Below are 138,850 nucleotides of genomic sequence, written 5' to 3'. Positions count from 1 at the left end.
AGCAGCTGAAGATGAGCTGTTTTCCTGTGTTTCAGGTGCTCCATATTCTCCAGCAGCCGCAGCGTCCGCCGCATTCTGACGGCCTGCCTGCTGTCCTTGCTGGCCCTGCTGGGCTCCGTGTCCGTTGACCTCAGCTCCAGCTTTGACCTGCTGCACGCCACAGACGCCGCATACGACGAACTGACGTCATGCAGGACAATAACTCTTTTACAACTCGTCAGCAAGCTCCAGAAGATGAGACGTTTACTCGCCGGAGACAATGAGACTCTGGACGCAAGTTTTCCGGTATTTGACCTTCTTTGCAGTGAATTGTCAGTTCCCAGCGATGGCCGTGGGCTTCCTTGTGGCGTGGAGTTATTTGGGTTTTGCCAGGAAATGAATGGAGGGATTCAAGAGTTTCTAAATGGTTCATTTGAAACCAACAGCTCCAGTGAAAGGAGAGCTGGTGCTCTTACCCGGGCCATCGAGGGACTTCTGGACACCTGGGGTTCGGCTGAAGAGTCTCTAGTCAAATTCAAACTAAACTATAAGGACGAGAGAGACGTTCTGTCTGCAAGGCTTTTGGTGACGTTCATCGAGCTCAACCACCAGCTCATGCACTCCGGCCACGCTACACCTCTACCTGGCTTCCAGCACAGGTGGAGGTCTACTCTGAGCTACCTGGGCGTTGCCAGGGCTGTATCAGAGCGACTGAACGACTGCTGGTTAGAAAACATAGACTTCAACGTAAACTCCAGTCTGGATGTTCAGCATTTGTACATTTTTGACACAAGTCAGTGGCAGATCTCTGGAACAGGATCTGGACTTCTGTCTGGGTCTCAAAGGGGAGTCCAGGCTCTGACAAAGACCCAGCAGTGCCTGTTTGATCGCGCAGCGTTGGCTCTCAGGTCGGCATCTCGATCCATGTCGTCAGGCCTCAGCATGAGGATCTGCCTGCTGGCCATGGCCTGCTTCATCTACCCCGCTGTGATTTTCTCCTTCAAGCAGATGACGGAGTGGATTCAGAACTACGCCCAGACTCTGAAGGAGAAGACAGAGGACCTGAAGCGCCAGAGGCAGCTGGCTGAGGACCTGCTGCATCAAATGCTGCCAAAGACAGTGGCCAAACAGCTCCGCAGGCACAAACACGTTGAAGCTGAGAGCTATGAAAAGGTAGGTGTAAAATCACAGACGTCAGTGAGGTAACCTGTGAAGGTGTGGACAGAGTCTAGGTCAGATCCCCGGAGACAGGATGTCTTCTCTGAGTGGTTGGATGGAAAAATGGAGTCATGCAACAGGATCCCAGATACAACAATCTGCAACAGAATGGCTAAAATAAAACTAACAAATATCAAGTTGTTGCAGTGGTCAAGTCAAACTCCAGGCATCAGTCTGACTTCAGTGCTGCAGAGAAAATTATTACTTTAAGTTGCTGCTGCTACAGGTGCTGCTACAGGTGCTGCAGGTGCAGCTACAGGTGCTGTTACAGGTGCTGCTACAGGTGCTGTTACAGGTGCTGTTACAGGTGCTGCTACAGGTGCTGCTACAGGTGCTGCAGGTGCTGCTACAGGTGCTGCAGGTGCTGTTACAGGTGCTGTTACAGGTGCTGCTACAGGTGCTGCTACAGGTGCTGCAGGTGCTGCTACAGGTGCTGCAGGTGCTGTTACAGGTGCTGTTACAGGTGCTGCTACAGGTGCTGCTACAGGTGCTGCAGGTGCTGCTACAGGTGCTGCAGGTGCTGTTACAGGTGCTGTTACAGGTGCTGCTGCAGGTGCTGCTACAGGTGCTGCAGGTGCTGTTACAGGTGCTGTTACAGGTGCTGCTACAGGTGCTGCTACAGGTGCTGCTACAGGTGCTGTTACAGGTGCTGCTACCTATCCTGCTACAGATGCTGCAGGTGCTGTTACAGGTGCTGCTACAGGTGCTGCTACAGGTGCTACAGGTGCTGTTACAGGTGCTGTTACAGGTGCTGTTACAGGTGCTGCTACAGGTGCTGCAGGTGCTGTTACAGGTGCTGCTACAGGTGCTGCTACAGGTTCTGCAGGTGCTGTTACAGGTGCTGCTACAGGTGCTGCTACAGGTGCTGCAGGTGCTGCTACAGGTGCTGCTACAGGTACTGCTACAGGTGCTGTTACCTATCCTGCTACAGGTGCTGTTACAGGTGCTGTTGCAGGTGCTGCTACAGGTACTGCTACAGGTGCTGTTACAGGTGCTGTTACAGGTGCTGTTACAGGTGCTGCTACAGGTGCTGTTACAGGTGCTGTTACAAGTGCTGTTACAGGTGCTGCTACCTATCCTGCTACAGGTGCTGCTACAGGTGCTGTTACAGGTGCTGCTACAGGTGCTGCTACAGGTGCTGTTACAGGTGCTGCTACAGGTGCTGCTACAGGTGCTGTTACAGGTGCTGCTACCTATCCTGCTACAGGTGCTGCTACAGGTGCTGCTACAGGTGCTGCTACAGGTGCTGCTACAGGTGCTGCTACCTATCCTGCTACAGGTGCTGCTACAGGTGCTGTTACAGGTGCTGCTACCTATCCTGCTACAGGTGCTGCTACAGGTGCTGCTACAGGTGCTGTTACAAGTGCTGTTACAGGTGCTGCTACCTATCCTGCTACAGGTGCTGCTACAGGTGCTGTTACAGGTGCTGCTACCTATCCTGCTACAGGTGCTGCTACAGGTGCTGTTACAGTAGCTGCTACAGGTGATGCTACAAGTGCTGTTACAGGTGCTGCTACAGGTGCTGCTACCTATCCTGCTACAGGTGCTGCTACAGGTGCTGTTACAGGTGCTGTTACAGGTGCTACAGGTGCTGTTACAGGTGCTGTTACAGGTGCTGTTACAGGTGTTGCTACAGGTGCTGTTACAGGTGCTGTTACAGGTGCTGTTACAGGTGCTGTTACAGGTGTTGCTACAGGTGCTGTTACAGGTGCTGTTACAGGTGCTGTTACAGGTGTTGCTACAGGTGCTACGGGTGCTGTTACAGGTGCTGTTACAGGTGCTGCTACAGGTGCTACAGGTGCTGCTACAGGTGCTGTTACAGGTGCTGCTACAGGTGCTACAGGTGCTGCTACAGGTGCTGCTACAGTAGCTACAGGTGCTGCTACAGACGGTATCAGGTTTTCCTGCATTTTTTTCATCGTTGTTCATCTGAAGGTCTAAATATCTCACTTTGATCCCGATGGGGCAGATTATTTTTCTTATGTTGTAAAATGGAAAAATGTATTGATGAGCGTGTTTCTTTTCCTCCAAGAATGTGTGTTGTGTGGTCACCAACGCTTTAATTTTAATTATGCTATTTTGCTGTTGTGGCCATTTGATTGATTTAAATTTTAACCTCTTCCCTCCTGAAATAAATTGAGGGTGTGTTTTCAAAAGTCCAGGACTTTTGAAGTTAAATCTCTTTATATTTAAAAACCGCAACACATGATGAGAACACAGAAAGATTAGGTACACAAGGATATGAATAAGTTCATACTACTTTCACCTCCCGTCTCCTTCTGTCTCTATGTTAAATCTGGAGCTTGTGATGCTTCCCGGGTTTGTGGGGTGCCGCTATGAGGAGGTTACCTCTGCGAGATCTGCAAACACGCTGACTGAACGTGCGTGCTCGCTGCTTTTGTTCTATTGTTGCCGTAATTACCTATAATTACCCTATTCCATATTCATCGGGAGATAAAACAAGTTGTACGGCTGAAATTGCATCTGGCTTATTGAAGAGGCTTCAAGGAGCTGTGGCAAAAAGCCCCGTAATCGTAGGTGGGTGTGACGCTGAGGAGCATGTCGGCTCGCCTTCAGATGATTTGGAGCTCTGGGGCATTCTGGGAAGAAAATGTATGACTCAAGATAAGGACATAAATAAAATACCGCGATGCAGGAAGATGATGCTTGGTGAAGAAGTGCCTGAGAAATGTAACATCAAATATGAGGATGGGATGTATCGCAGATTTGTAGGCAGAGTTTAAATCATATCTTCTCTCCACTGTCACGACAAATGTGAACGTCACAGAGAATCAAAATAAATGGAGCTTGAGCCCTGAAAAGGACACGGCTGGAACATCAGGATTGTAGTATTGTAGTTTCACTGAGATGTGATAAAAGTACTCCACCCCTCCCACGCCTTAAAATGATGGACTCAGACAGAGCAGCGAGGATCAGGAGGGGAGGTCGCAGTTCTTGTTCGTACACGATAGAACCCAACTCATGTAAGTATCAACACACAAGAGGACAACAGATATAAAACCAAAGATACAGATAATGCAGACGGAAACCAAAGAGTCCAGAACTACTTCCAAAGAGATTCAAGGTGACCTCCAAGGTCCAGGTCCATCAGTGTCAGATCATCCATCACCAGAGAGGACCACCAAGGAGGACTCCACTGTTGGAAGAAAATCCTTAAAAATCCAGACTGGATTCCATTTTGACAAACCACAGAGATTCTGGGAGATTGTCCTCTGGACAGATGAGACAAAACTGGGGCTTTTTGAGAATTCACATCAGCTCTATGTTCACGGACACAAAAATGAAGCCTTCAAAGAAAAGAAGAGTGTATCTGCTGTGAAACATGGAGGAGGCTCGGTTCTGTTCTGGAGCTGATTCACTGCATCTGGTACCGGTACGAGGAAATCTTCAGACCATCAAGATCTTCTGGAGACAAATGTGCTGCACAGTGTCAGAAAGCTTGGTCTCAGTCGCAGGTGACCGGTCCTCCAGCAGGATGATGATCCAAAACACACAACTGGAACCAGTCAGAACCAAACACTGGACACCCGTCCACAGTTGGAGACGTTTGTTCACGGGGACCAAAGCACCTGTCTACAGGTGGAGACGTTTGTTCACGAAGACCAGAGCACCTGTCTACAGGGGGCATCATGAAGGGTGGCCATTTGTCCCGACCAGTTGGGGGTGAGAGCAGTACTCGAGTTGTAAAAAATATTCAGGGGGGATGGTGGATTTTATCATATGGGGACAGATAATTTGTGCTGATTAGAAATAATATAATATATTACAAATAATAGCACTGACCAAAACACCTGCAGAAATACTGCAGGAATGACATAGCAGCAGTTAAATGCAGCCTTCTGTAAGCTTTAAATATCCACTGGGCTTACATCAAATACATCAAAACACAACAATAAAAAACAGTTTTCTGAACTTATCAATATGACTCTGTCCTTCACAGGATAAGTAAAATGGATCACTGCAAAAACTCAAAATCTTAACAAGAATATTTGTCTTATTTCTAGTTAAAATGTCTAATTTTAGTAAAAAAATCTCATTACACTTAGACTCATCACTGGAAAAAACAAGAATTTTGATTTGATTTGATTTGATCTTGTTTCAAGTAGATTTTCACTTGAAATAAGTAGAAAAATCTGCCAGTGGAACAAGATTTTATTGCTTGTAATAAGAAGATTAATCTTGTCCCACTGGCAGATTTTCCTATTTATTTCAAGTGAAAATTTACTTGAAACAGGTGAAAATTGTCAAATAAGTTATTTTTCTGGTGTTATTTTTCTGGTGATGACTCTAAATGTTGAAATAGCAGTAAAACCACATTCATTGATGAAATGACATAAGGGATGGAAAGGGGGGGGTGGCAGTTTTACAGGGGGGATGATTTTGATCGTTTTTATTTCAGGGGGGGGTGCCATCCCCCCTCATCCCCCCTCAACTCCAGTACTGGGTGAGATGACAGGAAAGGGACCTCAGCAAACACAAGGAGATTAGCCCAGGGATACCCGGCATGAGCAATAAAAGCAGTAATATCACACAGAGCCGTGAAGAGTACAACAGCAAAGGACAGGTGACCCTGAGTCTGGGTTGATAGCAGCATGACTAAAGGGATGGCTCAGAACCGGAACTGTCGGCTTTATCTGCGAAGAAAGATGAACGGTAGAGACGGTGTTTACTCTCTCACTCTCTGAACACAAACATGGAGCTCTTTCAGCTGAGAGGATCATGGGTAACCGGAGGCTCTGCCTGCCTTTTGGCTTTCACAAACTCTGGCACTCCCAAGTAAACCTGCTGACTAATAACAAACAACTCTGTTGAGATATTATGAAACAATAACAAAATAAAACATCTGACAACGTCCACTGCTGCTTGCCTCAGTCATGATGCTGCGCAGTGACAAAGGAATGGCTGGAAGTTATGTTCAAATGATTGTCTATTTCTGTTATGTCACTCTGTTATAATAACACACCAGATAAGAAATGGAAAGGAGACCTGATTGAAAATGAAAGCTGAGGATGTGTTCAAAAGAAGTCCACTGATGAAGACACTTTTCTCCATTTTTCTTTTGTAGGTGACCATTTTTTTCTCAGACATCGTGGGCTTCACCTCCATCTCTGCATCCTGTTCCCCCCTGCAAGTGGTGGAGATGCTCAACAACCTCTACATGTGCTTTGACACCCGCATTGACTCTTATGATGTCTACAAGGTAACGCGTGCAGTGAACAAATGGCACACATGTCATCACTTTGCTCTGCTCTGGAAGACAAAGCCAGTGCGGAAGTGTCTCAAACAGGCCAGCAGGGGGCGGCAAAGGAGTCTGTTTAGTGGTTCAGTAATGAGACGTTGGTGGTTTTATTATTAAAGCCAGTTCAATGTGTTGTCAGGCAGTCAAAATCTGTAAACCTGCTACGAGACTTTACAGATTATATTTCAGAATTCATAAATCATAACTGTCTTTTGTCATCTTTGGTGTCATGTCTGTCAGTTTTACAGTACTGTGCAAAAAAGTCTTCAGCACGCCTAGTCGTCTTCTTCTGCCAAAGTTTAAATTAACAGTTGTTTATGGCAGAGTAAATGATTAATTTGTAATGTTATTAAACAGCTCTACACCCTCAGTAGGGTCCTGGAGGGCTCATGGGAGTTTGCACAGCTTTGTGGACCTGAAGAAAGTATTCAACCATGTCCCTTAAGGAGTCCTAGGAGGGTTCTCCAGGAGTATGAGATGCTGGAATCTGTTATCCGGGCTGTCTGGTCTCTGTACATCCGGTATCAGAACTTGTTCCATAGTGTCGGCAGTGAGTCAGATTCGTTTCCAGTCAGGGCTGGACCCTGCCAAGGCTGCGCTGTGTCACTGATTCTGTTCAGTACTTTTATGGACAGAATTTCGAGGTGCAGCCGAGGGGGGGAGGGGGATCTGGTTTAGTTACCACAGAATTGGGTCTCTGCTTTCTGCAGATGATGTGGTTCTGCTGGCTTCATCAGGCCAAAACCTGTGGTTCTCCCTGAAGAGGTTGCAGCCAACTATGAAGCTGCTGGCATTAGAATCAGCACCTCCAAATCCCAGACCATGGTCCTCAGCTGGAAAACGGTGGAGTATCCTCTCCAGGTCCTGTCCAAAGTGGAGGACTTCAATTACCTCGGGGTCTTTTTCAAGAGCATCTAGTGAGGAGTGAGGTTTTCTGGGCATGTCCCACTGGATGGACCCCATAGAAGACCTAGGACCCGCTGGAGCGACTGCTGTCTCTCTGCTGGCCTGGGAAAATATGGATGGATGGATGGATGGATGGATGGATGGATGGATGGATGGATGGATGGATGGATGGATGGATGGATGGATGGATGGATGGATGGATGGATGGATGGATGGATGGATGGATTATTAAAGAAGGGGTGCCTGATATTTCTTCTGCAGAGTACTGTTTTTGAGCAGAATTTGATTAAACATTCAAACCAGGTGGAGACCATCGGGGATGCGTACATGGTGGTGAGCGGCCTACCGGAGAGAAATGGAGACAGACACGCAGATGAAATTGCCAAGATGGCGCTGGATCTGGTGGCCGCCGTGAGACAGGTCTCCATCCCTCACATGCCCAACGAGAGACTGCAGCTCCGAGCTGGAATACACACAGGTGACAGGACCCCCTCTTTATTTACAGCTCCTTTATTTTAGTTTTACTCACATTTACTTCTTAAAGTTTTTAATGAACTAGTTCGTCAATCCGCCAAAATATGTCATTAAAGGTATTGTGACATAATTTTTAACATGCTTTTAACACTATTAAAAGTCTTGGCCGATATCCATCAAATGTGTCTAAAAAGGTGTAACAAGAAAAACTTCACTTCAGTACTCCATGTCTGGCTTTTTTTATGACGGTGTTTTTTGCGCAGTGAAAAACGCGTCCTTTTCCCCCTTTCCTGTCAATCATTGCCCCGCTCCTAACAGGTGACCCTTCCTCTTCCTTTCTATCATCTGAAATTTCTTCCCATCTTGCTATACTAATTTCCCCTTCTTGTCTATGAAGCTGTTTTTCTTTTTCCCCCTTTTTTTTTTATTTATTTATTTTTATTTTATTTATTTATATTTATATTATTTATTATTATTCTTTAACCAGTTTACTTATTCGCTTTCCCCCATTTATTAACGTATGATTTTATTTTTATTAACTTAGTCATTTTATTATTTGTGGCTCAACATACCTAGGGGCGAGGGTGGGGGGTGGGGGGAGTGGGTAAAAGCTCACTATAAAAATGGAAAAAATAATGTAAACAGGATTCGATGTGAAGATGGAGCACACCTCTTCTTTCCGTTTATTTTTCCTTTCTCAAGAGATTCCGATATATTGTGCTCCTTTTTTCTTTTCTTTTTCTTTCTCTTTTTGTTATTCACCGTTATTATTATTTAATTGTTTTCTCTGATCAGCAAGCACCTTTACTGTATATAGTAATGTTCTACTCGCTTTGTTGCCCTTGTTATTGTTTTTATCATTGTCCTGTTTACAATAAACAAATTTATAAAAAAAAAAAAATCATTGCAATTATGGTTGTGAAAATAATACAGAGGAAAGATGATGTTTGACTGTTGCATCATATTTTATTTATCTTCTATTCCTTTGTCCAGGTGTGTTGTTTCCTGACTATTTCCTGAAAGTCTGAGCTTCTTGCATTAAAGTGAACGTCTGTGTCGTTGGCTCTGCAGGCCCTTGTGTGGCAGGAATAGTGGGTTACAAGATGCCGAGATACTGTCTGTTTGGAGATACGGTCAACACAGCGTCGAGGATGGAGTCCACCAGCCTCCGTACGTGCATCTACACTCACCATACACCAACACGCATTTAAAGACCTCAAAGACTTAAAGAATCAGTATTGTTCCTGAGCACCTATGACACAAGCACCGATTTAGTGAGGATAGACAACAGCGGACTGTAGCGATTAAGTATAAATGAATAAATATGATTATAGATTAGGTAAAGATAAAGTATGAATGGGTCTATTTTGATTTAAATTTTTCTCTCCTAACACAGGTGAGTTTTACTACTACTATTACAACTACCACTACTACTGTCGTTTAGCAGACGCTTTTATCCAAAGCGACTTACATCTGAGAGAATAACACAAGCAAGAAATCACATAGGAGGGTCCAGCTGGATCAGTGCTGGTCAGAACGTGTGAGTCCAGTTGGACACATGGGCTGCCATGCTAGTGCTAGAATTTCCTTCCCACCCAACCCAACAGTCCCTTTTTACAAGAAAGCTACGTCTAAAAAGACACTATCATGTGATCATTTTGTCATAAGTGCATGCAGTTTACTCAGTACTGAGTCCTACAAAGAGCTGGACAAATCTTCTAACTAATTCTGATGAGCAGAGAAGTTCACTAGATGCACAAATGCTCCTTAAGCAGATCGGACAATTTGGTAGGTCATTCCCCCATCGGGGAACAATGCAGGAGAAGAATTTGGCTACTGATTTCACGCCACGTTGTGTTGGAAGCACCAGCCGTCTTTCACTGGCTGAGCGTAGCTGTAGAGAGGGATTGTAGCTCTGGATGAAGCCGTTTGGGTAATTGTTTGGTAATCAGAGTGTGTTGCAAGCCAATGGCCAATGGTTCAGGATGTAACTGTTGTGTTTAGCTATATTTATATTACTTGTTTTTTTCCACCAGCTCAGAAAATCCATGCCAGTTCAGAAACGTACCTGGCTCTGATCAAAGACAACGCCTACGAGCTTCAGCTGCGCGGAGAGATTGAGGTGAAGGTGAGATACTAGCCATGCCACAAATTATTTAATCTTTTATCTGCATTTTCAATTCCAGATTTTATTTCATTCATTCAGTCTGCAGCAAAAGCGGTTCTGTGGATTATTGCCACGAGTCCTGACTTTGACCTTGTACGTCCTGGTTTGTGCAGATTCAGATGAAATGTTGTTAACGTCAGCTGCACTTTTCTGAGCTTGTTAATGGAGGCTGTTGAGTCCAAGATGGAGCTCTTTGGGTTTTTAGTTTCTCAGAGCATTGCGCAATCTAAGCTTGAGGGGAATTTCCTTGAACATCTACTTTAGGGAAGATTGACAACTGTCTTTCTCTCTTTTTTTAATAGAAAACTTGCAAGGAAATGGCTTTATAACCTTTTCCAAGCTTGTTGGGCAGCAGATCACTGCTAATGTCTTTCCTCCTTGGCATAGTGTTGACACATGAATGCTCCAGATGAGCACACATCTGGCCTTACTGATCACCAGGTGATCAGGTGCATTGCCTGCAGCGGTGACAGCTGCAACCTGCAGGATTCTGATGTGAAACATCTGTGTGCTTTTCTGGAGACTCTTGAGATGAAGAGCTGCAGTTTGACAGAGATCAGCTATTCTTCTCTGAGCTCAGCTCTGAATCCCCCCCCCCCCCCCCTCCTGAGACATCTGGACCTGAGGGACATCTACCAGATGTGAAGCAGCTGTCTGGTCTGGTGGAGAGTCAGACTACAAACTCCAGACTCTCAGATGGATCATGATGAGGATGATGATGATAATGATGAGAAAGCAGCATCAGTCCTTGTGGAAAAACTCTGATTTCATGATGATGAAGGGGAAAGTTTACATCGTTTCATCTCAACCTTTCTGTCAGTTTTCAGTATTTCATGATTATGCATTGAATGGTTGTGTCTCTGTTTGGAACAATAAAGTTAAATCTCAGTCATCTGATTTTTACATTTTTTTTTTAAAAAGGCCACAATTGAAAATTGAGCAAAAGTTGCCAGTTTCTTCTGTTCATTTTCTGCCTTTAATACAGATTTATTTTCATTCTTGATTCTGTCTTGATCCTCAAGAATATGTTTGTCACATCTCAATGCATAAAATCGGGATGAATACAGTGAACATCAATCAATTTGACCCTTTCGATGTAGAATAATGTCTGTGGCTGGTGTCATACACGGGTGTCTCTGTTTCGGTCTAATGTCCATCATTGTCCCGCCAGGGTAAAGGTAAACTGAACACGTACTGGCTCATAGGCCACAAGAACTACAGCGTGCAGAACGACAGTCTGGTTTGCCGCTGGAATCCCAACATGGCCAGAAAGAAGAAGACGGTGGCTGGCAGCCAGGCCTCTTGGGCTAATGTGAGTATCGGTGTCTTACTCTTCCAGATGTTCACGTTCCTCCCCGTCATACATCTGTTACCTCACCCAACAGAAAACTACCCAAGCATTTTCTTTGAGAGTCGTAAGTAAAGACTGTCGGAACAATTATCTAATGATTGACATGATTTAATGCCACCCAGACCAGTTTCTAATGAGGATGTGCCTTTTTTCTTGGCTTGCATATCAAAGAAACTAATATCCCTCTATAACCAGCCGTTGATCACAGACTTCTGGTGTGTAACATTTAGGGGGATCTATGGGCAGAAATGAAACAGTCCTGTCATAGTAGACCACATGGTTCCCTTGAGTTTGAGCTTGAGTAATTCTTAAAGCCTGATTTGACAAGAAAATACTTACTTTTCTGGACTAATTTCAATTAAACTATAGAGGTATTTCATGAAGGACTCAGTTGAAGGAGTGAATCCTGAAACTATAATGAGAAAAATATATTTAGTCAGTTATTCACAAGAAAAATCTGACGGTTTTTGATTTAGAGTCTATTGGAGCCAGAGAACGCATACCCTATAAGATTACCCAGGTAGAGAAAATGAATGGATGGATGGATGGATGGATGGATGGATGGATGGATGGATGGATGGATGGATGGATGGATGGATGGATGGATGGATGGATGGATGGATGGATGGATGGATGGATGGATGGATGGATGGATGGATGGATGGATGGATGGAGCCAGAGAGGTTTAGGAGCCGCCATCCAGTGGTGATCGGTGGCAATGCATTGTAAACCACATTTGACACTGAAAACTTCCAGCCTTTATGTTCTATGGTGAAAACAGAAGTTGTGGCTTCACTACCATGAAAAAAGAGGACTGCTGTAAGGCACCAATCAAAAAGTGACTAAGCAGTCTTCCCTACCGTGTTTGCGGTTGTACTTTGGTTTGAGTTGATGGTGGATGTAGGGGGTGAAGGTTTTGTCAGTTTCGATGTCAGCCACTAGGTGTCACCACATCCCAGAAACTGCACAATAAAAACAGTTTAACTGATTGAGATTTGAATAATTATGTGACTCTATCCTGGATGTGAGTTAGGATTTACAACAAGATTTAAAGGGGACCTATTGTGGCATCTAATACCTATTTTAAACAGGCCTTGAATGTCTTAAAAACAAGCTTTTGATTGTTTTTGCTAAATAAATTAGAAATTCAGCCTCTGAGCCATGTCTTTATCTTCCAAGTCTCTAACTTCATTTTCTATGCGGGATTCTGAGTGGGCGGGGCTATGATAATGAGGAACTGTGCTGATTGGCTGCCTGACGCGATGACGCGAATGACGCGATACACCGCTACGAAAAAAATGGCAGAAGCTCCGGCCGGCGAAATTAGTTGTGGGGGTGGTTTCACGCATCGGAGGCCAACCTATGTAAATCGCGCCCGTCGTTACATAACGACGGGAGCAGAATCTGAACGGCTCGTAGATCCACATCACACTGGACGGATCATCCAGGCGGCTGTAGAGACACTGCAGAATTTGGTTGCTTTCCTTTCCTTCCTGAGGGGAGACCACTTTATATATGTTAAAGCAAGAAAAAACGTGTTTTTCATAATAGCTCCCCTTTAAGACAACTAAAGGTACATATTTGTGTTTTTTCAATATGTAACTGTCATGTTTATCATTGTACATATCATGACTGTACTCTGCTTGTTGCACCTCGTGCCAGTCCTCCGTGACGGTGCAGAGCCTCGGGGACAACGCCGCCACCCCGGCCTCCCTTCCCTCCTCAGTGATGGACCAAACCCCCTCCAGGCTGCAGGCGGCCAGGCCTGGCCTGAGCGTGGCGGCGCAGATGGAGCCCTACGGCGGCAGCCACGGCACCCTGGGCTCCATGATCGGGGGGCTGCAGGGTGGAGACGAGAGCCCTGTGCCCGGCCCGCGGGGCCGAGGGCTCAAACCCGACCTGCTGCCGGGATCCAACCAGAACATGTGATCAGCTCAAGGCTGGGGTTACCAGTTCCAGTTCTGTCAAAACTGGAAATATTTTAGTTTGTTTATGAAATTAAAAAACACACATTGTCTGTAGCTGATGTGATTGATCCACGTTTTAATGTAGACGTGTTTTTTTTCCTGTTGTGTGAGCCAATATTTGTATTTATGCTTTCTATTTTCGTTAGAGCTTGTTGGGTGCTGTATGTTTGAACAGTTAGACTTTTTATTTTTAAAGTGATGGCTGTTAAAGGGAAAGTTCGGTTTTTTACAACCTGGACCTTATTTCTGGCATTTTTTATGGTTGTATACTCACCCAGAGGTGTTTGGTGTCATTTGGAGTCCTTCGGAAGATATTAGGGGGTTTTTTGCGAGCCGCTTCTCCATATAACGGTAGTGAACGGGGCACCGCGGGACACAGACGATGCAGCGTCTAAATAACACATGATTGCCGCGAAACTCTTCATTTCTTTTATGAATCACTAGATCTGCTTCCAGGACCTGTTGTCTACATCTGGGGCTGTCTGTGTAACAAATAAATCACTTTGTAAACAAGACCTCTGACCTGCATGACGTCATCTCTGTGCGCGCATCGCAGACACAGCTCTGCGTACAGCTGGAGTTCGCTACTGTTAGTTTACTGTTAGTTATTTGAAACATGTCTGAATATTTGACAAATTCTGAGGTTGTGGACGACGACTTTGAATATAATGGACGTCCTTACCGTTTTGAGCGGGAGTATACGGCTGAAGAGCTCACTGAACGGAGGACAGAGTGCGCGCACAGAGATGACGTCATGAGTTCAGAGGTCTTGTTTACAAACGGATTTATTTGTTACACACACAGCCCCGGATGTAGACAACAGGTCCTGGAAGCAGATCTAGTGATTCATAAAAGAAATGAAGAGTTTTGCGGCAATCATGTGTTATTTAGACGCTGCATCGTCTGTGTCCTGCGGTGCCCCCATTCGCTACCATTATATGGAGAAGCGGCTCGCAAAAAACTCCTAATATCTTCCGAAGGACTCCAAATGACACCAAACACCTCTGGGTGAGTATACAACCATAAAAAATGCCAGAAATAAGGTCCAGGTTGTAAAAAACCGAACTTTCCCTTTAAGCCTGAATTATGGTTCTGCGTTAAATCAACGCAGAGCCTACGCCGTAGGGTACGCCGTAGGCTTTGCGTTGGTGTAACGCGGAACCATAAATCAGCCTTTAGCCTATATTAATATAAGTGCTATGTCTTGAGTTAGAGAAGTTTCACAGGGCTAGCTGGTATAGGCGTTCAGTATAGTTGGATCAACATTAAAAAAGAAGAATAAAAGAAAGAAATCAGCAGTGGAAATGCAGTCGATCGGGAGGACAAAGATGCATCCAAAGAATTTACATTTATCTGTAACTTCTGAAGCAGCTTATCAATAATGATGCCGCTCAGACTTGCACATAGAATAGGCACAAAAAAGTTTGTTTTCATGTGCATTTGCTGTCATTATTTGGTTGTAAGGGTCCATTCAGCCTGCGCCACACATCACAATGTCTTTTAAAAGGCAAAATGTGAAGTTTATTCCGACCACATAGTTTCGGGGGCCTACACTTTACCAAACAGTGAGTGAAAGTGAAAGAAAAAAAACAAAAAAACAGAAGTGAGATCATTTTAAACTCAGACTCTGGTCTCCACATCCGCTCCGGCCTGTTCGGTGCAGCTGTGGCTCAGGAGGAGCACAGAAGCTGAGGTCGGTGGTTTGATTCCCGGCCTCACAGCTCCCTCCTGCTGCCTCCGATGCGAGCGTCCGCATCAGTTTGTGTGTAATAGAGACTGAGTGGACAGAGGTGATCGTGGGGGATGAGGCTTGTAGTGTCAAATGCTCTGAGCAGTGGAGAAGAGATGTTTGTTTCTGTAAATACTGGATTGCACTGTTTTATGACTTCATGGCTGATTTTCTCTGTCCAGCTGTGACTTTAGCATGTTACACGCTCGCCCCCTTTACATCATGTTCTCTCACCGCATGCTTTCATCATTTTAACATTTACTCCAATGGCTTGTGAAAGTTTTGTGACTCGATTTAAAACAAGATGGAGTGAAGAAAAGAGTAACACACAGTGATAAATAAACCCCATGCTGACAACAGTTGAGGTTTCTGTGTTCGTGGATGCTTTCAGAGAGATGAAGAAGCTGTTTCCAGGAGAGGAGACACGTTTCAGTGTACTTGAGCAGTACTCATCACCTTCACTGTATTTTTTATTCAAACCCCCCAAATTAAACTGTTTTTATTGAGGTGTTTATGATCAATAAGTTAATTCTCTGAAAGGGTACTGCTGGGTCCAAAAGCCACTTACGTACAGTATCTGCATCTTTGATTATCTTTGCATGTGCATGATTTCACATTTTTAAAACAAAAATGAGTCTTTTGTGCACAAAGAGAGATGCCGTGGCAGAAGTGTTTCTCAGAAGTGTTTCTCAGTGGGACAAAGCTTGACTTGCAGTGACCCCAGTCCCGGTGACGTTGGGATGCTGTTCAAAATGTAAATAAAGCAGAATTCAACCATCTGCGTATCTCATAAACCCTTATTTTATTACTAATAGAACAAAAACTGCAACCAAAATGTTGGTTCATTTGGGAGATGGACGGAAGCAACATGTTTACTGATGTGTAGCCTCCCCTTTCCTGACAACCAACGCGTGGGAGACCGGCTGCTGCAGTTTTAGCAGAGGAAGTTGTCTCTGGCAGAACCAGGAAGCAGAACCACCTGAAGGTGGCTGCAGAGTTGTTCATAAACGCTCAGATCAACATGTTTTTGCTGTAAAACCAACAGTTGCCCGTGTTGGTGCTCCACTGCACAGCCAGTCCTGGTGTCACTCTGCCTACATCACATGCTTTATTTCTCTGAGGGGTTGTATGTCCATCAACGAGTCTTTGTCCCCTGGAAATCTTCAACAGCAGATCTAGAGGAACCGGGCCAGTTCTTTGTGCTGGGGAGGTGACGCACTGGGACAGCTGGCCAGGGTGGAGGCTTAACTCCCTCTTGTGCGGGCTTTGTGGCAGCTTAACAGAACCATCGGCCCTGTCTGCTCTGACCCGGTTCTGTTACAGAAACCCAGGGAATCTGCATGGATCAGTGAACGTGGAAAAGTTGCCATGTCTGAGTCAAATTCCCTGTCTTGTTTGACCTGACTTGGCCAAATAAACCTGATTCTGATTGAGAAGGTTGTCACTTCAAACACTAAATTACGCCTTTTTTGTAATAAAATGTCTGCTTATTTTACAAGTTCTAACTTTAAGTTTTACAACTCTGGAAATGTGGAGAAAGAAAAGAGATTTTGAGAGTTTAAAAAAACAAACAAATGAAAGATCCTCGTGTTCGTTTGTCTGGTGCACCATAAGAAAACCAGTGAAATAGAATCAAAGTTAATGCAAGCTTTTATTATATCATGCACAATGTTTTCCGGCCGGAGGTAAAGTTCTCTCAAACCACATAGGCAGGAGAGGAATGCCCACTGTGGTCATCGATTCAGTTGTATTTATACTAAAAAGGGAGGTGTTCTTTCTAGTGAACACCATCTGTGTAATAATTGCTCGGGGGATTATATTTATATTTATAATTATATTCATGTTTATGTTCATGTTCTGGATCTCTGGAAAGCGTCTAGAGACAACATCTGTTGTATTAGACGCTATATAAATAAAATTGAATTGAATTGAATTGAATTGTGTAGCCAGCAGCGGGGAAAGACACCCAAACATGTCACACCTTCAGCCTTATATCTGTTGATTGCTTCCTACTTTAGGTGTCAACCCAGATAACAGATAAGAACGCTCAATGTTAAAACATCTGTTTCTGCCTATTGTCTTCACTTAACGAAAAATAAACTATAGCTGAACTCCTGAATAGGAGATAACTTTGCATATAGAGAAAACAACGAAAACCCCTTCAAACTCTTAAACAATTTCATGAAATCCTAAGACAAACGACAATAATAACTTGAAAATAGAGCTGCTTTAAGGCTTGGTATGTAGGTCCCTTCCATCTTCTTTGTTTTGGGGGGATGTCGTGGTCCAAAACTAGATGGATGCTGTCGATTACACTTCTGAGTAGGGTTGCCAACTCCCTGTAAAATAAATAAGGGACACCTCATCAGCAGGGCCGGCCAACCCGATTGCCTTCACCCTTCCTGGCGTGGTGAATTTTTTTAGCCCCTTTTTTTGAGTGAAACGATTTTTTAACTATTTGACTGGAACCTGAATTGAATTAGATGCATATTTTTGAATGCCATGAACACATGGAAAACAAATTATTATCCAGCAATTCACTTTAATACAAAAGAACAAAATGAATTGAATAAAATAAGTAGGCTATCTTTCTTAAACAGAAACCTGTCCTGCTTAATTTAAAAATGGTATAAATGAATATAAAACAATAGAAAAGAAAGCAGAACATCCATTCTGTAACAGAGGTGTATAATCCAGGTGCCATAAAGTAAAAATCCTGCCCAGCAGTTGTTCCAACCAAATACTAAACCAGCTCCTCTGCAGGTAGAGTAAATGGTAGGTCCTTAGTGAAAACACCTGTTCTTAATGTACAGGCTGATCCAGAAACACAGCAGGGTTTTTACTTTATGGCATCTGGATTAAACACTACTGCAAAAAACAACCAATTCCCATCTTGCAAACAGCAGAAATTGTGTAGCATTGTCTTTACATGCTTCTTCAGAGGGTTGGAACAACTGCTGGACAGGATTTTTACTTTATGGCACCTGGATTATACACCTCTTTTCTGTAATAGTGCACATTTTTAGTGCAATAACATACACTGAGGATACACATACACATACACTGATCATTATGGACTACGCTCTAATGATCATTTATTGCTTTCTGTTCCATGTGTGCGCACAGAGCAAGGAAAAGGAGCATTCACATACTCTCCCCCTTATACATGGAACAGACTTCAAAAGGATCTAAAAATAACAGAACTTATTCCACTGAGTGATTTTAAGTCTAGAATGAGTGCACTTGAGACAGCATCTCTGATCTGTAACTGTTTTAAATGATTTCCAATTTTTGTTTCATTTGATTTTATTTGATTTTAATATTTCACATCACACCTCTGTAAATTTTAATATCTGAAATCTTGTGCTGCCTCTTGGCCAGGACACCCTTGCATAAGAGATTTTTAATCTCAATGGGTTTCTTTTCTTGGTTACCGGTAAATAAATAACAATAAAAAGTAACAAGAGTGCAAACAGAAAGTCTGTAGAAAACTTATTTGTGCCTCAAAAGCCATGACTGTAGGTTACAGTTGTAGTAAAACAGAAAAAAATTACTTTATGAGCTCAATGCCATTTTATGACTATTTTCTGACTCTCACAGTATTATTAAGGCTGATTTATGGTTCCGCGTTACAACAACGCAGAGCACTACGGCGTATGGTACGCGGCGACGCACACCCCTACGCCGTAAACTCTGCGTCGCTTTAACGCAGAACCATAATTCAGGCTTTATTCCACGTGTTGGGTATTTGTGAAAGTTTCTCCAAACTTTTCCTGAGCCTGAGAGCAGCTCCCCCCCCGAGCTGGGGTCGGGCTGGGCTGCGTGTGTCGGGCCAGTGCGTGTTTCCTGTATGAATACTGGAGCAGACCACGTGGTGTGAAAGCAGACTGCAGCTTCTTTTGTTCAAATCAATCAACCCGGAGACGGACAGAGAGCTGGATCAGGAGCCGCCGGTACTCCGTCTACTATCACCCTCAACCCGCCTCACCAGACCCCCACCACCGCCCCGGGAGGATCCCCTGGTCCACCAGACGGAGATTGGAGCCCTCAAACACAGGTATTGGTAAAAGTTTAGTTGTTATCGCTGGGTTTATGTAAGTGTTTAGCGGGGGACGCTAGCTCCGCCGGTCCGTCGACGACCCGGGTCTCCGGGTGGGTCGGGGGGGGTTTCCCCGCCGGCAGGCGGCCTCCCCGCGGCGGGGGCTCGGCCGGGGGTTCGGAACGGAGCCGCCGGGCCGGTACCGGGGCTCTGGTGCCGGGTGTTCTGTCGATTCTTGCTACCCGCCGAGAAATGCTACTTTGTGGGTCTGCGCATGCGCACAGCGGATTCTCAAAGTTTGATTGCAACGTCCATCATTTCTATCACGATGTAACATGATAATATGGGATGTTGAGTGTTTGATCCTTCAAAATACACTACCCATGACATGAAGGCATTACACTTTGTGAATATTATGCGACAAAGAGGGAAAAAACAACAATTCTAGGGCTTTATTTGATATTCATTCAGTCATTCTCCTTTATTTAACCAGGCAGGTCATTAAGAACATTCTTATTTACAATAAAGGCCTGGCAAGAGACAAGGAGCACTTGGGGGGGAAAGGGAGTGGTTTAGGGAGTAAAACACAGTAAAACTGTAGCTCTACAAAGGTATAAACCCCTTTAGGGAGCATGTTTTGGTAAAGCAGCAGAAACAGTGCGAACCCCGGGTGGAACAAAGAGGCTAGCGAGGCTAGCGCTCACATGTCCTGCAGCCACCGGGCTACCCGGACCAGTTCTCCTGGTGCTGGTTCTGCTGGTTCTGATGGGCGGGAGGACCGGGAACCGGGGGACCAGCGGGTCCAGGGTGGGACCAGACCCGGTACCGCCGCCCTGGTCCCGCTTATTCCACTGTTATTCACTTTAAAGACTGGTCCGGTTGTTTCCTCTGCAGGCGACGCGCGGAAACGCGATGTAACGACGAATCCGACGGTGGAAGTTTCTGTTTAATAATTCACCTCAGGAGCTTTTCATTATTTATTATCGTCGTGTTAATGTGCAGCATCCGCGTGGTGACGTCACAGACCAGAACCACATCTGGACTGGTCTTTGTTGGTCCGGTTGGCCTGGACTGGTGGGTCCAGGTCCAGATCCACCAGACACGGACCGTCCTGGGGTCATCTGCCCCCCCAGGCCACGTGTGGTCCTCACTACACCTGGAGTCATCGTTGTACTGTGTTCATCATGTCTTCAGATTGATATCTCATGGTTTCTTTTCTTCAGACAAAGTTCTGACTCCTTAGTCGGTCAGTCTGAAGGTCAGAAGTTAGAACTTTGTCTGAAAAAAAGAAACCATAAGATACTTGGAGTCATCTTTATCAAAGCAGACATCAGAATCATTTTTATTTGGCCAGGTCAGGTCAGACAAGATATGGGCTGCGTCCGAAATCGCATACCCTAATGAGTATGCAAAATGAGTATGTGAGATTTTTTTAGTGGGTCCGAAACATTAGAACGTACTCAATAGTATGTACTATCCATACTCATGGATTTGTGGATACTAGCCAAGCAGAAACTTCCCGCAATGCAATGCAGCGGTGTTTGGTTGCTAAGTGATACGTATATATGTCATAAGTATAATATTATTATATAATATTAAAATATTCGTATATAATGTAATCTTGTTTCGGCCGGGATAAATGGGAAATAGCGGAGCGGCGCTGCTGCTGCTGCTGTGACAGGTCACTTCCTCCCAACGTCAGGAAGTGACGTGTGCGCTGAGTAGTACGTCCGAATTAATGCATACTCCTGATATTTACTCAAAAGTGTGCCGAATTTAAGTACGGTATACTTTTTGAGTATATACTGTTTAGTATGGCATTTCAGACGCACCGATGGCATTTGACTCTGTTATTTTCGCTCACTCTACAGCAGGGGTGTCCAAAGTTTGTCCTCGGGGGCTGGTGTCCTGCATGTTTTAGATGTCTCCTTGCATCAACACACCTGAATCAAATTAATGGTCGTCACCAGCTTGCCATCAAGGTCTGGACAGCTCTGTTGGTGACACAGCTACTTTTATCACGGTGTGCTGAAGCAGGGAAACATCTAAAACCTGCAGGACACCGGCCCTCGAGGACCGACTTTGGACACCCCTGCTCTACAGTGAATAGGTAATAGTAAATAGGCAATAGACAAATGACAGCTCTTATTAACATATATACAATTTTTTAAAAAGTGAAAGGTGCAGGGCCACATCTGGCTCATACAACACTACTACAACCCAAAGTGGGCCGGGTTGGTGACCTCTGGGCCACATCTGGCCCGCATAGTGGTTGCCGCTGAAATAACTTGGCTATAAGTGCCAAAGGTTGCCCGGATCGGGTCCCAGTAACTGTTTCTTTGGCATCAAGACAAGCCGTAAGCCTGAATTATGGATCCGCGTTAAATCAAGGCAGAGACTCCGCTGTAGCCTGACGCGTACCTCCCAAAAAATGTGGCGACGCAGACCGAGAGGGCTGTGATTGGTTTGCTTGGTAGCAACGCGGTTCCGGTTCATGAAGAAGTGGTGAACTTTCAGTGCTTTCTTTGTTTGGGGAGGGGGGGTTGTTTAGTTTTTTTGCACAATAGGTGTCCTTATCTCTTTGATTCACCCTGACCGGGGAAAAAAAAACAGAAGCTAAACAAAGTATCAACTAGCGGCGCTCTGGGGGGGTATTGCACCGCGGCGACGGAGAAGGGTTCATGACGGCGTCACGGCAGCGGCGTAGGTTGGTTTAACGCAGAACCTTAATTCAGCCTTTAGTGTTGTCTTGAGGACGCAAAGATACCTTTGTTTTTATCTTGCTGTGTTATACAATCCCTCCTACACCGGTGAACGTAATCAACTCGTTTTGTCTTTACCATTTTAAATCTATGTATTTTTTTTCTGTGGTGGCTCAGCATTTCCCTGATCATTTTCATTGAAGATTCCAGCTTCACGTCACGTCTGAACTCCTCCACTTTACATAACCTGACCTCTGCATCTTTGTACCACTGACACAGCTTCTGACTGAAAGATGCCGCGAAAGAAGGTGACAGACGTCTCAGGGAACGGAGGGGTGAAGAGGAAGAGGGCAAGTGGGAAAAGGAAAGAGAGGGACTTCAGCAGTGACGATGAGTTTGACTTCGAGCAAGAGAACAACAAGAAACCTGGCAAGCCCGCCACCAAGTCCGGTCTCCAGCCGGTCACGGTAGCAGACGACGTCAAAGAGAAAATAGTAAGTCTTTTTTCCCAAAAGTGGACTTATTTTAGATGTCAACGTCTATTTACTTTGTTTTTGTCTGTAATATGTGACCCCCAGTTCTGTGTAGGGTAAGTAAATTGCAGACGATGGAAAGATTGGACATTTAAACAGATGATGTGGTGGCAGGATTTATTTTTTAACTTGTGACGATGATAATGACAGTCAGCGAATCAGCACTTCTTTTTAGGATTGTTTCTTCCACGTGTAGCAGAGTCTGGCCCTGGGCGCAGACTTTACTTCTTCTTTTATCTGCTTCTGATAAAGGGACATTCTTGGTTTGTTGGATTAAGTGTTCACTAAACAGCGTGTTAAAGAAGTACTTCCTGATGTGAATATTGAAAGAAATAAGGTTTCCCCCAAACATGAGCATTCTCATATTTACATTAGTGAAGCTTTTGAACCAGTTTGAAGTGTAAGCAACTTATTCTGATTTGTGTTCTTTCTACAGAAACTTGAGTGCCCAAAGGTTAAAGGTCAGCTGCTCGTTTTTGGAGCAACTAACTGGGATTTGATTGGACGAAAGGAGGTCCCCAAGCAACAAGGTAAAATGTTTTCTCAAATGTTAACTTTAGGCGAGAAAAGGACGCATGAATGCGTTTGAAGAAACCGTCTCTTTGTCTCATCGACGTTTGATTTGCATTCCCCATTACAGCGAAGAATCCAATTACAAACGTGATGTATTATATAAATGCCTTTTTAAATTATTCATTCGGAATTCAGGAGAATAAAATCTCCATAAATAGCTTTGCAAAGCTTCTCCGTCTGTTTTCAGGATTTTTAAAGTTCAGTGAGTGCAGTTGTCATTCTGCAGCGAGCACCAGATGTGGCTTAATTTTGGACGTCTTTCTCCGTGCAGTGAAGAAACCCAGCAGCTTCCTCTTGTTCTCGCAGCATTGCCACAGTTTGTCCATTTACAGAGAATCCACAAACCCCTTTTCACAAAGCACCTCAGCCATATCGGTACCGAAAAATGTCCTCATTGAGCTCCTGCTGTTGCAGCAGTCCTTCCAGACCAAACACACAGATAAGAGTGGCACCAGTGTGTGTGTGTGTTTTTTTTTTTTTGGGTCACACAGCATGCCAGCATCGTGGAATCAGCTGAGGGACAACTGTGTTGCGTCTAAGAGCGCTGTTTTTCTGCTGTATTTGCCCTTGCACACATGCCAGTTTGGCTCCGACACAACTGCTGCTGCTGGATCAGAGGTGTAGCCACAATGCATCTATCGATTTTTAACTGCCAGTTGTCTGTACTTACACCCCGGACGCTAAGACACACGTCAGTCCTTCCTTGAATAAGCAGAATGAAACGAGCCGTACAGATTTTCCTCCTCTGTGGTTTTACTTAATGATAATTAGCTGCAGCAGGAATTTTCCCCCCTTCATCATTATAGTCAAATCAAAGAGCAAAAACTGATTAAAAATGTTTGAGCTGCAGCGTGTGCTCTACTTGCATATCATTATTTTTCAACCCCCACCTGCTATTTCGTTTGATAATGTAGCTTGTTTTTTTAATCTTTATTTTATGGCGAAACTGTAACTTGATGAGCACTTTGAAGTTTGACAGCTTTGACAAACGGTGGCGGTGGAGATGGAGTACTTGGATGACATAAGAGTTTATTAAAATGCTGTCTCTGCAGTTCAGTTGAAGCCTAACTAGTAAAGTGCTGTTCATTTAGAGTTTTAGGGAAAATGTATATTTTCAGCTGCTTCAATCTACTTCTACGCTGCACGTGATTAAACCGCTCTTCATTCAGACATGCGTGAGCTGTGTAAGTCAGATAACTTTATCTAAATCAGAAATGATTGTGAACGTGCAACACTATTTCACTCTCACAATCTTGTTTGAATGAGACTGCGATGAACATTAAAGCAACTGACTAATGACTGGGTGACATCACACGTCACATGTCTCGCATGTGAAAAGGGTTGTATTGTATTTCAAGATAACTCAGAGGAACGTGGTGGGTGGATAATTTATGTTCATGTCCAATAGTTACAGCTCATAACTGAAGCTTTTCCTGTACACGTTAATCCTTGAGATGTACCTCAATATAAAAGTACCGTAGTAGTTTTATATCCATTATCTTAAGTATGTTTGTATGTGTGACTGTTTCTTTCAGTAAAATGGGAACAGACTAATCTAAACTCAACTCAGACAACAGACAGCTTGAAATGAACTTAAAAATCTCCCAAACGTGTTCGATTCCACAGAAACGAGTCTCGACAAAAGGTTTATCGTAGTAGGAGACTAATCTAAGACAGACATACCGGGGGAGAATGTGATGCCCCCTAAACTGGTGGCTGATGGTTTTGATGAGGCCGGTGAGCTCCGTGTTGTGGTTTTGTGTTGGGGTTCTGTGGCCTCGACGGGAGTGTTTTCCTGAACCCTCACTGTGGTGAACACACAGGATGTGTAGAGCCAGACAGAATCAATAAAGGATTGATCAGGTTCTACATTGTGTCTGAAATGGAGGATGAAAAGACCGAGCGTGACCACATGCTACGTGTGCATATGTTTCTTTGTTAGGCGCAGGCCACATATGTGTCAGAGCCCATGCGTTCCCTTAATTGATTGTGACAGTAATGTCTTTTCATATGCATGCATGCTCTGCCTGCAGCAGGCCCTCTGATGCTCGAGGCTGCACATCGCCTTACTGCATCCTCGCCGCGCTCCTCTGGTACACACTGATAAACCTGCTTTGTTGAAATTGGATGGGGGTTGGGGATGTCGGCAAGGAGCAGCTGCATAGACAAAGATCTTCCACAGATGGCTGAGATGTTGTGCCTACCAGAGCACTGCACGCATTATAATTTTATAGAGCATCAAAATACACGCTTTTTCCTGGAGTTTTTGAATTTAAAGTGCATGTAGTTTGGTTCAAGTAACAGCTCTGACAAGGATGATGTTATTGTCCGGTGGAGCCAGTTTTAGATATTCTTTAGAATTTTATCGATACCAGTATTGGTACAGATAATGCATATTGATACGAGCCTTAAGCAAACCTATTGCTTTCTAATTTAAAACAAAGAAGAGAGACAAGTGTGAACACTCGGCAGACTGAAGTTTCTAATGGCTTCTTCTGTACTTTTTGTATTGACGATTATTGCATTTAGACATAAATCTAGCGAGCAGCACTACTGAGACATACCACAATGTTTAGATGTTTGTAATTTATTTCCGTAAGTTCAGCCCAATTCCCTTTATTGATTTCCATCAGCAGCCAATCGGCTGATGTAGCTTAGTTGGAAAGTAAACGAAGATGTGGGCCGACACGAGGCTCTGCCTTCAAACTGAAAGCTCAGTCTGCACAAACTGAATTTAAGAGACAAAATTAACATATAGTCGTTTTTCACAGACTTTATGGGTACCTCTTTTTTTAATTAACAGTCTCTTTTTTTTTTTTCAGCTGCTTTCCGCAACCTGGGCCAGAATCTGTGGGGTCCTCACCGTTACGGGTGTCTGAATGATGTCCAGGTGGCCTGCGTGGTGTCTGGTCCCTGCTCGGCACACAGTCTCCTCATGACCACCGAGGGGAAGCTCTGGAGCTGGGGTACGTTTCACCAGGACGGTTCACTCGTCCACCGGAATCAGAATTCACTCATACCAAGTTTTAATTTACTAGGGAACTTGACTAGTGAGTTTCTTTCATGAGGAAATGATGTGAGCATAAGTTTTATGGAGGACCACAACTGTAAAAGAAATAAAATAAACAATTTAAAAGGTACACACACACACACACACACACACACACGCGTATGAAGATTGCATTGAGTGGTAAAGTAGAGGAGAAAAGCTAACCAAAGGCAAACAACACTTTTCATTTAACTTGACTACATTTTGAGTTTGAGTTTCTGTCTTCCAGAGTGACTTATTTAGCTCTGAGCTGTTTGTGCTTCCTTTCTCCTCAGGTCGTAATGACAAGGGGCAGCTGGGCCACGGCGACACAAAACGCCTGGAGGCTCCCAAGTTGATCGAGGGCCTGGCTGATCATGTGATCGTTTCTGCAGCCTGCGGACGCAATCACACTCTGGCACTGACAGGTAGGCGCAGCCAAGAGGTCCAATTAAAGCCAGAGAAATCTACTTATGTGCAGTATCTTCAAGTGAAATGAGTGGTGGGAGGGCTCTCATATCCAGACTTTTTATCGTTTCAGGGATTCAAATTTAATTTCACAGTTTGAATAATGTTATATTCTAACATTTTATGAACACAATATTATCCCTTTTCCTGGTTTTTGGGGAAAAGAATACCTAAAATCTGTAACCCATAAAGATCACCAAAGAACAGGTGATTGGCTCAGACAAGTTAGTTAGTTAACATTATCCTATAATAGATGTATCACACACCACCCGCTCCCCATCTCCATCTTCCTACACCTAATGAATTAAGCTATATGGATAGAAGCAAGTTTAAGCAAAGTTTCCTGTCTCGGTGGTGTCGGTTCAGCAGACTGGTCTGTTCCTATTCCCGTCACTGCAGCTGTTGAAGTTGAACGCTGCTATCACAGCGTCTGGCTTCAGATGGTTTGTGATGTAGAAAAACAATCTTCCCCCAATCGCCAAAGCCTCCCTTCTCCTGATAGACAGAACACTTGAAGTGGTCACTGCAGCCTCTTCATGATGGTCCCACAGGTGGATCACCGTGTTTCAATGTGGTGGGCCGACGGGGGAGCAGCCGAGGCTCAGAGGAAGAAAGAGATAAGACATGTTCACTCTGGTCTTTTGTTCAGAGTCACTCATGTGAGCTTCTCGGGGAATACAAAATGAGTTTCTTATCATTTTTGACCCTTTCCATCCATATGCAACGTCACCTGAAACCGGTGAAGAACGGAGCAGGTCCGAGACGAACCGTGTTTGACGTCACATGTGGTTCTCTTTAAAGATGGCTGCAACCTCATGGTGAAAATGTGAAATATGACATAATTTCCCAGCCGTACTACTTGATTTTCAGTGTTTCACTTCTGCTTCAAGGGCTTCTCTCCTCTTCAGTTGGAAGTTGGCTGTTCCCGTCACATGTCTCGTTTCTTTTATATTGAAGCTACTCTCAGATCTGCAGGAATTAAAGCAGTTTGGATCAGGAGCTCTGCCGCTCACTGCTAAGCTGCTCCTGAATCAGGAAAAGCTGAGATAAAACCCCTTTCCCTTCCTTTCTTCTCCAGTGGACCCCCCCCCTTCGGCTGCACAACCCTCGACAGCCTCATATGAAACTCTCGCCCCCACAGCTGCTTCAGCTTTGATCACTAGTGTCTCTGGAGAAGTTTGTCCTCGCCTTCATTCCAGTTTCCTGTCATCCCTTTTTCCTAATTTGTTCCTAAAGGAGTGATGACTAATGGACTTTGATTATGTATTTAAGTTACTGCACTGCATCTCGTCACGCTAAATGCTCCGCTGTGACTCATATTCAACACGTGCAAACGGGTCGTGAGACGTGGATGTGTTCACTTCATGTTTAAGTATCAATCATTTATGAATTGTAACATGCACAGTAGATCTATATTTGCATCAAGTCGTCTTATAAAGGAGCCAAACACTCAAAAACAGGTTCTGAATATTTTTGCACTTATCTCTTCACAGACATAGGGTAGTGTGTAAGTCAAACACATTAGCTTATTTCAGTGATATTTAGTTGCTTTAAACTGCTTAAAGAATTTGCCTTGTCCTTTCATTAAAATTGAAGTTAAAATGGTCAAACTGTCCCCACAAATATTAAGTAAAACTAATGAGATATTACTGGTGACCAGAGGGGGATTGTCAGTACAGATGAAATCCACATTTAACCATCCTGTAAATGTAAACCAATGGTTCTCCATGTGGTTCTGTCTCCTCAGAGGATGGTACTGCGTATTCTTTTGGCGAGAACAAGCTCGGCCAGCTTGGCCAAGGCAATCAGACCGACGCCGTCCTAACTCCAGCACCGGTAAGGTCCCAGTCTCACCATTAACCTGGAACTGTGACCATGTGGGGCCACAGATCAACATGTAGTTGTGATCCTCGGGGGACAACACCGGCCTCTCAAGGGTGTGATTGTGTCTCTCCTAGATTTCCTACAACGGACAGCCTCTGGTGAAGGTGTCCTGTGGTGCCGAGTTCTCCATGGTGGTGGACTGCAAAGGGAACCTGTACTCCTTTGGATGTCCAGAGTACGGGCAACTGGGTAAGCTGTGTGTGTGTGTGTGTGTGTGAGAGGCATATTCCCCACGGTAAAGGGTCAAAGGTCATCACTCTGCTGTTTCGTATCATGGTGTTCATGATTAGAAAATTAGAGACAAGCATGTTGAAAGGTAAAGTCCAGAAGACTCTCCGAGCAGCTGGATGTTCCTGTGACTGCAGTTGGACATTTTATTAAGAGGTTCAGACTCCACGGTACAACGTCCCTGGATGTGGAGACAAGGACACTGATATTGAACTGAATAGGCATGATATGAATCGAAGCCGAACAGTCCAGAACAACCTCCAAGATCCATCGGTGTCAGATCACACCATCCATCACCGTTTGAACCAAAGTGGACCACCAGAGGAGGACTCCAATCATAACATATATCCAGACTGGATTTTGTCAAAGTCCGTTTTGACAAACCTCAGAGCTTCTGGGAGATTGTCCTCTGGATAGATGAGACAGCTGGAGCTTTTTGAGAAGTCACATCAGCTCTATGTTCACAGACGCAAAAATGAAGCCTTCAAAGAAAGGAAGAGTGTATCTGCTGTGATCGGCAGACTTGGCGTGCTCACTCAAAAAAGAGTAAAAGTCACCGGGGGCCAGTCCAAAAAACGAAAATCCGACAGCACTCTCTTAAAGTACAAAACTTATAATAATTAATATGGTTTAAATCACTGCACAGCAGCAGGAAATCGGACGCGTTTCAGCTTACAGCCGTCCTCAGCGAGTGATCAGTGATTTAAACCATATTAAAGTTTTGTACTTTAAGAGAGTGCTGTCGGATTTTTTATCTGCTGTGAAACATGGAAGAGGCTCGGTTCTGTTCTGGAGCCGCTTTGCTGCGTCTGGTACCGGTACGATGAAATCTCCAGACCATCAAGCTCTTCAGGAGACAAATGTGCTGCACAGTGTCAGAAAGCTTGGTCTCAGTGGCAGGTGACCGGTCCTCCAGCAGGATGATGATCCAAAACGCACAACTAGAACCACTCAGAAACAAGACACTGGACGGTTCTGAAGTGTCCTTTCTGGGAGTCCTGATCCTGTTGAACATCTGGGGAAACATCTGGAACCTGCAACTGGAGAAGAAACCTTCAGACCTGAGACACCTGGAGGACCAGAACACCTGTCTACAGGTGGAGACGGCTGTTCAGGAGGAGTGGCCAGGAATACCTGTGTCACTGAGAGTAACCGTGATTTTATTTCAGTGAAAATTGTGGGTTATTCTCTTTAACAGAAGGATACCAACAAATGTGTCTACGTGTGCGAGACGTCATGCTGTGCCTTGTTTTATAAATTGCAGCGAGTTAAATATTTGTCATTTAAACAATTCCATGTTCTTGACACCTCATCTGTCATTCCAGGCCACAACAGCGATGGGAAGTTCATAGCTCGTGCCCAGCGTATCGAGTTCGACTGTGAGCTCATCGCTCGACGTGTCGCCATCTTCATTGAGAAGTCTAAGGACGGCCAGGTTATGCCTGTTCCCAACGTCGTGGTCCGCGACGTGGCCTGCGGATCCAACCACACGGTAACGACACACTGGCAGTGACCGCAGTGGTCCTGGCGGGCTTCACACACCCGTGACGGTGCGCTCAATCCTCTGCGTTGTCTGTGTGCAGCTGGTGTTGGACTCTCAGAAGCGAGTTTTCAGCTGGGGTTTCGGCGGTTACGGGCGTCTCGGACACACGGAGCAGAAGGATGAGATGGTGCCTCGCCTCGTCAAGCTGTTTGACTTTCCCGGACGCGGCGCCGCTCAGATTTATACCGGATACCAGTGTTCCTTCGCCCTCAATGAGATGGGTGAGAAAAGAGCACATCGCACTACAGGGACTCAGATCCTGCAGCACCTGCGTCTAACCTCTACACTCACCGGTGTTTTGCAGGGGGGCTTTTCTTCTGGGGGGTGACAAACACTTCCAGAGAGTCCACCATGTACCCTAAAGCTGTGCAGGATCTGTGTGGGTGGAAGATCCGCAGTCTGGGGTGTGGGTGAGTCTGATACGTCACGCCACGTCGGTGACCTAGTCATCCAAACGAGTCGTGTTGGTCTGGTCAACTCTGAAAACATAACTGAGTTTGTTTGTGTTTCCCAGAAAGAGCAGCATCATCATCGCAGCAGACGAGAGCACAATCAGCTGGGGCCCCTCGCCCACGTTTGGAGAGCTGGTAGCGTCTCTGTTCTTGTTGGCTGTTTTGATTATCAGTCAGGACGAGGCCGTAATTGCATTCTGTCACTGGTTTTTCAGGGATATGGAGACAACAAACCCAAATCCTCCACAACTGCCCAGGAGGTGAAGACCTTGGATGGCGTCTACATCGAGCAGGTAACTAGTGTTCAATCACAAGTGAGCTTGCATGACAGCATTGACCTGAAGATGCTTCTTTGTGTCATCTTTACCGCTGTGCCTTAAAAGCTGCGGGTTTTGATATTTTTTCTGTAAAAGTGAAGCTCGCAGGAATGTTGACTTGGTGACTCATGAAAATCCTAATCACATCACCTTAAAGTCTCATTTAGAGCGTTCAAAATGCAGGTAGAGATGTCTGTTAAACCTCATCGACTAACTTCATGCCGGGGCTAGATCCAGATCAGAGCTTCTGCTTAGGAACCCTTAAAGGACTGGTTCGCTTTTTTATACGCACAGAAGAACACGCTTCACAAAAGGTGCAGATGTCAGCGGTTTCCTTCAGTAGCGGCTTGTTAATGTCATGGTTATAGTCAGTGTTTGTGAACGCTCATCGATGTGCTGACGGCATTTCTGAAGGCTGCTGACAACGGGATCTCTACCTGCCGTTTAGAGCGGGATCCACAAACTCCAGCATGTGAGACTAGAACATGCTAACAAGCTCAATAATGAAGATTATTAAACTATTAAATTCCATTTAAAACGACTATTGTGAATGCAGCGAAAAGATAACGTTTATAAACACCAGCCATCGTTAGAACGCGGCTACAGACGGGATTTATATTCGTCTTTTTAAACGGGATCCACAAAAGCGTGAAAGGCTGCAACATCAGGTCGTGTTGGTTAACAAGGCCAGAGACGCTTCTCGCAGCGTTCAGTAACGCTTGTTGTTAACTGGTATGAACATCTGTTGAGGCCAAAATTAATCTTGGTTAGTCTAATTATGCTTTATTTAATTAATCCTTTATTTGAAAGGAGGTGTATATGAATTGGTTTGTGGGGGCATGGTGTTGTTTGTGTTGTATATTATGGACGGATAAGTTCAGAAGGAATCATTTTTTGTTTGTTTGTTGCCTTGTCTTCGCCCTTCCTTTTTTGTGTCAGAGCGTCTGCAGTGATTTAATGAGTGATTAGTGACACCTGCAGATGAAGGGAAGAGTGTGAGATCGGGAAGCGGGACAGTTTTTTGACCTAATCATTCATGTTTACAGATATTGTTGCGGCTTCTCTATCCAAACTTTTGTTTTTGACTGTGTTGACCCGGTCAGTAGCGGCTCACAAAAGTTTGGATAGAGAAGCCGCAACAAGATCCCAGGAGTTTGTGTGGGATCCATTAACACCAGCCAACGATGTCTTCTCATGGAAATTAAACCAAAGTGTTTCAGTCGGTACCTTATCCTGGCCATGCCAGCGTAGCACCAATTTTCCCGGGGTGGAACCGGTTCTTTCTTTGTGTTTTGCGGTTGAAAAAAGGAAAAACTTGGATCTTTTGAAGTTTATGTAAACTAACTTTTCTCAGTTCACAAGTCAAATGTACATCAGCTGACTGATAAAATAAAGATGACTCCTGAGGTGACGCAGCTAACTTCCCGGTGTGTCTCTGCAGGTGATGATGGGCTACTCCCACTCGCTGGTCATCGCCAGACAGGACACGGAGCAGGAACAGGAGAGGCTGAAAAAGCTGCCCGAGTACAACCCCCGAACAATCTGATTGGCTCTCCAGCCGGCAACCCTCAACCCGTTTCACCGGAGCAGAGTCCAGCGCTGCTCCCCAGTGGGGCGGTTGAGTTCAGGGGAGAGGTGCGCACAAGACATCTCAACTACCAGCAAACTGGCTCCACACCGATTTGGACACTTGAATCAGAGAAGATGGGACTGGAGACATACAGGAGGTCTGGACGCTCCGGTTCTCACATGTCAAGATAAATCACCTCCCACAATCCTCCGCTCTGAGCACTTCACACCCAGCAGTCGTGCATCCCAAAAAAAAATAAGAGGGAAAAAAAAAAAGTCCAGTTTTTGTGATTATCAAACATTTACGTCTCTAGTTCTTCTGTTCTTTGTTTCTTTATTTGAACTTCTAGTTGTCGTGTTTTCTGGTGCTATAGCAGGACCTTCAGTCTTTTCCCACTGAGGGCTTTTCAGAGACCAACACTCCATACCTGTGCCTTTTTCTACGTCTTCGTTCAGGGTATGGAAGTCGCGTTCTAGGGAGGATCGTTGATTTGGGTGGTGTCAGTGCGAGCTCGGTGGTGCCGCTGGTTCCAGTCAGGATTGTGGAACACGATGTTCTGCGTTAGTGCACTCGCCCGATGTTACATTCCTTTTGTTCTTCCCTCGGTTTTGCATCAAGGATGCTCGTCTCAGGCTTTCCAAAGACCAGCGTCTGCCGCTCTCGTCTCGCCAATTTGATTACCTATTCAAAACGCTCAAAGCGGTTTCACAGGCAGGTCGGACCTTCCAGAACCACGGCCGTGCTGTCGGGGACTGGTTCCGTGGTGCGCTGGTGAGAAAGGCACGTCCTCGTTTCAAAAAACAGGGGAGTTCTGTCTTTATTGCTTTTTGTTTTTTTATGGATAAAGTCTTGTTTTTGTTTCCATTGCAATGATTAAATAAAGATTCATGTAAATTCAGACTGGGTTTCTTTCCTGTTTGTGGTCGTGAGGCCTTCATGCACGGATGCTACCGACAAACACCCCAACAACAACCTTGTGTACTGTAAACAAAATTTATTTAAATGTACAAAATCAGAATGGCAATTTAATCTTCATCTTCCTCCTCTTCTTCATCCTGATTAATCTGGAAGTAGCGTAGCTCGTAGCTCTCCTTGGTGTTAGCAACCACGCGCAGCCAGTCACGGAGATTGTTCTTCTTTAGGTACTTCTTGGTCAGGTACTTCAGGTATCTGCAGAACGGGGAGAGAAAGGGCAGATTCAGCAGGTGGACAGAAGTCTGGATTAAAACGATGCACTTCAAGATCCTCGTCTGCATTGAGACCAGAGGAATGTAGAGGAAACTCATGTTCCTCAAAACCCCAGAACAGTTTCCAGCTGAAAGAAAAAATGTGAAGGTGTTCTGCAGCACCCACAGCCCGATCAGCGCTGATGAGCTCCTTGGTTACGAGTTATTGACCAGCAGCATGCAACTGTTCCTGGAAGCTGCAAAACCCTTGTGTGTCGTCATAACAACTAATGCTGCAAGACGAGCTGCAGTTTTCTACAAATTTATCAGAAGTTCACAAATGTGATGCGTTGCATTTAGTTACGGAGACAAACGGTTGAAAAATATTAAACAAACAAATATCTGGTGCTTTGGAACAGTTTTCTCATTCAGGGAAGAAAATGAGACTTTGTGATGCACGTTGTGGGTAAAACCATGAGTGCATTATGTGCCCCTATCTGTCCAGAGTTGACACCCTCCGCCACTCCGACCGATCGTGAGTTATGTCCAGTACTTGAGGGGGGATGGCTTCCCTTCTAAAATAAAAACTGTCAAAATCATCCCCCCTGTAAAACTGCCATCCCCCCTTTCCATCCCTTATGTCATTTCATCAATGAATGTGGTTTTACTGCTATTTCAACATTTAGTCATCACCAGAAAAACAACTTATTTGACAATTTTCACCTGTTTCAAGTAGATTTTCACTTGAAATAAGTAGGAAAATCTGCCAGTGGGACAAGATTTATCTTCTTATTACAAGCAAAAAAAACATGTTCCACTGGCAGATTTTTCTACTTATTTTAAGTGAAAATCTACTTGAAACAGGTGAAAATTGTTGTTTTTTTCCAGTGATGAGTCTTGTTTTAAGTGTAATGAGAAATAACTAGAAATAAGACAAATATTCTTAAGATTTTGAGTTTTTGCAGTGATCCATTTTACTTATCCTGTGAAGGACAGAGTCATATTGATAAGTTCAGAAAACTGTTTTTTATTGTTGTGTTTTGATGTATTTGATGTAAGCCCAGTGGATATTTAAAGCTTACAGAAGGCTGCATTTAACTGCTGCTATGTCATTCCTGCAATATTTCTGCAGGTGTTTTGGTCACTGCTATTATTTGTAATATATTATATTATTTGTAATCAGCACAAATTATCTGTCCCCATATGATAAAATCCACCATCCCCCCTGATTTTTTTTTACAACTCGAGTACTGGTTATGTCATCGGACAACCAATCAACAATTAAAACAATGACCTAGGGGTCTGATTAACTTTGGCTGTAATAATTTGGTGGTGGGCGAAGGATCGGCACCCCCAAACTGTTTATCTTTAGCCAGTTTACTACAAACAAACCGTAAACACACCTGACAGATCGCAGTACCGCTGTGATTCATGCTTTCCGGGGTCGCGGGGTCTGCTGGAGTCAATCCCAGCTCATTACAGGTGAAACACAGGCCCCCTCCCCCCCGGACAGGTCACCTGTCCGTGGCAGGACCACACGTATAAACAACCAGACACGGTCACACTCGCACCTACGGGCCAGAGTTATCACTGAGCCTAACGTGTGTTTTTGGACTGGGGGAGGAAGCCGGAGTACCCGGACTAACTCCACACAGAAAGACCCGCCGGGCCCGGGTCCATCCAGGAACCGTCTCTCTGTGAGGCAACAGTGCTAACCACTAAACCACCGCGCTGCCCAGAAATTAAACACTATTATAGAGCTACAATGCTGCTCACTGAGGTACGGCCCAACGTTTACGGCAGCCGGCCGCACGTCTGTCTGTCACCTTCCTGCAGTTACATCACGCTCGTCTGATCCTGCTGATTTACACGGGATGCACAGGCGGCGTAGATGTGCTTCACGTGTCCATGGAGGGAATAGGAGCTGCAGAAGTGCTCCTATTCTGCTCTGTAGGGCTGGGGGTAAACGATTTTTAAAACGATTAATTGGACGATAATTTTATCGAGTAGTCGACCTAATCTAATGAGTAATTTGGCAATTATTGTAACAATTAATTTTCTGTTCGATTAATAAAAACCATCCATCCATCCATCCATTTTCTATACCCGCTTTATCCTTTGCAGGGTCACGGGGGTCTGCTGGAGCCTATCCCAGCCCATTTCAGGTGACAGGCGGGGGTTACACTAGGGCTGCACGATTAATCGTTAAAAAATCGCGATCTCGATTCATGCTTGAACGCAATCTCATTTCCAAATGACGACGATTTAAAAAAAAAAAAAAAAATTTTTTTTTTTTTTTTAAAGATGGCTGCATAAAAAAGGACTAGGCCTATGTTCTAGGTTGTTGTAGTCCTGTCATGGTCAACTATCATGTTGTCATGTTTGTTATATTTTGTTAATGATTCTGGATTACATTTGGAGAAACATCTACCTTTCTCATCACCTGACACATATTGCACATAAATATTGTTAAAATTGTTATTGTTAAAATTATTTAAAGACAAGAGAGATGTTTATTGTTTTATGTTCAATGTCAGCTGTTACAAAGTTGATGCCAGTCTTTTATCAGGCACCATCATATTTTTTGTAACGTTTACCTTTTGTATCGGCAGCTTCTTAATAGCAGCAAAAGGCAATGGGGGGTTCATCCCAGCCAGAGGAATAATTTGTTGCCTCAGAACTACAGGATCTGTTACAAGTCCCCTTTCTGAAAGGGTGTTCAACTCAGGGAGGAACAAATTAACACATTAAAAATAACATTTGGATAAAACAGGGCACTGTTTCACACTAAATTACATTTTTATTACATAAAGTCTAATCACGAAAGTAATTTCCATGAACTAGAAAAAACAAGTTGTTTTCGGTAGGAATCATTTTCCGGTGGCACTTTAGCTTCTGCTAACCGATAGCACAACGTTTTTTATGCCGGTAAACGGAGTTATAACCAGAAGAAACATCAAATGTAGGAGCTGATGCAGACCATAATTTGATCAATCGACCGGATCGTCGGTCCGGTATCAAGTCCAAAAGCCGCTTGGGACTGAATTATTATTATGAAGTATTCCCAGACTTTTGATGACTTAGGGCTGTTTTTGGGGGGTGTATGTGCAGGGCTTTATTGGATACACTGTGAGGACATCCCAGTCTCGGTCTCCATTCTGCAAACTGCTTGTTTTGGGTGACCCACGTGTGCGTTGCGATGCGTCAACAACAAAATACGACGTCTGCAATATTTTGAAGTCGACTCATCAGTACAGGCCCAGTGCTCTGATGAAAACAAACGTCTCTCTGGCTATAACCATGTTATATAAAAAAATACAACCCGTGTCCAAACAAGCATCTCCAAAGATCACCAGCCACGCGTATCATGACCCTCTTGTGATCAATGGACACATGTACTTGACTGAAAACCTGTGTGCAGGTTGCTCTTAAAGCAACTTCCCTCCAGTACGTGTGGGCAGTTACAGCCCTACGAAACAACAGCTGACACTGAAGACAAGTCAGGCAGAAGATCTGGTTGCTCCGACTGTCATTTGTTTTGGTCCTGGTCACAGGACATAGGATAGATGAGTCGGGGGAGGACACGAGACACGAGACAACGCAGAAGAGTAAATCATCAAGTAAATCTGTGCAAGTACTTTGCTGCTCTCAAATGCTTCAACATTTGAAAATGAAAACCTAATGAGGACGTAGCCGCTGAACGTCAGAGGCCTGGTTCACGAACTGAGGTACCGCCACAATGAAACGCCATCATCAACAGAGCTCCAACACTGCGATTCACCATGGCAACGCATCGTGAGCGGAATGATCTTTCTATTTTAGTTCGCTCGGACTGAACATATAACTGCAACTATATAATGAATATGAGCATGTAATCAGAAGAAAGTGCAACACCGCTGCTGCAGGGAAGGAAAGACTTGACGAGGGAGAAGACTGCAGAGCGCGTGAACGCGTACGCGAATTAAAATATTCAAAGAACTGTTTATAACATTGCATGAATAACCAATTAATTAACGTGTCAACATTCACTGTCATGGAGGAGTGAAAATAAAAAAAACCTTGAAGTATACAACTTATTTCAGACGCGTAACTCAAATGTAATGGGATATGTTGAGTTAAACCAGGGGTTTGTTTTTCACAAAGCAGGTTACGTTACTCCGAGCCAGAGGGTTCAGTTGAGCCGGTGTCATTGAGTGTAACTCATCCTCAGAGTCTGTTACCATGGTAACCCCCCACGAAGCTGAAATGAGCTCAACTGCATCAGGAATCAATTGTAAAACGCACATTTTAGAGATGACGACATGTCGCCTTTGTGTCGGGATGCATATCGAGGATCCCAATAGATTTTAGTGCGGTCAACTCAGCCATGACCCGTACTCGTGACTCCCTGATGGGTTTAAGAGCGCTGGGCCTCTTTTTTATGGTCAGTCTGCTGATCTCATCCTTCAGTGCATCACAAATATCACGTACGTTCAATTCAAACCTCACACAAACTGCCTTGGGTTATTAGTGTTATATAGTTATTTATTTGCAATTTTCTTAATAATGACGTCAGAAAGTGAACGATACACCTGAATAGTTTTTGTCCTTTCCCCTCCCGGATGTATAAACGTTCCAGTTTTTTTCTTTCCCAGTAGCCACAAAGACATCAAGTAGGAAGCGGTTTCGAAGACGAGCAACAAACAGGAAATGAAAGCACAACATCTCCTCACCGTTTGGAGAAAGGCACCTCGGAGGAAACTGTGATCTTGCTTTTGCTCCTCTCAATGGACACCACACCTCCACCCAGGTTGCCAGCTTTCCCGTTCACCTTGATGCGTTCCTGCAGGAACTGTTCCTGCAAGAAACACATCCATACAAGAGTCAGATGACGAGAACAACCCTGTCACTTTAATCAAAACAGCCATGGCTTTTACACGGTGTCTAGTTTGTTGTAATTAAAAGTACTCCAGGTGAACAAGGACTTACGAAGTTGGCCACGTCCATGATGCCATCCTCCACTGGATGGGTGCAGTCCAGGGTGAACTTCAGGACCTGCTTCTTCTTCTTGCCACCTTTGCCGGTGTTCTGCTTCTTCTGCTGAGGAGACAAACAAACATCTATATATCATTGATTTTTACTGTCTGCATTACTTTTATACTTTTAAATGTTTTTTTATGATCATTCTTATCTTGTACTCTTATTTGTTGATATTCTTATCTTCTTATTTTTCATATGCCTATGACTCGTGCAGCATTTTTACCTTTTTTTATTCATATATTCTATTGTTATATTCCCTTTTATATTATCCTATCTTAGTAGTAGTAGTTCTGTGGAGGAATTTGGAACTGAATTTTGTCAGGGTTATGTTTTATATCACTGCACTTAAACATTTGTGTTTTTTGTTTCATTTGCTGTTGTTTCTTATTTGTACTGTTACTGTAAAGCACCTTGAGCTGCGACTTTCGTATGAAAAGTGCTATATAAATACAGTTTATTATTATTATTGTTAAACATCCTCAACATCTGGAGTGGTGCGTTCACGACCCAGCACTTGTGTTCGGAGCTCGCACTCACTCGCATAAAGTTAGTAAAAACAAAGCGGACGCTTTATTATACGCAGCAAACAAGCACTACGTGTTTATCCTGCAAGTGTCTAGTGCCGTGTGAGCCATTATCTCCCCAAAACAACGAGCCACACGAACTTAAACAGTTTAATGTTACTACAGCTGTATAGCCGCTTCTGCTCCACATTCCCGTCCCGACGGCGGAATAACAGCCAGAAACCTCCCCCCGGACCGTAACCCGCCACCACCGGGTGACCCCGGGCACACCTGGGGGGGTTCAGTGAAACCCCGTCCCGCCGGACGGGTTTAAATGTTTAAACTCGGAGGTAAACACGTGGAGGAGAGTCCGGCCCGCCGCGGTATCAGGGCCGCCCGGACCCGCGGACAAACAAACACTAAAACACACACACCCAGCCCGATCCGAGACCCGTACTTCCACCCACAGGTTCTAGGACAAGTCTACTTTTACTGCGCCCACTTTCGGAACCGTTCCCCCAGCCGCAGACGAGTTTTGGTCACATTTGTTCAGGTGTGATTTACTCACAATAGGCGCCATGGCGGAGAAGCGAGCAGAAAGGAAGAGCCAGTCTGCGCATGCGCTCAAAGGTCGAAGCCCGAGTCACTGATCGCATCCATTCATCTTTGATCGATTAGAATAAAACAATATTTATTTATTTTTACTTTTGCATTTCCTGTCCTACGGGAGAGTATGTGCAAGTGAATAATATAATATATAATAATTCTGAGATAAAAGTCAGAATTCTGAGATCAATTGAAGTCAATGCCTTTTATTGAGAGCTTCTGTGCTCAGACAAGTTTATTTATATAGCGCAATTAAACACAAGGTAATTCAAAGTGCTTTACATCAACATTAAAAGCGGCAAGACACAATTAAACAGTAAATAACAAATGAAATGAAATAAAATTATGACAAAAGAAGAAGGTAAAATAATTTTTTTTAAAAAGCACAAGTTGCTGAAAACTAAAGTAAAAAAAACAAGTAAAAAGTGCAGATATGCAAAATAATTTAATAAAAACAATAGTCTTTAAAAATGTATCATAACTGTACATCTTGCATTTGTTCGGGAAAAGTCTGAATTAAAGTTAGAATTCTGACCTTCTTTGTCAGAATTACCCAAAATACTCTTTGTACCCGTCAAACTGTAACAAGCTACAAAAAATAAACAAGATGCACGTTCTAAATGTTAGTTTTAACTGCAAAAGGAGTTTCTCATCATGCATCTGTTTATTTGAGCTTCATGACTACATGCTCTGAATGTTATCTTTTAAATCTTTACTCTTATGACCGTCACTGGATCTACGACACACAAACTCCAGCCGGAGCTTGAGGGTTGTGCACAGATCTCCCAGCTATGAGGCCACAGCTCCAACTACTCCAACATTTATTGGCGCCACTGTTGTTTTAACCTTCTATGTCTTTTCGATCTCTTCCTTCAAACCTTGTTGTTTCTCCAGCTTCTTGAGCTCTTTGTTCTTGGTGTTGCTGCTGGAGTTTGTCAACCACCACTCCATCTGACCGGTTCACTATTTATCAAACCTCTTAAAAGATCTTTGCTCTTTCATTCCCCGGCAGGCTCCCTGCACATCCTTCAGGTAAAAACCATGAGAGAGAGAGAGATACAGCAGCACCAGGCCAAAAACTTGCCAATTACTTAGGTGAATACTTGTGTCTTCTGGTTTCAAGTCTGGGGACCTGAAACTGGTGGCTGTTGGTGCACCTTCAATGTTTTCTGGAAGCTTCCTCTGACTTTTACATTTGCAGTTTATTTATTTTTTTGCCTCACCTTTATCTATTTTAGTGAGGAACGTCTTTTTTTCTGAACAGTCTGGATCTCATCTGAAGTTGCAAGTAACATTTGACTGACAGCCAAATCCAGGAAATCCGTCGACATCTCCGAACCCACTTTTACATCCCACCGTTTAAGCAGCCATCAAACATCCAGCATATTTAGAGCAATGAAAACAGACACTTTTTAAATAAGACTAAACTTTATTTAATAGAAGTAGTGCTGAGAAAGTTTGAATAAATGCAGTTATGAGAGAACAGTTTTCAGTCAGAGTGAAAAACCTGCCATAAATAAACACCTCTACACAGTGAAAATGCAGCAGATCCCAAACTCTACTAGTGTGTCCCGTGCTGCAGCACTTTTATACATCACTCATTACACGTCCCTTACAGTGCACTTTGCAGATATGCTACATGTGTCTCTTAAAACAAGTCTTCTCTTCGCCCCGTGACACAAACACGTTCTTTGGTAGATTGTGCCACTGGTCAAACTTAAACTTAAATGTGGAGTGTGCTACGCTTGTCCTGAGTGTTGAAATTAGAGGCAGTTCCATCTTTCAAGCCACGCAGTGACGGTTACGCCTGAACTGGAGAACACAGAGACTCGGATCAAAGGTTTGCAGCTGCAAGAATAAAACCTCACTGTTACGTGGAAGCAATGAAACTGAAGTTTCAGCATGCATCTGGATAAAAAAAAAAAAAAAAAAAAAAAAAAAAGTTTATGAAGTGTCATTTACAGCCTTTCAGAGTGGTAGCCGAGGTCCAAAACCAAACATCTCCCAACGGCTGTCGTTTGGAAGTCAGATGCATCTCTGCATCATCTACGAACCTCCCCAGCAACACTAAACATTTAAACCCTCTGAGTAACATCAGACGCTGGATTCCTATGATATAGCACAGATATAAATGATTTATGTTCCTTTTAATCAATATTATGGTAAATCTCCTTGAATGGTGGCTTATTTCTATTCATAGCGCTCAACAAATTCAAATGCTACAGAGGCTGATGGGTGAAAGACGCCATGAGTCGACACCACCAACCTTTGTCGTCGTAACATCTACATGGTTATTTCATACGTCCATCACCTGAACTGTATCAAGACCTTAAAGGATGCATAAGGTGAATGGCTGCTTTTAGAGGCTGGCAAGGCCCTGAATGACGAGCAGCGTCCTCAACTTCTGGTTCAATTCCCTCTCCTGCACATTTTCACATCACTTCTAAATGCAAAACCCAAAGATGGGTTTAGTGTGTGGAGATTCAGGTGTCCCCTCATGTTCTTTATAGAAAGTCTATGGTCCAATAAAGCAACGAGAAGAGGCTTGACCTCAACTTCAGCGCCCAGACGCCACGTCCACCGGGGACCGAAGACGGTTAAAGATCTGTTCTGCTTGTGGACTTAATTCACCAAAAAACAAGCAAAAACAAAATACACACCACTTTACACTGCAGGGTGCATAAACAGAGACGTAGGACCAAGGAGGAGAAATGAGAAATAATAATTTAAAGGAAAAGACTCGAACCCTCAACACAAGTCAGATGTTAACCAGAAAACGTTTCCGTTTGCATGTTTAGAAACTATTTAAGTGAAAGTGGGTCCAGAAGCGTCTGTCCTCCGTGGGGATGCAGCTCGCTGAAACCTCCTGTTTCCAGCGTCGCAGCGCTTGGTTTTTGGCCGACAGACGTCCAGCGTTATGCTACAGAAGTTAGAGTTGACCAACGGCACAATCCTCCCACAGTTCACAACTATTTGCTCAGAATAAAAGTTCTCCCTAAAACTGTGAAGTTCTTGCTGTTAACACACCAACAGTAAGGACTCCGCAGGGTTCTCGGGAATTTCTTTACAGGAATGGAGAGAGAAAAAAGGAAAATAAAGAAAAGAACCGCCACCTCCAGATGTCTTTACAATCTCCCACAAACGATGGATCAGATGAGGGTTTACTGAGCCGGCGGCAGCCCTGCGAGGCCCAAACGCCTCCAGCGAGGGAACCTGAACACGTCTCATAGCCGCGCTAACAACGCCCAGCTCTGCCTCCGGATGTGTTCTGGGTCAGAGCCAGCGAGACGGGCGGGCTGATGAAGGGATACTGACGGGACTCACCGCTGTTCAGAGTGGCACCTTCATCACAAAGACAAAACTAAAATAAGAGGAGGCTACATCACAGGAGGCGACGTGGGCGCTTCCTGCTCCGCGAGACGGCTGCTGAGGTTACTTGTGTTTCCGGAGACGTGACCCTGAGCTCTGAACTCATTCGCCACTCCCAAGCTCCTCACTCACTCTTTAGAAATTATATATAAAAAGACCAGAAATCAGCGCTGCTATTCTCATCTACTGTACATCTTTCCGAAAGCTCAGAGTGCATAAATGTAAAGAATTAAAGACGTCATGATGCATCCAGTTCAGGACCGCCAGGTTTATTCAGACTGATTCTGCTAGTTTGTAACAGAGAAACAATTAAAACCTGAAAGGAAACTACACTTCCAACATTTTTCTGTCATAAATAATGTTTTTGCTGAATGAATTTCCTCGCTCACTGGTTTCTTTCCAGCGGCGACTCCAGGCTGCTCAGCTCATGAACACGTTTACAAGAATGAGACGTTTCTCTCGGTTATTTCAAGCTGTTCATCGGTCGCTGGAACATTTGTGGCGAACCGTCGAAGGGCGACGAGGAAGTGACCGGCGTGCCGGGTTTTGGTCGTGGTGAGAAGAGAGTTAACATCTGCGGGTCAAAGTTCAAGGAGTCGCAGGTTTCAGGAAAACATTAAGTTTTCCAGCCGACTTCAGTTTAGGGGAAGGAACCGCTCACTAACTGGACCTCCAGCAGACCCGTTAAGTCCCAATACTTGTTTCTGAAACAAAACAGGGACGACTAAGTGCTAATCCTGACGAGCAGCTGAGACCTGCAGCAGCAGCAGAACTACGGCAGAACCAGGTCACAGACCGGTCCGGATCAAAGGACGAGTGGCTGCAGAGTCCGACCCCTTTATGTGTAGTTTAGGTTAAAAGGAGACGTGTTCTGCCCTTTTTCTGAAACGTTCAATGGACTTCATGAGCCATTGATGAAACGCTCGGGCTGAAATTCAGGGATACAGTTGCCTAGACAACCGCAGTCATAACTGTAGTTCAAAAGGTTGTAAAGCTGGAGCTGAACTGGATCCAGAACCTGGTTCAAGTTGGTTCTGTAGCTGAACACTCGTCTCCTTGGAGTCAGACCTCTGGGACCCTGTTTTCAGATGAGTTTGACTGATTCAGGTTGTTGCGGTGAAAAATGTTTAAGTATTGCATTCAACAGCAAAGGGAACTCAATTTACTCAAAATTAAAGATAAAAGAAAAAGAAAATCAGATTTCCTCCTCAGACAATAAAACATTAGACAAGGAACTTTTAAAGTATTTTAACCAATTGCTTTCTGCAGTTGATGAGGAGCTTCTTTTTAAAGTAAAAGCAGAAAAGCAACCTCCAGTGAATGCTCAGTATGGTGACAGTGAATGCATCACGTTGTGAAGCCGGGGAGGTGGATAATCAACGCTCTGATCTAGGTCTGTGATGTCACAGAACCACGCAAGCCCGAACTGCTCAGTGACATTTCTAGATTATTTTAAATTACCAAAATGTCTGAAACTTTTTAGTTCCTTTTTAAAAATGATTTTTTCAAAGTTTTTGAATTGGTAGAGACTTCAAACTTCAACACCAAAACATGGATGGAGATCTGCACTCTGGGGCCGGCGTTTGTTTGTCCCTCCCAGGCTTCTGTGATAACGCTGTTCAATGTCTTTGAACATCAAAGAATCGTTTTGAAATAAAAAAATTCTTATTGTCATGCAATTCTACGTTAATAAAATGGAGCTGTGCATATCATGTTGAACCCACACGTTGTACACGGGAACTTTAAGAATGACCAGATTCTCAAAGAAGAAATAAAAATAAAATAAAACTTTATTATTCCCCAAAGGGAAATGAATTAAATTCAGATTCAGGCTTCCGGGTCGTGAAGGAAACGGTTGACCTTGTGAATCCAACTATAACTTCAGGGAACATTCATTTCAGACGTGATTTCAAAAAGTCCAGCAGAATCATTCAGAAGACGACGGGCGATGAGTGAAACACGAGGGATGGTCGGAGCATGCAGGCAGACGGGAGTGAAAGAGATGGAGGGAGGAATACGTGTACAGCAGAGGTCGTCGGTTCTTTAACTGGAGGTTGGTAGAAAACAAAAGCGGCCCGACTGCCCTGCCGCCCTCCCAGCTGCCACGGTGTGTCTGAGCTGCAGGCTCTCAGCCAGCTGCAAGGTTTTACCTCCGGAGGGTAGCTGCCACGGCAGCCGACACACACCCACCAGGCCTGACCTGCTTTGGTGCTTTAAATCCGTTACGTCCAGCATCCGGCTCCTGGGACTAGTTGACTCGGATGCCGGAGATGAAGGGCAGCCCGGTGGAAACCCTCTTCTTGTACTCCACATAGTCCTCGGCGAAGAAGTGGATGAGGGAGAGCTCCTCCTCCTCTATCCGCTCCCGGAAGAACCGCCAGCTGGCTATCGTGTAGCCGAAGATGCAGATGGGGTTACACAGCATGACCTGCGGCCGCAGACACAGAGGGGAGATAAGCAGCAAGACAAAGATAATCCTTTATTACTCCCTCAATGGGGAAACTCACATGTTAGCAGCAGTATACTTAACACACACACATGGAGGGAAGGGGGTAAACAATATATATAATTACAAGATATGGACAGTATATACATTGCGATGGAAATAAAAGTAGTGCGAAGGAAAAAAACTGTGCAAAAAAAACAGGTAGAATGAGTGTGAGGTAGACAGACAGAAACAGTAGACAGACAGATATTGCACATTATTTATTGTCCGTTAGCTACTGAGAGCAGGCCTCTCCTATCTCCTATCCTCCAGCTTCTCCTATCGCTTTTCATCCGTGCTCAACTTCCCCAAAACATTTCGTATTCATTTGAAGAGTAAACAAAATGTATAACGACAAAATCTTTAAAAAAAAAAGAAGAAGTTTTTCTAAATTACTAAAGTAACGTCAAAGATCCTCTATACACAAGATAGCGCATTGCCGTTACTGGCAATGGTATGGTATACACTGCCGGTCTCCTAAGTGGGCGTGGCCGCCCCCTCCCCACATCGTTTTGGAACATACAACACTAGATACAGTACAACTTTCTTCCAAAAATACTTAAATAATAAAAATAACAGTATTATTAAGCAAAGAAGCAAGTTTTATTTTAGTTTTAAACTTCATTTTATCCGATGGGAAAACGATGAGAGCCAAATCTCGCGAGAGTGTGTTGCTCAGACAGAGACAGGTCTCAAACAAAGTTCATTTTCTCTTAATTTGTCGGTCTGGAAATTGCCATTTTGGTGTCAGAATGTTCAGAAGGTTTGTGGCTTTTGAAAAATGGGTCCCATATTTACTTAGGTTACTATGGGGCGAAGGAATTGGTAATAATCTGTGCTCACGTTCACTTTTCCCATAGGACTCAATAGACTCAGGACCTACTTCCGGTCTCCTAAAGGGGCGTGGCAGTCACGTGACACAGACACAGGAAAACGAACCTTAGCGGGTCTCGTTTATTGAACGTCTCTGGTAACGTTCAGCTCTTTCAGATGATCATGATGACCATTTCCTGTCTTAACTTGTTTAATAAGCCAGCTTCATCCTGTTGAGACTCTAATCCCCACCTCCCACCCGCTCAGTGATCTCTGACGGAGGCGTCTGCATGTCCTGCAGGTGAAACCAACACCTCCCACCTGAGTTCCTGTGCTCCAGTAGAACCAGCCCACGTAGGACGGGTGTCTGAAGAAGGCGTAGACCCCACTGGTGACCAGCACGTGGCTGTGGGCCTTCTCGTTCTGCACGATGTGGTTGAAGTTGGAGCCGGCCGTCAGCATGGCCGCCTTCCGCAGGCCCTCGCCGCACAGCACCATGAGCAGGCCCGCCACGCTCAGCCACTTCAGTTGCTTCAGCTCTGCGGGAGGGGACAGGCTCATGACATCACACCGCTCTGGGCCAATCACAGAACACTTTCAACCAAAGTTCAGTCGGTTCAGTAAGTAGTTACCAGCTGTCTACACTTTAAAAAGCGTGTGACATCTTCAATCTTTAGCAGAGCTATGGTAAACTTCAAGATCGCACAAGCACACACACACACACACATGAAGTGAACAACTGAGATGATCTGGAAGAAGCAGAGCTTTCATAAAGGAGCTAAAGAGCCGCGGAGAACGCAGACCGATGACAAACCCACCTGGAACCATCATCTTCTCCACCGTGAACTCCACCCAGGACGACACGGCGGCCAGCGTGTACTCCACGCTGTGGTTGAGCAGGAACGAGTCCAGGGACAGACTGCGGGGGTTTATGATGGCCGTCACCAGGTACTCGGAGTAATGAAAGAACGACAGCGAGCACATGTACCTGCGGAGAGAGCACGCGCACACACACACATTACAGCTATTGTTGCTATATTTTACTCCAGTGTTACTTTTATATGTACAATAACTCATGTTGAGGGGACTGTAAAACCTTCCAAAAGTGAATTATAAAAGAGTGAATAAATGACACGGACGTGGACTCAGCGTGCAGAGACATGTACGGTACGTACCAGCCAAAGTGAGTCCACGTGGTTTCAGAGAAGCTTATGATCAAACCGCAGCCAAAAGTAACTCCCAGGAAACCGGCTCTCACAGCAACCTGCGAGTCAGGACATACAGGTTAGCAACGGTTAGAACCGGTTAGAACCGCCTACCAGTCCTCACCACAGGCCCAGCCCCAGCCCATCCAGCGATGAGCTTCCCCTTCCTTCAAGAAGACACTTCTGTGGTTGAAGGAAATGTTTTACTCTGTTTCAGACGGGTCAAATTATCAGTTTAACTCAAGTAAAATCACAGAGGAGAATACCGAGACAGATAAAACTGGGTCAGAACCGTCCACTGAATAATGTATACATGGAAGGAAAGTTGTGAACCAGCATCCTCGAGGAAGAAATGTGGTCAAAAATGAATCTGGGACTAAATCTAACTCAAGGAAATATTTCCACAATGTGAAGGCAACTCAAAGAACACTGTTGACCAAAGGCCTTTACGGCCAAAAATCAAACCACCTGAACATTAAAGCACATAGTCAGTGAAGTATTCACCAGGTGTCATGTTCAGCTTGATCTGAAGCTCCACGAGAACAGATGAGCCTTGAATGATTATAATATAATCAGAGAGACCAGGACACGCTAGATGGCGTCAGGATTTTGGCGCTGCTTTTTGCAGATGACGTGGTCCTGCTGGGTTCATCCAGCAGAGACTTTCAGCTCTCGCTGGAGCCGCTTGCAGCCGAGTGCAAAGGTCGGGATGAAAAGTAAAAACCAAAACAAACCAGCGCCTCCAAATCTGAGCTCATGGGCCCTCTCTGGGCCAGGGGTCGGGTGGTGCCTCACCCCAGCTGTTTAAGGGTTTAAGCAGCTATCGGGGTTCAGAAGGACTGGAACGGGGTACTGACAGGCAGATCAGCGCTGCAATAGCAGGAATGTGGACTGCACTGGTCTGTTGTGGTGACGAGCAAGTCGAGTCAAAAGCTGATCTCTGTTCCTACCACACGTGCGGTCTCCAGACTCAGAGAAGGATGTCTGCCTCGCCTGAGCAACCCAACCCTGGATGAGCAGGAGATTATGGATGGATGGCTGGCTAATAGAAAAGAAAAGGCCTCCTTGGCAGCATAAAGATCAGACGGAGCAATGGGAAAAGGGCGCGAGGTCCGAGTCCAGATCTTCCACGCTGCAGAGGGATGGAGCATCGGGATGAGAGAGAGAAACGGCGGATGCAGGGATGCACCATCATGCCCAGTTCCTAGGAGGCAGTACGATGATCTGGGTTGGATTCAGTGGCCGTGTTTATGTCGCAGCTTACCAAAATGATCACAAAGGGAATGTTATTAAAGCCAAACAAAATATATCAGAGTGACTTTAAAAAAAAAAAAAAAGTCAGTTAATCACTTTATTTTGTGCCAAGCACTAAAACATTATTGATTTAATGGCAAATAGTTTCAGCCAGAGATGTGAATACTATATAGACTTAAATTAACATAATAAACAACTATAATAAATAATAACGTATAGTATATACAACTATATCCCATACAAACATAGAAACACGGCATCATGGTGTTTCTGTACCACATCAGTTCAGTGTCACACCCTTCCCACCAAACCCCAGATCTGAGTGATTGTAGTAGTTTTTAAGGCTGTGGTCGTTGAGCTGCACCTGAGCAGGTTCTATCTCGGGACGTCAGCTGTTCATCTGCTTTAGATAATCAGATTAAAGAAATAAGCTGCTGGCAGCAGCATCGCTGCTTTACTGACCCTGGCAGCTCGTTTTAGACGGAAAAACAAGGCAGTTCAGGCGAGGGGACGCGGGTGTAATAGACATGAAACCCCTGGGGTGAACAGATGAGAGAAGTGTGTTTACCTTGTACAGAGGTCCTCTGTATGTGAGCAGCAGCAGGCCGTTGATCACCGCTATGTACACACAAATAGCGATCTTCCCGGGAGTTTCAGTCAGGTAGTCAAAGACCCAGTCAAGGTGTCCGAACCAGGTTCTGATCAGCGGGATTAAAACGACGCTGAGACCTAAAAGAAAAGCTTTTACACTCACTCTGCCTTCCAGGAGCAACTTACTGCCTGCCATGATGGAAGTTCTGCTGACAGGCGAACTATCGCGAGAACTCGGCGGTAACCAAGGGATTTTTTTTTCAAAGTAAGCTTTATTTAAACGAACATTTTGTCAAAAAAGAACAAAAAAACAGCAATAAAAAAACCCCATCGTGAACACAGTTCCATTAATTAAAAAACAAATAAAAAACAGAAATTTGGAGAAATATGGCCACCGTACAGGAGCTGCCAATGTTTTCGCTGACTCAGGGTTAAATTCACATCCACTTCCGTCACTGAAATAACTTGAAACTCAAAATTTAAATTCAGACAATGCCTTTGATTTGTAGTTTAAAAAAAAACCCCACACAACTGATGAAACTGGCCTGGAAAAAATATTTGGTACCCTCAATTTAAGCCTTTTTAGTTCACCGGTGAGGTTGTGGATATTCCTTCCCTGGCACCATGGTGTTTTGGCACTGGGATTTTTTCAGGCTTCAAAAAGTTCAATTTTAACAAAACCTCAACTTTATTTGTTGATTCAGGCTCCTTTTTAAGTTGCAGCCCAACAAGCTGGGTTGTAACATCCATCCTGTTTTAGTTATTAGATTTTTGCTGAGTTTACATCTCAAGTAAAAAGCTCAGTGTGGCGAACAGAGCCAATGACCTTTAACCCTTTAAACACCCAGACAGACAGAGTGAAGACAACGGTGATGTTGATTACAGGACACGCGTAACTGTGTTTTCTAGAGATACGGTTTTATTTGTTTTTTTAATTGATTCTGTGGAACCAAAGTTCAAAAGAAATGTTTTTTTCAGTTTTCAAGAAAATTATTATTTTGGTCAGTTTCAAGTTATTTCAGTGACTTTTGTGTTTTTCTTTAATTAAAAGGTTACCAACATGTATCAAGTGGTGCAACTTTTTTCTTTTATTTATTACCAAAACAATTGTTAGTAGCAGTTTAGATTTTTCTTTTTTTTACTTTATTTGTTAAATATTTAAAACTTGGCTCCAGACTAAAAGTATTCTGGTAACGTGCAGGTGATTTAAGTGGTTTTAAACAGACAGGAACTCATCCTTTGACAGATTAAGAGCATATTAAAAACACAACCACAAGCATTAAAAACAGCTGGTGTGAAGGAAATGTTTGGCTGCATCTATAACATGGTATTTATTATTTATGAAGGCCGTTGTAGAGGAAATAAAGGACACTTTAAAGGTCTAACAGCAGGAGCTGAAGGGAGTGATGGAGGTTGAGAAGGTGGTTTTCTGGATCAGACAGAAGCCTTTGAGGTGAGCCGGTGATTTTGTTGGCCTCAATAACCATATTGAAGAGTTTTCTGTTGCATTTGGTGGTTGAAGAGTTAAACCAAGTGTGAATATTCAAAGTGTGGAGGGTAATTCAGAGTTAAAGTGTGTCTATTGACGTTAAAGGCTATTGATTACCAGAGCCCCCTGTCCAGGAGGCACATGTGAGAGTGGAAGTTGCGTTTGATGTCCTCTTAAGGGGAAAGTTTATATTCTTGTATGAACGGCTGGATCATCATAAAAACATCGATCCCTTAAGAGTTTGGTTTTGGCAACCAAGGTTTACCAACCTGCGTTACTCAATTCACTGAATAAAACGTTTATAAATAAACATGTTTTTGTCCTGTTTTACTGAGTCAAGGATGAATGTTTGGATGAGAAATCCTCACCAGCTGCTGATGTGGAAGTCAGACGACGTTTCCTCTGAACTGTATTGAGGTTGAGTTTTACTTGAATCTCGTTGTTTTCTGGGTTTATATGGAAGTGTTAGATTACGACCAGTCAGTGAACGCCTCCCAGGAGGGAAAGTTTGATTTAAGTCACCAAAGACCGACAGCAGCATCATTTCTATCAGCGGAAGAACTGAATGTAGTAAAAAAAAAAAAAAAAATCTATTTTGCTCAAAATGTTTTTTCTACATCTTTACTTACAATAACATCAATTTAATACAGAGCAAATACATTAAGTGGGTTGAAATTACTGATGTACCTAATTTCATCCGTGTCCTGATTAAAGTATGATCATTACAAAAATATCTGGAAAACAAACGCTATCAGGTTCACCAGTTATACTTTCAAACCTTTACAAATTAAAACGATGAAACTAATAAAATAAAAATATCAACATTCTGTCATAAAAAAGAGGATCTGGAGTCCATTATTTCTCATCACTGTGATATCGTCTGACTGCTTCCTCTCAGGTGGTGATCAAGTGAATCGATCTGATCCGATCTCCCCGACACGTGACCCGTTACTGTAACACCAAACCCATAACACTGATCCATATTGATCTCCATCAGGTATGGACTTCCACCAGTCTAGTGGGGTGTGTTCTCCCCTCGTGGTCATCGAGCTCAGCAGCAGTTCTGGTCCATTGGCAGAAATCTCTCCTCCAAGTTCAGACAGCCGTTTTTATTTTCTTTGACTTTTTGAGAAGAAACCGGAGATCTTGCTTTGTGTCTTCAACGGCGGTGATAAAGAAACTGAAACAAGCACAAAAGGAGCACAATGAGCCGTTACCGTGTCACGTTTGTCAGAAGTACAAATATTTGTCTTCACTAGCGTTTTTTTTTTTATTGATTTGGAATCGATACTGTCGTCTTTATTGGATTTGGAAAATCACCCGAGTCCTGGCTGGATTCTCTTCATCCTTGTTGCCAAAGGGAAATAAATGTCCCTGGTTCTGCCTCTGTACCTTTTAAAATCGCCAACTGCTGCAAAGATCTGCTTGGCGCGGTCTTGAGTTGTGAAGCAGCACCTCATTTCCATTTGGACGTGCATTTACATCATAAAGCTGCCTCAAAATGGAACGCGTTCATTTAAACCACAGCTGCAAAATAAAGTTAGGCTCCAAACAGCAATAAAACAAACCCACCGTGCTGATCGTCACTTTGTCTTTGTTGCTCATCGCTCAAGTCTGGGACTCCATCCGTCGGCGTCGTCTGACCCATCAGAGCGTCCAGCATCTCTTTGTACTGCTTCTTGTGATGAGGACGGATAAACATGCCAAACCCTTCAAGACAAGGAACCCGGGCTCAAAGCTCAAACGTTGGCGTAAAAGACGAGCGCAGGTGATGCGACCAGAGAGAACTTACTGACGAGCAGGTGGACGTTCTCGTCCCTCTCGGTGAACAAGCTCACCACCGTGGACACCAGGCTCTCGTAGCTGTCCGTCTTCTTGTAGCCGTGGATGGCCTGGAAGAGCTGAGTGGACTGCTCTGCTCCCAGGGCTCTCTTCACGTCGGCCAGGAAGGCTACGTGGGGCTCCTTCTTCGGTGCAGAACCTGCCCAACAAAGTTTGTGATGCGGTTTTGTGAAGCTAGTCCAACGATAAAGAGCTTAGACAAGCGTACGGACACAGAGGGAGCGTCCAATAGGGGACATGTGGGAAAAGTTAAACACCTGGAGGAACAAGTTTCAATCTGTGGTTAACTGGGTATTCAAAAGAAGAAGAGAGATTTAAACGGGTCGGGATACGTCTGGATCAGAGGAGCATTTCCCAGAAGGACGGTTCGTCCTACCGGCCTGAGGTTGTCTCAGTCCCTGCTGGCTCAGGTGCTGTCCGCCCTTGTTGAGCTGCTGCGTATCCAGCTGCCCGCCGGAGGACGACGATGACGATGACGACGTCAAACCTACGGCAGGATGTCCGTCTGCAGCTGCGAGGAAACCAAACAGCAGCTTCTCAAGACCGGCACTTCTTCTTAAAATTCACAAACGGCAGAAAGAGATGAGCGTGTCCTACCGCTCTGCGACAGGACGGCTCTCTTCTCATCCTTGGACAGAGAATGCTCGGGCCGGTACCCGCAGCCCTGCCCAGTCAGCTCCTCACACCTCTCGTCGAACCTCTTCTTGTGATGCGGACGAACGAACTGGTAGAAACCTGCGGGTCATAAGAGAGCGCTGAAGAACCGAGGCCCGTTTCACGGATGAACAGGTTCACACAGTCCTGAGTGAGATGCAGTCGTGTTTATGACCGTGCAGGTTCTTCACCGACGTACCGCGGAGCAGGCAGTGAGTGTTGGCGTCTTCACTTAAGACGGCCGTCTCCGCCAGCAGGTTGTCCAGGTTGTCGTCCGTCTTGTAGGTCTGCAGCGCTCGAACGATGCGGTCGAAGGTCACCTTGCTCAGCGACTTCTTCATGTCGGCCAGGAACTGCTTGGCCCGGCTGGCTTTGCCCTCCTCCGACACGTCCTCCGTGACGCTCATTCTCTTCAGGAAGAAGGGAGGGAAACGCACTCAGCATCTTTTGGAAGCAGAACCACTTTTATGAAATACAAGTACTAGATTTACCAGAGTATGAGACAAATTCACATATGGGGAGAATCTGCGTCATCCTAGAGACAGCGAGACGTTTACACCCGTAACAACAGGGGACACGACTCTGTTAAAGCTGCAGCTTTGAACACGACGTCCCAGAGTTTAAGAGAAAACAAGGTCCCGAACAGGTAAATGAAATAACCGACCTGGATTTCTCCAAGAGATGTGTGGTCTTACATGCAGGTAATAAGGGAAACACACAGAGCTACGATCGGCCGGCTGTTATCTGCACTTTCACCCGACTGGAAACCTAGAATAAAGATGCCTGTCTCCAGATTAGATCACCAGCTCACAGATTTAGACACATTTAGAGTTTACCCAAAACTGTTAGCCGTATCCATAATTTCTCGTGCTTCAACACAGGGTCTGATACGTTCCTGCCGATCAAAGAGGTCGCCACTAAAGGAGAGGCTTCAGAGATGCTGATGATCACCTGATGGTGAGTGGCAGGTGACAGTTTTTGGAGGAAAATCGTGTTAAATGAAAGTTTAGCCAAAAGCAGAAACCTTCGTTCCTTCGTCGTCATTCAGCTAAAAGACGTCCGAGATGGCAAACGCAACACGGATGAAGTAGGTGATTCATCTTATTATGGAGAATATCAAGAAAATCCTGATTTTCCTGTAATATCGGATGCAACCATCAACTTCAAAGTTAGAACTTAACTTTGAACAGTTGTGTTGTGAAATGTGTTTGCAGGCACTTTTCCTGCAGTTGTCGTTTGCATGGAAGACCCTGAACACGTACCGGATCCTGCACCAACTTTATTTTGCGCTTTCCTCCTCGCAGTTCGTCCTCCATCCTCTTGTCATACTGAAGAGAAAGGGTGGACAGACGGCTCGCCTTCAACAAAAACACAAAACACAAGTGTAAGAAGTACAAATGGTTCTCCTGGAGATTAAACGACAAAAGCTGATGTTCCAGAGTAGCACGGAGCACCACGAGTGGCGACACCTCCCATCTTCACACAGTTCAGATCACAAATGCTGGATGTAGCGGAGCTCCACCTGCTTACCTTCTGCACTCCTTCAGCATCATCGTCTCCATGGTGACGGTCCCCTCGGTCCAGGGCGTCCAGCAGGGTGGCTGGTCTCTTCTGACTCTCCCGAACTTGGTAATCATAATCGATACAGATCTTGGCCATCCCATTGGCTCCACTGTTTTCATCTGATCACACAGAGCAACAGGTAACAGATGAGTGACGGACTGACGAAGGACTGACGAAGGACTGACGAAGGACTGACGAAGGACTGACGAAGGACTGACGAAGGACTGACGAAGGACTGACGAGGGGCTGACGAGGGGCTGAATTCATCTGATTTAATCTGATCACAGAGCAACAGGTAAGAGAGGCTGACAAGTCTATATGGAGCTGAAGTCTGCTCCAAATGGAGCAATCTTTAAAACTAAATTAAAGACATTGCAATTTTTTTAATTAAGACATCTTCATTTATTCACCTTTAGATACTTTAGATACACATTATCCCACTTTCTAATGGTTTTGTGTTTATTTTTTTCTTTTCTAATATTTTAATCTCCTGTTTTTACTAATCATCTGTTTTGTTTTGTTTTTTCTTCTTAGTGCCTCCGTAAACCCTTTGTGTAAAAAACTTGTTTAATTAAATGCAAAAAACAAACTTCTAAGAAAGTAAAAAAGCCTAATTTTAAAAGGAAATTGAAGACTATTTTACTTGTTTTAAGAATTTTAGTCAAGACATATGTCTAACCTCCCTGGCGAAGATATTTCTGCTTAAATGAGACAGTTTTGACTAGATTTCTAGGCTATTAGGCGTATTTCTCTAGGGGCTGTGGCTGCAGGGTTTGGCTACAGTTGCTCTATCGGGAGTGTCGCTTCACTTCTCTCCACTTTTACCTGAAATGCTGGAGGATTTAAATAAACATATTTTAATGCTCACTGAGTCTCTTCCTCTTCAGGCTGGGGAGGTGAGCGTCCAGGACCGTGGCCTTCTGGGCGGTGGAGCTCAGGGAGGAGGTGTAGGAGAAAGAGGAGGAGGAGGAGGAGGAAGACTGAGTGTCCGGTGAACACACATTTGCACAGCACGCCGCTGCAGCCGTCTTCACCGGCACCGGCCTCTGACACGTTTATGAAAGAAAAAAGCAAAACATGAGAACACAAACAGAGAAAGAACAAAATGTGACGCAGAGTAACGACGGACTCCTGCCGCACATGGCGGCCTACCATTTTCTGCGCAACCCTGAAGAACTGCGAAACGTCCCGGACCATGTTCCCAAAGCCGTCATAGAGGCGCACGTACGGCCGGACCCACGACGGGAGATGTGCCCGGGCATCAGCGTTTTTAAACCTGTGGGAGAATGTTGATGAATTTTATTTACTTATTTTCGTGATTTGGTGGTTTGTGCTGCTAACGACGCTACACAAGACTCTGTTCATATCAGCGGTGCCTATGAAGCACCAGAGGTCTGACCTCTGATCACACAGGAAGATGGCTCCGTAGTCCTCCTTGTGGCGGATAACTCTCCCGATGGCCTGGTTCACGGCTCTGTAAGCCTGCTGTTTGTACCACTCCTGCCCCGACAAGTACTGAAACACAAGCACACAGGAAATTAAACAAGAACTGCACTTGTGACAGTCCCGAGCCACTAAAACGTCAAAAACCTTTTGATTTCACTAATGTTCCCCCTCACCCTCATCCCAGGCTCTCTCTTCCTTGCCATCTCATCCAAAAACTGCATCTTCAAGATGACGCGGCGGTCCATCTTGGGCGGGAACGGAAGGCCGGTGATGATGACGCCGCGACCGAAGGTGTCGGCAAAATCCAAACCCTCGCTAGCCTGACAAAGGACCACATGTGCACAACTATGTGACGGGCTGATGAAACGGAAGTGTTGAGCTACAGGTGGGAACGAACACAGCCGCTGCAAACATCTTTATGCCTTCATTTGGAAAATTACCTACTTTTCAGTGGAATCCAGCTTGTGACACAGATTTAAGGAGTTTTCTCTACCTGTTTTAGCCAAATGAGTGGTAAAAAAACTAAAACACACACACCATCATGATGATACCACCTCCTTACCTTCCCTCGACACACGGCAAAGAAACTTCCTCCTCTGGTTGCTGGATCATTGACTTTGTTGTAATATCCATCGATCACCTGAGAACGGATTCAACGATGAGTCTGAATAAACAAAAACGGTGCAGGTGGTTTAACAACAAGTGAGTCAAATTGACCTCGGTGAAGGTGCCCTTCCCTTTAGTCTCAACGAACATGGGCTTCACGTTCTCAATACGATCCGCGTGTCCGTTGCCCTGGTGATAGAAAACAAACGCACATGCTGGTTTTATAAGCCAAGGTCCAACTCTGAAGCTGAAATCTGCAAAATACAACCAACTGAACAAAAAAGAGTCTGTCCAGCATCCGTCTGCGGAGGTTGACCTCACCCTCCAGAACTCCAGCGTCGTTTCCATCACAAAAAAAGACGGGAAAAACACCAGGAGACCGTGAGGAACCACACGGCTGAGGTTGGCTGAAGACAAAACATAAAAAAGTTTCAAGATCACGACGATAAAAGATCTTACTCTGCTGGCATTATTTACACTTTACAGTTAAATCTTTTACACTCCATCATTACTGTGTAAAGTAAGGAGCTAACTTGCGAGTCTGCCCTCCAATGTCTCCTTCAACGTTGTGGTGGATTTCAGACAGACTAAATTATATAATTATTTCCTGGATAATGTCGAGTCAAACTGTCAGGACATAGATTTTATTAAAATAAATGCACCAGATAGTTTGTTACAACCACTCTTTGCAGCAATACCACTTCTGACCACATGGTGGCATATAGATCTGCTGCGTTGACAGAGTCCTGGACACGCCCACCGTATCTCAACAAAGTTAGCATTGACCACCAGCTCTTCCAGCTGAAATATCTGCAGAACATATGCAGATAATATCCTGTTTAACACCTGACTTGATGGCAAAATCAAAATTAAAGCACAAAGTACTTCGCCATGCGCCGTAGCAAGACGATAACGGATGAGGAAGTGACAGTGGCTAGCCATTGGCTGAGCTGACTGTCAAATATATCTCATTAAAAATTAAATGTATTGTTTTATATTAATTCTCCTGACGTGGTAGAAAGGGGAAGGAGGGAAATGGGGGAAATGTAAAACTTAATTAAAAAGTATAAAAGACAAAATCTGAGTGCTTTACATGCAATGATTAAACATCAAATTAAATTAAACATAAAATATGTAAACATGTCTGTAATGAATATTAAATAAACACTTTTAAATGTTCTTTTTTTTCATTTGTCTTAGTTTTTACATTTATTCATATATATTTTCAGACATTTTTTTAATTTAAATTCTTTTACAGATGTGCATATTTCACAAAATCAAAAATCGGAAAATAACTAAAATGAACTTTACGTTTCCTATTGCTACAGCTGACGTAGCCGGGCCAGCCATCCTAATCATTGGCCTCTGATATTAGGAACCAGTTCGGTTCCTGGGGCTTTGATTGGGATTTCCTGTACCAACAGATGCAGAAGCCACTTGACAGACATACAACCAGATGTGACGTTGATGAAAGTCTGCTGTCAACGTTGGAGTGAAAACGGGGATTTCGTGTTTGAGTCATCGTATGAACTCTGCCCCCATTTTTGATTTTGGTATATTGAGCTTTAAGCAGTGCTGGTGTCACGCTGCACTTTTAATATATCCATCCATCTCTAACATTTCTAATCACAGATCCATCAAATTTGAGGTTTTAAGTAGTTTGACATGAGAAGTGAGAGCTTACCAACTGTGTTGCCTAAAGACGCCATATTTTCTGGCACAAACCTGCAGCAGTGGGAGAGATGAATGGTTTGTGTTATTGTGTTAAAGTCACAGCAGCAAAAGGTGGTCACATCGCTCACGGGAACAAATAAACACACAGGACAACATGGCTGGTGAGGACGAGGATACCCACCTTCTGTCAAACGCTGAACTCAGGTGCGCTCCATCCGGGCCTCGATCAATGACGCTAACAAAGATCTGATCCCGCTCGATCACGTGACTGTTCTCCAGAGAAACAGGAAATTTTCTGGGAACAGGGAAACAAAACACACCACAATCAAGCTCAAGCTTCACCTACAGGTGCTCACACAATACACACAAAAAACAGACAGCGCTTTTCCCAGAATCTGTCTGAACATCAGAAACAGTTGATGCTGGCTGCAGTCTGCAGTGTCATCACTGGTGTTATGGATCCATCCACCCGTCCATCCATCCATGCCTGCAGCGACTCCACTCCCACTTCCTCCCAAATGACTTAACTTCTCACCCCGTCTCCAAGTGGGAGTCCAACCACCACGAGGAGGAAACTAATGTCAGCTTTTTTTGTCCTTGTGATCAGACACCCACACAACCTCCGCAGAGAGAGGCTGCAGTCAGGGTTTGAACCAAAAACCTTCATTCAAAACGCATTTTAAAGACTGTTGTTCTTCCCAACCACCACATATTCTCTTTATTTAGGCTCCCGAGGTACCGGGGAAGAAATGTGGAGACGTGAGGGGAACAGGTGACTTACATCCTCATCTCAGAGGTGAACGAGGACAGAGGAGAGAGGGTGCCGCTGGTCAGGATGATGCTGCGAACGCCTTGCCTCACCAGTTCCTGCATGCTGAAGCCAGGAGAGAAGCACCAGTAACTCAGAACGTTGCCTGTGACGCACAGAAACGGACCACAGTTTAAACCGGGACACTACAAAAGACGTTAATATACTACAGAACCTGTTAAGGCTGAGAGCAAGAAGACTGACCTTGTTTCTTTGAAGAAGACGCCACCCACAAATCAGTGCTCTGTTTCTTCTTGTGTTGGCTGGTGTCTTGATGGATGTGGACCTGCCGAACGTGTGACCACAGCTGACGTTAGTGCGAGCGGAGCTGCGACGATCACTTCATCAGCTCATCGTGATGCAGCTCAAGAGGAACCATGACAACCACCATGACAATTTGCTATTTTTCGTTGTGACAGGGTTCAAAGCTCATGAAATATCTGAGATATACTGAATCAAGCTGTTTGAAAAAAACACCTTCAGTTGCTAGAAGCTGACTGACCCTTTTACGAGTCAAAAGTGTGTTTATTCGAAACAGCATTAAAAAAACACCAACAAAAAGAACCTGGATGAAAGCGGAGGTAAAGATATGCAACAAACCTTAAACTGAGCCGTGTTGACCTGCATCTGCTGCTGTCGCTCACTTTGTGGAGGTTCCCCGCAGAACACCAGCTGAAAGCCACCACACAGTCAAGAGTCACAACGAGGCGGCGATCTGGACGTCGAACACGACCGAGGATCCATAACACTTCCTGACTAACGGGAGGCTGGATGGGATCTCCACGTCGTTTCTTGTAATGACGTGTTTAACAAGGAGCTTAGTGCAGCGGTGCTGAAAGCTGTGATTTCATATATTTCTGCATAAATACATCCTCAAACATCAATAGATATAGAATATACAGATTTGACTGGAAATATAGATTGTTATAAAGGGTTCATAACATGTCGTTGCGGTTACCGGCCCTTGTTAGTCCCAGTTCAGTCCAATCCAAGTACCGTATTGGCCCGAATATAAGACAGTGTTTTTTGCATTGAAATAAGACTGAAAAAGTGGGGGTTGTCTTACATTCGGGGTCTAGACGTTATACCCATTCACAACACTAGATGGCGCCAGATATCTTCAAGATGATGATTTGAATGAGGCAAAATAACAAGCTTTTTCTCTCGAATATATAGTTATAATCATTTGTTTTAGATGTACTGTAATTATTTTCTGTATGAAAATTGAATTTGGTGTTCAAAAAGTCTTTTTTCAAACTTGAGTCTTGAAAAAGAGGGGGTCGTCTTATAATCAGGGTCGTCTTATATTCGGGCCAATACGGTATACATTGATGATTTGAACATCAATCTGTTGGAATATGCCTCAGGCTTCCTTATATACACATATATTACCTGGATGATTTCAGCTAGTTTCTGCAGCCCACTTGTGTTGAGGAATATTCCCGGCTCTGGTGAGGAGCGTGCACAGAAACGTATTTGTTAGTTTCACAAATGACTGGATAAATGATCACATACTCGGGTCTGCAGGTGTCAGCCGGGTCTAAACCAGGTGATACCAAGCACAATCAAACCACACTGACGTCCTGCCAGGTATCCCATCATCTGCTCCAGAGCCTCCTGCACCGCCGTCTTGGTGTCGTAGGTCAGGTTGGCTCTTTGCAGCAGCTCGTAGATGAAGCTGACGCAGACAGGAGTACACAAGATAAATCATCACGTTACATTTTCCGAGCACGCGCCCTCCCAGCCACATGTCACCTACATTCCAGGTTTCGTGACGCCTTTATCGCTCGGCACTTCATAGGAATCGATTGCAGCTTCCAGGTCCAACAGTATCTCTGTTAAAACCGACATTAAAGCAGTTTCAGGCAGAGCGACGTCGTCGTATCAGCTGGTGATGAAATAAGGTGATCTGAATACTTACGTTTGATATTAGCAACAGCGTTTATATTCATTTTTAAACCTGAAGAAATAAAAAAGACAAATCAAGTAAATACATCTCCTGAAGTAAACAGACTGAACATTTGTGCCAGATTTCATCATCTCTGACCAGAGTTGAGGGATTCCACGTTGAAGTCTTCGGTGACCGTGTCTCCTTGGGTGGCATCCCGGGCCGTTTCCACCAGCAGTTTGTCCACCGCGGTGATGGCTGAAGCCACGTCGTAGGGGGTCAGGTCGAACGACGTCGACTCTTCACACGTCTTCTCCTGCAGACAGAAGAAATGTCATCCGGAGGGACGCGCGGGACACGCTTGAGCTTAATAACTCTGCTTGGAGCAGCATGTCCAGCTGGACTTATTAACAGAGCCTGGACATGATCAGCAGGAGCTGCAGGAAGATCAGACTTTTACAGCGGTGATGACAGACACGGTCAGGTTGTTATGATTCAGATGATTTGTCTGGGCACAGTCGAGGGGAACCCAACAAATGTATCAGAGATGTTCTGAAAAGTGTTTCCTTTCTGTTAAGGGAGTTCACGACATTCAGACTATGAGGTCCCGGGGCTGGAAGGACCTCAGGATTATCAAAAACTCTCAGTGTAACCCTTCAGCTCATCTACATGGTGCCAGTCACAGAATATGTCTGAGTATTTTACAGAGAACCTGGGCAGGTTTAGGCTGCGTCCCAATACTCCCCCTCGCCCTCCTTTTCTTCCCTAACCCTAAATTTTGCGCGTTCCCGTGAAGGTAGTGGTGTCCCAATCCTCTTTTCACCTAGGGGGAGGGGGCATAACGAGGGCTAGGGGCTGAGAATAGCCCCTTCAAATCGAGGGATTTCAGATGCTGACTTGGCGAGCGAGGGGGTATGAAAATTTCCCAGAATGCTTTTGCCGTAGGCTCTGCGTCGATTTGACTCGCCGACCGAAGGCAAACAGGCAGACTGGTCTCAGAGAAATAGAGAGAAATAATCCTGTGACTCGTCAGATTTGTTTTGGATGTTTCTGATATTATAGTCTTCAGAAACCACAAAGTAATCCAGCTGTTATCTGGGTAATTTACACACTTTCAGATAAAGTTGCCGAAGATCACGCCAGAATAAAGGGATTTATGGTTCCGTGTTACACCAACGCAGAGTAACCTACGCCGTAGGCTCTGCGTCGATTTAACGCGAACCCAAACTCCGGAGCCGGCAGACAGAAATCTCTAAATTTCGGAGCAAATTTCTTAACAGGCGTAGCTACAACTGTTAGATTTCATCTATTAAACCAACATCTTCCTAAATTATTTATTTCAGCCAGCATAATTCTCAACAGAGCTGCGTCCCGGGAGAGAGTTTCTCTCCCGGGGCTGACGGAGCAGCTTCACCCGGCGGACACGTCTCTTCTCGGGCTGTGAGCTGAGGCTGCTCCCCGGGGCCGGCGGCTCTTCTCATCTCCGAAAACATCGGGTCAAATTTCTTAACAGGCGTTATTTGGATAAACTGAGCCCCGGTTGGGGATCTTAAGGTTACCTTCATACCTGAAAAAATATTAAAACTTAATAAAGTGCCATATTAACAGCGCTACAGCTGAAATTAAAACAGCTTTTGGCTCTCTGCTTCCTGATCAGGTTAGGGATGGAAACGAGGGGTAGGGGGAGAATTGGGACAGGCACCTGGGCCAAGTGCCCTAGATCTCAAGTGCCCTAAAATATCCCCCTTCTTTTTTAGGGGTTAGGGAAGAAAAGAAGGGCGAGTGAAGTTGAATTGGGATTGGGCCTAAGTCTAATTAAAAACAGTCATTTCAATCATATTCATGATACTAGTATTAATAAAATTCTAGTTCTTAAAAAGTTATGCAACAAATCAAAGCAATAGTTCGATCACTTTCAGACTGCATGAACTGACTAGTTGCTGGGTTGTTCAGACTACACAACTTGCAGTATAATCGGTAGTCTTAAAGTCATTTTGTCTGGGTCAGGGTCCACGTTAGGGTTACCGGCAAACCGGCAATCAGTCGGGAGTCTGCATTTACTTGCTGCTTGTGAACAACATAAAAGATGCATATTTCAATCAAAGACTTCACATTTGAGCCACAGCAAGTGGGAGAGCAGGGCATCATGGGAAGAGGTCACCTTGGAAAGGAACCCCCAAGGGAATAGGCGTGTACACACTGACAGCGACTGGTCTGTAAAGCTTTTTTTCTTTAAGCAACCAAAAAAAAACTGCTCAAAAGAGACGTGGATTGTTTTAAAATGGTCTGAGGGACGAAACGAGCGGCGCACGCCGTTGTTCAGAACGTAAGTGACGGAAAGACGAAGGAGTTAGGCCGGGGATGCACTAGGACAAGTGGGACGCAGGGATCGGCAGCGGTGTGACTCGTTGGGTTCATCTCTTCATGTGTTGCAGGGATTCCCGTCCTCACTTGGACCTCGCCGATGCCTGGCCCTCTCGTTTGCTGTGGCTTGAACCGCGAGTCGCCCGCTGATCCTTCTTGGCAGCTTTACCATCTGTAACGGCTCAGTGAGCATCATTCACACCCGACAAGAGTGCTAACTGCTGATCTGCCACCAGCCCGCCGGCGAGCTCTGCAACTGACCAAATGCACCCAAAATCGCGCGGTCTTAAAGCGGTAAACTTAGTAAAATTAAATATCTCCAGAACACGATCTTACCACGTTGTGAGCTTCATCGAAGATGACGACAGCTCCGTTCAGCTCGATGTTGTGGGCTCTGCGGCTCTGGGGAGATGAGTGACAGAAAAGAAATCAATAACAACAACAAACTTTGATACTCACTGGAGGAGGTTTTAACCTCAACATCTCTGATGGAGTCATCATTTTACTGACTGATCATAAAACCTACAATACTTCTACGAGTCAGCTCACCTTAGGATCCAGCAGGTAGTTGTACGGCATAAAAATAATGTCTGCTTGCTGCTTTAGGGACCGGCTGAGGTAGTACGGACAGACCCTGCAGGGAAATGTTCAAGTCAGAGCTGGACTCCACCACGGGACTCGTTCTGGCACCAAAGCTGCAGCTCAGAGACTTTCATGATGATGCAATGCAATGACATCTGCTGAGTATCTGAAGATCCTTTTTCCACATTTACTCAACCTAAAACTGCCCCGTCACAACTCTGCTTGAACGTGTCACTGGGGTGAAATACAGGAACGGATGTACATCAACAAATACTATATATATATATATATAATAGAGGGTTTCTTCCCTCCTAAAGGGGAGTTTTTCCTTGCCACTGTTTGGCTTAAGGTTTTTCTCCCACTAGGGGAGTTTTTACCTGCCATTGTTTATGTAATAACTGCTCGGGGGTCATGTTCTGGGTATGGGTCTCTGTAAAGCGTCTAGAGACAACTCTGTTGTATTAGACGCTATATAAATAAAATTGAATTGAATTGAATTGAAAATATATATATAATATGTGGGCTGTCACACAACAGTTATCTGCCCTTCAGAGTGTGTTCTCGGGTGTTGTTTAGGCGGTACAGAGCTACGCCCGGAGAAAACGTGCAGAATATAAACACAAGTGCATCAATCCAACCTTTGCTTGGTTCCAAATTTCACCAAATCCTCCACATCAAGGATCGAGTTCAACACGTCTCTGTCGGTGCTTTTCTCTGGGAAAGAAAACATAAACGTTTACAACTTTTATTCAATGTCAGCCTGCTTTATGGGTTTTTTTTTTCCATTAACGATACAGTAACCATGGTAATAATGCCAAAAAAAACCCAAAAAACAAAACACTTCAGGTACAATCATGGGAAAATTCTATTGATTTTATCTCAGGTCATCATAATAAGTAATATTTTACTTAAATGCAGGCAAATTCAACCTCAGATGAACAACACTACACATTAAAAACAATAAACTAATCCAAAATATGTCCATTGATCCACTGTTTGCAGACCTTCCTTAAATAAAAAGGGAAATTTCCTTTAATTCCTGTGAAATTAGACGGATGTACTTCGTTTTTCACATCCCGCGTCAGCATTTTCTCCCAGTTTCTGTTTATCAAATAATGACATGTCATGTGTTATTCATCTGAGGTTTCATTCCTCCCATATTTCAGACCTGGGAAGAACTAGATGATCCGAGTTGCTCCGAGGTTCAGACATTACCTTCAACGTTGTTGTAGTAGTGACACGACCTGGTAGAAACCTTTGCCCTGCACATGTGGACCTGAAAAATCCACCGCCCATTTTAGTGAAACATCGCAGCAGACTGATTTGTCTTTTTTTTTTTTTAATCAAAGGCAGGGCATGACCCATCTTAGAAGTGAAGAACTGTGTGTGTGTCAGTTTAGATTCAGGTCAGTACTCGGTACCTCCTGAACCTCCTGACCGTACCCGCGCCATCGTCACCGCGACAGCGGCAGAACTCACTTTGACGTGGTTGCTCTCCTGACGCATGACATCCTGGTGGATGCACAGCTGCTCTCTGGAGCCCAGCACACACATCTTTGGCCTGACGCAGTCGAGACAGAGACGTATTAGAGTTATCGTGATATTCAGGTTTAATCAGATGAGACCTTAAAATGAAAAGCTTGCTCTGCGTCAAGAAGAAGAGACTCAGAAGAGCGGCCTCTGCAGCGTCCGCAACGCTGAGAGACTGGAAGTACCACTGGACTCAAGCCTCCTCTTCTGAAGGTTGAGCCTGATTTGAAATCTCTCTCTGAGCCTGAGAGCTCAAACCAAACTGATAAAGAGATACCCGACTGATGGATTTATTTACATTTCCCTCTTCTGAGGCTCCCGGTTTGCCTCCCAGCTGGCGTCTTTCTGTGATGGGTTTGCATCAGTCTGCGGACCATGATGCTCCGTTGCGTCAATCATCGGGGCATCGGGTGTCCCTACTGAAGCTCGGAGGCTGACACTCGGGGGGTTATGGCTGGCCAATGAGCAGTTCTTTCATCCCTGCTCGGACACGGGTTACTCCCCCGAGGCCGCTGCACTCATACGTGCTCACACGTGCACTTTAAGTAAATTTAGTCTCAACTAAAAGCTGCTTGATTACTAACAAAACATCAAACTGAGCTTCATCTCAAAAGGAAGATCTGTCTGCAGCCTCCAAGACTTCTAACGGTACCATCTTCAACGTAACACAGTCTGCCGCTCCGCTGGTATTCTGACTTTCCTCTTTTATGTCAAATAGCAACCACATAGTTAAAAAAACACAAAAGAAATCACTAAGGTGATCTTCACTGAATAAAAAAAAAATGGTTTGAGTGCGAGTTTACTTGTATGAAGTGTTCTTCAGCTCGTTGATAACCTGTGCGAGCTGGGAGTGGGTCCTGGATGCATATATGATCTTGGGAACATCTGTGTAGTAGGCTGTAGGACAATAAGAGATTAGTATCAGGGTGATGCTGCAGCATCGCTCCTCTCGTTTAGCTGGATGCAAAGAAATGTTGTGATCTTGTGATACTAAAGCAGGGTTCGACATCGACTAAAATGACACGGTAAATGATGTTTTGGAGGTGTGCGTGTTTCTGGTCCTGAGACGTGTAAAGCAGCGACAATAAACTGGTCCGTACCAAAATGGGTTTCACATTTGTTTCCTCAATAGGTTGGATGTTTTTGTGTTTATTTTTACTCCTCCACCTGTAAAGTGTGCGGGTACTGGGCGGTTACTCCCGTGCCGAAGTGCAAACGTACTTGTGTTGTCGCCATCAGTGGCGGCTGTGCCCCAGGAGGCGAGCGGCGTTTTGGGAAACATCTCCTCGCCACCAAGCTTGTCTGCTATTTTGCGGGCAGAAATTCCATCCTTGAAGTACTGCCTCCAGGCCAGCGTGGCACAGAGCAGGCACAGGGTTTTACCGGTTCCAGTGGGACTCTCCAGAACCCCGTTCACCTTCTGCAATAACAGACACACATGTATAAACACACAAATTCATTTTGACCTGCTATCAAACAGAAATGAACCTAGACGTGATTTCATAAGCTATTTTTAAAGCGTGTGCATCAAAACACAAACCTTCAGGTCGCTAAGCACCAAAGCAGGATCCCTCAGAGTAGCTGGTGCCCAAATTTGATAACACTTCAAGTACGACTTGTCCTGTCGGTCTCTGCATCTCTGACCACTGTGGTTGAAAACTAGAGATGCACCGATCAATCGGCAACCGATCGGTATCGGCCCGATAATCGGTTTTGATTGGAGATCGGAAAATAATACTTCAAAGCGGGCCGATCAGATGACGTTTACAACAACAAACCGCCACAGGAAAGCTTAAGCTAGTAAGCTACACTTACTCTTTGTAAGCTGAGTCTAAGTCGTCTCTAAGAATCTCTAGAGGGTGAAATGTTGCATATTGCCTCAGCCTGAAATAAAACAGTCAATTCATGATACTTTCTCATCTCCTAATTTTTATACCTAATAATACAATGTCAGTGTTGTGTACATGAGACAACTATTGACGAATTAATGGATTTCATGCTATGATCGGCAACATCGGGATCAGCAGAAACTGATTTTGGAGATCGGTTATCGGCCCGCAAAATCCTGATCGGTGCATCTCTATTGAAAACCCAATGTTTTTCTCTTCTTTGCCTGAATTCCTCTGTCAGCTCGCTGGACCACGTCTTAGCATCCCCACGGATGGGCTGATTTCACCCTCACAACCCTACCACATCTTAAAGACTGTTGTTCCCTCCCAAGGTGGTACGGGTGTTAAATCAGATGCTTATGTAGAACAAGAAAAACTCCCTAGTGTCTCTTTATACAACGTAGACTTTTTCTTACAAGCATGTATACCAGCTTAGACCTGGTCCAATTTTAAAACCACGTTCATGCAGACGGTCTTTGCTGCTGACATTTACATATAGTCCATGGGCCAGAACCCAAAATTTCACTTGTCAGTACCACTCAAGGTGACCAAACTTACTTGTGATTTTTTTTAAAGATCCATGTCTATAGATGATATTCTGGTATGATAACCCTTCCTGAGTGGCAGCTGGATCATAGTTATCAGCTCATGAAGTTCAGAAAATTACATTTTAGATGCTGGTGCATATCCTGGTTTAGACTCATGTACAGGATATCTGTCAATGTTTCACAATATTGTCTTTGGTATCATTTTAAAGGGGACCTTCTAAGCATTCATTCAAGCTAAGATGTGAATCTTTCTGACCAACATAGAGGTCACTGCAGCTCTTTAAACTATAAACAACACACATTTTTACACACATTTTCGCCTAAAAGATATACTATCTTTTATCCCGGTGTCATCTAGGAACAACAGAGACACAAAATACAAAAACTGGAATACTCACAGGACCATAAGGATTCAGGAAATGTATATTATACCCCCTACTATATCATTGTTACAGGTCATTGTGAGCCTTAAACTAGAAGAGCATCATTAGGCTCCTATGAAACTATAACAGCCACTAATGTCACAAACTGGTCTTTATCCTGCAAATACAGGACGATACAGCTGCCACTCAGGAAGGGTTATCATACCAAAATATCATCTACAGACATGGATATTTTCAAAAATGATAAGCAGGTTTTGTGACTGAGTGGTGCTGATATCTGGTCTGGAACATGGACTAATAGGTGCCTTTAACTGACGAATCCCATTCCAGGTGCAGTGTCGGGATCTGTACTCACATCCTGGAGACATTGGATCACTTTGGTCATGTAGTCCTTCTGGCAGTCATACGGGGTGAAGGGGAAGTCTATTGTCACTCCTTTCAGGCTTAGTGCAGGCATGATATCCCCGTTGGCAGCAGCAGCATCCACCAGAGGCTGCTTGGTGTTCAAATAACCCGCTTCAGGTGATTCTGTCCGGCCCGGAGCAACTGCCTCCTGCAGTCAGACCCTCCTTTAATCGCACGCCGTCCACGGTGGAGATGTCACAATATTATTTGATTTGAAACAACTTCTGGTCCAAACTATTCAAACTGTGTAAACTGTAAGCGAGGAAACCTGCTTGGCGCCAGCCTTCTGCTTCTAGTCCACTGCGCATGCGCAGTATGACGTACTCCTGTGCTGCGTTCAAGGCAACAAATCTGACTTCTGTCGTTTGCAAATGTAAAACATTAAATGCTGTAATATAAACTACATTTATACTCTTTATTTAAAATTTTTAGGGCGTGATTGGCGAGTAAATATGAAAACGTATTTAAGACAAGTTTTACAAAAATCTATTTGTAATTGATACTCTAATTTTATCAGTGAAGACCAACAATTCATTTTATAAGAAATAAATGTAAATGCTAATTTTGCCAAAATTAGCATTTAGAAAGTCAATTATCAAATATTGTAAAAAAAAAAAAAATACCTTACCCCTTTTCCAAAAAACTGCATTTATTTGAAAGTTTTAAAGAAATCATTGGGACAAAACGATTACATGAAACTTGGAGCATTTTGCCTTCCTTGTCTGAACCGCAGTTGACAATCGTTTTTCAAAGATACAATGGAGAGTTTGCTGTTATTCGGTTTACATCTATGTACATGATATGTACCCAGTATAATAATTATGTGGATATTAAGATCAAGATAAGATCCATATAAGTTAAGATCTGATGGGGTTCAAAAGATGGGTTATCAGTTCCAATATTTAACCAGATGTCCTGCTACAATCGTAATGTGATTGGGCAAGAGAAAGTGCTCTATAGTTTTAGGCTCTTCTCAGCAAAAATCACAGGGGTCACATTCAAAATTAAGTCTTTTGCACAGAAAGTCAGCAGCATAGTTCAAAATCTTGCATTTCTTTTATTTTTGGAGAGATTGTCTATTTAATATCCATCTATCCATTTTCTATACCTGCTTTGTCCTTGTCCCGCAGGGTCACGGTGGGTCTATCTATGCATGGGGGTCTGCTGGAGCTCATCCCAGCTAATCACAGGTGAGAGGAAGAGGTCACCCTGGACAGGTCACCAGTCAATCACAGGGCCACATACACACAAACAACCAGACATACTCACACTCACACCTACAAGCAATTTGGAATCATCAATTAAACTACTACGCATGTTTTTGGACTGTGGGAGGAAGCCGGAGTACCCGGAGAGAACCCATGCAAGCAAAGAGAGAACATGCAAACTCCAGGCTCCCGGGCCCCGCCGGCCCAGGAGTCGAACCGAGAACCTTCTTGCTGTGAGGCAACAGTGCTATTTATTTATTTTTATTTAACCTTTATTTAACCAGGCAAGCAATTTAAGAACAAATTTCTTATTTACAAGTGCAGCCTAGGGGGGTAAGGGGAGGGAGCTAAAATGAAGAAAAACGAAGTTAAATACACAAAAATACATTAAAACACAAAAATACATTAACCACCAAGCCACCGTGCTGCCCCACTATATAATATATTTACAGAATTTTTTTATTATTATTATGTCAGTTTCAATTTTTAATCTGACTGGTCCATTGAAATCAAAGAATAGTTTACATTTTAGAACCTTACCAATAACCTTGTTGTTATGTTTCTTGTTGCTGATGTGTTTTATCAAGTTTTAGTTCTGAAAGTTTAACTGAAGCATTTGAGTACATTAACGTATTTTGTAACAGGTGTATTAAAGGAAGTGAAATGGCTTTTACAATACGATGGAATTCTCTGGAGAAGTAAATTTTATCATACAATATATCATACATAACATATATCATATCATACAATAAACGAATTAAATTGCCATTTTCATCCATTAAATAAACAACAAATACAATCTTTTTCTGATACCATTATTGTTTGAAGAGGGTTTTCCTATTGATTGTAATGGCATTGTTATTCCACAAGGTGACAGCATGTGGTATGAAATTATGTGTAATTGATTGAAACCTTTATTGAAACCTTTATTGTCACCTCTGGGAAAAATCAGTAATGACAAATGTAATTTTCCAGTAATGCAAACTGTGTTTGTGGAAGTTTGATAATTTGATAGGCAATTTATAGTCTAGGAATAATTGCCCTCAGATTTCGAGGTACCCCTACCCGAGGTAGAACCAACCACAACAAGGATTATCTTATCTTATCTTAGGTCTCATATTAGTGAAATTGGATGTTGTGGTTTTTGATTTTGGGGGGAAATGTGTTTTTTTGCCGCTTCTTTAGAACTACTCCAAACCGTGAAAAGGGGCCTAATTGGGCCAGTTTGAATAGGGAAAACGTGAGGAAAAACAGCCCATAACTTGAGAATGATCACTCTTTTCTGCATCAAACTTGCTGAGGTATGAACCAGGTGGCTGTCCACCATCATCAAACAGTCAGAAAATGATTTACCTGAGAAAATAGTGAAATATAGCAATGTAATCATACCTTTAGTTTAGGCAGAAATTGTACTTTTTGGTAATAAGAACATATAGGACTCCTTCACTTTTCTCTCATTTATCAGAAAAACATAAATCCCTATAAAATATACTACTACTTAGTTGTCTTGAATGCTATTTACCGTAATACTAACCAGTGGTTTTATGGAGATATCTGGAATCTGGTACAGTTCTCTTGAAAATGAGATTTCTTTAAACACAGCCCCTCTCTGAAACAGTCAAATTAAGTAATTCAGAATGGAGGATTTCAATTTTCAATTTCAATTTCAATTTATTTATTTAATGACAGGGACTATACATGTTAATTAACACGAGTGTAAACATGCATGGTTATAGCCATAGGCTAATTTCCACCATTCGTCCCTGTGGCAGATCAATGCCAAACATAAAACATAAAATCAGACACCAGCAAACAAGGAAGACAAGATATAGGCATTCCCAGGCCAGCCGAGCGACGTAGTCACTCCAGCGTGTCCTGGGTCTTCCTCGGGGCCTCCTCCCGGTGGGACATGCCCGGAACACCTCACGAGGGAGGCGTCCAGGGGGCATCCTATACAGGTGCCCGAGCCACCTCAGCTGGCTCCTCTCGATGTGGAGGAGAAGCGGCTCTACTCCGAGCTCCTCCCGGGTGACCGAACTCCTCACCCTATTCTAAGGGAGCGTCCAGCCACCCTGCGGAGGAAACTCATTTCGGCCGCTTGTATCCGGGATCACGTTCTTTCGGTCATGACCCAGAGTTCATGACCATAGGTGAGGGTGGGAACGTAGATCGACCGGTAAATCGAGAGCTTTGCCTTTCGGCTCAGCTCCTTCTTCACCACGACGGACCGATACAATGACCGCATTACTGCGGCCGCCGCACCGATCCGCCTGTCGATCTCGCGCTCCGTTCTCCCCTCACTCGTGAACAAGACCCCAAGATACTTAAACTCCTCCACCTGAGGCAGGAACTCTCCCCCGACCTGGAGGGTGCAAGCCACCTTTTTCCGGTCGAGAACCATGGCCTCAGACTTAGAGGTGCTGATTCACATCCCAGCCACTTCACACTCGGCTGCAAACCGCCCCAGTGCATGCTGAAGGTCCTGGCTCGAGGGAGCCAACAAGACCACATCATCTGCAAAAAGCAGAGATGAAATCAAGTGGCTCCCGAACCGTACCCCCTCCGGCCCCTGGCTGCGCCTAGAAATTCTGTCCATAAAAATAATGAACAGAACCGGTGACAAAGGGCAGCCCTGCCGGAGTCCAACACGCACCGGGAACAGGTCTGACTTACTGCCGGCAATGCGAACCAAGCTCCTGCTACGGTCATACAGGGACCGTACAGCCCTCAGCAGAGGGCCTCCGACCCCATACTCTCGGAGCACCCCCCACAGGATGCCACGTGGGACACGGTCGAAAGCCTTCTCCAGGTCCACAAAACACATGTGGACTGGTTGGGCAAACTCCCATGCGCCCTCGAGCACCCTGCGGAGGGTGTAGAGCTGGTCCAGCGTTCCACGGCCAGGGCGAAAACCGCATTGTTCCTCTTGAATCCGAGGTTCCACTATCGGCCGAATTCTCCTCTCCAGCACCCTGGAATAGACTTTCCCCGGGAGGCTGAGGAGTATGATTCCCCAGTAGTTGGAACACACCCTCCGGTCCCCCTTGAATCACCAAATTATGTTTTTGAGGAGTGGGAGGAAGCCGGAGCGCCCGGAGGGAACCCACGCAGACGCAGCAAGACTGCAGCTCTGAATTCAGACTGAGAATCTTCCTGCTATTAGGTGGAAAAGCTGATGACCAGACCACCGTACTGCCCGGACTTTTTAATTTATTTTTAATCTATGTGTTTTGTGTTGCAAATGGAAAAGTGTTGGCAGAAAGTCTAATTATTTTCTGGCTGATGTGTCAAATTATTTTCTGGCTGACGTGGTGCAGATGGAGATGACTGTCTTCAATAACATTTTAATTATCTTCAGAAATATTTATTAATCTTTCTTAGGTTGGATGCAACATAGCTTGAGTATTCTAGAGAAGAATTTGCGAAGCCCTCTAAATCGTTTCTTGACAGGCTTAATTTCACGGACACTGACGTTTTCAGTGAGCTGCATCGTTGGGTCTGCCGGTTGGTCTTCTGTCCCAGTTCTTGGTGCAGATAATATTTCCTCGTCTTCACTCGAGTTTGCCTCAGATGCTTTGTTTCTGAACTCCAGATTTTTAGAGGAGTCTTCTTGGGATTTGTCTCCAGTTATTGGTGCAGATAATATTTCCTCTTCACTTGAGTTTGCCTCAAGTGCTTTGTTTCTGAACTCCAGATTTTTAGAGGAGTCTTCATGGGATTTGTCTCCAGTTATTGGTGCAAATAATATTTCCCCTTCACTCAAGTTTGCCTCAAGTGCTTTGTTTCTGAACTCCAGATTTTTAGAGGAGTCTTCTTGGGATTTGTCTGCAGTTATTGGTGCAAATAATATTTCCCTTTCACTCAAGTTTGCCTCAAGTGCTTTGTTTCTGAACTCCAGATTTTTAGAGGAGTCTTCATGGGATTTGTCTCCAGTTATTGGTGCAAATAATATTTCCCCTTCACTCAAGTTTGCCTCAAGTGCTTTGTTTCTGAACTCCAGATTTTTAGAGGAGTCTTCTTGGGATTTGTCTCCAGTTATTGGTGCAGATAATATTTCCCCTTCACTCAAGTTTGCCTCAGATGCTTTGTTTCTGAACTCCAGATTTTTAGAGTCTTGTTGAGATTTGTCTCCAGTTGTTTGTGCAAATAGTATATCCTCTTTACTGGAATTTGATTCACTGTCACTGGAAACCTGGTTTTTAGGGTTGCTCTTGTCTTCTACCTCAATTCTTGGTAAAAGTTGTATTTCTCCTATACTTGCGCTGGCTTCACAATTTCTATTTTTGAAAGACGTTTCATTTGTCACAGATCTTTGTACAGGTTCACAGGTACCAAGAACTTTTATATTTTCTTTGTTACTGTTTGTAGGGACTCTTTCAATCTTGCCATTGATGTTTTCACTGTTCAAACTGGGCGCTGTTGCTATTTTGTGATCCCTGAATCTACTGTTTTCCTCCCTACACTCAATAGGAATAGACTTTTCCTCTTTATTGTGGTACGCCATCATCATTTCCTTTGCAGAGACCACATAAGGGTCTTTACTGGGAGCAGGAAAGTGCTTCAAAGTAAAAAAATCGTGATGGAGTGCTTCATTTGGGGTGATGCGGTCTTGTGGATTCACAGCTAACATTTGCTTGAGGAGGCTGATAAATGCCAGTGTGTCTCGACGAACATTGGGGACCGTTTTTCTTTCCTGCCACATTATTAGGTCGTCCAGAGAACTACAGTCAGAAAACAGTCCACGATATTCCACAATCTCCTCTTCTGTCTCCTCTTCGTATTGCTCTGGGGATTTTGGATACCACATACGTTTAGGAACGTCTTGTACTAGATCAAAAAATCTATCTGAATCCAATGCAGTATCCAGGAAATCAGTATTTGGCTGACCATTCAAGTCACAAATCATCCTCATGGCCTCATACTCACACCTATCTGGATATAAATCATCGCCAAGGTACAAGAATGCAAGAACACCTGCAAAAGACCACATGTCCACAGCTTCATCCAAGGTAGGGAGATGCAATAGGACTTCTGGAGGCCTGTATGGAAGATTTTGAAGGACTCCTTGCCTCCACAAATTAGATGCCTCAGTGGCAAGACCAAAATCTATCAGTTTTACTTTATAAGGCTGTGACTTTTGGTTGACCAGCATTATGTTTTCTGGTTTAATATCACCGTGAACCAGATTCATGCTCCTCATTGCTTTGAGAGCCACTAGTATTTGTTGACCGATTACTCGAATTGCATTTAGTTCAAGAGGTTGGGAGAGCTGCATTTGCATGAAGTCATATAAACTCACGTCCATTAGATCGTAAACCAGACAAAAATGTTTTCCGTGAATAAAATGTTCATTCAACGTGACCATGTTGTTTTTTTCGGGGTCAAGTTTTCTGATTTTTTCCATTGTTTTAGCTTCAGCTCTACCACATTCAAAACCATCTTTTCTCAGTACTTTCAATGCAACATACTTGTCTGTTTTTGATTTTCTACACTTGGCTACTATTCCAAAGCCCCCTTCACCCAGAAAAGATTCAATGTGGTAATTGCAGGACTTGCCAGCGAGAACGTCGCCGCACTTTACCTTATAAAGTGAGTTGCTGTCCTGCATTTCTATCTCTAATTTCTATCTTACTGGCAGTTGAAAGGAGAGGCTGAAATAAACAACACAAGTTTTTCCTTCGTCCACAAAAAGTGTTCTTCAACTTTTTTGTTCTCAAACTCCTACAGAAGTGAGTTGTTTACAAGATAAAACCAAACGTTGTCTCCTAGATCTTTCACGGTGTACAGTACAGGTCTGCTACTTCTGTTGTGAGTCTCACTTGGAACAAAAAGGTATTTATAGCTCTAATGTGCGTCACAACCTGGAGAGTGACGTCACATCGTAGTGCCTCGGAGAACGCGTCATAGTCACGTGTCTATTTTTATGGTGATCAGAACGCATATCTTTTTTAAATACTGAAGCAAAATGATGACGCTATATGAACAAAACAAAAAAATTAATAACTACAGGCTTGAAAAATAAATGTATAAATATAAATAGTAATGTTCTTTAAAAAAAAATCACGTAACGCGCCACCGCGCTACCAATGAACCGTTGCTTAGCAACGGTCTGACAGTTTTTTGACAGATTTTTTTTTCCCTTACTTTTATTCGTGTCAAAAATGTTAATTATAAAACAAACATAGCAAATATACATTCCAGGGCGGGGGGGTCAAGGAGTATTGTTTTTTTTTTCTCTTTTTAATGTAAAGCACTTTGTGTTGCATTTTATCTGTACAAAAGGTGCTATATAAATAAATAGTTTAAGATTAAGTGTTAGTAATGGAATTTTTATCAAATTTGTGTAGAATGCCATTTTTGTTTTGTCTTTCAAGGAATAGGTTTTCAATAAGACAATTTCTAATAAAATGATTATCACATTTTTTGTCTAAGATGAAAATCCCTTGAATTAACCGTGGGGGCTGCAGAAGGTTGATTAGACATTATATTTTGGATCAGAAATATAAATTATTTGGGGAGTGCTTTATGTAATTTAGTAAAGTCTGATTTGAAAGGTTTGAAAGTATGTTTAATCTGGAATTCTTCATAATTTAATACATTACCATTGGGGTCCATTAGATCAACTATCGACCATATATTTTCCTCATACCAGTTCTTATAGAACAAAGACTTGGTCCGGTACAATATATATCTATTATTCCAAAGTACAGTTGTGTGGGGTGAAACGTTATGTCCATATAACATTCTCCAATATAACAGTATCTGTTTATGGAACTCTGATAATGAAACAGGAAGTTTCTCAATATTATAGTCAGAACTGAGTAAAAGTTTCAATCCTCCCATTTTATTCAACAAGTGATTTGGAATACAGTTCCAGAAGGAATTATTATATTCGATCCAAGATTTCAGCCAATTTTAAAGTTCCATTAAGGCAATCAAAATCAATAACTTTTAGTCCTCCTCATCCTTTGCTTCTTTAACGATATGGCTTTTTTTAATATAATGTGGTCTGTTTCTGATTGATGGATTTGATTAACTTGTTTGGAATGGCATGAGAATAGGCTGGTAAATACATCTTGATAAGCATTCCATGAATTCTGCAAAGAATTGATAGGTCTCTTCTCCTTTAACTTATTTTCTACATTCAAGGATTTACTTAGTTTTTGGTCTTTTGAAAGGAAAATTCCCATGTATTTGAGTTCTGATTTAATCGGAATATTACAAATAGTGGGGTATCATGTACTGCCAATAGTTCCCGTTTTTTTAAATTTAGTGTTAATCCAGAAGCTTTAGAGAATGTTTCCACTTTTTCAATAGTTGTTGGAATTTGGTGTCTATCTTTAAAAAAAAAAGTTGTGTCATCATCTGCCAGTTGGCTGATGATAATATCTGTACCAAATACATTTATATTTTGGTCTAATGCAATATTAGCATTAACTTCATGTTTATTTGTTCTTTTCTTTTCTTTCATTTCTATGGCGCAAGGGGCTCCATACATTTCTTCTTGGAAATGACCGAAACAAAAAAACAAACAAACAAACTTACTTACTCAGTACAGCGCTTTATTGTGGTCGTATGAATGGGGGTTCAAAATGTCAACAAGCAAGTCATGTTACATGATCTTTACAAATAAGCACAAGATTGACATTGAGAAGCTAACACTTTCTGATCAGCCGATGGAGAGGGTGAATGAGTTTAAGTACCTGGGCCTATGTCTAGATCACAAATATACATGGAAAGCACACATTGAACATTTGGAAACAAAGTGCAAAAAGGTTATTAATCTACTACGGGCTGTAGCAGGCTGTGACTGGGGGGCAGATAAAAAATCATTAATTGACATACAGGGCAATTATGAGGTCAACAATAGATTATGGTTGTATAGTATACGGAGCAGCAGCTAAAACGTCATTACAAAAAGTAGACAGACTGCAGTATAGAGCACTGAGAATATGCATAGGGGCCATTAGGTCAACCCCCATAAACGCAATATTAGTAGAAGCAGGAGAGACACCACTGGATTTAAGAAGGGATAAACTGGCACTTACATACTGGGTAAGATTAAAAGGGAGTGGGGAAGAAAACCTTGCAACGATGACAATAAAGGACTGTTGGGAATACTCTAAATTCCAGAGACATGGGTTTGGGTGGTCAAGGGATGAAAGGTTGAGAAGATATGCAATGGAGACATTAAAATTCACTAAATACACACCGACGAGTAATATACCTCCTTGGCTCTTCCCAGAAGCAAAAGTAGACATGAACATACTGGAACAGAAAAAATATGGAGAATGAATGAAGTAGGAGGTAAAGCGAGTATTTACTTGAGAAATAGTTATTACAACTACCTGAAAATATACACAGATGGGTCAAAAAATCAAAAGGATTGTGTGGGAATAGGTGTATATATCCCTGAGTTTGATGTAAATATCTCCAAAAGATTATTTAATCAACTATCAGTATATACAGCAGAAATGGTGGCAGTCTTTATTGGGTTACAGTGGGTGGAAGAGGTTAGTCCTGATAAGGTGGTGGTATGCACATGTGGCAGGTTGGGTGTTGCTCTGCCCCACCCCCTCCCACTCAATCGGCATCACCTGTGCTTGATTGTTAATCAGCATCACCTGTTAAGTACTGCGCTCCTGCAGGTCGCATCCTCTCTCTGGCATTGACCTGGAAAGGACCTGTGTCGGCTTGCTCCAGTTTGGCGTGCTCTGTTAGCTTGGCATGATTAGTGTGTGGTTGTTCACAAGGTAAGTGTAGGTGTCAACGTTATGCAACGTGTGGCACATTCTGGTGTAACAACCGCCGTGATTATGTTCTCAGTGTTGGCCGTGTCAGTTGGGTTGCAGCTGGAGGAGGTGTGGTGTCCCCTCTCTCTGCTGTTTTGCAGACTGGGACTGGATCTAGAGTGTTAAAGCTCTCTTTATCGGTATGCATGCTCTTTTTTTTATTCTCTGTTGGCTATAGTAGCCCTGTGCTAACAGCTTTTGCCCTCTGCTCTGTCCTGCTGTAGCTGTGGAATCTGCAGAAGTTTTCTCTCCTCCTGCGCTCCTAGGATCCACTGCACAGCTTATTGCTGACCATCACAGCCATCCAAGTCAAACCTCCGCGGCCTCCAGCCTTGGTGCAGCCGCTTCGTTTTCACTCTGACTTCCTCGCCATTGTTTTAATTCTGGTTGCGGCTCTCCACGCAGAATCAGACGGAAGCCCCACCGCAATTGTGTTTCTTTGTTTGTTGGTTTATTTCTTTTTGTTTATTTTTGGCTAATTATTCATTTGCTTTCTGGTTCCTCCTTGGGCCAGCTGTTTAGAGCATTTTTCTTTCTGTTTATTTATTTTCTTTTTTTTTTGAGTCACATCTGGTTATGTTTAGTTTTTGGTTACATGTCTGATTTTGTTATTTAGCTATGGGTTGCCACCCATAGCTGAGTTACTATTTAAGTATTTGTGGTTACCGTAAAACAATTAATTTGTATTCTTTATGTTGGTCTGCATGTGGGTGTGAATGTTGTGAGAGTGTTTTAGAATAGGCCATTTTAAATGTTTGTATAATCCAACCCTTGAGTGTCACTTCCCCTAATTTTGTTTCTTTTTCCCCTGGACAGGAGCTGGGTAGTGCGTGACAGACTCCCTGGTGGTGGTCCCCATCTCACATCCTTTAAGTTGCTGTGGCACGTGGTGGTTTGGTTTGTAGTGTTGTGTGTTTTAAGTTTCGTTCATCTGTCCGCCTCCCTGAGTTTGGCCCTGGTCCTCCTTTTTTTGTTTATTTCCCCCTTAACCTATTGTGGTTTTTAGCAGACACTCGGGTTGCAGAAAACATGTTCATTTTAAATCTAGAAAAACATTGTTAAATAAAAGTAATTTATCTCTTTGGAAGTCCGTCTCATGTACTCTTTTAACTTAGTGTAACGAATCTGTGTGACCTCATAGTAGACCGAGTCGAGTTTATTTCCTGGGGTGCAATTCCCCAGGTGGCGTTGTTGGACAACTTCCCCCTCTGCACTACGTCTCGCCACACACAGACTCAATAGCTGTATTAGAAAGTATACAATCAACAACAACGTGCAGAGAAGACTTACTCATCGATATTTCTCATAGTTTATTAAGAATACACAGATATGGCATAGACGTACAGTTCTGTTGGGTACCAGCACATGAGGGAGTAACAGGGAACGAGGGTGCTGATAAATTAGCAAAAATGGCTCTATAAAAGGAAATAACAATACCAGTTCCACTAGGAAAAGGAGAAGGTGAAGCAATAATAAAGAAGAAAGAATGGAAATATGGCAGAAAAGGTGGGAGGAAGATCAGAAAGGACAGGGATATCACAAAATACAAAAGACTATAATAACAAAGAATTATACTGAAAGGAACAGAAGGGAGGAAACAGTTATAACAAGACTCAGACTAGACCACACAGGATTAAATGGCACCTTGCATGTAATGGGAAAAAGGGATAGTGATAAATGTGAGAACTGTGGAATAAAAGAAAACAGTGAACATATCCTAATGCACTGTAACAGGTATAAAATAGAAAGAGAGCGACTACAGGAAAAAGTCAGAGGAAGGACGTGAGTGGAATCTGAGGGGGATACTGGGAACAAAGGGAGAGGAGGTTGAAATCACCAGAAAGGCACTTCTTAAAATACACTAGGCTGATAAACAGAATTTAAAACGGGCTAAATGAAATAATTTTACAAACTCTTGTACAGTAGGTGGCGGTATGCACCTGAAAGTTGCTTGCGATCCGCCAGTAAACTGAGAGAAGAAGAAGAAGAAGAAGCGCTTTATTGTGAAGATCATACCAGAGACGTTCTATAACAGTTTTTTTTTTGTTTTTTAGCAACAAACACCCGTTCTGTTTGTTTTTTTATCAACAAACTGTGGCGGACACAATAACGGACCTCGCACCCATCAGGACTGTATGGAAGGGGGCGTGGTCACAAGCATTTATTTGGTTGCTTAGCAACGTGTGTTAGTTTACAGTTGTCAACTGACAGTTCTTTTGGTCAGTTGGATTCCGCTGTCACGGAATAAAGACGTGTTTTACCAACCTCTGGAGTCGAGCCTCATCCTCATCCTGCCACATTATATGTATAGAGGATCTTTGATCATACTTACCGGAAGTGTGGTTTCCACGTGACGCTGCTGCTTGAACGTTGCTTCACCAGTTTGACACCATGATAGACGATTCCTCGTTTGAAGATAAGGTACGTTTGTTTCCTATTTAAAACGTCTAACTGCAATTCCCGTTTACCCTTAATTGAAACCAACATAAAACGCAGTTTTATAAAATGCATATTTTTCGTGCACTCAAAGCTGACACCATGTTTGGAGAGTAACTGTGTCGTATAGGTGGCTTAAACTGTTGCTTTGTTTCCCCTCGAACAGACCCTGTTCGTTGTCGAAGAAGTACGACGAATAATACAAGATGTAAGTCACCATATGCTGTTTCAATTCACAAAAAAACTTGTGGTTTTATTGTATTTTTTGTCTCCTCCGGCTGTGAACATGTTTAGCGACTAGTGGTTGCTAGGACGACTTCGCGGTTGCTAAGGACACCGTCGCGGTTGTTAGGCACCTTCTCTAAATGTATCATTTTGAATTGCAGGCACCTTTTTTTTGTTTTTTAATCCCGATTAATTGTTTTCGACTTTTCTGTTTTAATTAATGTAAAATTCTTAATATTATTTTCATCGCCAAATGTCTGAGTAAAACAATTTTGATCTGTGCAGTCAATAGAAACAGCCATAGGAGGAAATGACTACAAGCACAGCAGAGTGGACCAGTGGACCGCCAGTGTGATGGAGCAAAGCCTGAGTCAACTCAACAAGCTAGGAAAGCCTTTCAAGTACATTGGTATGTGGATTGTTGCCCTCAAAATGATTAATGGTTACTTTTTGTATCCTTGAATGGATATTAATGGAAAACATTTGTTTGTTAGTAAACTGTATCATCATGCAGAAAAGTGGAGCAGGTCTGCAAATAGAAAATGCATGTTTCTGGGACAACTCTGCTGATGGTAAAAACAACCTCTCAATATTTGTGTGAAATTAAGTAAGATGCAAGTCTTGCTCTTGTCAATTGTTGTAAAAGAGTATATACACCTGTCATTTTTACTGATGTAAAGGTGCATATTTCCTGCAACAGGAAGCTGTACAGTGAGATGGGAGAACAAGACCATGATCTGCATCGTCACTGTTTTTGGACTTGCTATGTGAACCTACAGCACCCAGTGTTTGACATCTGTAGGATTTTTCAATGTTTTAATGTTTGTATGTGCATCTTTTTATGTTAGGTGCAATTTATATCATTACTATGCCATATTGACTTGTCTTTATTTACACATATGACACTAAAATAAATCAGTTTTTGGAACTCCTGCCTCCTGCTCTCCTACATCTGGGTCCTCAAACACCATTTCCTAACAATAATATTACTCTGCCTGCATGAGATATGCCTCCTGGTTTCATATTTCAAATCTGTTCAGAATTTTTATTAATTTTTACATGGAAATATTTTTATTTATTTATTATTTTAGCTCAATAGCTCCCAGGTCATGTGATCAATTGACTCAAAATCAGTGTTGGATCATAGTACCACTCTGCCTGCATGAGACACACCTCTTGATTTTATATTTCAAATCTGTCCATAATTTTTATATGTATAGAGGCGTATCTCATATACAATAGCATTTTAGCTCAATAGCTTCCCGGTCATTTGGTTCATTGACCCAAAATCAGTGTTGGATCATAGTACTACTCTGGCTGTATTCATAATATAAAAATGAAAATAAATTGAAAAAACGTTTTTAAAGGTCTAAATAATTATTTCTTTATTATGAATACATTAGGTACGTTTTTTTTTTAAATATAATTTTAATTGAGTTATCTCAGTACTAAAAAAGTGACGTAATGATTAATTCCCTTGCATAGTTATCTATTTTAGAGTTTTGTTCCAGTTTGTAAATTTTCATATAATGTTATGTAATTTTTGGCTTTTAAATATATTAAATGTGCAACATTGTGCCAAAGATCGATTAAAGCCACTGAAATGTTACGGAGTGAACCAGTTAGTGGAAACATTCAATCCTGACAGATGAAGCTGCAGGTGAGATGCTGAACTCAAACCCAACCCATGCCGCTAAACTGTGAGTACTGGTCACACAGCGGAGGAGAAGGGCCAGTAGGGCAACTGTTCTCCAAGTCAAGTTGGATATCACTTTGAGAAACTCAGCTGACTGAGCACAGCAGCCTTAAAGACCCCACTCACTGAAAACTATGACAGTAACTTTCAGGGTCCACACAACTAAAATGAGAATAAGAATCAAATGTATCCATCTCTGCTGCATCTTCACAAAATAAATAATTATCTGTTTATTGATAACTGAAGTGCATTCGCTTCAAAAGCATGAATAATTACATAACTGTTACATGTATTTTTGAAGTGCACGCCTGAGGACGAGCATCCACAGTCTTTAAAGTCTGGACAGTTAACTTTAATTAAAACGCAGTCATTCCCCACAAATAACAAGAACATCATTTATTCTATCATAGTGAAATACATTAACCAGGTGATACAGTAGGTCAGGGCTGGATGTACTACTTCTCTCCAGCGGTGGGCAGAATGATCTTGCTCGTGTCGTAGTAGTTCTCAGTAATGAACGGTAGACCCTTCTTTTCTCTCTCCACCACGAGCCGTTCTGCCTCTCTTCTGGCCCACTGGCGCATCCTGGATGGCAAAGACGATCAAACAGTGAGGGCCACACAGAGAAACTTCATCTTTAACATATCAAAACCATCAATTAATGATAACCAGTTGGTTATTCATATCCCTTTTCAGACAATTTGCATCAAACAATGTCATATCTGAAGGTATAAATACCTACGAGTTTATTCAATTGGAAATTTTCATTATATTTTTTTTATTATTATGTACAAATGTATATATGAATATATATTGAGACAATGAGCTAATGTTGTTGAATATCTACATGTTGTTTGGGATTGTTCTTTTATAAATACTGTTTACCGATCACTTTTGTGGCAATCGTCTGAAATAAATTCAAATACAATTAAATTCAATTCAAACTACAAGCATGTCTTGAAGACACAGACGTGGAGGACTCAAAACCTACTCCAGCTAAATTCAGATAAAACTGAAGTTGTATTTGGACCTCAATTCTTCACAGATATATTGTCCATACCTTACCTTGGCCTCTAGTACTATAGCTGGGAACTGGGGAGTTATTTTTGGCCAGAATCTGTCCTTTAATTTGCATATTAAACATGTTTCTGGGATTCAGCAGAGATCATATTTCTCCAGTTTTAGAAATCCAGAACAGAGTTTAAAATCCTTCCCCTCCAATATAAAGCTCTCAAAGGCCATCATATCTTATTGAGCTCATGGTTCTACACTTGTCTCTCAGACAGCAGCTTCACTCGTGGTTTCTAGAGGTTCTACAGCAGAACGGGAGGTGGAACCTTCAGGTATCAAGAACCAGCGGCCACTTCAAACAGACACCCTTTCTACCTTTAGGATTAAGCTTAAAACCTCTGTTTAATAAAGCTTGTGATCAGGGACAGCTCAGGTGCCATAGAGCATCCCGTAGGTAAGCTGAAAAAAATGCTTTGTGTTCAGTTTGTAGTAGGAGAAGAGTTGAAAATGGCCCGAGGCAGTGAATCCTTTACTTCTCTGGAAGTTAAAACTCTGTTTTGTTGGGTTCTTTCACAGGTTGCTAGCCGCTGCTACGATGCAGAGCTGCAGCGCCTGCGGATGTTAGGTTGGAGCCGTATCCATGTCAGCAGCACTAAAGAGCTACTGTCAAGATAAACCGTTTATTTGTGAGTCAATTAAAATGTTACTGACTTCACTTACAAATTCATAGTAATCATAATGAGAAGAAACCTGAGAAAAAAGGAGAGCAAAGTTTTTAATCCTGACCATGTGTGGAGCGATGGCTTCAATATCTGTTGTTGCATTAGAAAACATCAGATACATATCTGATTTAGCACCACATATGGAAGTAACCCCAAAATAAATAAAAGAAATCGGATTTCGTGTCAATTGAGCGGTTCAGATGATCCAACTTGGGTCGCTTTTGCCTGCAGCGAGAGCGTTGCTGAATTTTCTTAAATAACTTGGACTTGAGTCGGCCTCAAACACTGGAAACTCGAGACAGGAGTCGGTCCGGGAGGTCTCAGGATGTCAATGCAACTGGCCTGTGATCAATCAGTTCACTAACGGGCTTCTTCTTGGGCACCGGGATGAGACAGGATGTCGTCCGGCGCTGCTACACTTCTGCAAATATTGTGTTAGTAGCTCACCCCTAGTACGCTCAGGAACAGATTTTGGTGGACAGTTGAGATGGAATAAGGACGGATTAATAATCTCCTTACACAAAACCGCTCAAGTTAAAGCCAGGGGGAAAACACTGAACATGCAAGTGAAAACATTTAGCGCTGATAATCACAGTCAGGCTAACAAAGCTGAAAACATGAGTCAGCAGACTCGTCTCTGTTGCCTCATAAGAGCAGAAAGAAGGGAGCACTCACCCGTGGTCTGGCAAATAGTGGATAAATGTTGCTCCGATAACGAGAACCACCGAGATGCCGAAGAAGAAGCCCACCTTCATGTTAAACTCATCCTCCACTGGATCAGCGGAGAAGCCATGGTAGTCTGGATTCTAGCAGGACACAGAGAGAGGACGGGGAAGGATGAACGTCAACAAACACAAAGGTCTCCAAGCGGCCTCGCATTAACCTCCTGCCGGATGGTTAGCGTGTTTAGAGACTCTGCAACTACATTTTACAAATTGGTACACAAATGCCATTTAAAAACACACCTCAAGGTTTTTTGTTTTTTTTTTAAACAGTCATCATTTATTTTATAAAATGCCAGCAGGGAGTGAGTGACAGGTGCAGCTGTTATCTATCTCCGTCAGCTCAGTCAAGCGGGAGCTTCTCGTCCCTCGGACGTGTAATTTTAACAGTAAACAAGCATTTAGGGGCACCGCAATCACAATCATGAACGTCTGGTTACGAAGGATAGATGGAGTTGTCAAGTGATCTCAGTTTTAAGAGACAAAGTTTACAATACTGATACTGTACAGTGCAGAAACTCAGTGTATTTGTGCGTTTTCTCACGTGTCTGAACATTTGAAAGAAAACTAGTTGACTTGACCACAAAATTTAAACAGGAACTGACTGGTGTGCACGTGAAACATGATCATAAAAAAATCAGTGAATCCAGCCGTGCATTAAAAAATAAAACCCAACAAGAAACACAAAAAAACAGAAATACAAAACTGCTGCTTCATTTTATAGAAACAAATTCCTAGTAATTTTTGTAACATATGTGTGCGTGTTGGGGGCGGTCAAATTACTGGGAAAAAGGGCTTAAAGGAGCATGAGGCAGGATTGAGGCAGGATTTATGAAAAAAAATGCGTATATGTTTTAAGTTTTCTAGTAATAATGTCAGATGAAGCGTTCCAAACCAAAAAGAATGAGCCCTCTACCGTATGTCTCCGTTGCCTTGAACAGGCTGTGTGCTGCAAAATGTGCTGCAATTCGGACTCTGAATTTCCCGCGCTGGGCGGCGGATGTGACGTCACATGACGCTGCATGCACGTTCTCCCCGTTCTCCCGTGCCGGCTTCACTGTTGGCTGCAGTACCCCCGACGGCCGTCGTGGTGAAGGGTGGCGCTAGAGAGTCTCATTTCTTAAAAGGAGCCTCATGCTCCTTTAATTCTTAATTCTTCTAATTCTTAATTCTGGAGACTGTGGCGTCCTGGGCGTCCTGGGAAGAACCAGATGTGCTGTGGAGAGTCCAGATCCTCCCTGCTGGGTGGATGATGGTGATGGTGCGTCAGGAAAAGAGAGGTGATGGACCCGTCTCGCCTGGTCCCTGCCAGCCTGAAGGGCCTCTGTGATGTGGGTTTACTTCAGCTGGTCCAGCCCTGGTCCAGCCCTGGTCCAGCCCTGGTCCAGCCCTGGTCCAGCCCTGGTCCAGCCCTGGTCCAGCCCTGGTCCAGCCCTGGTCCAGCCCTGGTCCAGCCCTGGTCCAGCCCTGGTCCAGCCCTGGTCCAGCCCTGGTCCAGCCCTGGTCCAGCAACATTCAAGCCTCAAAGAACGAATGAACTGAAGGATCAGAGTTTTCAATCAATAATTTAAAAAAAATATTTCCCTTGTGGCAGAAGCAAAGTCCCAGAAGAAAACTGTAGGATCCAGTTCCCTGGTGGACCAGAGTCCAGGTCTTAACCCGACCGGGACACTCCGCTGGATCTGACCATAAACAGTCGTCCTAATCGGTCATAATCAATGACACCGGCGTGGAGGGAGAAAAACCAGCTCATCTTGGTGTTTGTGTCATGCAAAGCGTCAGTTCCTGCAGAATGGCGTCAAGCCTGATTTATGGTTCCGCGTTAAATCGACGCTGTAGGCTCTGCGTTGGTGTATTGCGGAACAATAAATCAGCCTTCAGTGTTTTTTTTTTAGGATGATAGTATATTTATTAGACATAATATGAGATGCTGTCAAATATAGAGCTATATAGAAAAAAACTATTAACTATATATTGAAATAAAAGACAAAACAGGGGTTTTTATGAAGTGCAAACTATAAAAGTATCACAGTATTTAAAAAAAAAAATCAGGCAAACAAAAGTGCCAAAAAGAGGAGCAAGGACTGAGGCATGCATCAAAAAAGCAGAAAACGAGATATATATATATATATATATATATATATATATATATATATATCAATGTTTATTTATAAAGCCCTTTACAACACACAGGGTGACCAAAGTGCTTTCCATTAAAATCCACATTAAAACAAAACAATTTAAAAACGACATAATAAAACCGTTAAAATTAAATTAAGAATACTTCACATCAATACTGCATATTATAAGCCAGTCTAAATAAATAGGTTTTAAGTCTGGATTTAAAAACCGCAAAGTCAGTGATGGTGCGCATTTCTGGGGGCAGCTTATTCCAGAGTAAGTAATAATATATAAGTAGTAACGAGAAGTTTCTGGACACAGGACACAGGAAAAACATATGTTCTAAAGTTTCATCTGCTACATTACAGAAAGCATATTGATCAACTTCGAACAACTACACTTTACACAATATTTTAAAGTGAGTTTCCTTAATCTTTGGGGAAAATAGGCCATCTAATATATATTTAGAATGAGCTTTTATCAACATAGACACAGTTATTTTCTCATTCTCTTCAGGTTTAAATCCCCGGTTATAATCATAAAATACTATTGATTTCCAGGCAGCATTGATCCCTTTGTTGTTACACTTATTATCAGTACTCGAGTTGAGGGCGGATGAGATGTGATGGCATCCCCCCTGAAATAAAAACGTTCAAAATCACCCCCCCTGTAAAACTGCCATCCCCCCTTTCCATCCCTTATGTCATTTCATCAATGAATGTGGTTTTACTGCTATTTCAACATTTAGAGTCATCACCAGAAAAATAACTTATTTGAATATTTTCACCTGTTTCAAGTAAATTTTCACTTGAAATAAGTAGAAAAATCTGCCAGTGGGACAAGATTTATCTTCTTATTACAAGCAAAAAAATCTTGTTCCACTGGTATGGGGGTAATATTGTTCCAATATTATTTGTGTGTGCGTATCTCAATCTGTGTGTGCGTAAAAAGATTTGTGTGTCTGTATTCAGATTTGTGTGTGCGTAAAAAGATTCGTGTGTCTGTATTCAGATTTGTGTGTGCGTAAAAAGATTCGTGTGTCTGTATTCAGATTTGTGTGTGCGTAAAAAGATTCGTGTGTCTGTATTCACATTTGTGTGTGCGTAAAAAGATTTGTGTGTCCGTATTCACATTTGTGTGTGCGTAAAAAGATTTGTGTGTCTGTATTCATATTTATGTGTGCGCAAAAATCAGCCGGGAGCTCTCGATTGGCTGTCTTTGCACACGTGGATTTTGACACACTTCTGCCGCGGCAAATCTGTAAAAAGATCTGTGTGTAAAACGATTTGTGCGTCCGTAACTTTTCTTTTGCCCTGAGCTCGGACTCACAGGCTCACGCCAGGCTACAGCAATGCAGCCTTCACACCACTAGTCGGCGCGTAGCACTCAGTCAGTACGTTTACCTGCAGCAGTTCCATCGGGTTTCTGATCATATTAGACATTGTTTGGACTTTTAAACTGCACTGCCTGTGAGTCCGAGCTCAGGGCAAAGGAAAAGTTACGGCCGCACAAATCGTTTTACACACAGATCTTTTTACAGATTTGCCGCGGCAGAAGTGTGTCAAAATCCACGTGTGCAAAGACAGCCAATCGAGAGCTCCCGGCTGATTTTTGCGCACACATAAATATGAATACAGACACACAAATCTTTTTACGCACACACAAATGTGAATACGGACACACAAATCTTTTTACGCACACACAAATCTGAATACAGACACACAAATCTTTTTACGCACACACAGATTGAGATACGCACACACAAATAATATTGGAACAATAATACAACCCATACACTGGTAGATTTTTCTACTTATTTCAAGTGAAAATCTACTTGAAACAGGTGAAAATAGTTTTTTCAAGTGACGAGTCTTGTTTTAAGTGTAATGAGATTTTTTTTACTAAAATGAGACATTTTTACTAGAAATAGGACAAATATTCTTGTTAAGATTTTGAGTTTTTGCAGTGATCCATTTTACTTATCCTGTAAAGGACAGTCATATTGATAAGTTCAGAAAACGGTTTTTTATTGTTGTGTTTTGATGTATTTGATGTAAGCCCAGTGGATATTTACAGCTTACAGAAGGCTGCATTTAACTGCTGCTATGTCATTCCTGCAGTATTTCTGCAGGTGTTTTGGTCAGTGCTATTATTTGTAATATATTATTTGTAATCAGCACAAATTATCTGTCCCCATATGATAAAACTCGGGTAGCCTACTGGTTATCATCATTGAAGTTCCACTGGTTGATCGCCAGTGGTAGTCAGCCGTCAGTGTTGTGGTTGTGCAGGACTCACCTTGACGAACGGGCTGACCTCGCCGTGCTCGGCCGCCGCCGCCTGCGGCGGCAGCTCCGTCACGGCGGCCGAGCCGGCGGCTCCGCTCGGCTTGGACTGGGACACGAATCGGGCCGGCGGGACGGAGAGGGACCGGGGCAAAACCAGCCCGAGCCGCGAAAGTCGGGACAGCATTTTGCGTGTTTGTGAAGGAGACTGTTGATCCGGAAGCGGAACCTCTTTTTCTGCGTTTCCCTACATGTCGGATGCAACGTTACCGCCACCTGCAGGAGGTCAGCGGTACTGCAGTTATGTGGGGTCTACGTAGATTTATTATTATTATTATTATTAATTATTATTAATTATTATTAATAATAATAATAATAATAATAATAATAATAATAATGGCAATAAAAATACTACTACTACTAATAATAAACGACCTTAAATAAGCGGATAAGTATTAATAGCCCAGAGTTTTTTTTAAAATGAACAAATTATGGAGGAACGAGGTTCATCCATCTAATTATTTTTTATTAAGATTCTTATATTTGAAAACGCTACATTGGTTTACAATTGGAGGGCAAAAAAAAAAAAATTTGAGATCAATAATTTAATTATAATGGCAATTCTTTTCATCCATAAATGTCCCTTTTAAAAAAATTAATCAGATTTTTAATTGCATTTCTTAAAAATACAATGCTGTATGACTCAAAAAGCCCAGCATCTCTATAAGTTTCTTTGTACCCTAATTTCTGATTGACACTTGTTATTTATTTTTATATTTATTATTAACATAAAATATGTCTTGTTTTCTTTGTAAAATACTTTTCAATTAAAATAAAATAAAAGAAACTTTACAAACTTAGCATCTCAGACTGGTCAAATCCAACACTCCTTTTATCTATTAAAGCTACTAAATATTTTTGCAACTTCTGCTTCATTGCAATATATTAGTTGTTTTTGTTGTTGTGATTTATATGTAATCTAATATAAATAAAGTATAAAAACTCTGGAAAGATTGTTTTGAAAAACATCAACTCTGAATACCAGAATAGTTTATGTTGTGTCTTACTTTTTTTTATTATTCATTTTATGAAACATAAAAATAAATAATGACACTGATGCCCTGGGATAAATGTGAGCAAAGTTCAGTTACAAGTATTTGTCACCTTGTTATAACTCACAACAACCAGCTTTCACACAGTCGTTGCATTGATTAATATTTATTCGTGTTCAATATACAATCAGTAACATTGTGTTTTATTATTTAAAAGTTTAACTTTTTGTGCACATATATCATTTCATGACATAAACAAATTGTTTTTTTAACCAAATACACATCGCTGCTCAGATTCTCACTAGTCCAAGAACCTCAGTTTAATTTGGCTGTTAAATACTGATATACCAAAGGAAGCAGAAACACAAGGCCAGGACCGTATCCACGGTAACAGAAACTCACTGAAAATATCTGGAGCTTGTTAAGATTTTGCTCTCAGACCGTTTTTACGGCCAGATCTCATTGGGATGTACCTGAAAAGCTTCCTGCTCCACAGACCCGTTAAAACGGTGGTGCAAGCTGCTGAGGTGGTGATGAGAAGACATACAAATAAAAATGTTAACGAGACGCTTCCCCACTTTGTTCTGCTGCTCCACCGATGAAATGATGCTGGGAAGAAGTTTGAGTCATCTGCACCTTTACTAACATAGATCACAACTAACAAATTACAACGTTAATGATTTAACTTTTGGATTCATCTTAGTTTTTTAAGCTACTGATTATTCATCACAGGTGCTTTTGGAGCAGCAAGTTCAGTAAATAAGTCCAGTTTATCAGGAGGAAACTCCTCAGAGACACGAACCTTCTCTGATTCTCACCAGATCCACTGGAGGTCTGGTCTCATGCATCCTGCACCAGCTTCACTGGTAGTTTGAACGTGTTCTCTGTTCGTGTCTTACAGAGCGGAAACATTGTGCAACATGAAATTAAAAACACATAAAAACCAAACAGAAGCACACAAAAAAAAAACTGTGAATCCTGTTTAGTTTTGGAAAGTGACTCAACGCACAATGAGCACCGAGCGCTACAGAGAGCTATGAATAGAAGTAAAATACAATGAAAATGTGTTAATATTGTTATTCAAGACAACTCGGGTGAGTATTAAAAGCATTAAACCATATTAAAAGATTAGGATCCAAGAGGACACCAACTCAGTCCACATCATTGTGCAAACCAAAGTAGGCTGAGGATAAAGAGGACATATTATGAAGAGAAAAAATATATAATTGAGAAGCTCTTTCAATTCTGCTGATGAAAAATAAAATCATTTATGTTACAGTAAGATTGATTATAAATCCTCACGTCTCAATAGTGTTGAAATAAGACATCTTGTCTACATTTCCGTCATTTGGAGGATACTACTGTGATACTGGATCGGGATGCCTCCACATGTCACCTGGAGGAGATCGAGTCCCTGGTGCAGTGGGTCCGGGATCATACTATACTTCAAGTTTAGAGAGATTTGCATGACAATTTCATTTGAGATGGCACACAATCAAACATCGTTTTGGATCTGATTCTAGGCCAAATATATCCAACCAAAGGTGAAACGACGCTGCCACATGGCATTGAAAAGGGGAGCGATACATAGCCAACATTTTCTCAAATCGGGACATCCTATACTGGAACGATGTCACAATGCTGACATATCAAGATGACAAACAAAACATCAAAGCAAGGCTGGAAATTCAAAATAACGAGGCACTTCTTTGCTCAAAGGCTAATATGTTGAGTGTATCAGGTGGCATCACATCGTGTCCCAGCATCACATCCGTTAACAAACCCACAATAGCGTTTACCGTCTCAGCAGAAAGAAAGGCTGTTACCAAATATCTGCAGGTTTGTGTTCAATTAGACAAGTATTTTCTATGAAATCAGCAAAACACAAGAAAAGAAAAAGGTATCTGTGAAACAGCAAATCAAGCATTTCTGGACTCAAACACATCAAAGTACAGTACTGACTTTACGATAGTTGTAGTTTCAGTTTCTGACTCCAGCACGGAAAGCTTCCCCAGAGCAGACCATCGTGATCTTTGCAGTTGTTCATAGTGTGACCAGGTTAGACGGGAGGACGTCGCTCACGTGTTTCAGCACCAGCACCACAGAGATGCTGAGCTGCAGCGGTAGGATCGGAGGAGCAGCGCACGCATCATATCTGGTAGAGGGTTCAGTGTGAGCTGCTGACATATATGGAATAATCCATTATCCCATAATGTATTGATAAATCACTCCCTAAAGATCCGACAGCACCTGTCAGGCTCCTCAAAAATACGCCTCACCTGCTCCTCAGTTGTCTTCATAAAAATCAGTACTAGCAGCTGAGTCACATTCAAAGATATATTAAAAAAAATTAGAATAATAATTATAATACACAACTAGATACGAATTATTAAGCTCAGGTTAGCATCTCCCTTTGAACTGAATGATTCACACTCATTGCACTAACCCAGAATCTCTGATGTTCAAGTATCTTGAAAGTCCAGTTTCCTCCAAACTCCCCGCATCTCTTTAACCCCACTGCACTTAGGATTACATGTAAATCAACACTATTTTACAAGAACAGTAAAAATGTAAAGGCTAATGACAGAAGTAGTAAAAATATCAAGAGCATGGCAACAAGAATACAGGCTTAAAAAGAAACAAAACACACACGTTGATTAAATTTGGCTCATAAGCGTAAAGCATAAACGTATAAATAAACATCCATAAAAGTGAAAGGTCTGCAATGCTGCTCCGTTTAGACCACAGACTCTACAAAAGCTGGACATAGTCACTCAAAAATGCCTTCATGCGCCGTACAACTGAGGTTTTAACTTATTAACTTGCTCCAAAAAAAAACTGTCAGTCAGTTGCAACCGGCTTCTTTTCAGAAATACTGAGTTAATAACATTTTCCCACAGGTTTTTGTGATGTCATCTGCTAAAATCAATCCCTCGGATCATTGTGCTGGTGGTCCTTTTGAAATACATCCATCGCCAAAAATAGATACTGGCCCTCAAAGAAACACACTCATAAGTATCCTCGCTCATTAAAATACTGTGACTTTTAGTTTAAAAAAAAGTCCAAGACTTTGACAGCACGATGGAGCGAAAATTACCTGGAAGTATGTGAGCGGCAGACATGATGAGAGCTGAGGATAGTCTCTAAAAATGATGAAGAAAGAAGCTACACTGCTGTCTTTTTCAACGTTTTCAGCACAGGAAACACTGGAGCGTCCTTTATGAAAGGACATAAACTGCTACCAGCTCCAAGACTCAAAGACATCAGTGGCTCAGGGACTGAGGAAGTACTTGAAGAAGTCATCTTTTTAAGTATTTGTTACAGAGGTGGCGAGACGCCAAACTTCAGAAGGACACCGCAGTGGTTATGTCCGGTTTTTGTATAAATCCAGAGATTTAAACCCTTTTCTGCGCATCTCGATTTTAACCCAATAGCACTTCGGATATATGGAGAAAAGAAAAAAGACACAGCTGTAAGATTTGATTTTTGTTAAGTCCTAAATGAGTAAAATGAGCACGCAAACAAGATAAAAACGCAACACGGATGCAATGCAGCAAGAGTATAAACCTTCGAGGGCTTCTGCAGAATACAGCCTCGCCGACTGAGCGTCAAATGCCTGGGATCGCAGAATTTAAAGTTTCATGCGTTAGCAACCTCTGAGAATACAATTGCAAATAAAGCTAGTTGACACCCACGTACAGGACGGACAACGGAGAAAAATGAAATATTACAATGACTACAGATATAAGGAATATACGTAATCAGGCATACATATGATGAGAAGATGAAGAACAGACCAGTTCAACGTGGGAGGTGGTCTCAAAAAGACCTACACCTCCAACAGGCCACCCGGAGTCTAGTAAAGAATTCATCAACGTCGGGGATCCATTGATGCACGGTAGGATCAGGATGCGGGAGATAGGGAGAGTTGAGACGATGGGGAGGGAATGGTAGTTGTAAGGTTATACGTTGAGTTTGGAGACGATGGGGGCGAGGCGAAAGGGCTGTAAATGGGTCTGGCAGAGATTGTTGAAGAAGGGGATTGCTGGGCAGCCGTGGCCGTGGTTGGGGAGTCTGAGCTGACCTCGTCCCCTTCTTCCGAGTCCCACACTTCACTCTGCAAGTAGTCCGCGAACAAGGCCTTGGCTCTCTGCAGCACCCTGTTCAGGTTGTGGCGTCGCACCAGGCGATCAAAGTGCATTGCCAGCTCGTTGTAGTCGAGGCTGTTCTTGATGATGTGGTCCCGGTGCTCCAGCAGGATGGACAGACAAAGGAACAGCATGAACGGGTTTCCTTTGCCAAACTCTTGAGGAGGCGGCAAGGAACACGGCTTAATGCTGGTGGCCTCAGGTTTAAGAGAACTGGGCGTGTTAGCCGTAGTGTTGGGCGATTTACTTCCAGGTGAAGGGAGATTGTTGGATGAGGACCTGCTGCCAGACAGCGAGGGGCCTCCTCCAAAGGACAAAATGGGGGAAGAGAGCAGGGATCTGCTCTGAGTGTGGGAGGGAGACGTGACGGAGGTTTTTACAGAGGGCATCGTGGCTGAATTGATCCCCGTGGAGCTCGTAGCTTGTGCAGAAGAAGCCGATACCTTGGGGGCAGTTCTTGATAAGGCCTCACTTCCGTTGGCTGTGGGAGGGGATGTATATTTCAGGAAGGAGTCTGGAGAAGCTTCTGGGCAGCTGGAGCGTGAAGCTGAAGAAGACGCAGAGGAGCCAGCTTTCCAGTTTGGTAGGCCACTAGGGAGGAGAGAGGGTGATGATACTTGATATAAACCACTGTCTCCGTTTTTAATAAGAGGCGTTTTTTCTCCAGGGTCGTCCTCACTGTCAACTGTAGACTGGCGGCTTGGGATGTTTGTTCCCAGCTCAGAAGTCCCTAAATCTTGCTGCTGTTCATTATTCTCAATGTCAAAGTTGTCTTCATTACGAGCTGTATAATATTTAAACTCTCCGAAACTCGACTGCCTCTCACAGCGACGACCCTGTAAATCCGATTTATTTATGCGCTCTGGAGGAATTCCACATTCACCCTCATTTTCCTTCCCCGTGCCGACATTTGGCCCATCTTTCTCTTCAGTGACAAGATTCCCGCTCAGTTCTGGTTCCTCTCGTGAAGGCCTCAGCATGTGCCGCTTACGCTGCTTCTCTTTCTGTTCCTTATCATCTTCAGGACCGTTCACGACTGGCCTGTTTTCGTCCCCGTTGGACATGGTTTCATTGGCCTCCAGCGGTGGCCCCAGAAGCTCCAGCTCGGTTTCAGGAGGATCCGGGGGAAGGGAGCTCCAGGTGACCTCCAACATCCTCAGAGCATCATCAAACACAAACTCACGCTTGAGCTCCAGCAGAAGCCAGCGATAGCAGAAGAAGAGGTCGTCGGCTCCTCTGGACACCAGGTAAGAGTAGAATTCTGGATCTGAATACTGCAGAAGAAGCTTCAGATGTTGGAACTTGACGGACATGAGCTGGCCGTCCGGCCGGAAGTTTCCCTCCAAGCGTTTCATAATTCCACAGAAGCAAATGAAGGCATGGGCCTCGTTGTCCATTACTGCAAGTATTGGTGAAGCGATTTTTCCGTCTTGAAGTATTGATATCACTCATGCCATGACAGTCCGATATCTCGCCAAAACAAACAAAGTTATAGAGAGTTCAAGCACACAATTATTAAACTGTTTCCTTAAAATTTTGCTTTTCATGAACAGACCTAGTGCTCAGGAAAACACAAAAACAAAATGTATTCAAAAACAGGTGTTTTGTAGTTTAAGAGTCTTCCCATTTCTCTACATTTGCAATTAAATTTGTCTTTTTCTTTTTTTTCCCCGGGCTTCGGAATATTTATACGTTTTAGATCCATGCTTGACGTATTGCATTTAAAAAGCCTCAGGAAAGATTTATCTGGACTTTTTCAATGAATTATTCGTCAGTTAAAAAGAGGAATGTTTGTACTTTAGTGACATCTAGTGGCCACGTAGCAGATCCACTGATCGCCCTGCCTTGTTTTTTCTGTATCTGGACTGTCATCCAGCCATCTGGGGAATTGGGGAGGAATTTTTGACGGGGAGCTAATCTAAAAATGACATATGAATAAGAACTGTAGAAAAGGCCATTTTCTTCAAGGAAAATAACTAAAATCTCAGTTAAAGACAATGCTGTACTAGATACTTCTTTGATGCAAATCCTTGTCATGTTATATGAGCCTGTACATGTAAAGTAAATCCCACATGCAAAAGTGGCCCAAAAGAGCAAAGTGTGCAGTTTTTTTTTTCCACATAAAAAAATGTCCCCAACAAAAGTGAGAGTTGCCTGTAACGTTCCTTCCTATTCACCATTACGTGTCACTACATCACACACACTATTCCTTAATTGAGTAGGCATTATAATAACAAAGTCAGTGACGTATCCTGGAATTGTAATGTTGCTAAGCCTTATGCAAGTTGGTCTTTTGTGATTTCTGAAGTTTTGTGATTTCTGAAGGCGCTGTTTCGCAGAGGCCTCTTCTGACCCGCTGCAGAAAAGACCGCTATAGAGATCCTTCCTCCCCACAGCGATAAACCTCTGCAACGACTCTCTGAGGTGACTTAAATAATGACAACTGCAACTAGTTTCCTATAAGAGATAAATAAAGTATTTTTGAATTGAAACTGAATAAGCAGGCACCCCATGTACAGAGGCTTAAAAAAAAAAAAAAGTTGTAATACTCTTGGTGCTTCCATAGATTCAGAACCTTTAATAGTTGTCAAACTGTACAACGAATGAATGTACGGGGCGTCTCTACACACCTGAGGATGTGTGATGGCGTACGTGGTGAGCAGGTCTGTGAGGGCAGTCAGGTGTGGACTGTCTTCTGAGCCTGCATAGTAGGGATGAGCTCGGTCGGTTCTCAGGACGTCCTTGAGAACGTTCCCGCGGATGAATTCCAGGTCTTCAGGACTGACCCGAGCTGCCCACTCGCTCTTCAGCTGGTCGTACTCCCTCGTCTTCCTCTTCATGTAGTCCATTCTCTCTTGTCCGCTCAGTCCATCGGGGTAGACATTCAGAAGGTATCGCCAAACCACCTTAAAACGTCAGCAAACATGACTAAAGTTAATCAGGACTTTAAAAAAAAATACACTCAGGCTTATGACAACATGGATAGGAATACTCCAAAATGAAATTTGAGTTTGCTTTTAAGTCCTTAACCATCTAGTAACTGTAACTTGCTTTTTTTAAAGCTGTAAATGAAAATAGGAACCACCTGAACAGTTAAAATCTCCCTAAGATACTATTCCTCGGGTCAAGAGTTGAAGAAGTTCAGTTAAAACTACTATTTACTCGAAGATTCTTACTGAATTTAACATCCTGCCCTGCTCTTCTTTTGAAGTCTGTTAAATAATATTAATAAAACCTTGCGCAGTGAAGGCTCCACACCGCCGTGGTAGATTCGCAGTCGGAGCTCCTCAGGCCGGGTCAGCTGGCCCTGGCCGTTAAGGTAGCTGTGAAACTCGGTGTCACTCAGAGGCGGCTTGAAAGGCTTAATCTCCTCCCCGTAAGACCAGGTGAAGGCCTGCTGGACTCTGGACAGGGTCCGGCCCACCTAAACACAAGTCAAACAGGCGCATAAGCAAAGATCTTTGGCTCGCATCATGAACCCAGTTCAGCAGACTAAGTTCAAGGAAGGGGAAGGAACCTGGGACAGTAGAGACTGCGTGAAGGGAAGTGCTGCGGATGCCAGAAACCTGGTCCTTTCTGTGATAAGATGCTCTGAGCCGATCACGTCTTTGGGGCTGATGATGTCCCAGTCCTCCATGACGGGGCCTGCAGTAAAAAAAAAGACATGAAACTGGATAAACATAAACTTAAAATCCTGTTCTTTGTTTTTCTTAAGCCAACTTTCCCAATAGGCCCAGGGATATGGACAATAATTCATACCCTGGTAGTTTTAGCCTGAATGCTTTAAAAATGGTCAACTTTAACTTGGTGCCACACAGATGCAACAATCTCTCTACACAGTATTATAACATGTCACTGAGAAAGTAAGCTGAAGTAAACATTAAAAACAGAAATATGTCCACTCAAACTGAACTGTGTAATGTTACTTTTTATAAAGTTAGAAATTCTGACTATTGGCATTATCAGATAAACTTTGATATACGTTTAAAAAGGTATTTGTTATTATAAGATATATTTAAAGTACATCTTATAGTACCAGCGTACCATCCAGCCCTGCTCCCTAATTACAGGAGGATTCTTGACATCTCTGTGCTCTGATGGTTTTTAGTAACACGGAGGGCAGTGACCCACTCACGTCGACACTCAACAGTCTCTGTAACAGCTAAAAGACAAAACTGTGTCCTTACTGTCCTCCGAGGGCTTCACGTCCATCTTGAGCTGCAGAAATGGTTTGGCTGCACTGACAAACGCGATGTCCAGATCCCAGTCAGACAGCAGAGACAGATACATTTCAACACCGCTGCGATCTCGAGACAGGTAGCTGATGCTGAAATTACGCTTCCTAGTTTGAAACACGGCCAAAAAGGACAAAAAAAAAAAAGCTCATGCACATTTTGTAACTTGATCAGTTAAACTCTGCATCAGGAAAACAGCCAAGCCAGGGCGATCGCTCTTACCCGTTCAGATCAAAGGCTCTGATCAGGATGTGCTGCAGGACCTCCAGGGATGTTATCTGGGGATCCACAGCAAAGGATCGGAACTCCACAGGAAGTGGCCCATCACATTTCTGCGAGGAAGAAAAACAAAACAATCTCTAAAAATACAACCACACCAAACTATTCTGAGGACCTAAAATTAAATGCTGCTTGTGCAGCCACTGAGAGAAGACTTGGCGTCTGCCACGATGGCTACTGTTTTTTCACAAACGTTGAGAATTTTTGTCCGCATGCTTCAGATTTAGCATTCTTGGTACTTGGTACTACCTAATCACCAACATCCACTTATAACAAAGCACACAGGATCCTGGAACTTGCATGCAAGTATGCTGTGTATCTGACTGTTCATTCTTATTATAAATAGGCATTTGGTTACATTAGTGTCCTGTTTGCGAGTGTTACTCATATTTTGATCAGATTCCAGACAAGAATCATATTTAGTCATAATTTCAGCTTCCAGATCTCTAATTGTCCTCTCTTTTCAGTCACTGTGATTTCTTACAACTGAAAATGTTTGTTTTTGTATGTTTTTATACACAATCCATTAGAAATAAAACAATCAAATTTGGATAAAAGTGTATACTTATAGCTTCAATTTAAGAGGGTTCACAAAATTATTGCATTTACAATTTAGGAATTAGAACCATTTTTAGGAAAGTTCATTGATTTTCAGACACTGGAAAACCATATGGGAGAACTGATGTCCAATGGCAGGTGGATCCCAGCGCTGACCACAACAATCACCCAGAAGGAAAAGCAGTCCCCATGACGACGACAGACATACAAGACCGGGTCTCAAATATGAAGAACTGGACAACATCAGACCCCAACATGATAAAAATCTACTGGCTGAAGTCACTCACGGCAATACATGAACTCCTGGAAGCATAAATGAACCAAGCAAACCCCAGGTGTTTGGTGTCGTAAACCCAACACCTGCCTCTGCACAACATGGAAGCTCCTCAAGAACCCAGCAGACAAGATAAGTACAGACGTGGATCCACACAGGAGCACAACCCAGAAGGGAATGGGAAGTACCACCAGAGCTCCAACTACTGACTGGCCAGACAGTTCCCAAAGACTGTAAAATAAAGCAAAACAGACCATGATTCAATGCTGCACTGGTGGATACTGGAATGCTTGGAGCTGAACGTCAACAGGACACAAAGCTTTCAACAAGAACGTGATGGGACTGTGGAAGACGACTCCAGAGCCCAAATCAAAGCCAGCTGCACCCGGGACCATCAAGTGTGTTATATACCAAGGGGCTTTGCTTCGATCTCCCTGCTGTTCTGCATGGCCCTGAACCCTCTCAACCAGATCAATGCAACGAGTGGCTATGGATACCGACTCCACAGTGGAACAATCATCAGCTGTCATGAATGACATTGAGCTGCTTTGCGAAGGAGCAAAACATCCAGTCACTGACCCTCCTCACCTGGACCTACAGCAGCGATATTGGAGTGTCATTTCAGCTGGATATAAGACATCACAGAAAGGCAAAATGAACACTATTGATGGGGCTGAACTTCCAGTAAAAAACAAACACATTAGATGTTCAGGACAGCTACAAGTACCTTGGGATCCTGCAAGCAAACAACAACTTGGATGATACTGCAAGGATGTCGGCCACCTCCAAGTACCTGAAAAGAGTAAGGCAGGTCCTGGAGAGCCAGCTGAATGGGAAGAACAAAGTCCAGGCCATCAGCACATAGTCCTTTCAAGTAAATTAAGTACCCCGTTGGTACAGTGACCTGGAAGCAAGAGGAAGGAGCAACACCAGGAGATTCCACACCAGGGTTTCCCAATTACAGTCTTCAAGGGCCGCTGCGCTAAAAATAATAAATCAAATCACTTTTGGGACGCTTAACAATACAGAAAAAGAGATGCTACACATTTCAGATGTATCCCTGCTTCAACACATCTGATTCAAATGAACAAAACATCCTAAGCTTGTCATCAAGGCCGGTGCAAGTCTGTTGACGGCACATTCATTTGAATCAGGCATGTTGAAGCAGGAAACATCTAAAACATACAGGACTGGGAAACCCTGCTGTAGAGAAGGAGGGAGGCTGGGGATTAGTGAACACCAAAGCCACCAGCCAGGATGAAACAAGAAAAGATCCAGGAATACACCCAGGAGATGGCCCTGAATGATTAACTGATGGATGAACATCTCATGCAGAAGAGAAATGAGAAGGAAGAAGAAGCAGAGGGGGAACCATCATGGATGGAGAAGCTTATGTTCAGCATCTATCACCTACAGATTGAAGAATTGGATGACGCTGAGAAATCCTACCAGGAAAGGTTGGACTGAAGGACAGCACAGAGGCATTAATCATAGAAGCACAAGAACAGGCCCTGAGCACGAGTTCGTTGTAGGCCAGGGTCTACCACACCAGACAAGCAGGTAAAACCTGCATAAAACACCAAAATCAAGTAGCTGGAATAGTGTACAAGAACTCCAGATGAGAGGAGCCCCCCAAGCGTGAAGGAGAATGAAAGAACAAAGATGCCGTTGGACTTATAAACTGGTGATGGCTAACCAACCAGGCATTGTGGTGCTTGACAAACTCCTGAAGAAAGCAGCGGTGATAGATGTAGCCGACCAAAACAACATCAACGGGAAGAAGGAACACAACAAGGAAAAACAGCAAGGGTTAAAGAGATAGTAAAAGAATATGTGAAAGATGAAGGCAGCAGTGGTGCAAGTGATAATCTCTGTCCAGAAAGGCACAGTCCTAGGAACAAATATACTACACAGAGGCTTAAGCTCCTGGGCCTCTGAGAGAAGACCCAATCTTTGATCTGTTATGATGCACCATCATCATCACAGACACGCACATTTCTCATCACCAAACCTACATTAGGACACAAGTGCTGCAGACCACAGGTTTCACACTGAGTTTTCATTTTGAGCCTAAATTGGGAAATATTTGAAATTATGAAATAAAAATATATTTTTGTTTAGTTTTTTGTAATTACTGTTTTACTTCCTAAATTGAGGGGAGGTCCGCTGCAAAAGCCTGTTGGCTTTTTGACCTCTCCTGTCACACTTGTTTTACTATTTTGATTGTAAGTGTTACTTTTATTGTGTGCAAACTAATAAAATAAAAAAAAATTTAGTTGGTCAATCAATAAATCAATCAATCAATGATGGGGGGAAAACAGGGTAAAGATATGATAGTCTTTTCTTAGTTGTGTTAATTGTTCAATTTCCTAAAGAGATGCTTTTGGCAGGTGTCCAAATGTTAAATACAACAATTAGTCTTGGAGTAATGTTACATTTTCCATCCATATTTTTTTTTTTTTTTTTAAATCAATAAAAACGTTTGTGCCCTCTTTTTCTGATTGTATCATCTGAAGCGGCTATCGTATCTTCTTCCTGAGGAATGACGTCTTTCTATGAATCAACAGTGTTTGGTAAAGCAGTCCATCTAGGAAGCGGAACAAATGTGTGCAGCAGTAAACATGTCAACCCTACTTTACGGCAGTAAAACCTTTTCTCCAGGTGACTGTGACGTCACTGCCCCCCCGCGGGCAGGGACGAGGTGACGTCACTGCCCCGGTGTGTTCATCACCTGAGCTGGTTGTTGACAATGTAAAAACCGCGACTAATCGAATATACCTCGCTACCACCGCCGATCTGAACTTATTGTGGGAAAAATAACCCTCGATGAGGTCACACACACAGGAACAATAAACAAACACACACAGCCGGCTGGTCATAAACTCGACACAACAGCGGGTCGCTCATGTCGGCTCCGTCCAAACACAATAACCAAACACAATAACAGACGATGTTTCGGTTTCACATCCCGGAGGAACATCCTAAAATCCTGTGTTTGACAAACACCGAGCCGAGGCTTCCAGAGCCTCGTCCCCGAGCATCCTACCTTGACTTTGACACGGACCACCCCCCTCTCCTCCTCGCCTGCCATCTTAAACACTCCGTTTGGGGAAAGGACGGCTCCCTGCGTTGGTGTTATTGATCTGCTACATCGATGATGTTATGATGCTAACGCCATAAATGAGTTCCTGCAGCTCCAGACTCTTCTTCTAGTCTTTGGAACGGCCCAGCTGGAGACGAAAACGACTCACTGCTGCCCCCACCAGGCCGGTGTCGTGCCAAAAAGTGATTGCCTGCCAGAATCTGATTTCTCCCATGAAAATGGGTCTTTTTACCTGCCAAAAATTGATTGAAGGCCAAATACAGTTAATGAAAGGTTGTTTCTACCTAAATATGATTTGATCTCATTATTGAGCTTCATAATCTGAAAATCTGACATTTTAGCGCTATCGCTTAACGGGCTGCTGTGCGCGCTCCCGCGGCCACAAATCAGAAGAAATCAGATTCTGGCAGGCAATCGCTTTTTGGCACAACACCGGCCTTTGCTACTGACTCAAGATTAGTGGAGCTTTATCAGAATCAGAATCAGAATCAGTATCAGTATCAGTATCGGTATCAGAATCAGAATCAGAATCAGCTTTATTGGCCAAGTTTGAGCATGCCTGACCAGGAATTTGACTCTGGTTATTTCGCTCACTGTACCAAGATTTAAAAATTAGCAACAGTAAATAACAAATATACAGTGAATAAACAAATGTGGCACCTATTAACATATATACAATTGGAAAGGTGCAGCAGTACTGAGGTACACATGATAGCTCAAATATACACATTTTTAAAAAGTGAGAGGTGCAGCAGAATGAGGTAGATATGATTAGATTATAGGGAGGTGCGTTGTTACAGCATATTGCACGGTGATTGATTCTCTGAGACTCTATGAATGATGAGAGTTCATCAGAGCAACAGCTTGGGGAAAGAAACTGTCTCTGTGTTTGGAGGTTTTGGCGTACAGAGCTCTGTAGCGCCGTCCAGAGGGCAGGAGTTCAAACAGACTGTGTCCTGGGTCCTGGATAGATGGGAGGTTAGTCCCAATTATCCTCTTTGCAGACCTGATTGTCCGTTGCTTTATTCATTCCGAGGGAAACTAATGCATACCTGTCAAGTTTTGGATTTAAAAATAAGGGACATTTTCCGCCACCCGCTGTCCCACCAGAACAACTGAGGTCCAGTATTACATTTTAAGACAGATTTTCGAGAAATCTAAAATAATTACCTGTCAACCACTTACAAACTACAATGATGTGCTCATAGCCTGACAGTGCCAACTAAATAAGTGCTAAGGAGCGATGGGATAAAGTGGAACAGTGGTAAAAGTGATAAGCAGCATAAATTAACAAGGATACAGCAAAACTAAATAAAGTGATGAAGTGAAAATTGGTTACAAAATGATAAAGTGACATTTGTGAATAAATTGGATTCAAGACTATATCTGGTATGGTGTCTGGATGTGGAATTGTATTTTTTTCTTTGCTATATTTTCACACAGCTTTTCAAATAGGAAAAGCCTGCAGTTGTTTCTTATTTGATGTCAAACAAATAGATTCTAGTTTGTTCCTGTCTTATTTGAGCTCTAGTTTCACCGGTATAGTTCTTTTTCCAGATGCTAGGTTTCCCAAAAGACTTCTGTCTGACCAGATTTATATTATACAGGTTTATTACAAGCTGTGACGAGTAGAGCAGGGTCCAAATCAATATTTCCAATCTCAAGTACTCTGTTGACTGGATCAAATAAAATAAATTATATTTTTATGATTTTTAACTAAAAATACCAATACTGCACAAGCAGACGTTTGATTGCCATTGTCCATGCCAATGCTTGGCTGAATTCTGCACAAGCAATGATGACCCAGCTTTGTGTTTTATTAACTCCAGTGGATTTTCACCTATTTGTATCAGCAAAGCTGCAAACAGATTAATCTGTTCCAATCCATACTCTCATAGCCTCAGCTTGTATCTTATGTAGTTTAGCTATAACTGAAGGGACTGTTGATCCATAAAGCTTACAAAATCACATACAGACTGAATCATGGCTTTATATATCAGTGGCTTTATCAGTGGCACACCTCTAGCTCTGGGCAGACAGAGCCTGTCAAGCAGTGTCAAGCATTAATATTAGTTCACAGATTTGTCTTTAACGTGCGCTCCAGGTCATCTTAACTTGTAAAACTTTGAACTTTCAGACTTCTTCAGTTTCATATCAAACACAGACAATGTTTGCAATTACTTTTTTCCATGTAAACTCAAATGTTATAGACTTACTTTTTTTTAATCTCTTTTCAGGACCACATTCATATGCATACCAGTTTTTCAAAAGTTTTTTTTTTTTTATATTTCTGTGGATAAATTACAGTTTCACCCCCTTTACCATCTTTCTTTTTTTTACTCATTTTTCAACTGGCCTCATCATCTGCATTAATGATTATCCAAATCTTCTTTAGCTCCGCTAAAAATACAATAACCATTATACACTTTAATGGGCTGTCGTTTCATCTTTTAATTGTAGATAACACTGTTTCTAGACTTTAGTGAGCAATGTATGATCACACAGAAAATATTTTATGCAGTTAAACCTATTCTCATCCTCCACAGCTTTGAAATCAGTTTTTCCTTCCTTCAAATATCAAAAATGATAATAAAAAGAAAAAAATAATAGCACAAGCATTGCTGTAAATTTAATTTAACTTTCAATGGATTGCAGAGTCAGGATCAAACTGTGTGGAAAAAAAGCTTAAGAAGCATTAAACATAATTGTCACACAGTCCAAAGTATATTTGAGATGAGCTGGAGATCACATGACTTCTCGATCATCAATACAAGATCTATGAAGAAAAAAAGTATGCAGCCTGGACGTAAATGATTTTGACATCGTGTAAGTGTAAAAAAACACAGTGCCACGATGAGTGTAATAAAAGGCAGTTAAACAAAATATTAAAGCGTATTACTTTTTTCCTGCGCAGGGTAATTTGGTTCCCAGTGAAAAATGCTTAATTGATTCAAGAGCAGTGCTTCCGATCTCCTAGTTGTCTTTGAATCAAACATCAGGTCATGAGACTGTCACTTCAGATGCATGCTGGGAAATGTATTTCTGAGTCCCGCACTTCCCACCATAGCAGATCAAGAGAAAACTCCATGTCCCAGAGACGCCCCTGAACGTTTCGCCTATTACTTCCACTCTGAACAAAAAATACCATCTTTAAGAGATATGGTGCAGTTAGCACAAGTGAGGTTCAGTTAGTTAACAATTTAGACAAATCTGTAATTAATTAAAAAGCTGTAGACGTCCAATGCTCCGGAGTTTGAGTTTAAAACGGCTCTTGCGAGGACTGCCAGAATTGCTATCGAGGTGCCAATTTATGAGCAGCAGAAGATAGAAGCTGATGGCTCATCCTGGCTTCGTCTTCGTCCAAAGTGCCATTAATGTCAGTTAGCTCATGTAAATGCGGATGCCTCACTGAAAGTGACACTAATATCAGGTGTCTAATGTGACTAAAGCGGTCTGTTGTCCCTGGACGCTCCGCATTAGTTCGTGCATATTCGGAGAAACTTCAGTCATGGAGGAAGTTGACAAGATCTTGATTCATGCCCTTCGACAAGTCGGCACGTAAGTATTTACTACAGTGTTTTATAGATTTGAAGTGTAAGTCACTGAGCTGTCGTGTAAGTTGCCTCTTAGAAGCTTTGGTTGCTTGAAGGCTTGCTGTCTGTCAGTCACGTGGTGCAACGGAGTCAGCAGAAGTCACATGATCCTTTTATTATACTCTGTTTATTAAATTACCACTTATGAGAAGCTTCATCAATGACAGAGCTTACAACACGTAGTGTAAAAGCTGGGTAATACACATAGGACATCTTGGAAACGGTAGTTTTGCATATTTGAAAATTAAACAATAAAACTAATGTTTACAGAAACGTTATGCAAACAGTCAAATACTTAGAGTATTACTGGGGACAAAACACTGGTTTAACATCCGGGGATTGCCTTGTGTAATTCTGTAAAATTCAATAAAAGTTAACATGATTTGGAATGTTAACTCTGAAATGAATTAAATTATGACTAAAGCTACAGTTAAAGTAAAAGTTTTTACTCCTCAAGAATGATGAAACTTTTGCCCAGAATACTGAGCAATGATTGCATTATTTAAGAAACTTATTTTAGTACAACATTCCTCAATCTTGAGGGTGCTTTTCTGTTCACTTTTATGTGGAAGAAAAATGTAGTTGTCCGTATAAAATCATGTAGTGACAATTATGGTAGTAGATACTTTTAAGGGATTTTTTTGTTTGTTTTTTTTTCAAATCAGATCTGGGTGACCAATTAGTGCTCAAAATAGACCTTTAGTGATCAATTTAAAATCACACCAGAGCAAATTTAACCTTAACACATTTCACCCTACGAAACCCTTCTGGCTGGAAGGTGAAATGTCTTAAAGAGCATATATAAGGATGCGTATTTGCCTTGTTTTAAGCCTTTGTGGTGTTCAGGAGGTTCCTCCAAAGTCCACCTGGGATTCCAGCTTTGGCCGGCGTACGAGTACAAAAGGAATGCAGCATCACTGAAAGCAGAGTTTCTGAATCCAGATCCTCAGGACCCACTTCAGACTCATCTTATACACATTCTTGTTAAAGGACCTTATTAATATTCTCTCTACGGATTCATTTTTTTTCTTATTTGTATCGATTCAGGATCATAATAGAGATGCTTTACCAAGACTGTGACTAAAACTCAGCTGAGTTGAGTTGTGCAGCTCAAACGCTCTTATGTTTTGTATGCCTTGGTGAGCACCATGTTTGGGTCCTCCCTCCCGCACACTGCTGTTACTGGTGGCCTTCTTAAACTAATCAGACACGTCGCCGCCGGTTATGTGCCACGGCAACAGAGACAATTGGAGGAAGTTTCTTTATGAACTAAATCTGGTCTAAAGGGGGGTGGAGCTGATCTGGTCCTGGAGTTTAGAGGACAAATGTGCATACGAAGTTAAGTTTTGTGTTAGAAAGTTCCTGGATGACATAAGAGAAATGAAAGCCTTTCAACTCAAGAAGCAGTGCATTTCTCACTTCGTAGGCACATCAAAGCCAGGCTGAAATTTCTCCACGATTGTCTGAAACATGCAGATGAATTTTGGGATGCTGTTATTTCAGCTCATCCTGTGGGGGACTTTTTTTACTGCTTCAGGCACAAGGAACCTTGTTAGGGTGTATGACATCATGTTAGGAGGATTATGTTGACGTTCTGAGGTCTTCTAACAAGACAATAAACCAAAGCTGATCATCCAAGTTTGTCCAAAAGATTTAGAACCCCGATATCAAGGTCCTTGATTGACCCTCTCAGAGCCCAGATCTGAGAATCTGCAGAGGGAGCTTAAAGTTAATGTTGACATTTTTGTTTTTCAAATATCCTTAAATTACCGCCTTCTTCATTTTTGTTACAAATCCATGACTTAACCACAAAACTGTTGTAGGAAGTTGCTTAATTTCAGCTACTGCCATTTTGGTTGTGGTCATTTCCATGGAAACAATTTTGTTTGATTGATGGTTAATAATTTAGACTTGAAACTTTAAGGTAATAAAAGAAGAGAAAGGCCCAAAATCTTGGTTTGTTTGTGAATGAAGACTTTTTCTCACTAAGTTGAAGAAGTTGACATTATCACATAGGAAATTATAAAGATAAATATTTTATTTCTTTATGCAAATACAAAAAATATGGGTTAAAGGTCAAGTTGTTTTTTCTTTTTTCAGATGTATTTGTTTTATGTGTGAACTCTTGGCATCGTTTAGTTTTTGTAAGGCTAATGTTCTTGTTAATTTTCATTATAAATAAACTGCGAACTACGGCAGTTGTTTGAGGCGGCGCTAGCGGCCGGCAGATGTGATGACTGACGCTTCATTTGTGCTCCACAGAGATGTGGGCGAGGACGTGGACAGCATCAAACAGTTCAGCAGCGAGCTGATCGTGGAGGCGGTGGTCAGATGTGTGCGAGTGATCGATCCGGGCCTGGGTGGAGCGCTGCCCACCTCGCTGCCTCCCGGCATGTCGGCCCGCTTCAGAGTGGGCATGAGCCTGGCACAGGCCTGCCAGGTAAGATCTGGAAGCTGTACCCTGTTTTGCTTTAAAGTTGTTTTGAATGTTGACCAAGTAAGACTCGGGATGTTTGCGAATGCCAAATGACTTTATCTGCCAAATGTAGCGGTTCTAAGAAGCTAAACTTTGACTCCTGGTGGAGACATAATAGATGCATTTTGACTTGGTGTAGAACACTGCTGAATTGATGCATTGGAGCAATGGACTCTGGTTAGAAACCTTGTTAGTCCAGTTCTGCAGCTCATAATTGTGCTGCAGGACACTAAAGCAACACAAAGGAACTTTGGTCATTTGTGTCCTTTTCTTCTGCATTGCTACTGAGGTTTGCAGTTCAAAGTAGGTTAGGTAACGATAGTCTGCTGATCTGATACAGCAGTTTATAGAGAAGTCAAACTAGGAAGTGCACTTCAGCTGGATAAATGCCAAAATTGTTAATGGTACACTTTTCACCAAGGTCTGGCTGTTTTTTTTTATTTGTGACTTGCAGCGTAACCGTCATTCAGCCTGACATGACTCGGTGCGGTTAAATGCACGTTGTTTTCTCAGCTTACTGAAGCTGCATGCAGGTGTCAATGAATGTCTGAGTTTAAATGTTGGGTTTACAAATAGTCAGCGCTGTTCCTGTGGATTTTATGAGCTGACGCATAAACTAAACCTGGGAGGACCGCAGCAAAAGAGCAGAAGTTAAACGCCGGCTGACCTGCAGCAATCAGAGATGTTCTGGACAGAAAGAACTACCCCCTTAGCAGGACTGGTTCAGGGTAGGACTCCCTTGAAGACCCTGGTTCCAGGGAAAGGTTCCAGTGTTCAGAATGCAGCTTTATGGAGCAGGTTTGGTGCAAAGACATTAGGAACATTTCAGTGATTTGAAGATGAGGACATCTGTCTGTCTGATCAGTCCCCCCGTGTGACATGTATAGTATGAACTTGCACGCTTGTTTAGTTTTGATGCTGATGTGCACGTGCGTTTCCATGTTTGTTCTGCTGTGAACTAATCGATCTGATCTGATGCACTTCTTGGCCAAGATACAAGGAAAACATGCAATAAGTGATGTCATTGTTGAATATTAAAAGAACAATATAACTTGCAATCCATGTAAACATACAATGTTGATATCTTTCACCTTTGCGTCTACCAGACTACAGTGATGTGCAAAAGTTAGTACCCCATCTCTTCATTTTTTGTATGCATCTAATTGTATGCGGGAAAAAAAATCATCCCAAGTCTTAGGACCGGGGGAGCAACAACTCGCACATCTTCTCGTTTTTGCATCACTCAACAAGAATGAAGCCATTCCCTTGAAGAATTGTTTATTAGCAGACGTTTGCTGGTTTAAAGGTGTGTAATAAAGGGAAAGACGTAAGCAATACTACTTTAGAAAAGCGTTTGTTGCAGCACATCCACGTGCAAGGAGTTACAAAAGCCACTTTTGTGGTCAACACTCCACAGCAACAGCTATTATCCACCAGTGTAGAGCCTTCAAGACTGCTGCCAGATTGTACCCCAAGCTCAGACCACGCTAGGCTCAAAGAAATAGAATAAATAAATAAATAAATCCAACTGAAATGCCTCTCAAACTAGTAGGAATTTATGCAGAATCTACTTTTGTGATGTGTTTTGAGGTGAGCTCACGTGGAAGTGTAAAACGTCAGCACCCTTTTGTTTTCTAGGTTAACATGCTGTCTTGTGTTCTTTTCTTTTTATTCTCAAGTTATTCTGTGTTTTGCTTGCTCATTTTATTTCCTTTTGTCATCACAACACTCAGAACGTAGTGCATTTTAGCATCTGGACCGCCGGCATCTAAACTGGACCAGGCATCTTGGACTTTAGGATATTTGGTCACTCTGATTTTCTTGACATTCAGAGCGTAAAGAGAAAAGATGTAAAATTTCACTCTAATATGATTCGATTCAGTTGTGACTGGCGGATCATTCCTGTTTATAATTCCTGCCGATGACTTTGTGGCTCAGTTTCTGTGCAGCCACCCTTCTGATGCATCAAGGCAGAATATCAGGCGTGTTATTCATTTGATTTCCAGGACATCGGCTATAAAGGAGAGATCGGATACCAGACTTTTCTCTACAGCAACGAGTCGGAGATCCGCTCCCTGCTCATGTTCGTGGTGGAGAAGCTGCCCAGAGAGAGCGCCGAGTCCTCCGATCAGCCGACAGGTACTGAGAGCATCCGCCCGTCTACAGCATCAGGACCGTCTTAACTGGGCACTCGCTAGAGAGACAACGAACTTTGTCCCTCCTCCTGCAGGTAAATCGGCGGTCCTCCAGAGAGCCATAGCTGCTGCGATCAAAGCCCAGCTGGCCGTGTCCTGGGTGCCTCCAAACTGCAGGCTGCCGCTGCACTGCGACACACAGGTACACAAAAGAAAACGCTCTCCGGAGTATTCAAACATCTGACTGAGAAGTAAATATGCCGCGTGGCATTATTCATCCCTGGAAATGTGTCCTGGTACCCTTTCCACTGTCAGATCCACTTCCTGTAACCATGGGAACGGCTGTTTAAACAGGTCATCTGTTGCATTTGTTCATGTTTCTGTTCAATATAGAGTTTAGATCATTCATCATCTTTTTGCCTCCATTTATTCAGCATCTGAAACGTTTTAGCAAATATAGCTGTGAAAGTCCTCTTACTTCTTGGAACCACTCAAACTAAACCCCGACATTTGACACTTCGTCTTTTATTGAAACTTGATTTATTTATTTTTCCTGTCTTCTTTTTTTCTTCAAGAATCAAGGAGCATCGCACAGCTTCTGTGTTCAGCCGCTCAGTTTACCACACTGCACTAAAGACAGGAAGCATCTCAAAGGTTGGTCTCCTGTTGATGTTCATTTCAAATTTAGAACAGACTTTAAGGGATTCGTGTTGTCTGAATCTACGGGTTTTTCTTCTAGTGCTTTCAAGGTCTGGATAATGCTGAATATGTTTATATTAAATAAGCAGTGACCTTTTCTGGTTTTCAGAGGTGAAGAGCTACCAACGAGACGTCCTCCCCCCAGTCAGCGCTCAGGTTTCCAGCCGCGTCTCCACGGCGGCCTCCCTGCTGGAGCAGCACGCGGCCGAGCTGAGTGCTGCTCAGGAGTGGGACAGCGAGTGGAAGAGTCAGGGGCTTCTGTCTCGCCTCACGCCGCAGGCAACCTACCTTTTTCTCTTCAGCATTGTTTACGTGCAAATAAGTGTGATTAAGGATGCAAAATGAAGCTTTTCATAGCCGTCTTTGACCTGTAACGTTTAAGACTCACTGAGAGGTGTTGGTTCAAATGTGTCCTCCTGACTGCAGAGTGGACACAAAGTGCTGTGCCTGTATATCCTGAAAGATGATACCTGTAAAGCTCTGACCGCTGCTGATGAAGGTGTTTTCCCTCCACGTTGTCGAGCAGGAGTACCGCCTCAGGAAGCTGACGCGTCTGCGTAAACGCATCGAAGAGCAGCTGCGCTCTGCTGCCCTGCCCCCTCATGAAAGCTCCTCCGGGGTTCCCCGCTCCACCTCCGACCTGTCAGAGCTCCTGCACGCCTTCAGAGGCTCCGCCCCCTCGGACCACATCCTCACCAAGGGTTCTCATTTCACCCACACTCAGAAGTTTACCTTCACGCAGGTGAGAGCCGCTAACGAGCAGAGCACGGGGGAAATGCCGTCTGGGGAGCGAGAGTTTTAACTGTCTGTGTACGCGTGATCCAGGAAACGGCGGCCGCCCCGAGCTCCGTCCTCCCCGGGCGTCAGTCGGAGGGGGATGCCCAGGTCGGCCAGCAGGAGGAGCTGGCCTCCCTCCAGCAGCAGTTCCAGCAGCTCTGCAGCGATGTTGAGCAACTCGCAGCAGACATGAAGCACATCAGTGTCACTAACGCACAGGTGAGGGTCAGGTAACGCATGAGGGGGTAATCGCTAGTAAGTGTGAGCGCCCCTATAAAAGCAGATGATCCGGAGCAACCAGGTGTGTGATGTGCTCTAGGTGCTGGATGAGCTGAAGCAGAGGGAGCTGGGAAATGCAGAAAACGAGGAGAAGATCCTGGTGAAGAAGAAAAGCATCGATTTGTTGCCGGATGCAGACAGCAACACCCTGAAGCTTCAGGTAGGACGGCTGCTGGATCTTTAACCGGACGTGTTCAGCGTCAGCGGGATCCTCCAGCTCACGGCGTCCTTCTGTCCCCCCCCCCAGAGTCTGGTGGAGGCCAGCGCCAAGCGGGTGGTGAATCTGGCGGCCCAGTGGGAGAAACATCGGGCTCCGTTGATCGACGAGCACCGCCGACTTAAAGAAATCTGCAGCAGCCAAGATGTAAGCGGTGCCAGAGCCGTCGCGGGGAGGGAAAGCTTGTCTCCCTTCGTGTTAACTGACCTCTCTTTTCCGCAGCGGGAGTCTTCCAGAAAGCTGTCTGAGATCAAGTCTCTTCACGAAAAGATCCGCGTCTCCACGGAGGAGGCAAAGAAGAAGGAAGAGACGTACAAGCAGCTGGTGATTGAAATGCATGAACGCGGAGTCCCATGACGTCTGATACGGTTTAAACGCCGATTTGCTGTAACAAATGTGTTTGACTCCGTGCTGTCCTCCATGGCAGGTAACAGAGATAGAAAGCCTTCCCCAGGACGCGTCTCGGTCGGCGTACACGCAGCGGATTCTCGAGATCGTCAGCAACATCAAGAAGCAGAAGGAGGAGATCACAAAGGTGTGGAAATATTAAGAGAGGGGGGGGGTTAGAGCTGAAAGGTCTGGTCGGGTTTGTGTTTCCACTGAAGTCGGTGGGCAAACATTCAGCCTTCGGCAGAAAATGAGCTCGTTTCAGAGACGTGGGTTTAAGTAACCTCCCTCACCAGCCATGCTTGAACCAACCTTGCAGATCTTGTCGGACACGAAGGAGCTCCAGAAGGAGATCAACAGCCTGACAGGAAAGCTGGACAGAACCTTCGCCGTGACCGATGAACTGGTCTTTAAGGTAACGTTGCCTCGTGCAGTCAGAGACTGAGTGCATAATAACGTGAAGATACTTGATTTATTCCCAGTTTTTACCCAAACGGCACCATTTGGAGACAACTAGTTTTCAGCTTTTTGTGACATAGAAATCCTGTAATTTATCGTATTTGATTCATGAATTTCTGAGACCTCTGAACCACCCCATAATCAATAAAAGGGGGGAGGGGAGGTGGGTCGTATACAAACCAAAAAATGTAATGTTGTAAAGAATATAAAAAATGCATAAACTTACCTTGTGTATTCATGATGATTGGAAAAATTATTATTTAACTTGTGCTGAGGACCAAAACAATGTGATTGACAGCAGTTTTGAGTTTAAACAGAATATACTTTTGCAGCAAAATGATGATTCATGAACATCAAAATAAACAGCTATTTTAAGCCTTTGAAAAGCGCTTATTTATTTCTACTTAAATGATGGTGAGGATAGAGGCAAACGTAACTGTAGGGACCCTGCCTGTACAGAACTGCAATAGTACTAGATCTTCTAAAGTAAAACTGTAAGTCTATACATTTTGATAGTTTTCTTTCAAATTAATGTGGTGATTGTATAAAAAGACAAAGTCATTAAAACTGTTCTGTACCTGAATATATCAGCACGATTATGACCTAGCGACATTGATGAAAGCTGATGCAGCACACACCAGGTAAAGGTGATGTTTCTGGCTCTTTATGAGTTTACTGCTTCAGATTATGTAAAAGAACCAAAATCTGTTTTTCTTTTCATGTATATTGTTTGAATTACTTTTTTATTCCAGTTGATGAAGCAGCATTTAATTTTGTCCATTTTATTTTGGTCTTGTGTAGGACGCCAAGAAAGACGAATCTGTCCGTAAATCCTACAAGTACCTGGCTGCCTTGCACGAAGTACGTCTCTGTCTGTTTCCTCTTGTTTCGCCTCACCCGCGGTTCCTTTCGGAGGAGAGATTTTCACCTGTCCATCATTTCTCTGTAGAACTGTAGTCAGCTGATCCAGACCATCGAGGATACGGGAACGATCCTGAGAGAGATCCGAGACCTGGAGGAGCAGGTACGCCTCCATCCTGTCTGTTGGGAAAAGCTCTGCATGTGTTCCATCCATCCTTTCATTAAATCGCTTTTATTCTTTAATCTTTCCTTGTATTATTTTTTCTTTTATTAATGTTTGCTTAAGAGGGGAACCAACACATTAGGAATCAAGGATGCTTCCTTAACAGGAGGGTTCCCTTTATTGTGTCCAGACAAGGACAGACTTAACTTCAGGAAACGTTTAAATGGGCAGGTTCCTGTCGCAGCAAAGGTCCAACCTGTATTCACACCTCGTACACGACAGTTATTGACCGTCATATAGTGTTGTTTCTACCTGACAATGATATGGTTATGTATGTCAGGTTTAAACTTACACAAACACATGCTGTTGTTTTACTGGTTTAAATGATGAGTTTTATGTCAGACTCTCCTTGTGGGTGGAAGAACATGGAAACCTTAAATCAACTTTGTATATTTAAGTACATTTTGATTTTTATTTGTCTTCCATCTGAACAATCTTGGACCGTGCAGAGAATTCTGGGTGTTTTTTTAGAAGCTGCAGTCGGGAACTTCCCAAAATCTAGTAACGTCTCTGCTGGACTTCTGCCCACCTCGATGGGGTGCGTGCGTCTGGGCTGTCGTGAGCACGAGGAAGTTGCGTTACTATGGAAACCTGAGGCGTCAGAAAAACGGATACCTGAGAATAAATCCACAGGGGAACACACTGAGGGAGTTAAGTTTTAAAGGACTAAACAGTATCTGGATGCAACGGCATGACGTTTCTGTTTTAATCGTCCACAGATCGAGACGGAAAACAGTAACAAAAGTGTGGCTAACCTGGAAAGGATTCTGGAGGACTACAAGGCCATCCGACACGAGAATTCTGCACTCGCTGCTAAAGTCAGGGAAGGCTGAAGGAGGTGAAAACCCGGGACCCGTGGGCGGCTCTGGACGGGTCAGAAAGCAGCATTCCATGCGTCAACCTCGTGGAGGACGTATTTCACTAACAAGGAGACCTGCCTTTCTGCAGAGAGACGGTCTGGTTTTTGTACCATCAAAACTAATCTAACATTTTAATACGCATCATGGAAGGAGACGAATCTGCGGCTGAGCCCTGGCGGTTGGATTCCTGGACCAGGCAGAGCTCCGGCCAGCAGAGGGCGCTCTCGTGTTCTCAGAAGACATTTGAAATTAAATCTTTGATTTGAAATTGTTGATACATGAATTGTTGCTCCATTGTCACACATCTTTAGATCCGTCATTATTATATTTGAGAATAAAATTTTGAGTGAATGTAATATGAATGTAGTCCATTGTTGTATCCATGGTACCAGCTTGAATAAAGATGCCTTACAGACTTGAGATTTGTGATGCTTATGATCATCTCACACCTGAATACAGAGATACAGAGGACCTGGGTCTGCTGTGTAGAGGACACTTTTCTCCCTGAGGCTCTACTGCAGCAGTTCTTCATGTCTGATGTCACTTGAGACCATAGATGTACACTCGATGTACACCCAGGTGAACCTGATAGATTTTTTTTTTTCACCTTTATTTAACCAGATAAAAGACCCATTGAGATCAAGACCTCTTTTACAAGGGTGACCTGGCCAAAGAAGGCAGCGCATGTCCACAAATAACAGCAATCACAAAATAAACATTAAAATGAGAGTGCAAACTTGTTTAGCAAATAAAGTGCAGTAGTGTTGACTTTAGTAACATGTAGAAAAAACAACTTCAGTAAAAATTTAAAAACACGGGCACTGCCGAAAGGATTCTCGTCGTTTTTTTTAGAAAAGAGCGAAAGGCTTCAAGTGAAATAAGTTTAGGCATTTTCAGTTCATGTTGGAGGATATTCCAAGCAGAGGGTGCAGAGAAACTAAAAGCTTTTTTCCCCAAGTTAGTCCGAACACGGAACAGCCAGGTGCAAAATGTCATTCGATCTTAAAGCATAGCGGCTTTTAGTTCTCTGAAGATAAACAAATAACCAGGAACCAAGCCAAGAAGAGCCTTATAAATCAGAGTCATCCAGTGTGTAAATCGTCTTACATTCAGAGAAGACAAGCCAGCTTTAGCGTACAATTCACAGTGGTGAGTGAGATGCTACAACCAGTTATGAACCTTAGAGCACGGTGGTAGACCGGAGTCAAGGACTGTAGACAGCTGGCTGACACAAACACATCTCCGTAATCAAGAACAGGCAGAAAAGTAACTGATCTCAGAAACTTTCGTGCTCTAAGGGAAAAACATGCCTTGTTTCTGTAATAGAAACCCGAGTTTCACCCTTAATTTAGAGACCAAATTTTTAATGTGTGCTTTAAATGTAAGCTCCCCATCAATAATTAATCCCAGGTATTTGTAACTAGTGACCCGCTCAAGAGCTTTACCATGGACAGTTTTAATTGATGGGGTATTCTCCAGGGGAACTGATGAATTTGAAAAAAACATAACTTTGGATTTTTCAGCATTTAAAACCAGTTTCAGTTCCTCCAGACGAGACTTCACTACATCAAACTGCAAGAATTCAAAAGCGTGTGCAAGGGTGAGCAGCAGTAAATTACACAATCATCCGCATAAAAGTGATATGAGGCATTTGACAAATTTCCACACAGCTCATTTATGTCAATTGTGAACAGAATGGGCCCTAACACTGAGCCTTGAGGTACACCTTTTTTGAACTCAAGAAAGTTAGAACTAGCCCCACCCAACTGAACACATTGCATTCTACATGCCTAGTAATCTGCAAACCAAGTGGTGGCTTGTTTGGAGATTCCAATCTTAAGGAGAGTTTTTAACAAGAGACTGTGGTCCACAGTGTCAAATGCCTTGGACAGGTCAATGAACAGGGCAGCACAACACTTTTTGGTATCCAATGCCTCAAACACATCATTAAAAACTTTTAGGGCAGCAGTAACAGTACTGTGCTGCTTCCTAAAACCTGACTGAAGGGGGTTTAAAATGTTGTTTAAGTCTAAAAATTCCCTCAGTTGATCACAGACCAGTTTTTTTTTAATATTTTTGCCAAATGCATAATTTTGAAATTGGCCTGTAGTTATTCACAACTGTGGGTTCGCCTCCTTTTAGCAATGGGAGGATGAATGCAGATAGATAACTACTGAGCGCTGTGACAGGACCAGCACTGCAAACCAAGAAGATCACCTGCCTTCCTGCAGCCGTCGTCCATCTGCATGTTTTACAAGATGAACCATAAGAAAGTCAACGCAGCACGTTGGTGTGGCGGTCACCTTGAAGATCCCCAGCTGGGTTCTCCCCAGGTTCTCCGGCTTCCTCCAACACTCCAAAACTGTCGATTTGGTGGTCCGAAGACATCTGTATGAGTGAGCGAGCAGTGCTTCCCAACACCTTGAAGGTGACCTGTAGTCCGCCAGGTCCATCAGTGTCAGATCATCCATCACCAGAGAGGACCACCGAGGAGGACTCCACTGTCGGAAGAAAATCCTTAAAAATCCAGACTGGATTTTGTCAAAGTCCATTTTGACAAACCACAGAGCTTCTGGGAGATTGTCCTCTGGATAGATGCGACAGCTGGAGTATTTTGACGAGTCACATCAGCTCTATGTTCACAGACGCAAAAATGAAGCCTGTCTACAGGTGGACAAGTCTCACGAGTTACAAAAAGGCCAGTTCCATTAGTGTTTTATATTATTCCCCCACTGGTCAGTTTCAGTAAACTTGACAGTTTCAAGTCATTTCAGTGACCAGAACTGAGAGGGTACCAACAAAGGTCCACGTGCATGGTCATACCGGTACTGGTGAAAGCTGAGACATTGTAATGATCATAAGTTAATGGGACACGTGTATCATCAATTTGACCCGTTTCTACAAAACAGAATCATAACAAGTTTTAGAGTCAAAGAAAAATGAAATGACATGACTCTAGATGAAAATAGATATAAAACCAGGACTCCATGGTCCATGACAAACTGACATGGGATTTTGATTTGTTTGTTTTATTTTAATGAAATTTAACAAAATTGAGTATGTTTGTAATTATCATTCATTATGCCCACATGATTTGTTTTTCTAATGAAACGCTGCATTCAATTGTACCTGGGACTTATGAATTGCCAATATGTGTAGGAAAAGTTAAATATAGGCAATTTTAAAAGGCCAAGGCTTGGCAGGGTTATTGGGTTAATTATTCCATGATTTCAGTCCCTTTGAGGTTGCTTAGTTCAATTAAAATATTTTTGCTCTATCAAAACAAAAGACTGCGCAGAGTGCTTTTTCAGTCTAATTCTGTTCATAACTGTTTAAAACATGGAAAGTAGCTGTAATATTTACCCCACGCTTGGTAAAGGCCATAAACTGTATAGGTGTAGACAGACCCGGATTAACTCAGTGTGTTTCCCCAGGGTGACCAGATTTAAAGTGCCCCCTCCTCCCACATTTAACAGTAAAAAAAGGGAAATTTACTATGGTTATAAAGAACATAGATTTACATATTGCTGAAGTACATGCTCAACACTCATACTACAAATAAATGTAAGACAAGCAACCAACTAAGAGTAACACCACAGATAGACATGAGTCTACAAACGCCATACTACACTGATGCTCCAATCAGAATGAACTCATATGTCAATGTAACACCACATGTTAACTATCATTATTTCCATCATATATATGTCTGAGGACTACATGCAAAACTATTACAGTATATGACTAAACAATCAAACAGGCCTGAATGAGCTGATGTGTAGGTAGGGAACAGCACACTCACTCAAACGCAATTATTTTTATTGTATTATTATTTTCAAGTATTTTTATTATATAATTGGTTACTGCTGTACCTGTTTGCTCCTCTTCCAGCAAATATATAGAGAAAATAACAAAATATAACATATATGGTCCAGTTATTTATTTGATTTGGTGCCCCCTCATTGGCTGGGGCCCCTGGGCCCTGGGCCCTCGCCCGGGTCAGTATATGGATAATCCGGCCTAGGGTGTAGGTTTATGGATTGAACGCGTGTTCTCGAAATTATATCTAATGCCAATCCCATGGATTTGAATATAGCATCAATTCGTTACGCCCACTACATCGCATTGTGTTGGTTGTATTCACAGGGTGCAATCCAGTCCAGACAATGGACTGGTCATTTGCGCGTCGCCGCGTACCCTACGGCGTAGCTCTGCGTTGATGTAGAACGCGGACCATAAATCAGCCTTAATATCTAGGCTGCCTTCACTTACATCAGGAAACAGTTCTTATCTCTTCTCAGGAACAATCAAAACAAGTAGTCGGATTTCAAAGACGTCATTTCTGGGGAGACGTATCACCTCAAGCGACTGTTTTACAAATCCACAGAAGCAACTCGCACAATACATCTTGTATACATCTTGTTTTTCGTTATTCTTGAGTAGTTATTCTAGTTAGAGAACCTGCTGAACCGCGAGATTACGTGAGGCACAATTGAGATATTTCCGAGGTACAGCGAACGCGGCACTGTTTCACACGCTGTAGCAGCCAGATGTCTCGGGTTGTGGTTTGGGTTTTAAATCAGTCGTTTGGGAGATCCAGGGCGGCTTCGGCCGGCTGTCTTGCACCAAACGCACCGGAGTGCGGTCCTGCTCGGTGTGCCGAGGGGGGGCCGGGATCGCCTCGGTGTGTAACCTGTGACTGAGCAAACTGCGAGCTAGCGCTGCTGTGCTACCGTTGTTGTCCTGCACATGTGAGCGCACGGATGAGATATGCTGTCTGTATATTAGTTTATCAACTCAAAGAAATCCCCATCACCTGCTGTGTTGCTGACTCCAGGAGGAGGAACCTGCTGCAAGGACGGAGGAGGTAGAGTCATGGTTGGGGGGGTGGAGGTCTGCACATATTTAACTTAATGCGGTGCAAAACTCTGAGGCTTGTTGTTGCATCAACTGTTTGGTGTTATCAGTATTTATTTGCTAATGTTTTGTGATTGTGTCGGATGTATCATGTTTGGCAACTGAATTTCTGAGGCCATAATCTTAAAACACTGATAATAATAATAATAATAATATAAATAATAACAATGATGATGATAATACCCAATGTATTCATAGTTATACTATATTTTTTTATTATTTCTGTGTATTATTTCAGTCAGACTTTAAAGGGTTTCATCCAAAATGAAAGTATGAGCAACCTAAAGACTCAGCTCTTTAAGGAGCACTTCTGCATCTATGCTGCACACATTTTTAGACGTAGCTCTCTTATATAAAAGGAAAAAAAATATGTATATGTGTGTGTGTGTATGTGTATATATATATATATATATATATATATATATATATATATATATATATACACACACACACACACAGGACTGTCTCAGAAAATTTGAATATTGTGATAAAGTTCTTTATTTTCTGTAATGCAATTTAAAAAAACAAAAATGTCATACATTCTGGATTCATTATAAATCAACTGAAATATTGCAAGCCTTTTATTAATATTGCCAGGTCCAGCCTTTTTAATATTGCTTATTAAGGCTTACAGTTTAACATTTAGATTCCCAGAATATTCTAATTTTTTGAGATAGGATATTTGAGTTTTTTTTAAGCTGTAAGCCATGATCAGCAATATTCAAATAATAAAAGGCTTGCTATATTTCAGTTGATTTGTAATGAATCCAGAATGTATGACATTTTTGCAATACAGAAAATAAAGGACTTTATCACAATATTCACATTTTCTGAGACAGTGGTGTGTGTGTGTGTGTGTGTGTGTGTGTGTGTGTGTGTGTGTGTGTGTGTGTGTGTGTGTGTGTGTGTGTGTGTGTGTGTGTGTGTGTGTGTGTGTGTGTGTGTGTGTGTGTGTGTGTGTGTGTGTGTGTGTGTGTGTGTGTGTGTGTATATTTTAGCACTGGTCATGTCCAACTGGACTCACAGCAGTCTGACCAGCATTTATCCAGCTGGACCCTCCTATGGGATTTTGTACTTGTGTTGTTCTCTCAGATGTAAGTCACTTTAGATAAAAGCGTCTGCTAAATGACAGTAGTAGTAGTAGTAGTAGTAATCCTAACTGAAATGTCAATATCAAGTTAACAACTCTTGTAGTAGATAAGACCCATTTGATTTGGTGTGGGGTTGTTGTCACAGTACAATCAGTCAGTGGAAATCTATTGTGCCTCTTTTCCAGTGTTATTTGTCATCATGGTGAACCAAGTGCAGCGTGTGGATGGCAGCTGGCAGTCGTGCAAGAGCGACTCCAGCGGAGCCAGCAACAGCGGCGGGGAGAGCTCCAAGGAGAGCTCCCGGTCCTCCACGCCGGTGCTGGACGCCGACCGCACGGACCGGCTGCGGGACAAGATGCGCAAGAGGATGGAGTCCGGAGACCACTGGTTCTCCCTGGAGTTCTTCCCTCCGCGCACGGCCAGCGGCGCCGTCAACCTCATCTCAAGGCAAGTGGGACCACACCGGGCTCGCTCACATTTGCTTTTTCATCACAATAAACGTGATTGGCACTGGAGGATGTTTGTCATATAACAAATGTATTCTAAAGCCAAACAATTTAACATTCTACAACATGTATTTACATTGCTCTGTTCAGTGGCGTCTATCTTTTCAGACAAAAGAAAGGGATAATTTATGTAATGATGAACCATACATTCATAATAAGTTTATTGTTCCTTGAAACAATAATTGAATTAATGAACAAATATATTCTCCAGGAATCATGTTCCATCTGTCAGATCCGATTTCGTTCAGCTGGTCCCTTACACTTGGATCCCAAATATAGTTTTTCATTTCTTTTGCAATGCTTTGTTTTTCAGGCATCACTTCCATTTATTTCCAAATCTTTTATTGAACAAAGCGCTGAAGTGGCAAAAGAGCAAAAAGTGCAGTGAGAGGGTGATGGACAATGGACCAAAAGTCAGTTGGTTAAGGGCTGAAACACGAGTGCATGATCAGCAGAATCCTTTTGGCATCTATTGCAGTCACTACTCCTGTCAAGAAAGAGTTGAGCAGTTGAGTGTTGGTATGAATGCTTCATGTATATCTTGCACTGCAACAAACCACGTCTGGCACAAATGGACGAGGTATAAACTAAATTGATCCCTCGAAATTGAGATTCCCAGCTCGTATTCCCAAGAATCCTTGAGGGTTCTGGTGGGAGAGACAACCTGCAACCTTTCCCTTTTGTTTACTTTCTTCATACTGTAGACTCAGCCAGCTGGAAACAAGCACCATCTTTGCCCTTTTGAAGGAGTTTTATGATCCTTTTTATTGTCTCTGTTAAAAGCTCTCTGGTTGGGGGCGTGTCTCCTGTCAGTCAGCCAACTACAGCAGCTCACGAAGGTCTGCAAGCTCTCACTTATAGATGCAGACTCGTTCGCGCAGTTAGACTTGTGCAGGTACTTGTTTTAGAAACTCAAGCTTAAAGGGAAAGTTCGTTTTTTTACAACCTGGACCTTATTTCTGGCATTTTTTATGTTCGTATACTCACCCAGGCAAGTTTGGTGTCATTTGGAGTCCTTCGGAAGATATCAGGGGTTTTTTTGCGAGCCGCTTCTCCATATAACGGTAGCGGATGGGGGCACAGCGGGACACAGACGATGCAGCGTCTAAATAACACATGATTGCCGCGAAACTCTTCATTTCTTTTATGAATCACTAGATCTGCTTCCAGGACCTGTTGTCTACATCCGGGGCTGTGTGTGTAACAAGGAAATCAGTTTGTAAACAAGACCTCTGAACTCATGACGTCATCTCTGTGCGCGCACTCTGTCCTCCGTTCAGTGAGCTGAGACGAGTTTCGCGGCAATCATGTGTTATTTAGACGCTGCATCGTCTGTGTCCCGCGGTGCCCCGTTCACTACAATATGTAATAATATTCACTATTATATGGAGAAGCGGCTCGCAAAAAACCCCCTAATATCTTCCGAAGGACTCCAAGTGACACCAAACTAGCCTGGGTGAGTATACGACCATAAAAAATGCCAGAAATAAGGTCCAGGTTGTAAAAAAACGAACTTTCCCTTTAAGGCAGGTTCTATCATTTCTTTCAAAATTACAGTAATTAAAAAAAAAGATGTTTAAAGCATCTTTTACATGCAAATACAGTTATCTCAAATGATGTACAAATTTGTTGAGGAATTGAACAGCTGTATTATTTATTTTTTGTGCATGTATTTACATTTTTGCAGATTTGACCGTATGGGCTCTGGAGGGCCCCTTTTCATCGACATAACGTGGCACCCGGCCGGGGACCCGGGCTCAGATAAGGAGACTTCGTCCATGATGATTGCCAGCACTGCAGTCAACTACTGCGGCCTGGAGAGCATCCTCCACCTGACCTGCTGCAACCAGAGCAAAGAGAAGATCACAGGCTACCTGGCCAAAGCCAAGCACCTGGGCCTCAAGAACATCATGGCTCTGAGAGGAGGTAGGAAGTTTGAGGCTTTTTTTCCTCAGTTGCCTGCAGAGAATAAAACAACCCACTGTCTTTTCACCTGGAGTTTCTGGTACAGAGGAGAGGAAAGCTTGATTTATACTTGTGTGAAGAGCTTATCTGTGTGCAGACCTGCTGCAGATGCCAGGAACTGCCACAGTTGTGTTCTGGTGTATTTGCACACTGGTGGTGGTGAACCTTCTGTGCCACCGTGTTTGCTTTCCATGTGTTTTTCAAAAAACATTTCCAAAGTTCTTTGTATTATGTGAAAAAACTTGGCATGCATGTCTTTAAAATGGCTTGCATTGGACTTTTACACCTTTTCCCCTCATTCAGATGAAGAAGACAGATATGGTATTGTGGCCCCGGCTACCTTTCCTCCCACCAGCAGCGACCACCGTCTGGTGAACTTCTCCTACTTTGCTGCTTTCTGTCTTTTAAGTCTCAAACCACACAGAAACATCAGTACAGCCAGGTCCCAAAAGTAGTCAGGCCTGGTTCCTGTCATTTTACGTGAAATGTATTAGTTACTTGACCTCACCTCTGTGGCAGAAATCCACAGCTACAGCATTGATGGAGGAGTTTACTCAGCTTTGTTTACGAAGCGCGCACTAGCTCCGAGAGTGAGAGATGGGGGCAGGGCCCATTCAGGGCGTTCTCCGCCGGCCCACCGCTGTTATTGAAAATTCTCCTCATTGTCACTGATCTGTTGCGGTCCAAAGTCTGTAGGCCCTCGGGGGCCCCCTTCTGAGTCGGGGCCCCAAGCATCTGCCTGGTCGGCCCGTTGGCAAGCAGCTCCTCTGCATAATTTATGCTAGCAGTGTCCAAGCATTCACTTTTTAATTCACTCATTCATACCTCTGCTGGCTTTGTAGGGAGTTAGAGTATTTCTCAGGAAGAAAATCTTTGTTGGCTGGTCAGATAACCTTAGATAACCTGAAGCGGCCATTAAAATAAGCTTTGCAGGGTTCATACGTTTTGAAAAAACCTGGAAAAGTCATGGGATTTGAAAATGTCATTTTCAAGGCGTGGAAACATAAGTTCATCCTAAAAGTTTTGGAAAAGTCATGGAATTTATTTTTCTCACTTAATGATAACATTTAGTAATAACAGCCTTGATTATTGATCAATAAATATTTCGTATAGAAAAGTCTTGCGCGTTCTCACGCGTGACGTGCCTAGCGTCTTGCTTATCATGCAGATCGGTTATTATTACAGTTATTACAGTTATATTAGATTACTATACAACATATACTACAACATAGTGCTGGTATATCAGTGTTAGTTTAAACAAATGTTTATTTTGTATAAAACCATAATTGTCATTAGATCTCCACTGTGGTGACTTTTTACATAGTTTTATTACTATATTTCATTCATACATTGATGTTTTAGAGGTCATGTATAGCCATGGAAACTTGCTGCCAAGTCATGGAAATTTGTTGGTTAAAATGTGTATGAACCCTGGCTTTGGGTGCATCTTTAGCTATTAAACACACAGCAGGCACATTGATACAGAAATAAATCAGTGAATGGTGCGAGGCGGCAGAGCAGTGCTGCAAAAAGACCACGTGATTCTGTCTTCTTGTCCTGATGAGCATCAGTCCTCCAGCGGGGACCTGCTCCACCCGCCAGGTCCAAACCATCAGCTCAGATCTGTTGCCGTGTGGTGTGGGACCAGTTTTCACCGTTCACAGTAACCAGTGAAATGAGGACTTCTGTCTGAGGCGTGACATTCTGATCCCTCCACAGATCCGATGGGAACCGACTGGGAGGAAGAGGAGGGAGGCTTCAACTACGCCGTCGACCTGGTTAAACACATCAGATCAGAGTTCGATGAATACTTTGACATCTGTGTAGCTGGTATGTTTCCCCCCTGCTGACTGATGTCTGACACTTTTAAGAGGAGCTTGTTCAGTGGAACCCGCGTCTGTGTTCAGGCTACCCCACGGGCCACCCTGAGGCGGAGAGCTACGAGGAAGATCTCAGGCACCTGAAGGAGAAGGTGGATGCTGGAGCAGACTTCGTCATCACGCAGCTGTTTTTCCGAGCCGACACGTTTCTCAAGTTCCAGGACGACTGCAGGGCGATCGGTATCACGTGCCCCATCCTACCTGGCATCTTCCCCATTCAGGTACCTGCCTGCTTCCCTAGGAGCCCGGGGGCGACTGCTGTCCGGTGGTCATCATATTACACGTTAAGCTGGGCATACACTGTGCAATATTTTAAATTGTTTGAGACTGCCCCATCTCACACTGCACGACTAGATCGCGGAGTTCAAAAGTTCACAGCCCATGATTTACGTTCTCACACTGTATGACCCGATGCTCTGATGCCCCGTCTGCTCACACTATACGATCATAATCCTCCCGTCGGACCTCTGTTACTGGAACTCGAGGCCGGTTTTGGGGCAGGGGTGGGCTGTTCCAACCCAAACGTACGTCCTGCCCACCTGATCAAAGGTTATGGGATCCTTTATTTTTTTATAATTACATTTTTTGATATGTATAAAAAAAATCCCAAAATATCTGTACCGTTTCTGATTGGGTCGGCACTGCGCATCATTTTTAAACACAACAATGAACGCATACCGCAAAAGTTGTGTCCCGGGTCCCTCTGCCGACACACAACTTTTGCGACGTCCCAGCAAAATGAGCACAACAGAGAAGAGAAGTGTTCAGAACAGCGCAGAACGCGCACTGAAGGCTGATTTATGGTTCCGCGTTACACCAACGCAGAGCCTACGGTGTAGGGTACGCGGCGACCCGCACCGTAAGTGGAAATGCGTTTTTTTTTTTCTGCTATTAAAACATGATTTGTAATGTGAATTTGCAACACTTAAACTACAAATAATAGTTTTTTGACGTGACATCAGAGATTGCGCATGCTCTCTGTGAAAGGATGAGGCAAATCGGGTCGTAGCTGCTTCAACTGTGCGATTCCTTCACGAGGAGCGACCAGGATTTCAAACACGATTGATTTTCTTGCGAGCTCACGATTTGTGATCGGGAGCTCGTCGTGAGGTGTTAATCTCTCGTCGTTAATCGCACAGTGTATGCCCGGCTTTAAGGGTGATGGAGGTCACACGGAGATCATCAGCATACACTCTATTTTGTCTTTTCATGACCAGAATCCAGATTTTGACGGTGCTGCTGTGAACGAGAGGGGACAGTATGACTCAGTTTGTGTGATTACAGGTTAGCAGCCTGAAAGATAAAAGCTGAACTGACACCTTGAGGCTGAAACATGGCAGAGGAACTGCTGAGCAGTATATGTAGCGTCACAGTAAAGAGACGCGGCTGGTACGCACCGTCCAGCTCCAGGTTCAAGGCTGTAAAAACCTTCTATGAACACTGATAACATGTTTATTAGCGGAGTTGCTTTTGAGGAATTTAACCTACATTCCAACTTATCGACTGCTGCTTTGCTCGGCGGCCTTTTGTTGGAGTTTCCAGGTAAAAGTCAGAGTAGAGGCCAACTGAGGTCACAGCAGGCAGAAGCACGTATGTGCAGGTTTGTGCATGATGCACACGTGTGAGTACTTCAGGAGTCTATTAAAGCCGCAAGGGCGACGTCAAAACAATTAACTTTTTTCTATAAAAGATTTCTCACTGTGTGTATTAGTGATGCGTCTGACCCATAATCGATTAACTTGCAATATAGGGTATTATTGCATCAGTTAACGTTCCTGCAACATCCAGAGGCAACGTGTCAAATCGTGTCTCGTCAGGGAAACAATAATGTCGCTACAGAGCCACGACAGCGAACGTTTTAGAGAAAAACCGTCAGGTATTAAAGGTTTAATCGGTCTGCCTTCATCAAAGCTGATGAATGACGCCACCGGGTGACCAGATGTGTCATCTCCCAACATCTGTAGTTGTGGATAGATACTGTCTGACACCATCCTTTAAATGAAACATCACAGCTGGCCGATCCCACAGTTTCCCATTTATGTTCTCTGTGTGTTCAGTGAAGCTTCAAATCTCTTTTTTTTTACTATCGTCCTCTCTTTAAAACAGAAAACATCAATGCAAACCAGGATTTTCATTCCAAGTTTCCATTTCAACAACAGTGTGTTTTCTCGTTCCTGTTGGACAGCTGACATGTGTTATGTCTGCTCAGGTCATTTTGCCACTCGTCGCTCGACTCATCGCACGAGCTGGACTTGTCGCTCAGCCGTCGGCGTCTTGGTTTTGTATGTGAACGCTTTGCAGGGTTCAAGTGGCAGAAATATCTGAGCGTGAGCGATTCAGTGGACTGTGTGAAACAGGCGTTCACGGTCCAGTTGCTCTACAGAAAAAGCGACTGAGGGTCAGCAGCGAAAGCGAGGGGGATAGAAATAGCGGACATCGGCTCAGTGGAAACGTGAACGTTGGTCTGAGTCGTTGAAATGAGAGAGTTTCAGTTAAACCACGTGTGAGCTTCCAGCGGTGAAGCATGGAGGAGGAGGTGTGATGGTTGGTTTCTGCCAAGAGTGTGCACAGCTGTCAGAAAAGCTTAGATAATTTTGATGGTTGGGATGTTTTCAGTTTTTCCTTTTGTGTCCTAAACTGGTGATTTGCAGGAATGTAGCTAAAGTCTGACCGTCCATCTCCAGGGTTACCAGTCTCTACGGCAGCTGGTCAAGCTGTCGAAGCTCGAGGTTCCAGAGGAGATCACCAAAGTCATCGAGCCCATCAAAGACAACGACGCTGCGATCCGTAACTACGGTATCCATCAGGCCGTGGAGATGTGCCGCGTGCTGCTGGACAGCGGGAAAGTACCAGGCCTCCACTTCTACACGCTGAACCGAGAGGTTGCGACCATGGAGGTGCTCCGTCACCTGGGCATCTGGAAGGAAGACCCCCGGTGAGTCCGGCGCAGCTCCAAGGCTTTCAAATAACACAATCCTACAATTAGGTTTTTGACCTAAACTACCTGATTCCTCAAATTATGACCGTTTACACGATTCTTCTGTCTTCCGTTTAACGTGGTAGCCATGGTTACAGTGGAGAAAAGTCAGCTGTTTGGTTTCATCACTTCCTGTTTGAGTTACTGGCAAAGTCGCATTAAACTACAACTAGAAAGCAGAATAAACATGATTAGCTGACTAAATCTCCTGCAAACAGCAGCCATTAATAAGGGAAAGATCCGTTGGTGAAGAAACAAACAAAACAAAACCGAGCAGGATTTTTATTTATTTATTTTTTTACTATAACAAGGACAATTATAGTAAACTCTGTAATCCCTAAAAACCCTCTGACTTAAACCCTGCTGATCCTGCCCAGTAAACCAGAGCTGGTGAGGGCGTAGAGCCTAAACCAGGGGTGTCAAATCTGCGGCCCGAGAGAGATTTTCATGCGGCCCGCGAGAAGTTTCCAAGGCAAAAAAACGAAATGTTAATTTACTAAAAAGGAAGGCATAAATAATTGGCATGAATCGCAGCATATCCGATAATATATTTCTTCTACAAATCCATCGTTATTCCACAAAGAGAGCAATTTTCGCCATTTTTTTTTAGTTTTCTAGAATGCATTTGCCGATTTTATTTCTTTGTAGACGGTCGTTTATGTTTATTAACTGACTACTATTATATATTTTCACAGGAAAAATATCACTGCTAAAAAAGATGATAGAAGATATTTATTCAGAGAATTTCAGTTTTGAATACGAGGATAGTGACAAAGTAAAACAGTTAAAAGAGAAGTGCTGACTTTTTCGGCACACTGGCGTAAATATCCGCGCCAATTTTTTAAAATAAATACACTTAATTGTACTGGAAAAATCTCTAAATCAGAAAGAAACACTCGGATGTAATAAGAAAGATTTACTTTTAATTAAATTTCCTATAAAAAAGCGAAATATAAAAAAAAAAATACTTGTTTCTGTTTATATTTGCAAAATGATATTAAAAGTATCTTACATAATTTGAAAAAAAAAAACGAGAAATTTCAAGAAAAGATCCTGAAGAAATATATTTTACATAATTAGAGTGTAAACAAAGTGCATATTTCCTTTAAAATTAACTAAACTAATATTGGATTAGATAACAATAGTAAAAAAAAAAAAGAATTAGAAAAAAAAAATTCGCACCGTTTTTGTTATTTTGATCGTGCGGCCCGCGAGAAAAAAATTGGTCAAATCCGGCCCGCCAAGCAAAATGAGTTTGACACCCCTGGCCTAAACGTAAAGGACGGGTACGCAATTTCTGGACGATGTCACATCTATTGATATTTGAAAGTCAAAATGTGCAGTGATTTTAACTGCATTTCCAAGTACAAATCAAACATTTAATGGTGCTGCATTTAGTTTTGAGAGCTTCAGCGGCTGCAGTAAATTAGGCTGGGATCTGTTATTGATTAGCTGCTGACTGAGCAGCTGCCTGATCAATATTCAGAAGCTCCTAGGCTGAAGCCAGACACCTGAGATCTGGAGTAGGTTCAATCTGTTCTGAAGTCTTAGGTCTCGTTCTGTGCGCCAGGCGGCCTCTTCCCTGGGCGACGAGCGCCAATCCCAAGCGGAAGGTGGAGGACGTCCGGCCCATCTTCTGGGCCTCCAGGCCCAAGAGCTACATCTACCGGACCCAGGACTGGGACGACTTCCCCAACGGCAGATGGTACGGCTGAATTTCTTTACTCATGTAGTGAAAGACTGTTGTTGTTAGTAATTTTCAGTGTTTTTTTTCATTTCAGTTTTTTAAAGTTCATCAAACAGATCAAATTTATCACGTCGACTGAACAAAAGTTCAGAAACATTTCTAAAACGCCCATTATTTTACATCTGCGACTTTGTTCATGCTTTTTTTTAATAAATCTTGGTCTGCAGGGGAAACTCTTCGTCTCCAGCGTTTGGCGAGTTAAACGACTACTACCTGTTCTACTTGAAGAGCAAGTCGTCCAAGGAAGCGCTTCTGCAAATGTGGGGCGAGGAGCTGATGAACGAGGAGAGCGTCTTCGAGGTCTTCACCTGCTACATCACCGCCCAGCCCAACCGAAACGGACAAAAGGTAGCGCGGCGCCGATGGCATTTCTCACAGGAGACCCGGGACAGCTTGTGTTTTTCTGTTTCCTGTTCTGGTGTCTGACTAACATTAAGAGGTTTTACTTTCACTGGTCAATTTAATGCAGCAATAAATCAATCGATCTTTATTTGTATAGCACATTTAAACAACCAAGGTTGACCAAAGTGCTTCACAGAAGTTTAAGAACAAATAGATACTAAAACAAACACAGTAATAATTAAACACACAGAGATTAGAAATTACTAGTAAAGTAAAAATCCCAAATTGGTAAAAATTACCTTAAAAGTGACTATTAAGTGCCATCCTAAATAGATACGTCTTCAGTTTTTACCTGAACTGAGGCTGCTGAGAGTACGTAACTCCGATGTTAGTGTGTTTCAGTCTTGGGCGAGCGACTGCAAAGGAACGGTCCACAAAATTCCTTGATCTAATCTGTGGTATCTCTAACAGATGTTGGCCAGCGGAGCGTAAAGATCTGCCAAGTCGATGAAAACTTAAAATCTCACATTAGATAAGACGGGTCAAGTCCATTAAGAGCACTAAAAACAAATAGTAAAAGTTTAAAATGGATTCTAAACTGCACTGGGAGCCAGTGAAGAGAATACAGCACAGGTGTGATGTGGTCGTGTTTCCGGGTGTTAGTTAGCAGACCAGCAGCAGCATTCTGGACAAGCTGTAAGCAATTCAGTAATGTTTGGTTGACACCAAAGTACAAAGCATTACAGTAGTCGAGCCGAGAGCTGATAAAAGCATGAATTACCTTCTCAAGGTCACTCCGGCTTTAAAAAAGGCTTGACTTTAGCGAGAAGTTAAAGTTGACAGAAGCTGGCTCCAACAACCGAGATGATTTGGTTTTCAAATTTTAAAGCGCTGTCAAATGTCACGCCCAGATTTTTTACCACATGGTTAAGGTGCAGGGCCAGGGGACCAAGATCCGAGACAATAGGACATAATGTGCTACTGGGTGATTGGAGGATTTAGTCGGAGTAAATATGATGCATTTTCTTTTACTCTCGTCTAACCGGAGGAAATTGTGAGACAGCCAAAGTTTAATGTCCTCTAAGCATCTGTGAATGGATTCTAGTGCACTTGATGATGGCATAACTGGCAGATAGATTTGAAGATCATCTGCATACAGATGAAAGGAGACATTCTGGTGCGAAATAATTGATCCTAGTGGAAACATGTGTAAAGAAAATTACACAGGGCCCAGAATGCAACCCTGTGGAACACCAGAGGTCAAGGGGGCTGAAGTGGAGAAGAGGTCATCAATGACAACTGAGGAACTTGTATTTGTTAAATAGGATCTCAAGCATTGCAACACAAATCCCTGCAGGCCAACCTGTTGTTCAAGCGTCTTAGGAGGACTGAGTGGTCAAATGCAGCAGTGAGGTCCAGCATCACTAGCAGAACTATTTGTAGCCTTGAGGCTCAGCAGGATGTCATTCTGGAACTTTAGCAGAGCAGATTCATTGCCGGTGTCGGTTTGTACATCCTGACTGAAATTTCTCAAAAATATGATTATTTTCCAGAAAAGAGAGCAACTGGATGAGAACCATTTTTTCTTAGAACCTTAGATAAGAAAGATAGATGAGACACAGGTGTGAAATTGCAGAGTACTGTTGGATCAAGACCTGGGGCCGGATTCACCAAAATGTTCTTAAGAACGATCTTAAGAAATGTCTTAAGATCTAAAATTAAGAAGTTCATAAGAAAGTTCTTAAGTGCAATTCCTCAATATTTTCTTAAGAACCGTCTTAAGAACTGTCATTTCTTACGAATTTCTTATTCTTACTACTTAAGAACTTCTTAAAATATGTCATTGCATTGCACGCACCAACAAACAACATTTATACAGGTAGTTTGCGTTTTAACCGTCAGTCACTCACTAAACATGGAGAAGGAGAAAAAGAGATGCAGGAACTTTTCAAGGTTCTGGTGGATGAGATTAATGTGCGAAAAAAATTACTATTGGGGAAAATCAATAATAATTAAATACCACGCTAACAAACAGTTAACAGGCTCTTTGTGTAATTAATTACAAAGTATATCCTCAAACTATGACCTAATAGTCTAAACATGTCTAAAATGTGTTGAAAAAGGTGATATTACAGTCTTACCTTTTCACAGAAGAAATTTTAAGACAAGGTTGTCTTAAAGTTAAGAAAAAAGTATAGAACAAATTTGAGAACTTTTATTTCAAGAATACCATTTATTCTTAAGTTTTTTCTTAAGAAGAAACTTAAGAAGAAAGTTGATAAAATACTTTTTCTGAGAATATGACTTCTTCTCTTTTTTCTTCTTAAGACTGAACTTAAGAAAAAAATGACACTTAAGAATATTTTTTTTTTCTTAAGAATGTTTTGTGAATCCGGCCCCTAATTTCTTGAGCAGTGGCCTGACGACAGCATGTTTAAAGACAGTTGGTAAGGATCCTGCCCTCAGACAGTATTTAATAAACACAAGGAGACAGGGTCCCACTGTGCTAAAAACCTGTTTGAGTAGGTCCATAGCTGCTGTAACCGTGGCAACCTTGCCTCTACAATGAGTTTTAGATCTCCCTCAGCTTTTGTCAAGACACAGACCAGTCTTTTGACCGTTTGGATGAACGTCACATGGTCCAGATGGCAGACTGAAGTCTTCCTCGTTTGCTAGGTGATGTGTTTGCCCTGGAACGACGAGCCTCTGGCCCAGGAGACCAACCTGCTGAAGGATCAGCTGGAAAAGGTCAACAGGCGAGGAGTGCTCACCATCAACTCTCAGCCAAACATCAACGGAAAGTCATCCACGGACCCCATCGTGGGCTGGGGCCCCCCAGGGGGCTACGTCTTTCAGAAGGTGGGAGCGTTGCGTTGGAGGTCGGGGGGTTGGAGGTCGGGGGGTGTCTTTGCCCGAGGACCTGCTTCATTCTTCTCTTCTTTCCCAACAGGCTTACCTGGAGTTCTTCACCTCCAGTGAGAACGTGACCGCCCTCCTGACGGTGCTGAAGAAATACGAGCCCCGTGTCAACTACCACATCGTCAATGTTCACGTAAGTTTGCTCGGACGGAGTCCTGCCAGTCCCCCGTCTGGGTGTTTGTGTCACCATCACTGTCTCGTGTGCAGGGACGGAACCTGACCAATGCGCACGAGATGCAGCCGAATGCCGTGACGTGGGGGATCTTCCCGGGCAGGGAGATCGTGCAGCCCACCGTGGTGGATCCAGTCAGCTTCATGTACTGGAAGGTAAGCCGGTCCTGGTTAGGAGCAGTGATGTGCAGGTTGTAGCTTCATGTTTAAAAGCCTTGAATTATTTATTTTAACTATCAAGCTGCATCAGTTTAAATGAAACACAACTTTGACGGTATCGTTGAAGTCGCTAGCACACGCTAGCACCACCAGAGGTGGGTAGAGTAGCCAAAAATTGTACTCAAGTAAAAGTACTGTTACTTCAGAATAATATGACTCAAGTAGAAGTAAAAAGTAGTCATCCAAATAATTACCTGAGTAAAAGTACTTGGTGAAAAAACTACTCAAGTACTGAGTAACTGTTGAGTAACGTCTGATTTATTTTTTTAACACAACCATTCAAACAGACAAAAGTACAAAATAATCATCTTCAGGCAAATTAAATCAATAAAATAATAAAATAAAATTAATAAAAAATAAAAAATAGCTTAAATTAAAATAATCTTAAAGTAAATTCAAGTACTTTAATAAATAATAAAAAAATAAATTAGGCACAAGTAGCACAAAATTTCAAGCCTTTGTACTTTTCTTTTTTAACCAGAACTAGAACAAGCCCATGAACTCTGTGTGTGTTTGAGTCTGTGTAAATGTGACAAAACATGCAAAAACAAATATTTTTCCCAAAGAATCACTCAGTGATGTCATGAGATTGACGCGTACGCGGATAAAAGGGATAAAAGAAAAGTAACGAGCTCAACGTAGCCTAATGTAGCGGAGTAAGAGGAACAGTTTCTTCTTCACAAATCTACTCAAGTAAAAGTAAAAAGTATAGTGATTCAAAACTACTCCTAAAAGTACAAAATTTCCCAAAACTTACTCAAGTAAATGTAACGGAGTAAATGTAACTCGTTACTACCACCTCTGGTTACCACCAACGGGACCTTGCACAACGCTTCAGACGGCAGCTTTATGTGGCGATCCATCGCCACATAAAGCTGCCGGGATAAGCGCGGTAGGAAAACCGCGCTTATCTGTCATTAGCCTGCCAGTGCAGAGACGTTTACTGGTGTTATTTATGAATCCATATTTCCAAACACACTGTGTACTTCAACTCAGAATAAGTGGTTAACCAGATGCTGAAACATGCACGAGGGCCTGATAAAGGTCTTTTTGTGGAGCTGCTTCCTGTCTCTTGTGGATGTTACATAACCGTCCTCATGTCGGTTTGGCTGCACATCCAGACCTGCAGGCTTTTATTTTCTTAGGTGATGAAAACCTTCTCCTGCAGTCCCACAACTAGAAACCAGCTTTTAGTTAAATTAAAAAAGGGAACAAAATCATCATCTGTGGAAAACACAGATGATGATTTTGTTCTTTTTTTTTATTCTTGTTTGGATTTTTCTTTCATTATCAGAATTGGAGCATGAGGTCAAACTTATTTTTATAGCTCATTTCAAATAACCAGAGATGGCCAAGTGGTGTGTGCCACATTTAGGCTCTGCGTGGTGCTGGACAATAATTCCATAACAGTACATACCGGACATATATGCCGATTCTTGGGTATGAATCAAAATAAACAATGAACGCTGATTTATTGAAACAATTTCCTTTTGAGGTTCCAGGGCACAGTTGTCTTCTTTTCATGTAGCTCATATTGATATCGAAATTATATAATATCGACCAAAATTAGGAAATATATCGTGTTATAAGCTTAGATATAAGCATATCGTCCAGCCCAGACAAAACCAGTAACACGGCGATAACAGAACCCAAACAGAGAACTAGAAAAGAAGAGCAGTGAAAATAAACAGATCAATACAAACTGAGTTCCTTGAAGGAAAAAAAAGGATAAATAAATAACAAGAAAATCGGAAGAAAGATATAAAAGATATATAGGTCTTATATATAAGATATATAGGTATAGAAAGATCATATATATATATATATATATATATATATATATATATATATATATACATACATGTATATACATGTATATAAGTCTAGTGTTAGTCGTCGTCCCACAGATGGTGACAGAAGGGGGCGGGGGCTTGTTCCTCCCAAAGTCCACCACCATCTCCTCCGTCTTCGCTGCCGCCTCGGAGCGACCGACCAGCTCTCTGTTCTCAGCACAGAGTTCAGTAAAGATATCCGTTATAAGTGCAGAGTTCTGTGTATGTTTACTAAAGTATTCTGTGATGTGGACTGTTTGTTCAATCACTCGGCCTCTGACTGTCTCCTCAGGACGAGGCCTTCGCGTTGTGGATTGAGCAGTGGGCCAAACTCTACGAGGACGAGTCCCCCTCACGGATGATAATCAAGTACATCCATGACAACTACTTCCTGGTCAATCTGGTGGACAACGACTTTCCTCTGGACAGCTGTCTGTGGGAGGTCATCGACGACATGTTTGAGCTCCTCGACGCTCCTCCAGAGCCGCTCGGCCTCGGGCCCCTCGGCATCGAGCCGCTCGGCATTGAGCCGCTCGGCAACCAGCCGCTTCCCGAATAAACTCTATCCAATGCTATAAACTATATTCATTTCAGACTATATTTTTAGGACGCAAAAAACCTGATGTAATGGTTTCTTTTTTAATGTATTTTTATAAAAAAGTGCCTTTTAATAAGCTCAAGTGAAAACTATTTAACTATGTTTTTTAAACTTTTTTACATAGATGTGTGCATATATTTTGTGTGAAACATTGTGGAAACATAAATGTGTGCTGTCGGACACCAAGAAGATGCATGCGCCCATCTTTCAGGACTTCTCTCCTGAAAAGCAGCGTCTTCTTCAGGTCTGAGCCAACGAACTGCTGCTGTTACAGCATTAACCAACAACAAAGCAACCTCAGAAAATCAGTTGTGAAATGCCATTTCTTTCATTGTTTGTTTGTTTTTTTTAAGTTATTTTTGTTATTGATTAAAAGCCCGATTTTAAAAATATATTGATGAATTCCAGCTGTGTGTGTTGGATGATCTTAATGTACAAGAGGTTTAAATGTGATGTTGAGTGGAACTTGAATCACATTATAATGCTGTGAGATCCTAATTATAACATTTTATAAAAAGAAAACATGTAAAAATATCAATTATTAATTAATTTGAAACTATTTACTAGAAAGCTCTTCCCAGTCGCCTCTCACTGCATCTCTCTTTACAACATGTCACATCAGCGATGAAGCCGGCTCACAGACGTCCCAGAGGAGACGACGAGGAGACTTGAGAAGTAACGATGAAGAAAATCAGTGAGACCAAACAATCAACATCTCTTTAAAAACTACTGAATTAAAATTAAAATTCAAAATACTTTATGAATCCCTGAAGGGAAGCTAAT

General features: G+C 43.0%; 9 protein-coding genes across 11 annotated transcripts; 4 read left to right on the top strand and 5 right to left on the bottom strand.

The window, feature by feature from the left end:
• The first annotated feature begins 18,921 nt into the window (after window positions 1-18,921).
• rcc2 (regulator of chromosome condensation 2) lies at window positions 18,922-33,288 on the top strand. Its single transcript, XM_061735597.1, has 13 exons — window positions 18,922-19,108; window positions 22,072-22,286; window positions 22,762-22,855; window positions 25,721-25,864; window positions 26,223-26,354; window positions 28,142-28,230; window positions 28,353-28,467; window positions 29,832-29,998; window positions 30,090-30,270; window positions 30,354-30,459; window positions 30,564-30,636; window positions 30,717-30,794; window positions 32,260-33,288. Exons 2-13 carry the CDS (start codon window positions 22,086-22,088, stop codon window positions 32,362-32,364), a joined length of 1,485 nt encoding a protein of 494 aa, XP_061591581.1. The 5' UTR covers window positions 18,922-19,108; window positions 22,072-22,085; the 3' UTR covers window positions 32,365-33,288.
• Window positions 33,289-33,362: 74 nt separating this feature from the next.
• Window positions 33,363-39,695, bottom strand: LOC133456304 (large ribosomal subunit protein eL22). 2 transcript variants are annotated; one of them, XM_061734773.1, is made up of 4 exons: window positions 39,645-39,695; window positions 38,523-38,633; window positions 38,267-38,391; window positions 33,363-33,558 (listed from the first exon to the last, which is right to left on the bottom strand). In XM_061734773.1, the coding sequence occupies exons 1-4, from the start codon at window positions 39,654-39,656 to the stop codon at window positions 33,414-33,416; spliced, it is 393 nt and encodes a 130-aa protein (XP_061590757.1). In that variant the 5' UTR covers window positions 39,657-39,695; the 3' UTR covers window positions 33,363-33,413. The 2 variants fall into 2 exon arrangements, with proteins under 2 accessions (XP_061590757.1, XP_061590758.1); XM_061734774.1 differs by having other exon boundaries at window positions 38,523-38,630; window positions 39,645-39,682.
• A 5,128-nt stretch (window positions 39,696-44,823) lies between these two features.
• icmt (isoprenylcysteine carboxyl methyltransferase) lies at window positions 44,824-49,603 on the bottom strand. The gene is made up of 5 exons (XM_061735596.1): window positions 49,377-49,603; window positions 47,525-47,613; window positions 47,168-47,337; window positions 46,671-46,888; window positions 44,824-45,479 (listed from the first exon to the last, which is right to left on the bottom strand). The coding sequence occupies exons 1-5, from the start codon at window positions 49,593-49,595 to the stop codon at window positions 45,300-45,302; spliced, it is 876 nt and encodes a 291-aa protein (XP_061591580.1). The 5' UTR covers window positions 49,596-49,603; the 3' UTR covers window positions 44,824-45,299.
• Window positions 49,604-51,459: 1,856 nt separating this feature from the next.
• On the bottom strand, window positions 51,460-69,348 carry rtel1 (regulator of telomere elongation helicase 1). Of its 2 annotated transcripts, XM_061735594.1 has the most exons (33): window positions 69,021-69,348; window positions 67,067-67,265; window positions 66,649-66,742; window positions 65,795-65,876; window positions 65,531-65,591; window positions 64,954-65,029; window positions 64,283-64,367; window positions 64,070-64,135; window positions 61,529-61,685; window positions 61,403-61,441; window positions 61,241-61,316; window positions 61,062-61,159; window positions 60,874-60,929; window positions 60,082-60,153; window positions 59,686-59,767; window positions 59,455-59,587; window positions 58,855-58,968; window positions 58,684-58,724; window positions 57,321-57,406; window positions 57,111-57,188; window positions 56,956-57,033; window positions 56,567-56,713; window positions 56,347-56,462; window positions 56,100-56,223; window positions 55,816-55,993; window positions 54,915-55,066; window positions 54,647-54,742; window positions 53,584-53,794; window positions 53,328-53,465; window positions 53,107-53,241; window positions 52,681-52,869; window positions 52,461-52,598; window positions 51,460-52,068 (listed from the first exon to the last, which is right to left on the bottom strand). In XM_061735594.1, the coding sequence occupies exons 1-33, from the start codon at window positions 69,120-69,122 to the stop codon at window positions 51,998-52,000; spliced, it is 3,570 nt and encodes a 1,189-aa protein (XP_061591578.1). In that variant the 5' UTR covers window positions 69,123-69,348; the 3' UTR covers window positions 51,460-51,997. The 2 variants fall into 2 exon arrangements, with proteins under 2 accessions (XP_061591578.1, XP_061591579.1); XM_061735595.1 differs by lacking the exons at window positions 66,649-66,742; window positions 67,067-67,265; window positions 69,021-69,348 and adding an exon at window positions 66,144-66,455.
• Window positions 69,349-81,250: 11,902 nt separating this feature from the next.
• On the top strand, window positions 81,251-82,659 carry LOC133456302 (dynein light chain Tctex-type 1-like). Its single transcript, XM_061734772.1, has 5 exons — window positions 81,251-81,491; window positions 81,673-81,714; window positions 82,017-82,140; window positions 82,226-82,303; window positions 82,432-82,659. Exons 1-5 carry the CDS (start codon window positions 81,462-81,464, stop codon window positions 82,500-82,502), a joined length of 345 nt encoding a protein of 114 aa, XP_061590756.1. The 5' UTR covers window positions 81,251-81,461; the 3' UTR covers window positions 82,503-82,659.
• Window positions 82,660-83,808: 1,149 nt separating this feature from the next.
• ndufb11 (NADH:ubiquinone oxidoreductase subunit B11) lies at window positions 83,809-90,531 on the bottom strand. The gene is made up of 3 exons (XM_061735593.1): window positions 90,302-90,531; window positions 85,836-85,966; window positions 83,809-84,012 (listed from the first exon to the last, which is right to left on the bottom strand). Exons 1-3 carry the CDS (start codon window positions 90,473-90,475, stop codon window positions 83,883-83,885), a joined length of 435 nt encoding a protein of 144 aa, XP_061591577.1. The 5' UTR covers window positions 90,476-90,531; the 3' UTR covers window positions 83,809-83,882.
• Window positions 90,532-91,405: 874 nt separating this feature from the next.
• Window positions 91,406-104,036, bottom strand: tbc1d25 (TBC1 domain family, member 25). Its single transcript, XM_061735592.1, is given in 8 exon segments — window positions 91,406-96,930; window positions 96,932-96,958; window positions 98,119-98,394; window positions 98,724-98,912; window positions 99,006-99,133; window positions 99,676-99,830; window positions 99,946-100,055; window positions 103,881-104,036. Coding segments are annotated over 8 exon segments (2,616 nt in total). The 5' UTR covers window positions 103,926-104,036; the 3' UTR covers window positions 91,406-95,244.
• A 3,044-nt stretch (window positions 104,037-107,080) lies between these two features.
• Window positions 107,081-117,323, top strand: ccdc22 (coiled-coil domain containing 22). The gene is made up of 16 exons (XM_061735591.1): window positions 107,081-107,495; window positions 109,793-109,970; window positions 112,013-112,145; window positions 112,237-112,343; window positions 112,717-112,795; window positions 112,950-113,119; window positions 113,367-113,582; window positions 113,666-113,836; window positions 113,937-114,056; window positions 114,144-114,260; window positions 114,336-114,437; window positions 114,541-114,648; window positions 114,820-114,915; window positions 115,761-115,820; window positions 115,909-115,983; window positions 116,763-117,323. The coding sequence occupies exons 1-16, from the start codon at window positions 107,446-107,448 to the stop codon at window positions 116,874-116,876; spliced, it is 1,896 nt and encodes a 631-aa protein (XP_061591575.1). The 5' UTR covers window positions 107,081-107,445; the 3' UTR covers window positions 116,877-117,323.
• Window positions 117,324-121,426: 4,103 nt separating this feature from the next.
• On the top strand, window positions 121,427-138,477 carry mthfr (methylenetetrahydrofolate reductase (NAD(P)H)). The gene is made up of 12 exons (XM_061734771.1): window positions 121,427-121,770; window positions 123,097-123,358; window positions 125,105-125,343; window positions 127,102-127,212; window positions 127,290-127,483; window positions 129,947-130,197; window positions 131,810-131,944; window positions 132,154-132,334; window positions 135,005-135,187; window positions 135,279-135,380; window positions 135,455-135,574; window positions 137,762-138,477. Exons 2-12 carry the CDS (start codon window positions 123,111-123,113, stop codon window positions 138,026-138,028), a joined length of 2,031 nt encoding a protein of 676 aa, XP_061590755.1. The 5' UTR covers window positions 121,427-121,770; window positions 123,097-123,110; the 3' UTR covers window positions 138,029-138,477.
• Window positions 138,478-138,850: the final 373 nt, after the last annotated feature.

The sequence above is a fragment of the Cololabis saira genome, chromosome 12 (assembly GCF_033807715.1).
Source record: "Cololabis saira isolate AMF1-May2022 chromosome 12, fColSai1.1, whole genome shotgun sequence".
Classification (NCBI taxonomy): domain Eukaryota; kingdom Metazoa; phylum Chordata; class Actinopteri; order Beloniformes; family Belonidae; genus Cololabis; species Cololabis saira.
The sequence above is the reverse complement of the archived record's forward strand: the minus strand, read 5'-3'. Positions and strand labels throughout refer to the sequence as shown.

Excerpts from the sequence above, each read along its gene's own strand:
- rcc2 (XM_061735597.1), top strand. The coding sequence starts at position 22,086 with ATGCCGCGAAAGAAGGTGACAGACGTCTCAGGGAACGGAGGGGTGAAG. Across the intron at positions 26,355-28,141 it reads TCACACTCTGGCACTGACAG|AGGATGGTACTGCGTATTCT; the intron begins GTAGGCGCAGCC and ends CTGTCTCCTCAG. Across the intron at positions 30,460-30,563 it reads ATCCGCAGTCTGGGGTGTGG|AAAGAGCAGCATCATCATCG; the intron begins GTGAGTCTGATA and ends TGTGTTTCCCAG.
- LOC133456304 (XM_061734773.1), bottom strand. Across the intron at positions 38,392-38,522 it reads TCATGGACGTGGCCAACTTC|GAACAGTTCCTGCAGGAACG; the intron begins GTAAGTCCTTGT and ends TGTTTCTTGCAG. Across the intron at positions 33,559-38,266 it reads GAGGTGCCTTTCTCCAAACG|ATACCTGAAGTACCTGACCA; the intron begins GTGAGGAGATGT and ends CCCGTTCTGCAG.
- icmt (XM_061735596.1), bottom strand. The coding sequence starts at position 49,595 with ATGGCAGGCAGTAAGTTGCTCCTGGAAGGCAGAGTGAGTGTAAAAGCT. Across the intron at positions 47,338-47,524 it reads ACGTGGACTCACTTTGGCTG|GTACATGTGCTCGCTGTCGT; the intron begins GTACGTACCGTA and ends CTCTCTCCGCAG. Across the intron at positions 46,889-47,167 it reads GGAGAAGATGATGGTTCCAG|AGCTGAAGCAACTGAAGTGG; the intron begins GTGGGTTTGTCA and ends CCCCTCCCGCAG.
- rtel1 (XM_061735594.1), bottom strand. The coding sequence starts at position 69,122 with ATGCCTGCACTAAGCCTGAAAGGAGTGACAATAGACTTCCCCTTCACC. Across the intron at positions 58,725-58,854 it reads AGTTCAGCGTTTGACAGAAG|GTTTGTGCCAGAAAATATGG; the intron begins GTGGGTATCCTC and ends CCACTGCTGCAG. Across the intron at positions 55,994-56,099 it reads TCAGGGTTGCGCAGAAAATG|AGGCCGGTGCCGGTGAAGAC; the intron begins GTAGGCCGCCAT and ends TAAACGTGTCAG.
- LOC133456302 (XM_061734772.1), top strand. The coding sequence starts at position 81,462 with ATGATAGACGATTCCTCGTTTGAAGATAAG. Across the intron at positions 81,715-82,016 it reads TACGACGAATAATACAAGAT|TCAATAGAAACAGCCATAGG; the intron begins GTAAGTCACCAT and ends TGATCTGTGCAG. Across the intron at positions 82,304-82,431 it reads CTGGGACAACTCTGCTGATG|GAAGCTGTACAGTGAGATGG; the intron begins GTAAAAACAACC and ends TTCCTGCAACAG.
- ndufb11 (XM_061735593.1), bottom strand. The coding sequence starts at position 90,475 with ATGCTGTCCCGACTTTCGCGGCTCGGGCTGGTTTTGCCCCGGTCCCTC. Across the intron at positions 85,967-90,301 it reads AGGTCAGCCCGTTCGTCAAG|AATCCAGACTACCATGGCTT; the intron begins GTGAGTCCTGCA and ends GTGTCCTGCTAG. Across the intron at positions 84,013-85,835 it reads CACTATTTGCCAGACCACGG|GATGCGCCAGTGGGCCAGAA; the intron begins GTGAGTGCTCCC and ends TTTGCCATCCAG.
- ccdc22 (XM_061735591.1), top strand. The coding sequence starts at position 107,446 with ATGGAGGAAGTTGACAAGATCTTGATTCATGCCCTTCGACAAGTCGGC. Across the intron at positions 113,837-113,936 it reads TCAGTGTCACTAACGCACAG|GTGCTGGATGAGCTGAAGCA; the intron begins GTGAGGGTCAGG and ends GATGTGCTCTAG. Across the intron at positions 114,057-114,143 it reads GCAACACCCTGAAGCTTCAG|AGTCTGGTGGAGGCCAGCGC; the intron begins GTAGGACGGCTG and ends CCCCCCCCCCAG.
- mthfr (XM_061734771.1), top strand. The coding sequence starts at position 123,111 with ATGGTGAACCAAGTGCAGCGTGTGGATGGCAGCTGGCAGTCGTGCAAG. Across the intron at positions 131,945-132,153 it reads GACTTCCCCAACGGCAGATG|GGGAAACTCTTCGTCTCCAG; the intron begins GTACGGCTGAAT and ends CTTGGTCTGCAG. Across the intron at positions 132,335-135,004 it reads CCAACCGAAACGGACAAAAG|GTGATGTGTTTGCCCTGGAA; the intron begins GTAGCGCGGCGC and ends CTCGTTTGCTAG.